We start from the raw sequence: 111,489 nt of genomic DNA, 5'->3' as shown, positions 1-111,489 counted from the left end.
CTCCTGGTTGGATTGTATAGCAGGACAAATGCCTTATACTCTAGCAGCAGTGTACTCTGCTGTTTGTCTTGTTATGGATTAATTTGATAACCAGCAATTACGTCCTGGATTGGGTGTACTGCAGAATCCCTTCTGACCCTTAGAACTTCAAGCTGCAAAGAACCATATCCCTTTTTTGTTTGTTTGTTCGTTTCCCTTTTTTCCTTTTGAACAATTAGTCAGTCAACCCTGGCACCTGAATTTGTGATCCTGTTATATAGGTTTCTCATTCTAGATTAATAATCTCCATACCAGCCAGCTTGCTTCACACTAGAGAGAAATGTGGGGAAACTGTATGGACACTTTATTCACTAAGAGTAGCGTTATCCTTTCTTGCAAGGAAATATTCCTTATTAGTGTTCTGTTCTTTTCCCTTTCCTTTTTCCCATTTCTTCCCTCTCCTGTACCCAAAAAAAGTGCAGTTAAGTGTAGTCTCTTTCCTGTTGCTTCATAGTTCAAGGATTTCCACTAATAAGAATTATTATGCATTCATGGCATCTTTAGAAGGTTTATAGTAAAGATAACATGACCAAGTAATTTACATCCTTTCCTTGTCACTAAGGAGAAAGCTGAGAATTTTTGAAGGTTTGAGGAGAAAAGGGTTGAAGCGGTCTGTCTCCAAGACTGGAGTACTATAATAAAAGGACTCATTAATCCATATTTTCCTAACAAACTCTTCAGCTTGCTACTGTGTTTAGTTATTCCACTTTGAGCATTTGGACATGGTGGGCCAAAATTTAACCTAATGACATGGAGATTAAACTTACATTGCTGCAGACTGCAGAAAAAAGGTTCTAATTTTTTTTTCAGCTATACAACGTGTAAGTACAGTTCTTCTTCAAGTGATTGTTCATTCCAAGCAGGTGTGTGTGCGCTGCGTGCACGCCAGTCGGAAAATTTTTTCCCCCTAGCAGCGTCTGTAGGGTCGGCCTAGGCGCCCCCTGGGGTGGTGCCTTCATGACGCCCAATATCTAGCCCCACCAATCCCCTACCCCCTCAGTTCCTTCTTACCGCCTGTGACGGCTGTCTGGAACTTTGCTCGCTCTTGCAGCAAGCGCCTTAGCAGTGTCTTTGTTCTTAGTGTAAATAGTTTTTCTCTATAGTTGTACTTATCACATAGTTAGTAGTGTTTGGTAGATAGTTAGTTAGTTTCCCCTCCGGGGGTATGCCCGGGTCTCCTGGGTTTAAACTCTGAGAGTCCTGTGGCAAGTTTATGCCCAAGAGTGATCCTCACTCGTCCTGCCTGCTGTGTCTTGGTGAGACTCACCAAAAGGACAAGTGCCACATTTGCAAGGGTTTCTGTCCAAGAACCCTTAAGGACAGAGAGCAGAAACTGAAACTCCTACTCATGGAGGCGGCTCTGAGACCACAATCCGACCCAGGACCCAACGACCTGGCACCGAGCAGGTCCTCTTCGGTGCACAGCGCTCCGGCACCAACGGCATGCGAAACTGGCCAGACTAAGGACTCTAAAGCCCACTGGCACCGCCACTATTCGGGACATAGGGCGTCGGCATCAGTTCTCCATCTCCGGTGCCGGTAAAGAAGAAGAGGCCTGCAAGGGATCGATCACCCCCCCTCCCCCCCCCGAAGCCTAAGGGGCCGATGTCGTCCGCGAGTGGCTCGGCACAGACCATGTCCACCTCGCTTCCACCCAGGGTCTCGTCGACTCCTGTCTCGGCTGGGATCCAGTCGAGTCCGAACCCTCCTCAGTCCCCGGACCATCTGGTGGACATACAACCACCATCAATGCCGGAGGCGTTCAAGGCGGCAACGGACCTGATGTGCCTCCCGGTGCCGTCCTCCCCCCAAAGGAGAGACAAGTCTCTGGCGACCGCATGGCCCCTGTTTCACTCCAGGGGCAAGCCAACCATGATGGCTCGTCGGTCTCCATCTCCGGCACCGCCCGCACAGACACAGGAAGCACACCGCTCCCCGGAGTCGAGTCGACGTTTGTTGGCGACCCAGGGGATTGCTCCTCCATGGTTTGTCTTATTCGGAGACCTCGGAGTTGGAGGTAAACTCAGCTCGATCAAGCAGATCGCACAGCAGAAGATCCCGGTCCCGGCGCAGTCACCAACCGTACCCAGCACCATGGGAACAACAGTGACAACCACCTGCTCAATGGCCCTTCTGGACACCCTGGGCGTACCATCAGTGTCAGGGTCAAGTCCATCGTCCGCGCTCCAGAACAGTGTCTGTGTCCTCGACGTCGTTTGTGCCACAATCAGTGCTGGCACTGCCGATGACGGCGCCACCCTCGACTGGAGTGGCCCCGCCTACTCACATGGTTTCGGAACCAATGCCTCAACCAGCCCCGGCACCGGCTCCCCAACTGACGGCACCGGTGGAAGCCTCAGCTCCGTCCCTACCAACCTCGACAGTCTCGGTCCCACCGATTTTACCTGCCCCGGCACTGGCTGCGATGCAGAGGTCTTCATTGGCGCCGTTCCACAGATCGAGTACCGCATGCCGAGGGACCCCGGGGGGGGGCTGAAGGCAGTGAACTGCGTCCACCTCTGGTTCTCTTTTTTTCCTCATCTTCACCTGACGAAGCGGTCGTGGAGACTTCGGCCCCAACCTTGTAGGACAACTAGGTTCTTCAACAGCTTTTGAGGCAGGCCACCCAAAGCCTGGGGATTCAGGCAGAGGAGGTAAAAGAAGACTTAGACCCGGTCATAGACATCCTGGCTCCCTCCGGCCCATCCAGGGTTGCGTTGCCATTTATCAAGTCAATAACTCAAAGGTCTAAGAACTTGTGGCAAACCCCTGCTTCTCTGGCACCTACAGCCAAGAAATCTGAGCACCGCTACTTTGTTCCCTCTAAAGGGAATGAACACCTTTATACCCACCCTCCTCTGGGTTCCTTGGTGGTCGACGCGGCCAATCAGAGAGAACCTCAGGGATTTCAAGGCTCCACCCCTAAAAAGAGGGATGCTGAGAAATTGGACCTGTTTGGCCGGAAGGTCTAATCCACATCAGGTCTACAGCTTCATATAGCCAACCAACAGGCCACAGTAAGCTGCTACGGACATAACACCTTCTCATCCATGGCAAAATTTACAGAGTTTCTGCCCCAGGAAGCTTGGGGGGAGTTCTCTGCACTCGTGGAGGAGAAGAAGTTGGTCTCCCGAGCGTTTTTACAAGTGGCCCTGGACACGGCGGATGCAGCCTCTCGCACTTTGGCCACAAGGGTGGTTATGAGGAGAGGCTCCTGGCTACAGGTCTCTGGTCTTCCCCACGAGGTCCAACAGACCATTCAAGATCTTCCCTTCAAAGGTGTTGCTCTCTTCTCCAAGAAGACAACTAAGAGACTTCACAGCTTGAAGGATTCAAGGGCTACCCTTCATTCGCTGGGGCTTCACACGCCTGCTACTCAGTGCAGCCAGTTTGAGCCTCAACCTGGTCCTCGTCCTTATCAACCCCAGAACTGCCAGGACACTCCGCGTATGCGGAACAGGAGCACTCTGAGGAGGCAACGTCCTCCCTCTGGGCAAAACTCGGGCCAGCCTAGGACCCCACAGGGCTCTAGACCACCCTTTTGAGGGTACGGTCGAGGACAGCTTGCCAATTCGACCTTTGGATTGTTCCAATCTTACTTTCTCGTCCCGTCTATCCCCTTTTTACCGTGCCTGGTCTCAAATTACTTTGGACTGCTGGGTGCTCCGCACGGTAGAAAGGAGATATTCCATCCAATTCTGTACCCTCCCGTCCCTCTTCAGGGACCCCTCTCACAATCAACTTCTGTGTCAAGAGGTGCAGTACCTCCTCTCGGTAGGGGCAGTGGAGGAGGTTCCTCAGGAGCTAACGTGCAAGGGTTTTTACTCCCGGTACTTCATAATACCGAAGTCCATGGGGGGGCCTCAGACCCCTACTGGACCTGCGACAACTCAACAAGTACATAAAGAAACTCAAGTTTAGCATGGTTTCGCTAACCTCCATTATCCCCTCACTGGATCCAGGAGACTGGTACGCCACCCTCGACTTAAAGGACGCGTATTTTCATATCGCAGTAGTCCCACAGATGCTACCTCAGATTCGTGGTGAACACAGGCCACTACCAGTTTGCCGTCCTCCAGTTCAGACTGTTGACTGCCCCGTGAGTATTCACAGAATATATGACAGTCATTGTGGCGTTCCTGTGCAAGTGCCAAATACAGGTTTTCCCATACCTCGACAACTGGCTGATCAAGGGTTGCTTGAGGGCCCAGGTGGCGGCTCAGGTCGAGTTTATAAGGAGGACCTTCCTCGACTTAGGTCTCCTCCTAAACGAGGAGAAATCCACTCTGTCCCCTGTGGAGAGGATAGAGTTCATAGGCGCAGTCCTGGACTCTACTCAAGCCAGAGCGTACCTCTCGGAGGCCAGGTTTCTCTCACGTCAGGACATCATACAAGGCTTCAGACAGTTCCCCATGACGTCGGCAAGAAACTGTCTAAAGCTGCTGGGACATATGGCCTCATGCACTTACGTGGTGCAGCATGCCAGGCTCAGGCTGCACCCACTCCAGTCTTGGCTGGCATCAGTGTACCGACCAGCCCGAGATGCGTTGGACAGGGTCGTAACCCTGCCCCGCCTGGTACTGGACTCCCTCCTATGGTGGCTCAACCCTCGAATGGTTTGCACAGGCGTACCTTTTGTCAGCCCTTGCTCACCTTGGTGTCAGACGCCTCGGATCTGGGTTGGGGGGCTCACCTAGGGGACCTCAAGACCCAAGGCCTCTGGTCTCCGGTGGACCTCGCTCTTCACATCAATGTCAAAGAGCTGAGGGCAGTGCGTCTGGCCTGCTACACTTTCAAAACGCACATTAAGGGGCAGATGTGTTTCAGTCCTCATGGACAACACCTCAGCAATGTTTTATATCAACGAACAGGAAGGTGCATGCTCCTCTTCCCTGTGTCGAGAAGCCCTTGCGCTGTGGGATTTCTGCATAGAGCACTCGATCCACCTGCAGGCCTCATATCTCCCAGGGGTGCGAAACACACTGGCGGACAGCCTCAGCTGGACCTTCAATGGCCACAAGTGGTCCCACCGACCAGACATGGTGAGCTCAATCTTCCAGTTTTGGGGCTCTCCCCAGACAGACCTGTTTCCCACTCCGGACAACAAGAAATGTCAGGTTTCAGAGTAGCAGCCGTGTTGGTCTGTATTCGCAAAAAGAAAAAGGAGTACTTGTGGCACCTTAGAGACTAACAAATTTATTTGAGCATAAGCTTTCGTGAGCTACAGCTCACTTCATCGGATGCATTCAGTTTTTCCACTGTTAGTCTCTAAGGTGCCACAAGTACTCCTTTTTCTTTTTTCAAGAAATGTCAGACATTCTGTTCTCTCGGGAACCATGGTGTGGGGTCCATCGGGGATGCCTTCCTTCTCTCGTGGGCGGCTGCCTGCTGTATGCTTTCCCACCCATCCCCCTAGTCCACAGGGTGCTTCTCAAGATCCGCAGGGACTGGGCTCGAGTCATACTAATAGCGCCAGCGTGGCCACGTCAACACTGGTTCACCTTGCTCCTGAAAATGTCCATAGCGGCTCCTCTCACCTTCCCGCTGGTTCCCGACCTGATCACACACGACCAGGGCCGACTCCGGCACCTGAATCTGGAGTTGCTCCACCTTACGGCCTGGATGCTCCATGGCTAAGTGCCACAGAGCTCTCTTGTTCGGACCAGGTCAGACAAGTCCTCCTGGGTAGTAGAAAGCCCTCCACCAAGGCTACTTACCTGGCTAAGTGGAAAAGGTTCTCCATCTGGGCGGAGCAACGTAATCAGCCGCCACTCCTCACCCCCATACCATTTATACTGGACTACCTCCTTCACCTAAAGCACCAGAACTTGACCTGGACAAGTCATCAATAAGGACCCTTCCACCTGGGGTTCAGATGGTCTCTCGGTCTTCGCAAACCGTATGGTCAGTCGTTTTCTCAAGGGTTTGGACAGGCTCTTCCCACACACGCGTCAACCTGTCCCTGCCTGGGACCTCAAATTAGTCCTCTCCCGGCTTACAGACTGGCCATTTGAACCTCTGGCCACCTGCTCCCTGCTATATCTCTCATTCAAGGTTGCGTTCCTCGTGGCAATTACCTCGGCCCGATGGATCTCGGAGCTCAGGGCCCTCACGTCTGAGCCTCCTTACACAGTTTTTCATAGGATAAGGTTCAGCTTAGGCCTCATCTGGCTTTTCTCCCAAAGGTCTCCCATTTTCACATGACCCAGGATATCTTCCTCCCAGTGTTTTATCCCAAGCCACACTCCTCCAATAGGGAGCGCAGGCTGCACTCACTGGACGTGCGTAGGGCCTTAGCCTTCTACATAGAGAGAACTAAGCCATTCCGGAAGTCCGTCCAACTCTTCGTAGCCTTAGCAGACAGAATGAAGGGCCTTCCGGTATCATCTCAACGCATACCGTCATGGATAACGTCCTGTATTAGGGAGTGCTATACCCTGGCAAAGGAGCCTGCTCTAACCGCTTACTCTACCAAGGCCCAGGCCTCCTCTGCAGTGTTCCTGGCACAAGTCCCTATTCAGGAAATCTGCAGGGCAGCCACGTGGTCCTCAATACATACATTTACGTCGCACTATGCAATTACACATCAGTCCGGGGATGATGCGGCTTTTGGGAGAGCCGTGCTCTTTTCTGTGGATAACTCCGACCCCACCTCCTGAGCTCTAGCTTGTGAATCACCTGCTTGCAATGGACATGAACAATCACTCAAAGAAAAAACGGTTACTCACTTTCTCGTAACTATTCTTCGAGATGTGTTGTTCATGTCCATTCTAATACCCACCCTCCTACCCCTCTGTTGGAATGGTTGGCAAGAAAGAACTGAGGGGGTGGGAGGTCGGCAGGACCCGATATTGGGTGCCATGAAGGTGCCACCCCAGGGGGGTGCCCAGGCCGACTCTGCGGATGCTGGTAGGGGGAAGAATCTTCCGGCTGGCGTGCACATGACGTGCGCACACCTGCTTGGAATGGACAAGAACAACACATCTCAAAGAACAACAGTTACGAGAAAGTGAGTAACTTTTTTTTGCAAATAGGATGAGCCTTTAGATGAGAGAACTCAGAAACTGGTTTGTCTTTTTTACTGGTATTTTTAAATGCTTTCTTGCATTTAGCTACAAGATGGTGAATTTGTAGATATTTGTCAATTATTTTCTACGAACTTCTGGACCTATTGTGATTAAAAAAATACCATAACAATGTTACCAAGATGCGTGTATTAAGTGGACAAATTAATCTCTAAATGATAACTTGATACTTTGTTCCTATAATCTGTTTTACTTCGAACTTGGGATAAATATAATGGGTTTGGTCTCATCTTTGCTTTCAAAGGGACCCTATTGTCCAAGTTCTGTGCACCAGTTGTCCCCTTTTGTGGTCCATCAAGGGCACCCATTCTAGGGTCCCAGCTCCTCAGCTGTCACCTCTCTTGGGTGGATATCCGCATCTCTCTGTCCTGCAGGGGAGGTTTCCAGGTTGCATAGCTCCCTATCTATATTATGATCTCCCTAGGAAAGGCACGCTGCCTAAGATGGTCTGCTTAACTTTTCTCCTCAGAGATTGTACACAGTGTAACTGCCACAGTTAAATTCCCAAACAGTGCTTTTTAAGGGGCAGGATGGTCCTGCAGGCTGTAATTTGTCCACCTCTGTTATAGCTACAACATGTTTCTTTCCTTAGTTTAGGAGCTGAGAGTAGTGGAGAGGACTGTACCTGTACTGGCCATTCTTGATCCATAGTTAGGACCCTACCAAATTCACGGTCAATTTCAGAGTCAGGATTTTAAAAATCATCAATTTCAGATACTTACATCTGAAATTTCAGGCTATTATAACCATGGGGGACCTGACCCAAAAGGGAGTCAAGGCTATTGTAGGGGGTCACGGTATTGCCACCCTTACTTCTGCGCTGCTGCTGAGGGAGGCACTGCTTTCAGAGCGGGGCAGCTGGAGAGCAGTGGGTAGCGCAGATGTCAAAGGTCAGATGGTATGGGGGGTGTCATCACTTTTGGGGAGGCAGGGCTGGCCATACAGGTGGGTAACAGCCTCAGGGTGAGGGGGGTGCTGTGGTTTCTTCTCCCCCTCCCCTCCCCCCCCCCCCCCACGCACAGCCAGCCAGCCAGCCTGCCCAAGGTCCCTTTAATCCCTGAGCACTCGGATGAGAGCTGGGGAGGAGCAGGGCTGGGAGCAAGCACGCCGGAACCTTTGTTGAAGTGGGGGAGCTACTGCTGCTGGATCTGGGGGCAGTGGCCATGTCCCCCTCCCCACTTTTTAACATAGGTGTAGTTTGGGGGGCATTATTGCCCCTCCCTCCCAAACTGCAAGCCTTGGGCAGGCACAGAGCTGATCACCATTTTCAGCTCCCCTACCATGAAGCACAGCCCCTCTCAGCGGCGCCACTCTGTGCCTGACCAAAGCTTGCAGTTTGGGGGGGCTGTGCCACCCTCTGCTCCCCCTCAAACTAAGCCCATGCGGGGCAGGAAGTGGGACGGGTGCAGAATGGCCCCTGCAGGAGAAGAGGATGTCGCATCCCTCCCCAGCCCTGCCAGAATGAGCAGCTGGAGCTTGGCGCATGGTAGAAGTCCTGAACGGGCAGCCTTGTCCATCCCCAGCAGATTTCACACGGAAGACCAAATTTTACAGTCTGTGGCACACTGTTCACAGCCATGAATTTGGTAGGGCCCTATGCATAGCTGAGCATGGAATTATTTTGATGTGTGTAGTATCTGGGATTCTTTCATTGCTTCCGTTTATAAAACTACTGCTTATGGGTGTGTGATTGGATACTTAATCAGCAGTTCATCCACTAAGTGAACCCTCATCATCATTAATGGTAATAACTACTGCTGATGGAGGTTTATAATTAACTTAACGGGAACACCCAGATGGTTTAGTGGTGTGTTCTCCTCTGGTCTGTGTCTCCAGTTTCTTTACTCTGCTCCCCAACAGGTTTCTCCTTCCATAGCTGTGACACAAGCATAAAGTACATAAATTGCTTCACTGCTGCCTTTCAAGTTGGTGTGAAAGAAGAACACACGTGCTGAGCCACTGTGCTAGGTGACTTCCAGATGCTGCCCCTCTGTTGTCAGTGTACTTGCAGTGGGCTTAATGTCTATGCTAGTGCAATATTTTCTCTTGACTCCAATACAGTAACATGCTGAGCTTTGTATTTCTATTCAAAATTTCTTGTGTTTTTGGGGCATTCTCAGTGGGGATGAAAGGCTGTCCCTCCCGCTTAGGATGATCCTACTCTATCCTGAACACAAGTTATTCTTTAGATCATTTTTGTGATTATCATGCCAAAAAGTAGATCTCAAACTGTTAGCAGTTTGCCTGAAATTACTGCACTGCATAAATAAAACCAAACCTACCTCAGAAATGTAGAAGCACCAGAGACACTAAGGACTTGTAGATGAAGGGCTCTCAGATACTACGGAGATTAGTGGCAGTATGAAACCTAGAGACAGAGGAACAAATACTGTTATAGACTCCTTTCTTTGCCAGTATTTCTTCCCTTGCTGGTACTGTATTTGAAAGAGACCTGGGGCCAGAACCTCAGTTAATGGAACTTGTCATAGCCCAAGTCATTGACTTAAATGGAGCTAAGACAAGTTACACGAGCTGAGGATCTGGCCCCTGAGGTTTATCGTTAGGTAAACTTAGTAAAACTGAGGAAGTTCAATGTAATTGTATTTGCTAAAATATACAGGCAGCAAAGCCATTAAAATGGAACCAAAATTGTTGTACCAATAAATTAAAAACCAGCAGGATCTTATTAAAGGGAAAAAGGCAAAATACCACATTTATTGTGAATACAGAAAGAATCATAGTAAGCAGTTAGTTATAGCTATAACATTCCATTCAATCTCATATTTATTCACACATTCACACACACACACACACACACACACACAGAGGTTCTGCAAGGTTGTCATCATAGTTACCAGCCTTAGAGTTGCTCATGCCAAGCCACTGGCCAGGTGGCCTGGACATGAGGAGGGAGCAGGGCCTTGTCAGATGCTCATCTGATGCTCCTGGAAGTTGGTTTGCAGAATCAGACCCCAAAGTTCTCACTTCTTAGAGTCTATTTTTATAGGAATTTCTTCCTATGCCAGTCTATGCAAATTGCTTCATCATGCTGTTGCTGAATCAATCAGCAGATGGCACATTCCTGACGGCTCCCTGCTGCTAGATGTTATCTTGTTCTTTGGTTCTCCCATTCTTGAGGCTGTTGGGTGGATTCCAGTCTGCCCTCCAGGGGTCCTCTGGTTATTTCCACTTGATGCCTTCTTCAGCCGATGGACACTGGATTCTTAGGCTGGCACCTCCCTGATCATTCAGTTATTATCCACACCAAGCATCCATCCACATACATACATCCTCTATCTCTATTTTAATCACAATTGTTAATACAACAAAAGGGCGGGGAGTCTCTGAGTGCTGTTTCTGTTGCTTTGAGTCTCTCTCTCTGTGAATTGCTTTGAGAACAGACTCTGTCTTAGAATGTACTAACGCAATTAGCAGCTTGCAAGTTTCACACACAGAGGGAGAGAAACAGTACCAAAAACCAAGAGACCTCTTAATTAGTAATACCCTGGAATTTAAACTATGGGGAATCAAACTCATTTGTGATTTTAATACAGAACTTCTTTAATATGATCCAACAAAATTACTGTAAAATTTCAATCTGACATTTAACTACAAAAGTAAAACATCAATCAGTGGAAGAAATAGTGAACTTCGGTAATATTGCCAAAAAAGTCAGGGACGGTGATTAAAAATCTAAGATTCTACCTCTTAGGCCAGCATTACTTCTACTTTTGCAAAGTGTGTCAAATCCAATTTGTATATCACCAGTGATAGGAGCTATGCTGGCCAAGAGGAAGTCACTTGTGCTGACAATAGTCTGACACAAAACTGCTCCAAGAGTGAGATGATAAACTTTGCATCCTACAACGCATAAAGAATATTTGTTCCTCGTGTGTCCAGTCTTTTATACCCATGAGTATAACAGAAGTTGATGGAAGTAATGACAGCAATAGGTTGATCAACTCGCTAATTGTCAGCAAATGCTATTCATTTTTTCCTTGGGATGAGAGTAAAGGAGATTCTATTTTTAATAAACTGCAGATGGAAGTAATCTGATACGGGAAGCAGTTCACCAGAGCTATAAATGTATAAATAAATCTTCTGAGAGCATAGGCTGTCTTGTGCTGGACATCAGTTTTTGCTCACCTGTATAATATGTATCTGTCTTGTATCTGCTGGAGAACCATGTTGAGTAAATGAGCAATTAGAGCTCCCTCATATGAAAATGCAGCTATTTGGCACTGAAAGATACTATTAGGATCACTCAACCCTCAACATGCCATGAGCGAGTTTGCTATCTAAACAGTATATTCTTGTATATATGCAGATACTATACTCAGTCTTCCTACTGTAGACATACTGGTCACATAAACCCCAGAAGTAAAAATGTGCTGAATTTGTGAAATGGTTGCAATATATGAACAGATACAATTAGAATACACAGTAGATGGAAGAATTTGAATGATTTGCATATATTGCTGGGTTCTAAATTAACTGTCCCCAGTTGGAGAAAAACATTTTATCATTGTAGACAGCACAGTTAGGAAATGGCAGTAGCAGTCAAAGAAGCAAACACAACACTAGGCTCAGGACTTCCAAGCTTCCTGTGAAGCCAGGAGAGTGGAAACTCTGGGGACTGTTAAGGCTTCCATCAATCTGGCAGGGAGCCTAGAAGCTCAGGGAACCACAGATGAGCTTGGATCTCGGGTTCAATTTCATTTTTGAAATGAAATATTTTGAAACATTTTTTTTTCAAATTTCCCTTCCTGGGGAAATTTCAAAAATTATATTGTTGTTCCAAAAAAGAACTAATTTTTTTGGAATTTCCTGCAGAATGGAAATTTTGACTTTCGACCAGCTCTATAGCAGATGTACAAACTTCTGCCTTCTAGCCTGTAAAAGGTCCACTCGTAGACAGCATGGGTTTCACAAACACAGTCACAGAAAAAAAATCAAACTTTTTGGCTTGGGCCCATCTCTAGTCTTCAGAGGCATGGTCTGGTGATCCTCGCACATGAGTGAAAGCCAGACATTCTGAATTCTAATCATGGCTCTGACTGACTTCTTTTGTGGCCTAGAGCAAATTGCTTCATCTTTCTGCCTCAGTGTCCCCATCTGTTAGTCATACTCATCTAGTGCGGATTAATGTCTGAAAAGTTGTTCAAAGATTAAATATAAGGAATAAATGGTGTCCTGTGTTTGTCTTCTGTAATGCTTCTGAATTTGTTTGAAATTTTACTCTAGTTCTGCAAGCATTGTGAACTTGAAGAATTTTCTTTTAAAAGCTGTTGCCTCTTGCTCAGATTTCTGTAGCTTGCCCAACTATACATTTTAGTGCTTTGCTAGCTTCTCTTGTCTCATCTATATAGTCATTGCCCAAAGGTTTAACCTCATTCTTAATGTTTATGCCTAAGTGAAGAAGGAAACTTCCGCACCCCTTTAGCTTTCAGAGATTGACTAATTTATGATTTGCTCAATTTGGCTTTTAGTTCTGTCTGTCTGAGAAATAATTACTGTTTTTTCTCACACAAAATACCAGTTATCACCCCAAAAGCATCATTTCTTAAAAAAAACAAAAACAAAAAAAACCAACAAAACCATACAACTAATCTGTCTGATGTTATACTTTCAATAACTCTTATGGTGATTTCTCTCTTAGCTTCTCTGCTACAACTCAGAAGGCACATTTTAAACCCTACTTTGTTAGTAAAGATTTGAGAGTCTGATTGTGAGGATTGTCCTCGGTTCTAATAGGAGCTGAGGATGATTAATGTTTTGCAAAAAGCACTACACGATTTTTTGTGGCATTAGTGTGGACAGAGTAAATTATGCATGTAAAATATAAAATATTTCTATGATGTAAACAGCAGATCCTACAACTGAACACCCTCTGAAGTTCAGTTTTCTGCTACAGCTCTATTTAGTGGTGAAATTCTAGCATGTATTCTTTTTTTTATATATATATAGATCCTGCTGATGACACAGCAATTGAATCCAGTGTTCTTGCTAATACTTTGCATTTACATTGCTTTACATTTGTTTTGTATGACCAGACAAATTAAATAGTTCCCCGTTAGCTGCCATATGTCACCCTAACTTAAGCCCAAGAAAGAACAGCACACATTTAGGAAGAAAAGTCCGACTTCACTAGTAGGAAAAACAATTATTTAAAATGGTACATGGGAAATAATGCCCATCAAGTTCAGTATTCTGCTTCTGGCGATAGCTAATACCCGATTTTTTAGTAGAAGACCAAAACCAAAAACATCTTAATTGTACAATGGAGGTCGGGTTGTGGTCAGGGGGTTGTTTTTTATGTTTAACTTTACCTAACTTGCAGGTACTCTACAAGGAGGAGCCCATAACGGGAGGAAAACCAGCCCATTGCCAACCCCACTGGGAGCTCCCTGCATCTTTAGTGCCACACATCAGACAGGCACCCTGACCCTGGAGGCTTCCACTCAGGCACTGGTCTTGACTTGCTGGAAATGCGGCCTGCATGTCCCCATCAATGACAGCCAAACAGGGGGAACCACCCAGTATGAAAGGTGTCTGCTAGTGGAGTATCTTAGAAACCAGTAAGAGCTGCAAGTGGAGGTAGCTCATCTGTGTAGCATGCGGATGTCATCAACAGGACACACACGGCAGCATCTGGGAGGTGGACGCTAGATTACAGATGACTGCGCCAGTTCCAGAGGAGGGAGGAGAACTGGCTGCTTTTCAGGGAGAAGATTGGTTGCTAACCACTTCGGGCAGTAGACAGTGGTACACCCCACCCAGGTGACCCGTTCATGCGATGAAGAACAAGCATGCTGTGTACTGGCTGCAGGAAGTGAGAAGGAGGAGCCACCTGCCCCTAAGGCTAGGAGGCTCCCAGTCACCGCACCCAAGAGGAGGCGGCAAAGGATGGTGGCGGTCGAGGACTCCCTTCTGAGGGGGATGAAGGCATCCATCTACTGACCTGACATGATGTTCCGGGTGGTATGCTGCCTTCCTGGAGCCTGCATCTGAGATGTTAAAGAAAAGTTGCCAAGGCTCATCAGTCCCTTTGATGACTACTCCATGATGTTCATCCACTTGAGCACTAACGATACTGCCTGAGCAGATCACCAGTGACTACAATGCTCTGGGAGTGAGGGTGAAAGGCTTGTGGGGGGCAGGTTGTGTTCTCATCCATCCTTCCAGTTGAGCGTAAGGGCCCAGCCAGGAACACATGTATCCTGGAAATTAATCCATGGCTGCACAGATGGTGTTTAGGGGAGGGCTTTGGCTTCCCTGACAATGGCATGCTGTTCCAGGAACAAGGTCTGCTTGGAAGAGATGGGCTCCATCTGACCAAGAAGGGGGAAGGCATCTTCATGCACCGACTCACCAACTTAGTGAAGAGGGTTTTAAACTAGGTTCAAAGGGGGCAGGTGACCAAAGCTCAGAGGTAAGCATTAAAAAAGATGATCTTAATAGAGGGCTAGAGCTTGGGGAGAGGAAGGGGCAGGAGGGAGGGGAGACCTGGAAATTGCAATAGGGTCATAGAAGCAACAAGAGGAAAATCTGTGTGGGAATCTACACAGCATCTTAAATGCCTCTACATAAAGACAAGGAGTATGGGGACTATAAACAGGAAAAACTGGAAGTATTTGTACATAAGCTACATTATTACTCAATTGGCATCATAGAGACTTGGTGTGATAAATCTCATGACTGAAATATTGGTATAGAGGGGTATAGCTTGTTCAAGAAGGACAGGCAGAAAAAAAGGGAGGAGGTGTTGCACTGTACATCAAGAATATATGTAGACTTGTTCTGAGGTCCAGAAGGAGGGGAGGCTGAAAGGCTCTGGGTAAAGATAAAAGGGGGGAAATTGGGGTGATGTCTTGTTAGATGTCTACTATAGACCACCAAATCAGGAAGAGCAGGTGGATGAAGCATTTCTAGAACAAATAATAGTACTATCCAAAACACAAGACCTGGCAATAATTGGGGACTTTAACTACCCAGACATCTGTTGGAAATGTAATATGGCAAAACACAAAAGGTATTGGAGTGTATTGAGGACAACTTTTTGTTTCAGAAAGTGGAGGAAGTAACCCAGGGGACAGCCTTTTTAGATCTGATTCTGACTAAGAGGCAGGAATTGGTAATGAAAGTGGCAGGCAATTTGGGTGAAAGTGATTATGACATGATACATTTCATGATTATAAGCAGAATAAGGAAAATGGATTTTAAAAAAGCAGACTAACAGTCTAGAGAACTGATAAGTAAGGTCCCAAGGAAAGAAAATTTAAGGTAAAATGTAGTTCAGGAGAGCTGGCAGTTTCCCAAAGAGACAATATGAAAGGCACAACTGCAAACTACCCAATACAAAGGAAAGATAGGAAAAATAAGAAGAGGCCAATATAGCTCCATGAGGAGTGCTTCAATGACCTGAAAATCTAAAAGGTATCCTCCAAAAAGTTGAAACATGGAGAAATTGTTGAGGAGTACAAAAGAATAGCACAAGCAGATAGGGACAAAATCAGAACAGTTAAGGCATAAAATGAGTTACACCTAGAAAGGGACATAAAGAACCTCTCTTTATTGCCTTTTAAGTACATAAAGAGCAAGAAAAAGATGAAGGAAAGTGTAGGACTTCTACTTAGTAGGGAAGGAGAGCTAATAACTGATGACGTCAAAAAGCCTAAGGTGTTTAATGCCTATTTGCTTCAGTTTTCACTAACAATGTTAATGGTAATCAGATACTCAACACAATTAATATTAACAACAAGGGGGAAGGAATGCAAACCAAAATAGGGAAAGAACAGGTTACAGAAATATTTAGATAATTTAGATGTATTCAGATTGGCGGGGCCTGATGAAATTCATCCTAGGGTATTTAAGGAACTAACTGAAGAAATCTCAGAACAGTTAGCAATTATCTTTGGGAACTCTTGGAGGATGGGGAAGTCCGAGGATTAGTGAAGGGCAAACACAGTACCTAGTTTTTAAAAGGGGAAACAAAGAGCACCTGGGCAATTATAGGTCTGTCAGCCTAACTTTGATGCCTAGAAAGATACTGGAACAAAGTATTAAACAATCAGTTTGTAAGCACAGAGGATAATAGGATTACAAGGAATAGTCGACATAGATTTGTCAAGAACAAACCAACCTAATTTCCTCCGTTGACAGGGTTACTGGCTTCATGGATAGGGGGCAAGCAGTAGATGTGATATATCTTGATTTTAGTAAGATGCTTGACGCAGTCCCACAGGACAGTCTCATAAGCAAACTAGGGAAATGTGGTCTAAATGATATTGCTGTAAGGTGGGCACACAACTGGTTGAAAGACACTCAGAGTAGTTATTAATGGTTCATTGTCAAATTGGAGGATGTGTCTAGTGGCGTCCTGCAGGGATCAGCTGTGGGTCCAGTACTAGCAAATATTTTCATGAATGTCTAGGGCAGTGTTTCCCAAACTGTGTTCCACGGAACACTGGTGTTCCGCACGATGTGAATAGGTGTTCCGTGAAAGAATCGTAATTAAAAAAAATAGGGTCTTGCACTTGATTTTTGTACTATTTTATACGTGCTTTCCAGTTAGAAATTGTTAATTTGAGTTATTTTAAATTTCTATTTTTGCTTTGTTTTATAAAATAAAATATATTTGCACATAAATAACACAATTTTTTATTTGAAAACCAAACTACTACAAAATAATATTATAAGTGTTCTGTAAATATATACCAGGTGTTCCGTGGCCAGAAAAGTTTGGGAAATGCTGGTCTAGGGAATATAGTGGAGAGCATACTTATAAAATTTGTAGATGACACCAAGCTGGGAGCAGTTGCTAGCACTCTGGAGGTCAGGATAAGAATTCAAAATGACCTAGAAAAATTGGAGAATTGGCCTGAAAGCAACAAGATGAAATTCAGTAAAGACAAGGACAAAGTGCTTCACTTAGGAAAGAAAAATCAAATGCACAACTACAAAATGGGGAATAATTGGCTAGATGGTAGTACAACTGAAAAGGATCTGGGGGTTACAAAAAGAAAAGGAGTACTTGTGGCACCTTAGAGACTAACAAATTTATTTGAGCATAAGCTTTCGTGAGCTACAGTTCACTTCATCAGATACAGTGGATTACGAATTGAATACAAGTCAACAGTTTGATGCAGTGGTGAGAGAGGCTAATATCATTCTGGGATGTATTAACATGAGTGTTGTATATAAGATATGGGAAGTAATTGTCCCACTCTATTTGGCACTGGTGAAGCCTCAGCTGGAATATTGTGGCTTTAGGAAAGAAATGGACAAACTAGAGCATCCAGAAGAGAGCAATAAAATGATAAAAGGTTTAGAAAATCTGACCTATGAGGAATGTTTAGTCTTGAGAAAAGGGGACTGAGGTGGCAATGGGTAATAGTCTTCAAATATGTTATGGCCTGTTATAAAGAGATGGGAATCCATTGTTCTCCATGTCTGCTGAAGGTAAGACAAGAAGTAATGGTGTTAATCTGCAGCAAAGGAGATTTAGGTTAGATATTAGGAAAATCTTTCTTACTATAAAGATATTTAAGCTCTGGAATAGGCTTCCAAGGTAGGTTGTGGAAGCCCTATCATTGGAGATATTTGAACAGGTTGGGCAAACACCTGTCAGGAATGGTCTAGGTTTACTCGGTGCTGCCTCAGTGCAGGGGGCTGCTTGTCCTTTCCAGCCCTATATTTTTATGATTCTTTGTTACAGGGAGAAAAACTCCTTCCTCACCTTTCCAGGTGAACAGTTTAAGTGTCCAAAAGCACCAAGTTTTATTCCTTTCATTATTGTTTACGATTGATGAAACTGTCAGTGTTGTTAATGTGCATACAGAACCTGTCTTATTGTTAATCCTGCTAAACTAAGGGCCAAATTTTCAACCTGGCTTCCATTTGCATGTATGTAAGCACCACTGCACATACATTTTAGACACTAATACCTTCATAGCTAGTTGATAGATAGTGTTCTGCGTTTTCAGTTTTAATTTGTAAAAAAAAAAAAAAAAAAAAAAAAATTCTGGGAATTTTTCAGTGTTTGGAAAATAAACATTAAAAACAGGATGAAAGCTGGTTAAAAAAATAGAAAAATTGGGAAAAAAGAAAAACAATAAAACTTTCATAATATACACATTTTACTACAGGATAACTGAAACTTTTTTTATGTACAAAGTTTTTTTATGTTTTTTTGTCTCTCTTAGAGCTAGTAGTTTTTCCAGAAATACTGGTTTGTGTATACTCGAATAATTTTTTCAAAGTATCCTCAGTCATGTTGAGCCTCTTGCTGTCTTGGAGGTAGTCCAACTTGGAAAATAAGTGCTCTTCATCAGTAGATCCAGGGGATACACTCGAAGGTCATTGTGCCACTTTGCTAAAGTTGGGAAGTGTGTCTTGATGACTGTTCCAAAAAGCAAGCATATCCAGTTTCACATTGTCAGCGTTAGTCATATTCATATAAGTAGTAAATTCCCCTTTCAGATTTGAAATTTCATCGTTAGTGGCAAATGCTTGAAACACTCTGGCATAATGATTGTAGTCTGCTGCAAAAATTCACCTTGAGGAATGGGTGCAACACCTGGATGATATTCCAAAAAGAATCTTTGGCACCAAACACTTCAGGGTTCAGATTACAGACCATGGTCATCTTCCATTTCTCACTGAGCATTGTGTTGAAGGTTTTGAATGCTTTTTTGGTTCTCTCAATTTCTGGGGTTTGAAGAATTTCCAAAAACATCTGGGTTTTCTTGCCAGATGTTTCTCCTGCAGCTTTTGTACTCAATTCAGTTGAGATTTTGGCTGTCAGGAAACATCTGTATTAGGAAATGTGTTGGCAGTAGTCAGAGAAAACTCCAGTGTTTTCTGTATGTCATACAATGATTCCAAGTTTCCAACAATGAACATTACTTTGGTCTGCAGAATCTGGTGGTCATTTTGGTTATTTGTCATTCTCTTCAGAGTTTCTGGTTTAGAACCAACAAGCTCCAGTTGATCTAAAAGACACATTAGCACATGTGAAGTACTAGCTCATCCACCGATGTGGCACAACAGGGGAAGATAATCAGCAGTCAGCTCTGCACTCATCATGCACTGTGTAAAACAAAGCCTTCAACTTGTTTGCATGCTTGAAAATGGCCCCAAATCCAATGATGCAAGATTTCACATCTTCCATTTCTTGTGCTGACAACACAATGTTAGTCAGATGAGCAGGACAGGTAATACATAGCAGCTCTGGTTTCTGACTGAGTTTAATCTCCTGTGCACACTTTGCTATGTAGGAAACAGAATCTGTGTTAGTTGTGGCCACATTTTCCCAAATTAGTCGGTAGATCTCAAACATGTCAGTCATTGCTGTGTTGACAAAACGGGTGTCAGCAGAGGGGATGAATGTTTTGTGCTGATGAGACAGTGTGGGTTTATTCACTTTGAAATTAAAAAAATGAAAACAAAAGGCCAAGAATTGGATGGTCCAAAGCATCAGGAGACTTGTCAGACTAGACACCACATTTCCTTCAATTCATTCCATCAGTTTAGATACTGCAGCATTGTCATTTTCTTCCAGACGCTTACGAGTGAGGTTGTCTGCATTAGGAAGGGTTTTTACTGCTGGATAGTATTGTCGCAGAAAGTCACCAATACACCCCTCTGCAGTGAACAGCGGTTGTCTGGCAAAACAAAGAGCACCCACAAATTCATTGGCACAATCGTGTTGTGTCCTCTCTTTCATTAAAGCCCCGGTGCAAGCTCCTGACTGTTCATCCCACAGCTCACTTTGCTCTTTAAGCTTCTTGTATTGCTTGCTTTCAACATGCTCTTTGATTCTGTCAGTGTGAGCCCTGACCTCAATGCTGCAGTACTTGCAGCACAATGCATCCTCTTCATTCCCGCCTTTATTTTTCTTGAAAATTTCTAAGCACTGATTTTCTTGTTGGCATTCAGGCATAGATTTCTCTTTACCTTTTTATCTTATCTTTATCTGTGGAGCATTGATTGTTTAAATTCAGTGCCGCACTAAATGGACTCAAAGAAATAGGCAGCCAGCATCTCCTTCTGAGCCAATCATAGCGCGATATTAATGTTGTTTCATTTTCCGATCTCCACCATGTGTGTGTTCTTTAGCTGCCGGACACAACAATCACATAAAGCATTAACGTTTAACAAAAATAAGTACCTGAAAAAAATATTGAGTGGATTGATAAACAAGTGTCAATCCTCGTTTATCAAACTCCTTTAATTAAAAAATCCTGGTAATTTATCAGTGAAAAAATCTGTAAAAACTGGAATGCTATAGATACTATAATACTTTAATGACCTCATAGTAGAATTAGTAAACACCAAAACTAATTTAGACCAGGTAGAATTTACATGCACAAACCCCAGTGCTTTTTTGCACAGATATTAAAATCTGGGTTCATAATTGTTAGTGCTTGAAAAGAGTGATAGGTTATTTGAACCTGCACCAATGGGCCATATCTAGTCTAGTTTTTTGGAGTCACACTTTATACTAACTTTACATTTATAAATGGTTTCTAAAGGGTTCATAAATGGGTAAGAGCTGTTATAAGCACGTTACAAAGATGAGTAATATGTGTTACAGATGGCTATAAGCACATCAATAAAAGGTGTTATTGATGGTTATAAGCCACAGTTATAAGTAACCTGTTGAACTGTATAACAATTTATTACAACTGATTAACCATTTAGTTTTTTTTAAAAATCAGCCATTTATTAATCCTGTATAAACAGAACCTTAATATAAATTGTGACTATGTTTGGTCATATCATAATTCGAGTGTTTGCCTTGACTTGAATTAGTTAACACAATTGTAAATGCAAATGTACACACTCCACTAACATTTCTTTCAAGACACACACACATTTGTTACTGGTCCTGGCTGAAACAAACATCTGTAGACTGTCTACATTTACATTTACAAGTGTGTTAGTTCGAGTTAACTGGCAATCATATTGAGTTACAATGCAGCCAAAAACTCTAGTCTAGTTAGGGCTAGGGATGCCACTACTGATGACCTCTGTGACATTCTGGGATGCAATCCAGACCTGTGAGTGGCTGTGTCCCCACCTGCCTTTCAACTTGGAGTGTCTCACAATGCTTTGCTACTGTAGGTGCCAACCTGGGCCCTTCACAAACAGCACGGCAGTCACACCACTTTTATAGTTCAGCTGCAGCCTGCCAGCACACTCTGATCACATTTTAATTTCCACCAGCCTTGGTTACCACTTACAGGGTGACCCCAACACACTCCCTGTCCCAAATTTTCTGCAAAAACATGTGTTCCACACTTATCTACCACTCTCCTGGACAGTTCCAAGATTTTAGGTCCATTGCCCCTCTAAGGGGATCAATATGCAACAGTTTGCTACTTTAAATGGAGTTACTCATATTGGGGCACACTGATAAGCCTTTCCCTGTCAAGGCAATAGTGTCCCTTTGCGAGTTCCTCCTGCTACCGGCCTGGTCTGATATCCAAATTCTAGAGTCCTCAGTGAGTATTTTAAATAATAAACTTTATTAAAGAAATGAAAGTAAAACCATAAGCCCGGGAGCTCCGTTGGTCAGGCAGAGTTACAGCAAGACAAACACCCACACACATCCTGAGCTAGATTGCCTGCCTGCTTGCCATAGAACTGGTAACAATGTACAATATATTCCTATTATCAATTGACCAAGCAATACAGAGAAACAGGTTATCAAATCAGAAACTGCTACTGGGTAAGGTAAGAAACTGGTGCTAGGCAGAGTAGGACAAGTAACCTTTCCGTGAGTCACACTCACAACAGGACCTGAAGACCTGGGCTCCTCCGGCCAGGAGTCCCTTCTACATATGTGCAGATTGGCAAAGGTAACCCAATGGACACCTTGACTGACAAACCCTAGGCTGCACTCGCTCTACTGGCCCTATGCTATTAGCACAGCCTACAGCCCACACAATTCAATTTAAACACAACTCTGGATTAGTTTTGATTAGAGAATAAAACAAGCATATTTAACCTCAGAGAGAGAGGTTTTAAGTTAGTACCAATATAAGGTGTTAAAGTCAGAAATCATTACAAGAGAAATAAAGATAAAATATTTGCTTTTACTAAAACTTAACAAACTAGATTTGGTTCAAGGTGAAATCCCTTGTCACGTGTTCTAAGTAGCATTACTGACCAAATTCTCATGCCAGGGTCTGCTCCCAAAGTCCATAGGCTCTTTCTTTTGTTTTCTGAATTGAATGAGAGAGAGGGGTGGATAGGGAGAGATAACTGGGGATGTGTTTGCCCCTCACTTTTTTAGTTCAGTCACCCTTTGAAATGCATTTTCCTGAGGACTACCCCGAGATAAAGTTCATTCCTGCTATGAGGACAGAAACAAAATGTCTTGTGGTGAAAGAGGTTCCATGCTGTTTGCTAAGATGCAGATCTGTTTGTTCCTGCCCCCCTTCCTTGCCAAAGAATGGCCACTTGACAAGTGATTAGCCAGGTGTCATCAAAGCTGATGGGCAAAGACCTCAGCTTGTCCTTTGTCTTTGACAAACAGGTTTACCCGCTTCCCAGACTTATCTGGTAAACATGCCTCAGTCATGATTTCTGCTCATGTTCCTAACTTTATGTCTAGTGTTGCTATACACATTTCACCATATTATTGACCAATGAGTTATTAGTTTTCAAATTATATTTCACAAAGCATATTTTGTACTAAGATTACTACAATCGAATGTAGGGTGTAAATACAGGGCTGCATTCAGTTACAACCTCCTATGACAATTTCAGTATTTTACTGGAAAGCATTTCTAATAATAATATAATAAAGGGTTTGTTTACTTAATTTTCACTCCTGCTTAATTACATTGGCTTAATAGTATGTGCAGATGAGAAGACAACTGCAGATGGCACCATTAAAAACTGGATATTTACCACCTGGACTTAAATTTACTGCAGTACTTGACATATTTTTTAGTTTAACTCTAGGGAATGCTATGTATTTTTAAATGTTATTCACTGTACATTGATGTGCTGGCAGAACTAGATAGCTGAGCTGGCCAACAGTGGGCAGCAATAAAAATGTAACTTCCCAGTTTGGAAATATGAATTAATAATAGTCTAGGCCTAACAGTCCATGATTGCACTGCCAAAAAAAAAAAAAAAAAATGTGAGTAAGCTATGGGCAAGCTTCTAGTAATTCCATGTCATAGTCACCAAACCATCTTTACATGGATAATTCATATGCTGCATTGCTCTCTGATTTTAAATCTACGTTGAAGGCTTTTTTTTTTTTTTCTTATGTGATGCTGGTTTTGTCAATGTTTGATTCTATAAAATGTCCCCTGGGACTTACTTGGTAGACAAAAAGATTCTCTATCACTATGGATTGTATTGTACTCTGCTTTGTTATGCCTACTACAAAACAGAGCCAATATTTTAAGCTCTTTTTTTCATGTTGGCAACCAACTGAAGGCAGACAAATCACCACTCTGGGGGTGAAGGAACAGCTCAGAGAAAGAGAGATGATGAGCCAGGCGAATACTCTGCTGTGGTGTGATAGGTTGAGAAATTATGGAAATTTCACAGATTTTGATTATTAACCAGCACCGTAGCAGCATTATTTTAAAATGTTATAAATCAGCCATTTTTATTCTTTTTTCATTAGCATGTGTTCATTAGCACGGCGATTAAAATCGTGACTCAGAAGTCTGACAACAGCTCAAATACAATCACAAAAGACTCCGGCGTCTTGGATTTTAAAATGCCAGCCTTCTTTTATTATTATTATTATATTCAGGCACTGATATGCTTTTTAACCTTTCAGGATATGAGTGGAAAGACTGTTAAGCTGAAGTGGACATGACTGTGTAGGTATGTTCCATTTCTGGCAGTTCTATTCCATGGTCAGGGAATGGTAACAGGCTTAAAGAATCCTTGAAAGGACAGTGCTGCTGGGATTGTGCAGATATTGAATTGCAGATAGATCCGTTATCAACATAGCAGAATGCGATATAGACATAAATGTCTAAAACACAGCATCGAGAGAAGAGCTTGCGGAAGTTGTTTGCATTTCACACATTTCTTGTATCTAAATTGAGAAAGGTTTCAGAAAAAATTATGAATGTGCCACAGGATGGATTCTAGCGACCGGCAACGATAAAAATAGTAGATGCATTTTGCACCTGTGCCCTGCCTCTTATGTGGACTGCTCATGGGCTAACTATACCAGCAACAAACACCGTAGGTCTCAAGTATAAATAAAGAAATAAATCCATTTGGGGGCAAACCTTTAAAACATCAGCTTTCTATTCTGCCTTGCCTTGCTTTGCTGGATGTTTTTCATTCCCAAGTCAACAGCAAAGCCTAGTGTAGCCTACTTCTTCAAAAGGGACCAATGACCTTGTATACTCATCCTGAAACTGTTTTAACTTCCACCAGACATTTATGTCTCTAGCTGACCATTGTATATGGTGTGTCTTACATTGAAAGTCTATTAGCATACTGAGTCAAATGCTAATGAAGAGATTGCAGGAAGAGGTGAACAGTGGCCAGGGGGAGGGGAGGAAAACCCTGTTTACAAATGAAGAACAAGGAACTGGTGTAATGTATCACAGAAAGATGCCATGGCATCATTCATCTGGGGGAGAGAAGCTGCCAGTGGGATTGGTCTCATGAAAGGAGGCTTAGGCTTGGCCTTGGCCATCCAGGTTGAAAATGCTGGGAGAAGGACTTTGGATGAGCAATGCCTTCTTAACAAGAGGTCATCTTGTTGAGTCTAGGCTCTAGAATGCATGTAATGATTTTATTTTATATGTAACCCTTTGTTTCCAATATTTCTGCTTCCTATCATTTGAATCTCTGTTTTTCATTAAATAAACTTATACTTGTTTTCTCCATAAACAAATCTAAGCTCTGCATGTTAAGCAGTGCTGGGGTCTAAAGGTTAAGTAGTAAACTGTGGTGTACTGTTGCTTTGGGAACAGCGACTCTGGTGATTCTGTGAGTGTCTAGTGGATAAAGGGCTGGACACTGCAGGATGCTCAGAGCCTATGTACACAGAGAGCGGAGTACTCGAGCTTGTGGGGTATCAGGGAGCTGACCAGAGCCTGCACACACAAGGCTTCTTCACAGTAAGGACAGGTGTAGTGAGGTGCCTCACAACCCTGGGTACACCTGGAAAGCATCACAATGAAGTTACAGGTATCTAAAATTGGAGAACCCAAAAATCATTTAAAGAGAAAGAAAGAGAGAATGAAAATCTTCCCCTGTATTTTTAAAAGAAACCCTTCTCCTTTCCCCATCACACCAACACAGCTGTTTGGATGATGCAGGAATCCGAGAAGGCCACTATGCCAAGGCAACCCAAGAGCTGTCTAGCAGAACAAATCAGATAATACAGGAGGGGGGAAAGGGATAGTTTAAAGATAGCTGTTAGTGTAACCCACGTGACTAATGGGGAGATCTCTTTTTAAGAGATCTATTGAGAAGTGAGGAAGGGGTAGGAATGAGTTGTGTCGGGGTCATTGTTGCTACACAGGTGCACAATTAGTACTCCACAGCCAGAAGTTTCTGCAATTGGGTGTGGTAGTTTTGGGCAAATAGGTTTCCTGTAACTGGACTCAGACTCTACTGAGGGTAAGTAGTCAGAGCAGCTACTTTACAAAAGGACACGTGGGTTGGGAGACGCTGAGGCACAGAAACAGAAATCAGGTGGTTTTCCCCTAACTCTGAAGCATTTTGCAGCAGGTTAGTGATATTGTTAGCCTTCCAACAGGGATGCCCTAGTGGAGTTAATTATAGAAAGGGGAAATTGGGAGGGAAAACTCTTTTATTTCATTATAACCTTATACTTTGAATATTATTTGATTTTAGCCAAACTGTTTTAGTTAAATTGTCTCAACCAGTATGGTTCATCAACTCTTTTCTTATTTAAATGGGTTGATGGGGGAAAAAGTCATTTATATTTTGCTGCTAGGGAAATACTACCTAGATGGAGCTACTATAAGGTGGGTGCATAACTGGTTGGAAAACTGTTTCCAGAGCATAATCAGTGGTTCACAGTCAAGCTGGAACGGCACATCGAGTAGGGTCCCGCAGGGATCGGTTCTGTTCAAAATATTCATGAACGATTTAGATAATGGCATAGAGAGTACTGTGACCAGGTTGGGGCAGATGGCTACTGGAGAGTGGTAGAAGACAGATATATTAGCCCCAGTTAAGCAGGTCCCTTCTCCCAGGGTAAGGTAAGAGGGGCAGTTCCAGAACAATCAGGAACTTGCTGGAACCAATTAAGGCAGACAGGCTAATAAGGACACCCAGAGCCAATTAAGAAGCTGCTAGACTCAATTAAGACAGGCAGGCTAATCAAGGCATCTGGTTTAAAAAGAACCTCACTTCAGTCACTGAGGGGCACGCAAGGAGCTAAGAGTGCGAGGGCGTGCTGCTGGAGGACTGAGGAGTACAAACGCTATCTGGCATCAGGAGGAAGATCCTGGGGTGAGGATACAGAAGGTGTTGGGAGGAGGCCATGGGGGAAGTAGCCCAGGGAGTTGTAGCTGTCACACAGGTGTTACACAAAACACTGTAGACAGCTGTGATCCACAGGGCCCTGGGCTGGAACCCAGGTTCCCCCCATCCTCCCAACTCCCTATTGGATACAGGAGGTGTTGACCTGGACTGTGGGTCTCACCAGAGGGGAAGGTCCCTGGCCTGTCCCCAGACCCACTAGGTGGACCAGCAGAGACTGTGGGGATTGTTCTCCTTCCTTTTCTCTATGCTGGCCAGAGATGAGGTTAGCTGAGTGAACAGTAGGCTTGAGCCACTAGCAAAAGGGGCCAAACTGAGGGCTGCCGTGAATCTCTGAGGCGAGCAAATCCGCCAATAAGCACAGGACCCACCAAGGCAGAACTTTGTTATAGTACACATAAAGTTTGCGGATGATATCAAGCTGGGAGGGATTGCAAGTGCTTTGGAAGATAGGGTTAAAATTCGAAATGGTCTGAAGTAAATAGGATGAAATTCAATAAGGACAAATGCAAAGTACTCCACTTGGAAGGAACAGTCCATTGCACGTATACAAAATGGGAAATGACTGCCTAGGAAGGAATACTGTGGAAAGGGATCTGGGGGTCATAGTGGAGCACAAGCTATGTGGGATCTGGGGGTCATAGTGGAACTTGAGTCAACAGTGTAATGCCTTTTTTTTTTTTTTTTGGAGTTGATTGTGAGGAGGCTAACCCTGTGCAATCCTTGCTGAAAATGCTCAGTGACTGAATGCTGGGGCTCTATGGGAGTAGTTTTTAGGCACTAGCAGAAGGGCAATGAAGTAAACTCTAGCCCACTCAAAGGTTACACAACTGTTCAAGTTAGTATGTTACTTAACAACACTTTTGATTTCCTATTGTGACATTCACCTTGTCTGTGATACTATTGTCAAGATAATTTCTACCACTAACTGTGTTGTAGAGACTGAAATAGTTAGGGAAAATGAGGAACATGCCCATGTAGTTTCAAATTCAATTACTGCATAAAATAGTGTATAAAGTATGTTCAGCTCTTAAGAAGAGTGACATACAGTTAGGGATGGAGGGAATCTAAAATAACTAGGCTTGGCAGTATTAGATTTTTTTTATTGGTAAATGTTGGTAAATATCAATTTCACTGTATACAAACAAACCCACACAAAAAATATTTTCACCAATAATAATTAGGCATGAAAAAATTAGATATTTATTGGTAAATGTTGACTTCACTGTTGGCACACAAACCAACTATAAATGTTTCCATAAATAATGACTGAAATTTACAGCTAGGTGAAGCAAGAAAAATGCTGCTTGAAAGCTTGTTTGATTTAAGCATATTTACTTTATATATTTTGACATGCAATCTTGACAATTTGTTTAATTGTTTAACAATTATAAAGCTTTAACTTTTTCAATCTCAGTGTCTATTATCATTAAATAATTATTGACTGGTCCCCTCCCATGATTTCCCACAATTTGAAAATTTAAACCAATCATTAAAAAATGTTTTAGCCCCTTCATTTTGAGCAACTGTGAAAGTGAAAATTGATAAAAATTGGAAAAATGTTTGAAATAAACATTGGTATTTCCAGTGATACTATAAAAATAAAAATTGAATTCTACCAAGCCTAAAAATAACCCCAGTTACTGGTGCAGAGTGAGAGTGGGGGCCAGACTTCAAACATAGAGTATTGTAAGAGAGTTACTGTGCTGGCTTTGTCTGTATGTGAGACATCCAGAAACAGCCCCTAAACTTTAGGTGTGGCTCCCTGGATGGGAAAGTTCCCCCTCTCAGGAAGTAACCCTGGAAAGAGCTTCAGGTTGAGGACATGCTTCCTGCCTGGCAGAGAAGGTGGAAGTGGCTTTGAATCCGCAGCAGCAGTGTGGAGCAGCCTCTGTACCCACTTTGAATATATGCTCTGTCACTTACTACGTTCATGCCAGTGTGGTCATTTCAAGGATTCTGCCTGCTGTGTTAGTCCACCAATATAGAGATGAAAGGTCATACAACAGTATTTTGTGGCAATGAAAGACTATAGTCCAGGCCTGTCAGCAATGACAGTTTATATTAATAAACAATGGCTAATACAAAAGATTTATAAGGCGGCTCTAAAATTAGTCAGCAAATAACATCATGCAACTAATACCAAATACACCTTTAAACAGTATTAGAACAGGAAAATCCTAGTTTGGGAACTAACATGAGCACATAGCTAATAAACCCAGCCTACTGTTTACTCGACCAGGTAACACTTGTTTCTGACTGCCTTGTCTAAACTAGGATTTTAATTGAATCACAGCCCAGCCCCCAGAAGGACGACTGGGAGGTCCTCAAACCAAGGAGAAGACGTGTGAGTCCAAGGAGGGCTCCATGAAGCTGGATGCTGGTGGCATGCCAAAACCTGTCTGAATCACAGCACAGCTCCATGAAGAAGTGCTGTGGAATCCCTTAACCAAAAGGAAGGAGTTGTGAATCCAGGGACCACTGCAGGACGAGACCTGTGGGAAAGACTCTCCAGAGAGGTCAGGGGCTGCAGTGGGACTGGCAGAGCTCCCTGGCACAGAGGGAATTGGGATCCTGAAGCTGCCTGATGTCCAGGTAAAGTCCCCCACTTCCACCCAAGACTCCTGCACCTCCCCTCTGAATCCCTCTACTCTTCGACACACCACCACAGGCCCCTGCACTCCAGCCAGAACCACTTCCCTCAGGGCTTGTCTTGAGTACCGTGCTAATTTGGTGCCGCTGCATTGAGGCAGTGGTGCCAATGTAGCACACCTGGTGAAAAAGTATTACATCAACAGGAGAGCTCTCTCCCATCAACATGATTGCTCCAACTCAACAAGAGGCAGAAGCTATGTCAGCGGGAGAGTGTAGACACCGCTTTAAGTCAATGTAAGTTACGTCGCTCGGGGGCTGGTTTTTTTCACACCCCTGAGCAACTTAACTTACATCGACTTAAACAGTAGTGTAGATAGGTTCCTAGTCTAACCTCACTAGAGCTGGGTGGGAGGGGACAGTTTTTCTACCTTGTGAAACTTTGTGATTTTTTTTTGAAATTTTTTCCATTCTGCACTAGGATGAAACTGAGACCTTTTGAAGTTTTTCACAAAAAAATCAGAAAGAGACCCACTCGCCCCACAGTAGCCAATAGCCTGGTAGTTAGGGCACTCACCTGGCATATGGAAGACCCAGCTTCAAGTACGTGCTTGGAATTGGGCACACCTGTGACACATTCCAGGTGAGCATCTTGACTACCAGGTAGTTTTGGGGTTTGGGTCTCTATGATTTAAACCAGAAGTTCCATCTTAGACCTGAGAAACGTCTCCTGACAACGTTTACTCAAAACCATATGTTGCCACAAAAAGTTGTGGTTTTTAACAATTGGCATTTGCTGATGAAACATTTTGTTGAAAAATTCCTGACCAGCTCTAAACCTCATATCCTCTAACTTTCCTACTCAGACTCCCCCAGTCAAACTCTCTTCTCTCCTAATTTCTCCCCAGGCAGATCTCCAGCAGCCAGAGTCAAAACTTATTTTACTGTGAAATTCATAAACACCGAATCCTATTACATTGTAAAATAAATGTGTGCAAAAAGGAGAAAAATGGGCATGTGGTACATCAAATATTGTGTTTTGTTATTTTTAAGAAAGTGGTATGCAAACCAATAAAGTTTGGAAATCTGCCCTATTTAATACAATCCCCAGTTTTGTGGTGCCTTCAGTATTGCAGCCTTTCTGCTTAGAGCTTTGTCTGCAGATTTGATACCAGATGGTGGGGCTGTTGATATGCTATTGTAGATTCCTTACAGCATAACTAGGGTATTAGTTTCAGGTTGCTTTTGTTGCAGGCAGAGAAACATTAGTTGCTGTTAGCTGTTGTTGTGATCTAGTTACTATGCGTGGTTCTGTTCATCACCTCTGGTCTCACTTCTACCTGTCCATTTTTTGTGGGAAGAGGGTTGGTTCAGATTTTGTGTTTCTATGTAATTTTCCATCATCGTATATTTTTTGATTTTTCTCATGTTGGTGAGGTCTATAGTTGGTCTTTAGTGTTTTTTCTTTGCCAGAAACTGAGATGTTTTTCAAAAGTCCTGTTGTCTCAGACTTTGCAGTGATGATTCTGTGGCCTGTTTGCTTATTTATGAATTTTCCATCCTCTCTTTTTTCTTTCCCATCACGTAATGTTCTTTCCTGAATCTTTATGTATTCCCCAATATAACAGAGAAACAGTGTGCAGTATCCCCTACTTCCTCTTCTCTATACACACCTTATCTTTAGTTGCACTGCTGATTTACTAGATCTAGTGATAAGACCTAGTACTTGAATCTTCAAACCTCTTTGCAAACAATGAATTTCCACAAAATCCCTGACAGTTAGGTAAATTTCCCAATGGGCAAAGTGACGCATAAATTTTAAAAGCTTGATCCAATACTCATTAAAGCAAATCTCTTGATTTTTCTATCAACTTCTGTATTTTAACAGTGGCACTCTTTTTCTAACTTGTTCTTCACGGCACCTCTGTGACTCTCTTTCATGGTTAAAAACAGTCCATGGAGAAAGATCCTAAAGAAAAAAGGTTTTGGCCATGATATTAAATTTGAGATACTGAAAGACCATGCACAATGTAGGACAAAATATTAACAATTGATACATTTACACTGAGGTTCTTTCTTTACATTTTTGAAAATTATTTTTAACGCCTCAAATGAGGATCAATAATTTCTGCCAGTTTCACTTCCTGAAAGCAAATAAATCCATTACAGCATAGCATGTTATGAAGTAAGACATTTCAATGAGACAGACCGCTAAAGAGAGAGTTTGAAGACCTAAAAACCGCTTGGTTTGAACAGCTTAGGAAACAGATCATGATAGGCACTAACCTTTATGGAAAAGTCTTCTGCAACTTAATAGGGATGAAAACAATACAGTTTGATAGAAATTACCCTAACAACCCATAGACTGTAATAGAGAATATAATTCTCTGTTTTTGAACCATGTTATAGAATTCTATAGTAGAGATGTAATTCTCTATTCAAATCAAAGGGATGGTTTAAAATCCTATAGAAAGGATATAATTCTCTACTCAATTCTATAAGACTTTTCCATACATGAAATTCTCCCTCCCTACACACAGCTAATAAATGGGGTTTGGTTGAGTGTTATTTGGAGAGGGAGGGACTAAATCATCTTCCCCAGGAGGTGGAATGAGAGCAGAGTGGTGAGTGGCTGCTGCTGCATTCCATATATGGAAATCGCCTCTGTGGCCACTGGGCGCTCCTTCAGTCGTATGTGGGTTTCGTCTGGTGGAGCTGCATAATCACAGGTCCACACAGATGAAGCCCTCAAAGAACACAGCTGTGCACAGTGTGCAGGGCTATTTATCCCTCCCCCCCCAACACACACACACACAAAAACACCCCACTCTGCATGGACTTTCCTTTTTGTGTGGTGGCAGAGGAGCCACGGATCAGACTGGTCCTACTGAATTTCAGATTATGAGTCCACACATACATGATCACCTGTCCCTTATTTAAAGGGATGTCCCCTGACCATTTTAAATATTAAATTAAAACTTATGATGATTGCACTGTATACTTGAGAGAAAAAATACATGATATGCTAAGGGAAATGGTGTTCTCCTAAAATATCCCTTCAAATAAATCCTTGTCCTATATTTTTCATGTGGATTTCCATTATTTCCATCCAACAACAGTGGCCACTGTATCCACAGAGAAGTTGGGAAGGGACAGGATTTGGGTATGTGTGTGGATTCTTGAAGGATCCTTAAATCAAGTGTGATGGGGCAGCTGCCCCTCACTGGCAGAAAAGGGGTTAAAAGCAGCCCTAGGGAGGCCGCGCAGGAGGCAGCCAATCAGAGAAGGTCTGAAGAGAGCAGCCAGTCAGGGCCAAGCACGCCCATATAAAAAGGAGTTGCAGGGCAGAGGAAGTCAGATCACTGCTGGGAGCCCAGGGAGAAGGACTGTGTCTCTGGAGGGCTGAGTGAACTGCCAGCACCCTGGAGAGAGCAGTGCTGCCTGCAGGAACCTGGGGAGCGGGAGACAGCTCCTGTCTGGCTCCTGGAGTTCGCAGGCTGAGGCCCTGAGGCAAGGGCAAAGAAGATGCTGGGGCCACGAGGAAGTGGCGAGACAATTCATTGCAGTAGCCATTAAAGGAAGTGGCTGAACAGCAGCCTGCAGCTCTCCAGGAAGGGAGGAGCACAGTATGTGGCACAGCCGGAGGGCTGTGTCACTGAAGAGGATGCCGCGGTCCTTGGAGAGACATGGGTCCTAGAGCAGGAGTGACAGTGGCGAGGCACCACCCGAAGAGGGCGCACTAACACACAGAGCTAATTCCCAAGACAGCCAACAAGAGGTGCCAGAGTGGTGAGTGAATCCCGTCACATCAGGATATAAGTCCCTTTTTTCCTGGTCTAGACATGTCTTAATAGATGAATGTTTAAAAATGTGTTAGCTCACACAGTTCAACTAACATGCATCTGACCACTAATGTTGATAGATTTTAAAGATGTTAAATCCTGTTAGTTGGTTGAGGTCAACCCTAGGCTCATTTTAGGGTTAACCATGAGTGACTAACATATTTTTAAAGGTGTTAAACCCTGTCTGCATTGATGTTTTAACTTTATCTATTTTCCTAGTCTAGACAGCGACAGCAAGTAGATAATTAAATTAACCTTAGTTACGCTACATTTAGAAGTTAAATCCACCCATACAGGCTGTATACTATTTTCAATATGCCTAACTTAACTGATCACTTTTGAAATAGTTTGACTCTGTCTTTTTCTGGACCATTCACTGTGAACAATCTGTTCAAAATAAAACAGAAGAGCAATAAAGAAACTACAATAAAACCAGTCTCACTTTGAAGATCTGAACCATTATTAACGTGAGGAAGTGCCTCAGTTCAGGAAGTTAGGTGAAATGCACACTGGAAAGAAGTCTGTGAAGAAGATTGTCCATTTGTGTAAATCAGCAGAGCTCCATTGAAGTAAGTGGATCTGCAGAATTTACACCAGCTCAGATTTGGCCCAATATCTGCTGCAGACTTTTGCACTGGAGATGAGGGATAGAGAGAGATGATGCGGAGGAGAAATGTTTGCACAGAAATTTCCAACACAATCTTTATATTTACATGTTGAAGACAAATATCTTAGAGAAGAATAAGAACTTTATCACTGGTGAAGTGTGCATATAATTTGATATTGTCTCTACTGGAGAACACTGCACTCTTAGTAAAAAAGGTGTGTATTTTTGAGACACAATACCTGCTCAGACATTTTTCATTTATCTTCATGGTGATTCATTAGAATGATATGGGATTTCCAAGGGAAGTGAGATTTGCAGTTGAAATAACATTTTCCTACTGGGTTGCCCACCTCTCCAACGGAAGTGAGAGGAAGAGCTTCTGTATTTATGTTTAGCCTATCTTTCTGTTGCATGTTGAACAAGTGTCTGGAAAATAGTTGCACACCAAGCTTAACACAGGAGAAGCACTACTTTTCATGCCATTGTACCCTTCAAATGACAAAGCCACTGCTGGATGTACAATGGAGATGCTGGAGGAGTTCAGCAGAGCAAAGCATGCCTAACTAACATAAGGCAGTGGTGATGGAAGTATCAAAAACGGCTTGGGACCTATGGCTGCAACCAGAACTCCAGCCCTCTCTATAAAACTAATCGATTACCAAAGCTATGTTCTAACGAGGACTGAAATGACTTTCTGCTCATTTCATGTTACCAGGAGAGCGCAGGCAGAAGGGCGATATACAATAATTAGAAAAGTAACGATTGATTAATCAATCGATCCTCATGACCTGCCTGCGCACATAACCAAGAATGGGAAAGGGCAATGGAGATGGTGAAGATGAATGATTGTCATTGTGGCCTGGATCACAGTTGACTCTTTGTGAAAGTTACCTAGTGCCACAGTGAACAAGGGAGAGCATCTCGGGGCAGCATGAACATGCTGGATGAGGCAACCAAAAGACAGCCATATGGGAAAGTGGGGCCATGTATTAATATTTGTCATGGTAGGATTCTTTGTAAAGGCCATAGGCCACATCCTCACCTGCTGCAAATTGGTGTGAACATTGTTTTGTTCCTTGTAGCCATATTACAACTATTATAAAACCGCCATAACAATGATGGTCATCAACTGTTCTTTACCTGCAGTGTTGAGAGGGTCTCTAAGAGCCATAACTCGGCAAGAGGTAGTGGTGATCCTGATTCAACAGCATCCCAGGGCTGTACATTTCTGATTATGAATATAGGAACCTAATCTAAGTAGTATTAGTAACAAAGAGAGGCCTTCTGGTCCAAAATGTCTGCCTAATAGTCTATACATATTTTTAGTCTATTCACTGCTTAAACGAGCATTGTTAATGTTGAGCATCACCACGCTAATATTTAGCTGCCTCAGAAATCACTGGGATTCACAAAGCCTGAATTAAGTGCCTAGGCTTCCTATACAATGAATGGGGAGAGATACACAAAAGCCAACATGCAAGGTGGCTCCCTGCCTAAACTAGGCAATGGGATTTGCCCAGGTGAGGGGTGTGTCCTAAGACCTGATTCTCTCAGGGAGTTCAGTGCCTAAGACCCGGCTGTAGGGAGGCACCTTCTCCGCTATCGATTCACAACTGCAATCCCTTTCTTGGCATTAGGCGCCTATGCCATTTTAGCAAGGAGATGGGTTAGGGGTAGGAGGAAGACGACAATGACCTCACTTACAACTTTTAGCCCAGTGATTAGGGTACTCACCTAGGATGTGAGACCCCCAGTTCAAGGCCCCCCTTCACCTAAGGGGGAAATGGGATTTGAACAGGAAGCTGTGACCTCTCAAGAACATTTCCTAGCTACTGAGCTATGGACTATTGTGAGTTTGGGCTCACTGTGTCTGCTATTGAAGCTGTTCCATTCTGAAAGAATCATTTGGGAGAGAGAGCAAGAGCACGAGCACAAGAATGGCACTGCAGCCTGGTGGTTGGAGCATTTACCCAGTATGTGGAAGACCCAGGATCTGCTCCCCTCGCTCCAATGAGCGGGACTTGAACCGGGGTCTCCCACGTGCCAGGTGAATACCGTAATCATTTGATTAAAACTTATGAGAGAGCACCTGCTTGCTTATAAAGGCCCAATCCAGTAGGCAAACTTTAAGCATGCTTTTCAGATTAGGCCTCATCCCCAGGTGAGTTAAGTGGAGAAATACCTATCTTTCCCTGGTTTGTGCATTACTTTTGGGGCTTAGGTGTCCATATGCCTAAGTGAGACTGCAGTGTGCAGAGGAAGAAACATAGGCACCTAGGGAATTATTACTGCAAAAATATAGATGCTGAGTGAGTTTAGGCACCTACGGGTTCAGCGGTAGCTGAGCAGGGCTCTTGTGAATCCCAGTGGGGCCTGATGCTGGGATTTAGGTGACTAATATGGCAGTTAAGTGCCTGAGTCCTTTTGTGACTCTAGCCCTATGTTTAGTTTTCCCTTCTCTGAAATAGGGATTATACTACTTACACAAGTACATTGTGAAGATTTAATTACGTAACAATATATAAGGAGTTATTAATATTGTCTGCAAACTACTAATGTTTATTAAGGGCCCAGTGACCAAATTGCTCTTTGAGGTCTTCAGGCTGTTTAAGTAGGGAATATATATGGTACAAAATGAGAGGGAGTTATAGATTATCCTGTAATAAGGACTAGCCACCTCCTGCTCTCATATTAGTGTAAAACCAGAGTAACTCCACTAAAAACTATGGACCAAATTCTCATATGATATAAATAGGCAAACTCTAATAACTTCCGTTGAACTGCACCCATTTAGATCAGCTGGAGATCTGGTTCAAAGGAGTTCCTGGATCTGACTCATTACTCTTTTGTCAAAGGTACAATATATTAGATAAATCGTTATACTTCTTTCCCTCAGAGAATGAAATGCCATCCTTCATGAGCTTCCATAAGCACAGAGATTTAAAAAACGAAACCTATGCTTAAGGCTTCAATAATTCCTTAAGATAGTGTACAGCACTTAAAATTCTAACAGCTAGTCTCAAGACTATATATTAGTGAGCAATAATTAAGCATTTAAACTACACATACAGACCATCCATTGTGAGAATAGTACACCAGAGGTTTTTGTGGAAAGATTTCCAGATATAGGTGGCTGGAATCGTCCCCCATCTCTGCAAAAACAGCAGAGTAAGACTTTAGAGATTTCAGTAACTATTAAGTTTCCTTCAGTGGTGGTCTTTAGAATGTCAGAACTCCCTGACCTGAGTTGAAAGCTGAGCTGGTTGAGGCTGGACACACAAAGGGATGGTTCTTCCATGCAGTAGACAAAAGACTGGTGTCCTCCCTCTGGCTTTTTCACTCAGAAACTGAAGCAGTTCATATTTCAAGAAGTATGTCCTACTGGATTAAAACCATTCCACTTTGGAGCCACATGAACAACAGACTGAGGTTTACATGCCCAAAGAGTTCTGAGCGGTTTTTTTTCCCCCCTCTTTAATTCCAGCCGTGCACATATAGAGGTCAGTGGGGCCACCACTACTTGAAGAAATGGCTTAGTTCCAAAGTGTGCATAGTTCAAGAAGCTACATTTTTGCAAGAGGCCCATAAGAAGCCTGCTTGCTGTCAGAAACTGCCACTGCATACATTTCAGCCTGTTTTTATATCTTTGTCTGTAATTCCCAGAAAGGAATGGTAATTAGCCATAACAATAACACCCAGCAAATGATGTCTCCCACAGAGGAAAACAATCTGGACAAAGTCCTGATAACATCCATGTCAGGTCATTCTCAAGGCCTCTAGCTCCACTCCAGTACAGCACAGAATTTCCCTAGCATGGATCTTTTATTTAGGCATCCATTTTGTGAAGCAATATTGATTTTTTTTTTTTTGAGGTTTCTCTCTAACACAGAGTTCCAGGCTTAAAAGAAAAATCCTCATGGAAGCAAACCAAAATACCATGGTTTTTTTTAAAAATGTTATTGTTGAAACATAAAATATAAGAATGCCCTGGAAGGGAAGTTGTCATTTTAAATCACATTTATGCGGGGCTTTCAGCATATTCAGCCATGCTTAAGAATGGCTAAAACTTGGATATGGCTGAACCAGTTTCTAACTCCGTTTAGCTGGGCAGTACGGAGAGAGACAACATATATAACTATGTTAAAAAACCATGTCTCTTTAGTTTGTGTATTCTGCTACAGAATAAAAGTGACAAGGTGGGGAGGTAATAGCTTTTACTAAACCAGCTTCTGCTGGTAAGGGAGACAAGCTTTTACACATTTCTTCTTCAGCTCTATGTAAGCTCGAAAGCTTGTCTCTTGCACCAGCAGAAGTTGGTCCGGTAAAAGGTATTACCTCCCCCACTTTGTCTCTCTAATATCCTGGGGCCAACAGAGCTACAACACCACGGCGTACTGAACAGAAGTGACTCTTGGAATTGCAAGCAGCCTTGCAAGCATCTACCATGCTTGTAACATACCTCCACATGCAGTAGTGCACAAGCACTGCCAAGTCTGTTGTGGTAACACGTGCTCAGAGCAAGGCTTACCTCCATTGTGTCATCAGATCATTCTGTGCCAGTGCACAGAAAGTGAGGTAATTGAAGCAGCCCTGTTGAAAGGGATCCTCCCAGCACACCCCACAAATGGTCCTGCAACCCTTCAACAATTATTCTGTGCAATTTACAACATTCCTTTACCTATTATTTTCTGTCTTTGAGTAACTCCAGCCTGTAATTTCATAGGATAGGTATCCACAATGCAGAGAGAGTGCTGTATGTGGACGTGCCAAAAAGATTTAAACTAGCCACCAGGTCTAGTATGGATGCACTTCCCACTACAGGTCACCGTGGTTCAAATAATGATGAAATTCTCTGCTGTAGAAAACGCACTGAAGTCAATGTGACTTATTTGTATTGTGCAGTGGGAGAGTCAAGTCCTTGGGTTAACATACATTATTAAGGTTTCAGAGTAGCAGCCGTGTTAGTCTGTAACCGCAAAAAGAACAGGAGTACTTGTGGCACCTTAGAGACTAACCAATTTATTTGAGCATAAGCTTTCGTGAATGCATCCGATGAAGTGAGCTCTAGCTCACAAAAGCTTATGCTCAAATAAATTGGTTGGTCTCTAAGGTGCCACAAGTCCTCCTATACATAATTAACCCTGTAACAACAGTTTGGTTCCATCCGTGCTGGTCTGCCAAACTTTGTTAGAACCCTGTTGGGACACAACCATGTTTGAAGCATGCTTAAGTATTATTGTTAAATGTAGCTGCCAGCACCATGTAGACAGGCCTAAGTTGCAAATGTCAAACTTCAATAGTTAGTGAACATTATGGAGCTTTCTTTTTAATGTGCATTAATTATCACTGGCAAAAATAGTTGCCACAGTGGACAGTCTGTTAATGGATGCGTGCTGACAAGTCTGGCCGACTGACAGTTGATAAACAGGAGCTTGGAGGTCAAGGTAAAATAGTGAGTCAACACCAGAGCTGGAAAAATTATAGAGTTCCAGCGATTGTGCAGAAAAAATGAAATTAGTCAAAACCTAACTGTATGTGATGACAGAGTGCTTTTCTCACTACCCTCTGGTGACATGACACCTTGTTCCAGGGGAAACCAGAATACTTAATCGTCATAGGCATACTAACCCTAAAATATATTGAACTTTTAATTATGCCTGTGGTAAAGGATGAGTAATAGGTATTTTGCGGACACAATGCTCCTGCTTGGTATTTATTGTTGAAGACAAACTGCATTTAGGAATTTTCAGAAGTGAGGTGAGGATTCTGAATGAAAACACCGTATTGCAACCTCTATCATATTGAATGACATGCATTAAAGCTTTAGCTTCTTGTCATTTCCGTCACTATCCATATAAGAAACTCTGTAGTATGGATGAGGTTTTAGGGATCTGCATTTACAAATTAATACTATCCAAACACAGTAAATTGTAAATGTCAACTTCAAAACATTATATTTTTATGAGAAAATCGTTTAGGTGAGCCAGCTCGTGTTTTGGGAATGGAAAGCGTGGGGGGAAAGCTGAAATAGAATATTACATTATCAGACTGTCAATCTGGAACTTTTCTCAAGCACTAAATTAACATGAAAATCACTTGCTGATTTGATATTTCTAACTGGTGTACCTCATAAATTGAACCTTCTGCTACAGGGTTAGTTTGGGTACTCTGTCCACTGTCTAGCAGTGATAGAAATGCTAAAGCTGGAGCTCTGAGAATATAGTACTTTTATTTCCCAGTTTGAGAATAGTTATAGAGCTGGATCATAGGACTGTACCATTAAGGGTGATACTTCTTATGAGCTTATAGAATCATAGGACTGGAAGGGACCTCGAGAGGTCATCTAGTCCAGTCTCCTGTATTCCAGGCAGGACTAAGTATTATCTAGGCCATCCCTGACAGGTGTTTGTCTAACCTGCTCTTAAAAATTTCCGGTGATGGAGATTTCATAACCTCCCTGGACAATTTATTCCAGTGCTTAACCACTCTGACACTTAGGAAGTCTTTCCTAATGTCCAACCTAAACCTCCCTAGCTGCATTTTAAGCCTATTGCTTTTTGTCCTATCCAAGTTGAGAAGAATTTTTCTCCCTCCTCCTCAGTCTTCTCTTTTTCACACTAAACAAACCCAATTTTTTCAAACTTCCCTCAGAGGTCATGTTTTCTAGACCTTTAATCATTTTTGTTGCTCTTCTCTGGACTTTCTCCAATTTGTCCACATCTTTCCTGAAATGTGGCACCCAGAACTGGACACAATACTCCAGTTGAGGCCATATCAGCGCAGAGTACAGCGGAAGAATTATTTCTTATGTCTTGCTTACAACACTCCTGCTAGTACGTCCCAGAATGATTTTTTTTTTTGTAACAGCGTTACACTGTTGACTCATAATTAGCTTGTGATCCACTATGACCTCCAGATCCCTTTCTGCAGTACTCCTTCCTACACAGTCATTTCCTAGTTTTGTATGTGTGCAACTGATTGTTCCTTCCTGAGAGGAGTACTTTGCATTTGTCTTTATTGACTTTCATCCTACTTACTTCAGACCATTTCTCCAGTTTGTCAGGATCATTTTGAATTTTAATCGTATCCTCCAAAGCACTTGCAACCCCTTCCAGTCTAGTATCGTTCACAGACTTTATAAGTGTACTCTCTATGCCATTATCTAAATCATTGATGAAGATATTGAACAGAACTGGACCCAGAACTGATGCCTGCGGGACCCCACTCGATATGTCCTTCCAGCTTGACTGTGAACCACTGATAACTGCTCTCTGGGAACAGTTTGCAACAGTTATGCACCTGCTAATGGGTCAGATATCTCCTCAGTCAGCTCCTTGATATGCCTATTAAAATAGGTATGTGAATTTTGTGCCTGTGAAAGAAAGCTGCTAGTCTGTCTATCTACAGAAGATATGTAAAAGAGAGAGGATAGCATGGCGCAATTGCCACGGAACTCTGATTTGAAGAGACTGGGCCCAATTCTTGGGACCACTTAGGTGCTTTTTGCTGCTCCAGCAGTGGAAAAAAATGGGGCCACCAGCTTCTAAAGGATTTCCCCATGTAGTTGTGAAAGGGGACCCCCTAGCAATATAGATCCCACATAGCAGCACTACACCTCTCCTCTGCCCCCAGAGAAGGGAGCATTCTTAGGAGAAAGGGATAATGGCTTGAGTGTCCATACCCCAGTGATTTGCAAGTTTGTCTGGGGAAAAGTACAAAAGATAAAAAGCCCCCCCAAAATGGGGGGCGGGGAGAGAAATCACAAGCTCCCCATCTCTCCCCAAGAAGCCAGTATAGAGAAATGATCACAGTTATGTTTAACCACTTACAATGACATAACAATTTGTTTTAAAATCAGAAATATTTATTATAACTGAAAGTTTATTTATCTCAGAAATTACTCACCATAAAACTAAACATTTTTGATGTATGGCAGTTCTCAGCTTAAGGAAGGCTAGAGGAGACCCTTAGCCTAAATACATGGTCAGTAATTAGAAACTGCATTACATAGCTAGTTTTGTAAAAATTTCCCCACAGGTGCCACAACTGGTTCATATTCACTGGTGCCAGCAAGAGTCTGTGTTGGTGTACACAGGACTCCAGGCAGCCGCCAGCATTTTAATTATGTGCCTGATCAAAAATCTATTGAAGACAATGGAAAAACTCCCATTGACTTCACAGGGCTCTGGATCAGGCCCTAAATTGGCTATTTCTGCTCAGGAGGCTTTTTGTACCATGCTGCTTAAAGCCCTGGTAGAACCAGAGCGCTGCCTACACTAGTGGGTCTGCTCTTGTAAGTGGAGTGGAGCTAGATGTAGCAATGCTGGGAAATTTCAGCCTAGTGTAAACAAGGTCCAAGAATGAAACCAGAGATGATCAAGGAGGGCTTCTTAGAAATACATTTTGGGGCACTATTCAGTATTGAATCTCTATCATCAAATGAGTAAGTATCTATTCAGAATCAGGGGGCAGATTCTCACCTAGTGTAAAATAGTGTAATTTTATTAATTCCAAGCTGCACTGTCACCTGGTCATTACCCTCACATGCGCCCAGCCCAGCCCAGCCCCTGGAGCAATGCTACCAGTGATTCCCCCTGGCTTTACCTTCCTCTGCAAGTCAGTAGTGTGGGGGAACAGGGGTGGTGGAAAAAGTACAGTGCCAGACTGGGTTCTTTTTCCCCCTTGGGGCTCCTCATGTGACTAGAGGGGACAATGGGCAAACCACTCTTGTGAGTTAACTCAGTTTCTGCCACTCCTCCAGCATGGAACGCTGGGCGTGAGGACAGACAGTATGCAGTCCTCCACTCCTTGAGTGTGGTCTTGAGCATTTGGGCAATACAATCTAGTGCATTGCAAAGTAAACTGCACACAACATCCAGTTGCTTTTGAAAGTCTGTTGTCCTATTAACCTTTTTCTGATATAGGTTCTCCCTGTATGTGCCATAAAACTGCACTTCAGGATTCCCCCTGCTTTAAATGTTAACTGTGATTGAACATCCAAGTCAAAAATCCCTGGAGAGAAGTAAGACAGCATAGCTTGATCAATATCAGTCAGAATATTCTGCATATCTGACAGGTTTCAGAGTAGCAGCCGTGTTAGTCTGTATTCGCAAAAAGAAAAGGAGTACTTGTGGCACCTTAGAGACTAACCAATTTATTTGAGCATAAGCTTTCGTGAGCTACAGCTCACTTCATCGGATGTATCTGGTTAGTGAATCCTGTGAGGAGGCAGAATGGTGCATTAAACTTCCTTGGACTGAGCCAGTGTTTGCTGACAAAGGGTACGTCATTCATTCCCTCTGTAAATAAACTGACATTTTACCATCAGGGGAAAAACATGAAGAGAGGCATTTGGGCAGAATGTTCCTCTCCATATATATGTTCGTTAAGTTTAGTCTATGACTTGCTTGAAAAAAAAGTCTCCTTTGAGAAATCTCCTGTGAAAAACAAACTTACGTGAGCAATGTTTTAATTCTGAAATATGTATAAATACTCAGCCTGCAGAACACCAATTACAAATAACTCAGTCAAAAAAGGGTAATCTGTTCAAAACCAAAATACAGATTAGCTATTTACGCATTTAAAACATGTAATCATATTTATGTGGCACATCCTTGCAAATGAGAAGAATATCAAGCTATGACATACGTACCCAACTGCATAAGATTAAATACTTTTTGGTTAGTCTCTAAGGTGCCACAAGTACTCCTTTTCTTTTTGCGAATACAGACTAACACGGCTGTTACTCTGAAACCTACTTTATCTGAGTTTTCTCTTACCAAAATTAGTAGTGAAATGGTTAACAGTTTTAGCACTTACTTTGTCACAACCAGACTTCATTGCTAGCATCCCGCAGAGATGAATGAAGACAGCTTACTTCTAGTGTTATTGTTTCCATGTGTTTGGCTCCAGACTTAACCCAGCATTCCATTATTTACATTCTAAAGGTTATCTTCACAACCAGAAGGGACAGAAACTTTATGTAAATACATCTATAGCTAAAGAGAGGGAGAAAGAAAGAGGGGCAGGTTAACCCCAAATATATAATCCCTGATTGCCTGAATTAATGTATGAACAACTGTATTAAAAGGAATTTTGTTTATACAAAACTCTGAATGTCCCAAATGCCCCTCACAACATCTGACTATTCAGATTTAACTTGTACTAGATATGTAGGAAACAATAATGTAATCAATAGTTGTGGAATGCTCTCAGTTTTATTAATTTCCAGCATCACAGAACAATGACTGAAGCATCCTGTAACAATAAGTAACAGACCGTACAACAAGGAAAAAAGGAAGAGAAGGAATAACATTTATCCATTGTTTGCAGGGGAGATGTGAACAATTATAATGAATGTAAAAGACAAAGCTGTTAACAGTTAAAGAGAGCACATACAGAGTATGAAAGCACATTGGTCAGTTTCATCTTCACCACATGGGTCTGGCCAGAGTCTGTGTCTAGTTTCCTTTTTTCAATAGTAATGGACTACTGAAGTTTCTGGTCAGAGGGCACATAACAAACTAGAAAAGCCTTGTTATTGTACATTACTCAGAGCTTCCTTGGAAACAGGCTGGATGTGGAAACACTTTCTACAATCATTTTTATTAAACTCACTGAAAATTATCCTTCTTTTCTAAATTGCAAGGCTCAAAACAGGGATAAAATATTTTGCTTTACCCTAAGGACTAGTAAGAGTGGCAAACAAAGCATCTCTAGCCACAGATTTACTTCTTTTTTTAAAGCTTTTTGCAGAATCCAATAGCGTCTTCCAACACATGCAGTATCATCCTTGATATCCAGACACAACATACCATGGACTTTTCTACAGTATCCTGCAACAACTCAGTATCTTTCTTCTCTGGATTGTGAGATTTATGGTTTTGAAATTGTTTTATGCAGTTACCATATTACAGTCTCTCTGTTACCAACATCCTTCAAATTGCCTAGGTTTTTGTCTCCATCTTGTCACTTCCCCCCATCTCAAGTACTGTTGATGGACATTGTTTATGGGGCCCAGAAATTCTACAAGGTTTACCTTGAAAAATATCCTTGAAATTCTCCTCTTGGGTGGGAGTGTCAATGGGAAGTAGGGGAGTAGAGGGATGCTGCCTACCAAATACCTGGGAATCTCCAGGGTATGGAACCTCCACTTCGTTGGATGAATTGCCACTCACTCCTGGTAACATGAGCCAATACTGTCAGTGGATAGGCTACCCACTCCCATGAAAACCCCTCTCAATGAAATGCAAGGCTGATTTAGACAGTGAAGCCAAATCTACAGACACAGCTGGGCCCTATTCTGGTTAAAACATTCCTGCAATGTTTTCTGGTTGTGCTCCAGTGCTATGAGCTATACTGGAGCATGTCGCAGGTTCCTCCTCCTATAAAGAAGAAAACCTCCATAAACTCTTATCCTAATTCTCTTCACAAATGCATACCGCAGTTCTGGAGAAAAAGTTGTTTTTAACTTAAAAACTTGAATTTTTCATTTAAAAAAATGTCAACGTGTTACACCTTTTTTCAAAAAACATGTCAAAAAAATGGTCAAAACTGACCCGTTCCTGCAAAAAGTCCCTCTTTTGACAAATGGGCATTTTCCAGAGAAAAAAAGTTTTGTCAAAAAATCCTGACCAACTCTGGTGGACTGTAGAGCTGGCCAGGCATGGTGGGGAGCAGAGCATCGTCAGTCATTCTCCCACAAACAGGGAATTATATGAGGGATAATACTTCCCAATGCATAAACCCTCCTGAAGCTTCCACCTGGCTACTCCCAACTGGAAAAAGTGACAAAAACTGGCCAGGGGAATGAGGAGATGTTTCAGGCATATGACCTGCATTATTAAAGCTTCAAACCATGGGAACTTTAAGTACAGACATTTGGCTTGGAGGAGGAGAATCATGCAGAGAGAGGCTCCATCCTTCCCACCCTTTGTTCCATCTCCAAAATCCTGCAGAAAGCCTAGGAGTGTCTTCTATGCAATCTAGAAAGCAGGGAAGGGTCACAAATGATTTGGAGTATATGTGTTTATCATATAGCATGATCTTAATAAGCTGGAGAAATAAGCTGAAATCAGTCAAATGTAAAACCATTATAGGCAAATCTAGAGGTATTCACAAAGGAAGGAATAGTCAAATGCACAAGGGTCAAAAGAAGGTGAGTACTGTATCATATGGAAGGAACTGGCGTTATAGTGGATAACTGATTAAATGATCCTCAGTGGAGTTGTACTGGAAAGAAAAGTTTCATCTGGTACCTTAACTGTAAGTCAGTAGTGTAACACGGTTGCATATGAGGCAAACGTTACATTACATTTTGGCTGTGTTAATAGGAACATCTATTATTCGCTTATGTGGCACTGGTCAGACCTGAAGTAGTGTGCTACATTCAGCTTTGTACACAAACTTTTAAAAATGATATTAACTATTTAGACACAAATTCAGAAGAAAGAGGGGAGGGGAAGAAAAATAAATAAATTGGGAACTTTTAAAAGTTTACCAGTGAAGAAACTTTAAGTGAACTGGATGGGTTCAGTCTAAAGAAAGGAAGACTGGAGGGAAATATAACTTATGTAAACATATAAGAGGCTGTTACGGAGATAGTGTCTCGATTGTTAAAGTTATATTGTGATTTCCACTTTAAAAAGGCCCTTCTTTTCACAATTTGCTGACTGAATTTAGTCCCCAGACTTACCCTCATAACTCTTGAAGGGTCAATTGAATTCCCCGTGTTTACTAACTTTTTGCAGAAGAAACATTTTTCAATGGTTCCATTTTGAAAATTTTCTCTTTTTTTTTTGGTATAACTTTGGGTTACTCTAGCTCAGCGGTTCTCAAACTTTTGTACTGGTGACCCCTTTCACATAGCAAGCCTCTGAGTGTGACCCCTCCTTATAAATATATAAAAAAGTGTTTTTAATTTAACACCATTATAAATGTTGGAGGCAAAGCGGGGTTTGGGGTGGAGGTTGACAGCTCATGACCCCCCATGTAATTACCTCATGACCCCCTGGGGGGTCCCGACCCCCAGTTTGAGAACCCCTGCTCTAGCTACACAATAAAAGCTCCACAAATTCCAACCTTCACATACACAGACATTCTGATAACATCACGCACAAAGGTCACTTTTGAAATTTCAAAATTAAATAAATACGGCCAATTCCCCATGTAGTGTAAACTGGTATTGACACAACACTGATTTACACTAGAATACATTCTTTTATTCCTTTATTTGGGGTAGTTTAATTGAATTTTTCTGAGGAAAAAAAACCTGTTCAGAGCCATCAATGACTTCCATTTTCCAATGCCATCTGCTAGCACAAAGGGCTCAAACAACAATCAAGTAAAACTGTACCACATGCACGAATCATGTACTTCAACACAATACTAATTCAACAGGCCAGACAAATAAAAGCATCCACTCCACATTGTTAAAATTATAAGGGTTAGGGTTTTTTTTGGTGGAGATGGAAAGAGGAAGTTTGTGAGCTATCGGTTGTAGAAGAGGATGAGGTAATGTGGAGAAGACAAAATCATGGTTGCAGGTTACAAGGAGTGCTTGAAAACTTAACTACAGATTTTCTTGCTTTTTATGATGGTTTTGGTGGAATATTTGTTTGAGCAACCTTAACTGGTTTTTCATGAATGTTCTTTTTTTTTTGAACTAGAGAGAGAACAGTCCAAGAGCAAATTGTTCTCATTAATCAATGACAACAAAACAAGAAATAATGAGCTTAAACTGTAGCAGAGAAAAGTAAGTTAAATGTTAAGGGGAAACTTTATAAGAACAGTTACACAATAAGAGAAAGAAAAGGAGTACTTATGGCACCTTAGAAACACACGAAAGCTTATGGTCTAATAAATTTGTTAGTCTCTAAGGTGCCACAAGTACTCCTTTTCTTTTTATGGATACAGACTAACACGGCTGCTACTCTGAAACCTGACAATAAGAGAAATTTCCACTGGAAATTGTGGAATCACCTTCATTAGAACAGTAAGGCTTAGACAAGACACCCGTCTATTGAAGATGGTTTAGAAATAATGAAATCATGATCAATGCAATACAGGATGCACTAACTGATCCATCAGGTATCCCTACCAATCCATGTTTTTCTATGTATTTCTACTTGACTGTCCTTGATTGAATGGCCTCCCACAAGGATCAGTATTATCTCAAACATTATTCAATTTATATTCAAATGACCTACCATATACCAGGTCTCGCAAGTTTATTTATGCAGATGATATGCCTCAGGACTCAGTCACACTCCTTTGACATACTTGAGAGTGTTCTGAATGCAAATATTGCAGCTATGGTCGATTATTGTCATCCTTGGTGCCTGATACCAAGTGGAAGTAAGACTGTATCGGGTGTTTTCCACTTACATCATGCACAAACAGGCAGAGAGCTGAACATAATTCTCAATGGTCAGCGAAAAAAGCATGATTCACACCCTGTCTATCTGGCATTACATTGATTAGAATTCTCACATATTGTGACCATCTTACAACATCAAAATGTGCAGCCACCTGCTTGGAAAACTGGCTGGAATGACATGGGATACCAACACCCAAAAGTTATGCACTTCAGCCTTGGCACGCTGTTATTCAGCGGTGGAATATTCTATATATCTCTATCATATCCTCCCTCAGTTGCCTCTTTTCTAAAATGAATAATCCCAGTCTTTTAATCTCTCCTCATATGAAAGCTGTTCCATACTCCTTATCATTTTTGTTTCCCTTCTCTGTACTTTTTCCCGTTCTATATATACATATTTTTTTAAATGGGCAATAAGAATGGCACATAATATTCAAGTTGTGGGTGCACCATGGATTTATATAATGGCATTATGATATTTTCTGTCTTATTACCAGTCCCTTTCCTAATGTTTCCTAACATTGTGTGTGTTAGCTTTTTTGGCTGCCACTGCACATTGAGCAAATGTTTCCAGAGAGCTATCCATGATGACTCTGAGATCTCTTTCTTGAGTAGCAACAGCTAATTGAAATCCCATCATTTTGTATGTGTAGTCGGAATTATATTTTCAAATGTGCATTACTTTGCATTTATAAACATTGAATTTCATCTGCCATTTTGTTGCCCAGTCACCCAGTTTAATGAGATCCTTTTGTAACTCTTTGCAGTCAGCTTTAACTTAACTATCTTGAGTAATTTTGTATCATCTGCAAACTTTGCCACCTCACTGTCCATTTTCCCAGAGCATTTATGAATATGTCAAACAACACTGGCTTCAGTACAGATCTTTGGGGGATGGTGCTATTTAACTCTCTCCAATGTGAAAACTGACCATTTATTCCTATGCTTTATTTCCTATCTTTCAATCAGTTTTCATGAGAGGACCTTCCTTCTTATCCCATAACTACTTACTTTGCTTGAGAGCCTTTGGTGTGGGATCTTGTCAAAGGATTTTGCAAAGTCCATGACCACTAAATCCACTGGATCACCCTTTTCCACATCTTTGTTGGCCCCCTGTGATTGGGTGTTCACCCCCACAGGAGGCAGAGCAGCGTAAATTAGATTAATTAACCTGATAGCCTGCACCTGGGAGAGAGCCAGGGATTGAAAGGTTGATTGATGAAGTAGCCCATCTGATAAGAAACAGGTAGGTCATGAAGTTGGCAGCAGACAAGGATTGCAGTGAGGAATCCTGTAACTACTCTCTGGCCATTAAAGAGGGAAGGAGGGAAACCTATGGGAAAGGGTGTTGGAAAAGGCTCAGGAAAACAGCAGCAAGGTTTAAAATGGTGCAAGGCCTTGGCTGATTAGAGGATCTCTGAAGTGGAACTTGGAATAGAGGGTAGGCCAGGATTCCCATAATAGCTACTGGATGAATGGCACAGTCAAGGCAGTGAAGAGAAGACTGCCCTTTTGTATGGAGAGACTTTGATCTGCTGGATGGGAAAGACTACAGTGACCGAGCCAGAAGGCCAAGCCATGAAGAGAGAGCACCCTGACTCACAGAGAGAGAGAGGTGGTAGGGTGCACAAGCAAGTGACAGAATAGGGCATTGGACCTGGAAGGAGCTAATCCTAAGAACAGCCAGGAGGAGGCACCCTAGCAGTGAGTTGACCCCCTTAAACCCTCTCAGAGAATTATAATAGATTGGTGAGGCATGGTTTCCCTCTAGCAATGCTGTATTGACTCATCCCCAACATAGTGTGTTCATCTTTGTCTGATAAGTCTATTCTTTCCTATAGTTTCAACCAATTTACCTGGTACTGAAGTTAGGCTTACTAACTTGTAATTGCCAGGATCACCTCTGAAGTCTTTTTTTTTTAAAATCAGGGTCTGACAGGCAACCGCATGGCTCCTGATTGGCTCCCCGCCCTATATAAATCCAAGTGGTGTTCCAGGAAGTATCCAGGTAAGAGTGTGGCTCCTCTGTAACTGCCATGACCATTCCTGCTTTATGCTCTTGAACTCCTGGTTTCAACCTTGCCTTGATCTGTACCTCGTCTTCTGAGCTGGACCCTGAAACCTAGCTTTGACTCTGATCTTTTGTATCAACCTGTCTTAGAACCAGACTATGAACTCCTCTGCCGCTCTCAATCTCTGGTTTGACCCTGCTCTGACCATTGGTAATGACTACCCTTTTCAGGATCCTGACAAGTTATGAGTGTAATAGTAATAAAGTAATACTTCTGAAGTTATGTATGAGGGAAATCTTGTTGTATCTCTCATGCCCTTAGGCCCTCCTTTAGACATACATACCAAACAAAAGTATATTCCCAATGAAATTATGAGCACAATAATCTTGTCTGAGACATTACCTTGCAATTCTGTTGGCTCCCAAGCTTGGAATTAGGTGGCTTGGCAGCGCAGAATCAGCAGAGAAGAAATTGCTGGCTAGATCCTCCTAATGAGCTTAATAGGATATCAGTGAATTTGGACCTTCGCTCACAAGCTGAGAAGGTCTTTTGCCAAAAAGTATAGGCAAAGAAAGGTTGTATGTGTAGTTATTGGGAGGAAAAATGAGGTGGGGCTGAAATGTGTGTTCATGTACGTGCCTGTGTGTATGTGAACCTTATTAGTAGGGCCTGATTGTGTCTTGGTCTTATATTGGTGTGGGGCAGGGGGTGGCACAAGAAAACTTCCCCCCTGTACAACCCTCGTAAGGGGCAAGCATAATTGCAACCTCTGAACTGCAAGGGCTTCTCTGTCACTACACCCCTAGGGACCTATGACCTGACGCCCCAAAGAAGACCATGAAGGACAAAGAGGAGGTAGAGCCATAGTCCCTACCCTCTCCATACTGGCCCTTAGAGTAGGAAGGCTGCACAAATGGGCATAGGGAGCACTCCGTAATGGCAGTAGTAGAAGATATGCTGGGGAGCTTGGAGAAGGACTTTGCCTGTCTGAGGGTACATCCATGTTAGGAAAAAAGGAACGTTCTTGCTTTGTGTTACTTAACAAGGTAGCTAATGAAGTAAAATCCGAGTGAAGACAAAGCAGTTTGTAATCACCCATGTAAACAGGTTGAGGTAAACATTAGAGGAAGCCTAAGGTTTACCTTCACCAGCCAGTAACATGTATTAATACTACAACCGTCTTGTCTTCACTTGGATTTTATCTCATATTAGCTAACCTGAGGTAAGAGCATTACTTTTTACCTAATGAAGACAAGGCCTGAGGCTGAATGCCTCTGGTTCTTCTCTGAGATGCTACAGCTTGCCACTACCTCTGGCCTTGTGCTTAATAGGAATGATCTGGCCTAGTATAATTTTCCATCACTTTTTGTTTTGGTAAACAGCTGTCATCCTTTCAACACATATTTTGCAGGTGCTTCTTTTCCATCAGAGTGGATAACAGAATTCAAAACTCTGGTGAATAGTATGTTGCCACTCTTATGTGTCCTGACATTTATGGGGAAAAACGGTATATTTTAAATTGGAATTAGTGTGGCTGCTGATGGTGTGGGGACCTTTCAGTTTAGAGGGAAAGGAACTGCCATGGAAGGGTCAATACTGGGAGCCTTTGCAAACCCCTTCTTCCTCTGTCAGGCCTAGGAAGAAGGGGAAATGATAGCCTCTTCAGTCCTTAGGCCTGGGGGAGCAGACAGGAATCTGGTCACACAGCCTGCCTTTTGGCCAGGACTTTCAGGGATGGAGTGAGTGTTATGCGTGGTCCATTTATGAAGGGAGGAAAAAACCCTCAACATGTGCAGCAGGTCTGATTGGCTGCTGTTTCCCAGGAGTCAGGTAAAGGGAGAAGGCAGCTAATCAAAGGGCATTTCTTCATAAACTGAAGAGTTTTCCTCACTGACTATACAAAGTCTGAAAACCCGCTTTTTACAGGGCCAGTCTCTAGTGTTGACAGCCTTATTATATGTCCTTGATCCATTTCCCATGGAAATCAATAGTCTTTCCACTGGCTTTAATGAGAGTGGGTTGGGCCCATATTCAGTAGGGAGACCTCTCCTGTGGGTGATGGACACACAGAGCAGGAAGGGTACAAAGGTGCTGTCATGGGGTGTATAAACCCCACACTAATTAACCATGCGTTAACAGGAGCCTGAGCCCAATTAGACCACTTGGTGACACCTGGAGGGGGTGTTAGGCATAATTGGTGATCAAACCCAGTTGGGTAGGAACTGGGTCTTCATGAGGGAAGGAGCACAGATAATGGAAAAAAGGCCATGGAGGAGACTCAGTAGAGAGATAACTAGCTGTTTCCTCTCTTGGGCTAAAGGGAGTAAAAGCCTGGAGCCAGAACCAGGAGGTCCTGAGCTAGCAGGAAGCCTGAGAGGTGGGGGCAGTGAAGCCTAGGGTCAGAGGCAGGTTGTCCTGAACCAGAGGTAGTAAGGCCTAAAAGGCAGTGATGGTAAAGCCTAAGCTGTGTTTAGAATGAAGTCTGAGGGGCTGCAGGGAGACAGGGGAGAACTCTGCAGTCACTATCTTGGTAGCAGAAACTGGAGAGACTTGTGGGAAAACTGCAGAAAGGGTCCTGCCGGGCAAAGAGGAAACTGACAGGGAGTGGGGTTGTGTGGGGAGGGGTGGTGGAATACCTGGAAGACCCAGGATTGGAGAAAATTCCTGTGGCTGACCCTGATGCAAGGCAGGAACCAGACCTCTAGGGAGAAGCCCTGGGAGGAGATGATTGTTACAAAGGGTCTGGGGAAAAGGTGTGAAGAATGCCTAACCAGCCACTGGGAAGGTGGCATGAAGCCCCCCTGATGTAGTTGGATAAGGATGATTTAAAACCTGGAGGGAAGGGTGGGAGGATCATGGGACCAGGAGTTGGAGCTGAAGACGAAATATAAGGATTGGAACTATTTGTTGGACTTCCTGTTACCCTGGAAGGGGTAGAACTAAAACAAGCCCTGACCAGAGGACTGAGTCGCAAAAAGGCCACCATAGAACTAGAGCTACGGTCAATAGGGAGTGCTAGAGAGGAAATACCTGCTATGCCACTCCCAATCACCGTGGGGCACACCACTCTTCTACAGGTGCCCTTTTCACTCCCCTCATCTTGGGCCAGCCAGCCATTAGGCCAGATTCTAACAGATTGTGACACTGGCTAACTGTCTCAAGGTGCCATTACAGTAGCAGGGTTTCATCAAGGTTGATCCAGCTGGTCTGTCATCTGCTATCGTGGAATAAAAGCCACATATGAGGCTCCCCCTAAATGGCGCCATTGGCTGGCTAGACTAGGTGTAATTGCACATGGGTAATGATATTAATCTATCATAGAGCACCCCAGCATCTGACCCACTGTGTTTTTTTTCCGGCTTAGATAACACCTTTTATCTGTAATTTTTTTTAAAGAAAACACCCTCCATTTATAATTTATGCTCTAGTTATTTTTTATGTGAGAAGAACACCGTTATAGCTCCCTTTAGATTTTGTTGCTTATAAATTATAAGTATGCTCTTCACAATAATGGAGTGAAGCCCCTATTACTTTGTGAGCTGTCATATAGTTATCTTGTATGGAGGGAGACCGTTTGACTGCTTTGGATTGTTAAGCTTTACATAATTACAAATCAAAGGTTTGCCCCTCCCCCTTCTAGAATGCCCAATGTGGGGAGACTGATAGAGTTAGAACCCAGTGAGCATTTGTGTCAGTAAAGCTGTTAATTTGTTGATTACTTCTCTTATGCACACAGTTTTCAAAGCATCACATAAAATTCCTTTTGCTGTATTGTGCCCTTCATATCTAAAATGTTAATAAAATTCAATACCTCTCTGGGGAAGGGTAATTACTTCGGTAGATTTTCTGTGTCACAAGACCTAATAACTCATAAGCACATTACTTACTCATTTTAGCGTAATGAAAGAATGACAGTATCTACACTTCAAAGGTCAGAGAGTTGTATTTTATATATTTACTCGAATCTGTTAGACACTACATTTTACTATTGTACAATAAAAATGTCAATAGTTATATCATCTTTAGCAACAGATCCCATTTTGTTGTTTTTGTTTTCCCTTGTCCTAAGACCCTGATTCACCCTTGCATTCCTGATTTACAAGGATGTAAAGTCCATGCAGGGGACATGCCAGACCTCTGGCTTACATTTTCAAAAGTAACTAGTGATTTTGAGTGCCTCTATTTCTGGGGTGCTCAACTTGAGATATGTTAAAGGGGCTTGATTTTCAGAGAATGGTGCTCAGCACTTCTTGAAATCAAGCCCCATAAAATGTCTTAGTTTAGTCTTGTCTTTTCATGCTGTACTCAATTCTGGGGTGGGGGGGGAGGGGGAATCTGCTGTTACATGTGTATAAACCCATTTGCTGAGTGGACGTAACTGACAGCAGAAAATAGTTCAGTGTTTTTAAGTGGGGGGGTGGAAAGTGTGGGTTGGGAAAAAACCCATGTATTTAAAAAAGGAACTAAAATCAGTTTCTGCTGATGCTTCCTAATCTGTAGAGACAGAATGATGTGAATTTTCCATATTACAGTTTCACTTCCGCATAGATAGTGTTGTGTGATCAGCACAACAAAAGTTAAAAGCCTTAGTAAAGATTTCTGGATGCTTTATAGACAAGACATTCCCTCTAAGCCTTCATTTAGACAACACTAAAAACAAAAAGGACCTAAAGAATTAAACAGCAATAGAGAGGTCTTATGGCTGTTGTAGTTATCACTGAAAAATATTCCTAATTTATTTTTTTCATAAATGACTCATCATAGAATTATAGACGATTAGGGTTGGAAGAGACCTCAGGAGGCCTCATACATTTTAGGGGTTTTTTTTTTAAAGGTTTTGGTTTATTTGAAAGAAATATGAAGCAATTTTTTTGGTCAATTTTGCTGATAAAATAGTATTCTAGACATCCATTGAATCCTTTTGCAATTTGAATGGTGTTTGGTTTATATCATTAGCTTCTTGAGCTATACAGTGTCCAGTCCAATTGTTTTGTTTATAGCAGAACGATAGTGCCACTATCGTCAAGACATCTGTTTAAAGGTTAACCTTTCTAAATCCTCTAAAACTGACGTGGAATTGGATTTCTTTTAAATTTGGAGTGTCACAGGAGGGTGGATGTAAGGTTTAGTGAGCCAAATTTTAAGTCATATGAACTAAGGAGTCCAGAGGTAATAAGCCTGGAAAAACAGCCATTTTAAAAAGTTTCTGGTGGAGAATTTTTTTTTCTTCTTGGAGCTAAAAAACAAGCTATTGATGTGATGTGGCTCAAAATGGTCTCAACTGGTCAGCACCCCCTAAATCTTTGAGGGACCCTAATTGAGAACTGCATTTAAGGAAATGTACATTTCCTACAGAGCACATGTGCCAATACAGGAAAAAGGCTAGAGGGTTTCCATTCCTGTCATTTTATATGCTTTAAATTTGACTCTAAAATTCTAATGGTTAATCAGATTGCTTTGAAATTTGGTGTGCCTCATGGGGGCACTCTCCCATCAACTTACCTTACTCTTCTCACCAGGGGTAGAGTACAGGGGTCGACCGGAGAGCGATCTGCTGTCGATTTGGTAGGTCTTCACTAGACCCACTAAATTGACTGCCAGTGGATCGATCTCAGAGCGTTGATCCCAGCGGTAGTGTAGACCTGCCCTCAGTGTAAGCAATGCAATGTCTACACTGACACTGTCTCAACCTAACTACATTAACTTAAGTGCCATGCCTCTCATGGAGGTGGAGTTATTAAGTTGGTTTAATGGGAGACTTACATTGGTGGGAGCTACATTTTAGTGTAGACGCTTACAGAGTTAGGTCAACATAAGCTGCCTTACTCTGTAGTGTAGACAAGGCCTGAATCAGAGGCTTGCAGCCCCTCCCCACATATATATACACAAACTGTTTTCTTCCACTATCTTGTACAGTTAAATTGTGAGGTACTAATGATTGGATGGATCACAGGTTTCTGGATGGCCTTGAACTTTAACATAACTAAAGATAAATTAATCACTGACCTCTGCCCACTATGACCACATAAGACAAAAAGAGTTTTGGACTCAGGACATGGAGGTTGGTATAATTTATGAGTAATGAATGACAATTTTATTTTGGGGGGAATGTAATCGAAGTCCTTGGGAGGGAAATTAGACATGTGAATGCCTTCTTGGAGGAGAGAGGTGTGTGAGGAATAGGAGGAGAGGGGTTTAGGGCTGGAGTGAGGGGAGGAGGTTATGGGGAGGGAGATACATAGGCTGGGGGCTCAGGTGAGGGAGCCCTGGCAGCCCCAGCTCTGACAATGCATCCTAACCCCACTGGACTCCACAGCTCTGCTTCTTGAGAAGGGATTTCCTTGATTTTACAAAAGCATTTGATAGTATCCACAGAGAAGCCCTCTAGAAGATTCCAGCAAAGATTGTGAATTGGATAAAAAGCTTTGTGTGAAGAGTTTGTGTGCTGCATCAGGATAGAAAGTGGAGACATGGAGTGGCATTCTATTCCAGCTTCTCTTCTTTGATAGTTGCTTTCAACTACCTGAAAAGGTGTTCCAAAGAGGATGGATCTAGACTGTTCTCAGTGGTAACTGATGACAGAACAAGGAGAAATGGGCTCAAGTTGCAGTGGGGGAGGTTTAGGTTGGATATAAGGAAAAACTTTTTCACTAGGAGGGTGGTGAAACACTGGAATGCGTTACCTAGGGAGGTGGTGGAATCTCCTTCCTTAAAAGTTTTTAAGGTCAGGCTTGACAAAGCCCTGTCTGGGATGATTTAGTTGGGGATTGGTCCTGCTTTGAGCAGGGGGTTGGACTAGATGACCTCCTGAGGTCCCTTCCAACCCTGATATTCTGTGATTCTTCATTGTCATAGACTTTGTGATAAGGAAAGGGACGACTGCTACCAAGGACACTGGTATTGTTTGTTTGGGGAAAGAGAGAGGCTGCGAGACTTAGGCCTGGTGTACACTTAAAAATTAAATTGACTTAGCTACTTCACTCAGTGCTGTTTTTTTTTTTTAATCATGCCCTGAATGCTGTAGTGCATTGCATGAGGTGTGTGTGATGGGTTCCCCCCCACACAAGGTGCCACCTGGAACTGGGGTACTACTGAGCCCTCTGACCCACCAGCCTGGGCTCCCTCTCACACTGTGCTGCTGTGACAAGCTGCAGACACACTCCTGGTCTTACACTTCTATCAGCATACACACAGGTAGAGACACACCCAGTTGCAGTAGGCTCTCTGACTAACCACTGCACAAACTAACAGTAGAAAGGCAAAAGCCAAGGTAACTCTCAGCTCCCCAGGCATACACCCCTTCTGGAGCATAAACCCAAAATTCTACCATCTGTGTTGCACAGGGAACTGTATAATGTAAGCTCATAAAGTTCATGCCCTCCCCTCAGTGGGGAGAGGAATATGGAACAGCCCATCTGAGCTAAGATTCCCACACACTTCACTCTAAACTCACTGGTTTAGATAAAGCAAAAATAAGTTTATTAACTGCAAAAGATAGATTTTAAGTGATAGCAAACAGATCAAAGTAGATTACCTAGTAAAACAAAAACACAAACTAAGTCTAAGATACTAGAAAGATAGGATATGAATTAGCAAATTCTCACCCTGGCTGATGATACAAGCAGGCTGCAGATTCTTAAGGGACATGCTGCACTTGCTTTACAGCTTGGAATCCCCAGGTCTTTCATACACAGGCTAGAAATCCCTTTAATCTGGGTCCAGCACTTCCCCCAGTTCAGTCTTTGTTCCTCAGGTGTTTCCAGGAGTCTTCTTATGTGGGGAGTGAAGAACAACCCATGATGTCACTCCCTGCCTTATATAGCTTTAGCATAGGGCGGGAACTCTTTGTTTCAAAGTTGGTTCCCAGACTGGTTTCTGGAAAAATACTGACATCCCAAGATGGAATCCAGAATCATGTGGCCTGGTCACATGTCTTTGTAGAGTCATAGTAGCCATTACTTACAAGTTGTCTGGAGTGTTCTAAGGAAGGTTCAGCAGGTGGGAAATAAGCTTCTCCTAAGGCCTATTGTTTTCCCTAATGGCTCATTACCCTGGATAGGCCCTTTCCAACCAACTATCTACACTGAAAGCATCTTGTCTAATGGGCATTATCCAGGTGTAACTATATTTGAAGTACAGACACATAGTTCATATTTATAACTTTGATACAAAAAAAAGATACATTCATACAAATAAGATAATCATAGTCAGCGAATCATAACTTTTCCAATGACATCCTACATGACCCAACTTGCACAAAAAACATCATAATTATGCTATAATCATACCCTCATCATCTCACTATGAAGAATATGGGGTGCAGTGTCACAGGGTGTGAGTAGCTAGAACCACCACTGCTCATAAGGAAATAAGTAGTCCTGGGATAGGAGGGAAGGTCCTCTTGTGGATCAGTAACTGTTTAAAAGACAGGAAAGAAAGGGTAGGAATAAATACACAGTTTTCAGAATGGAGAGAGGTAAATAGTGTTGTCCCCCAGGGATCTGTACTGGGATCAGTGCTGATCAACATTTCCATTAATGATGTGGAAAAGAGGTTCATGGTGAGGTGTCAAAGTTTGCAGATGATAGAAAATTATAAGAGACACAAGATGGGTGAAGTAATATTGTTTATTGGACCAAATTCTGCTGGAGGAAAGTAATAGCTGTTGAACTACACAGAACTCTTCTTCTGGTCTAGGGAAGGAAGCAGGGAAGTAACCCTGAAGAACTTTGTGTAGCTCGAAACCTTGTACATTCCACCAGCTGAAGTTGGTCCAATAAACATTACCTCACCTACCTTGTCTCTCTCATATCCTGGGACCAATATGGCTACACTAACTGCAAAAAAAAGTTATTTAAGATATTTAAATTGAAATCTGACTGTGAAGAGTTACAGGGAGATCTTACAAAACTGGGTGACTGGGCAACAAAATGGCAGATGAAATTCAACATTGATCAGTGCAAAGTAATGTACAATGGAAAAATTAATCCCAACTACCCATTCATAATCATAGAATTGTAGGACAGGAAGGGATCTTGAGAGGTCATCTAATCCAGTCCCCTGCACTTAAGGCAGGACTAAGTATTATCTAGACCAGAGTTTCCCAAACTTGGGACACCACTTGTTCAGGGAAAGCCACTGGTGGGCCTGGCTGGTTTGTTTACCTGCCGCGTCCACAGGTTCGGCCGATCGTGGTTCGCTGTGCCTGGCCAATGGGGGCTGCGGGAAGTGGCGGCCAGTATGTCCCTCGGCCCGCACCAGTTCCAGTAGCCACCATTGGCCGGGCACAGCGAACCGTGGCCAGTGGGAGCCGTGATCAGCCGAACCTGCAGATGCAGCAGGTAAACAAACTGGCCAGGCCCACCAGGGGCTTTCCCTGCACAAGCGGCATCCCAAGTTTGGGAAACACTGATCTAGACCATCCCTGAACAGGTGTTTGTCTAACTGCTCTTAAAAATCTCCAATGATGGAGATTCCACAGCCACCCTGGACAATTCCACCCTGACAGGAAGTTTTTCCTAATGTCCAAACTAAACTGTCCTTGCTGTAATTTAAGTCCATTGTTCTTGTCCTATACTCAGAGGTTAAGGAGAATAATTTTTCTCCCTCCTCCTTGTAACAACCTTTATGGAATACTTGAAAACTCTTATCATGTCCCCTCTCAGTCTTCTCTTCTCCAGACTAAACAAACCCAATAATTTTTTCAATCTTCCCTCATAGGTCATGTTTTCTAAACCTTTAATCATTTTTGTTGCTATTCTCTGGACTTTCTCCAATTTGAAATGTGGTGTCCAGAATGGGACACAATACTCCAGTTGAGGCCATATCAGCACAGAGTAGAGCAAAAGAATTTCTTCTTATATCTTGCTTACAACGCTCCTGATAATACATCCCAGAATTATGTTTGCTTTTTTTGCTACCGTATTACACTGTTGACTGATATTTAGCTTGTGATCCATTATGACCCCCAGATCCCTTTCTGTGGTACTCCTTCCTTGGCAGTCATTTCCCAAATTGTATGTGTGTAACTGATTGTTCCTTCCTAAGAGGAATACTTTGCATTTGTCCTTATTGAATTTCATCCTACTTACTTCAGACCATTTCTCCAGTTTGTCCAGATCATTTTGAATTTTAATCCTATCTTCCAAAGCACTTGCAACCCCTCCCAGTTTGGTATCATCCACAAACTTTGTAAGTATATTCTCCATGCCATTATCTAAACCACTGATGAAGATTTTGAACAGATCCCTGTGGGACCCGACTCGTTATGTCCTTCCAGTATGACTGTGAACCACTGATAACTACTGGGGATGGTTTTCCAACCAGTTATGCACCCACCTTATAGTAGCCCCATCTAGGTTGTATTTCCCTAGTTTGTTTATGAAAAGGTCATGTGAGATAGTATCAAAAGCCTTACTAAAGTCCAGATAAACCACATCTACCAATTCCCCTCTATCCACAAGTCTTGTTACCCTGTCAAAGAAGGCTATTAGGTTGCTTTGACATGATTTGTTCTTGACAAATGATGGATTATGAATTAACTGTTACTGTTACCACTCAGGAAAGAAATCTTGGAGTCATCATGGATATTTCTCTGAAAACTTCAGCTCAATGCTCAGCAGGAGTCCAAAAAAAGCTACCAAAGGTTAGGAACCACTAGGAATGGGACAGAAAATATTAATATGCCACTATATAAATTCATAGTGTGGCCACTCTTTGGATACTATGTGCAGTTCTGGTCATCCTGTCTCTAAAAGGATATAGGGGAACTGGAAAAGGTTCAGAGAAGGGCAACAAAGATAATCCAGGGTCTGGAACAGCTTCCGCACAAGGAGAAACTAAAAAGATTAGGGCTGTTCATCTTAGAAAAGAGATGGCTGGGGTGGAGGAAGGGATGTGACATAGGGCTGTAAAATCATGACTGGTGTGGGAAAAGTAGAGAAGGGTTTACCTTTTCCCACAATAGGAAAATGAGGGGTCACCTGACAAAATTAAAGGCAGCATGTTTAATAAAAACAAGAGGAAGTATTTTTTCTCACACAAAGCACAATTATCCTTTGGAATTCACTGCCATGGGATGCTGTGATGGCCAAAAGTATGAATGGGATCCAAAAAAAAAAAAAAAAGATAAATTCACAGAAGAGAGAATTCTTCTCTACCGGTTACTAGCAAAAATGGTCAGGGATGCATCTCCATATTTGGGGCAACCCTTCTTCTGAATGTGAGAAGCCAGGAGGGGAATACAGGGTGGATCACTCTAACTAACTGCACTGTTCTGTATAATCCCCAAGAAGCTCTGGTACTGGCCACTGTCAGAGACAGTACTGGGTTAGATGGACCATTGGTCTGACCCAGTATGTCCATTCTTATGTTCTCTCTCATTACTTTAAGTGCAAGCTGGTGTTGGTGGATAAATTACAAATTCTGATCCACTGAAGAAAGACAGAATTATTGTTATGTGTTCACCCGAACCAGCTAGCTATTCATTTGACCCCCCTGAAAATATAAGCAAATCTATTTCTGTGGCTCAAAGGTGTTTCCTGCTGAATAGCTCAGTGGGGGCAAAATAACCATATGCAAATATCCATGAGTAATTTTTGCTGACTAAAGTAAATAATTCAAGCATGAAACTAATTATATGAAAATATAAGTGGATGGTTTCCCCTCCCCCCATACTTCAGGAGTGGATATTAAGAGGTTTGGAATTGAACAGAGCTGATCCAGTAATGGGAAAACATGTTTGTTAGCCTCTTTGCTGTATCTAACTTCATCTAAGTTGTGACTGGATTTGGCAGTATTTGTGCTCCTTTGGTTGTTTTCTGTTCATTCAGATGGCCAGGGTCTGTTCATATGAATGTTTGTGGGCACACTACTTATTCAGCTATGGGGTTTTGTGTGGAAACAATCATGTTTACACAGAGTCATAGCTGTTCAATCCAAAAGCGTAGGCCTGCCCACTGATAAGGATGACAAAACAGAGACCAGTGGATTTTTAATCCATGCACTGAACAGATATAAGTAGTGTGCTATTTTTTTTTTTTTCGTAGAATGGGTGAATTCACAGCAGCTCCCCCAAACCCAAGGCAAGAGTTCTGACACTCCTGCAATTAATCAAATGTGATGTACAAAGATAATTGTTTGCATCCTTCCCAAATAGGATAGATTATGCATAGGTGACTACTGAATTATTAATTAGGGGAGAACACCAAACTGAGTAGTATACACCCTCCTAGATCTATTGTTATATATGCTGCGGAACACCTAATACAACAGTAAGACAGGTTTCAACGTAGCAGCCGTGTTAGGTTGTATCTGCAAAAAGAACAGGAGGACTTGTGGCACGTTAGAGACTAACAAATTTATTTGAGCATAAGCTTTTGTGAGCTACAGCTCACTTCTTCGGATGCATTCAGTGGAAAATACAGTGGGGAGATTTATATACACAGAAAACATGAAACAATGGGTGTTACCATACACACTATAAGGAGAGTGATCAGGTCAGGTGAGCTATTACCAGCAGGAGAGCCGGGGGGTGGCGGGGGCGGAACCTTTTGTAGTGATGGAAATGACCCACCTTGATTATCACTACAAAAGGTCCCCCCCCCCCCCGCTGGTAATAGCTCACCTGACCTGATCACTCTCCTTACAGTGTGTATGGTAACACCCATTGTTTCATGTTCTCTGTGTATATAAATCTCCCCACTGTATTTTCCACTGAATGCATCCAATGAAGTGAGCTGTAGCTCTCAAAAGCTTATGCTTAAATAAATTTGTTAATCTCTAAAGTGCCACAAGTACTCCTTTTCTTTTAACAGTAAGACAGTGTTTCTCAAAAAGAGAGACCTTCCTCTGTCTAATGTGTATGTTAATACTTTTTCCATGTAGAGCTGCACAGGTACATCTGATTAAGGACTTGAGGTGGGTGGAACTGTTCTTCAGTGGTTGATGACCCTCCTGGAAGGGAGGTCTCAAAAGGGGATTATGAGTACTTGCTTGTTTTCGTCCATGAATTTCCTAGTTCTTATTTGTCCCCTCCGACGTTCAGCATGTTAGTGAATATGGGCTGTAACAATACTCAGCTATATACCACCTTTACTACTGATAGATTGTAGACTGTTCTAGATGGTTGACTTTCTGGCAGACATTTTTGTTTGGATGAAAGACATTTGGTTTGATCTCAACCTGTAAATGACTGAGGTGATAGTCATAGCATAAAGAAAAGGCGTACTTGTGGCACCTTAGAGACTAACAAATTTATTTGAGCATAAGCTTTCGTGAGCTACAGCTCACTTCATCGGCTTATGCTCAAATAAATTTGTTAGTCTCTAAGGTGCCACAAGTACTCCTGTTCTTTTTGCAAATACAGACTAACCCGGCTGCTACTCTGAAACCATTCATAGCATAGCGTCAATTCCATCTCTAAAATGAGGATGATAACACTTGCATTCTCCAATACTTTTCTCATCTTGTCTTTTTAGATTAAGGCTCTGTAGAGCAGGGATTGGCTCTTGCTATGTGCATATTCAATTCCCAGCACAATCGGGCACCAGTCTTGGTCAGGGATTCTACCTGTGACCATATTAAAATAATAAATTATATTAACATTTCATAATAATGCTAAAATCAAATTTCTTATCACCAAATTCCGTCTTTTGATGTATGTTTGGTGTTCCTTGTTGTTCCAAGTTAGCTACATGAATGAGCACACCCAAGAACTAAATCTGGCACTATTAGTGGTATGTGTATATGGAACAGGTGGTAAGGTAAATTATGTACAATTACTATTATATCCCCTTTCCTGCACCTCAGTTTAACTTTTGCTGCAGAATTTCTATCCTAACGGGACTTCTTGGAAAGCATAACAGAGTCAGAACTCTGAATGTAGGTGTCAGAGAGTACCACACAATCGCTTAGGATACAAGCATTGACATTTGATGCACACAAATACATTGTAAATAGTATTTGAAATATTTCTAATGTAACTTTTAAAACCACAACCATTAGATAGTAAATCTACTAAGGTTTCTTCCTATACAGAATTCCACAACTTTATTGCAATTGTTATACACATTCATGGTTGGCTTTTTAACATCTGCATTACAACATAGTGTTTTAGCATACAGACTAACACAGCTGCTACTCTGAAAACTAACACTTTTGTATTTTATCAAACACATTTAAAGACATTCTTTCCCCTCTCATCTTCTTTCAGAGATGATTTCTTGGCCTGTAATGTGACCTAAAATATAGTATGTCACCTGAATTTCTTCAGGGCTTGAAAGGAAATGACAGCATCTCAGTCAGAAATCTAAGTGCTAGTCTTGTCAGCAAAAGTCTGATGGCTCCTTATAATGCTGGCAACATTCAGTTGTTTAGTTAATATGTGACTTGCTCTCATCAGCCTGTAGTCAGATAAGAAATCTGTAGCCAAAATGTTACAGGTGCCGAGATCCTGCTGACAGCAAACACCTCTCTTGGTCTTGCATTGATTACTCAAGTATATAGAGCTTTCTTCACCCCCTCTATTTATAGCCTCCTTACCTTTCAACTGTGATTGGCTCAGCTCTCAGGTTATGATTATGTGAGACATGCAAAACTGCTTACCCATAATACTCGCTTTCTATAAAGTTTCAGGAAAATTTCAATTGGATGTTTCTGGGACCTTCTGCTTCAGTTGCCCTGATCTGCTCTCTGGGTGTGTGTAGACACACAGATGGTTCAAACCACTTTGAATCACCAGACCAATCTATGCTTCCTCCCCACTGCTGCTCTCCCTTTCTTTAGATATAAAAACAATAAGATGCTGAAGTATAAAGCAGATATGGCTTATCTGGATATAATATGTGTGTAGGTGACAGCCATTTAAATTGCACAGGAATGTGATAAATGTACCTTTGACTGCTTCACCTGCCTTTTCCCCTCTAATCCATTTCCCTGGGATTTACTCTTAGATTCCAAACCTAGGAGCAGCTTTAAGCTGCTGCTGGTTATTTTTAAAATCAACCTGCCAGAGGAAAATTTCCTCCTTCCACCAAATGTAGAATTTCCCCTCAGAGAAACAGGCCCAAAATGTTGCCCACATTTTTTGTATATATTTTTTTTTTTGCAAAGTCTGTATAATTCTTCATATATGTGATTTATTTACAAAGCAAATTCATTCTGTCTGTCTTTCTTTTTCTGATGGGGAAAAATATCTGTCACTTGGGGACTATTAAAAATCCTTGACCTGATATTGTGTCTACTTTAGGATTTTCAGCTTTGTTAAACAATATGTGTCAAACAGAGCTCTTCATGCTCCCTCTAAAAAAGTGTCCCACTGTTGTGGATAGACAACTCCAACACACTTTGTAGCAAAGCATGCTAAATGCCTCCATGCCTGATAGGCACAGCCAATCTTGACAATTTTAGGAAAATGCTCTGCCGTTGCTCTCCAATGATATTAACAAAATCAAAAGGATTAATAAACATCAGCTACCAGCATTTTTACCACTAGAGCAGGCTTAGACAACATGGTGGTAGAAATGCCATCAGACAGCCTACGCTACCACGCCTACCATTGCTAGCATCAGAGGAGCTTTATCTTAGTGGTGCAAGAGTGGTGATGGGAGAATTTCTTAAAATTGTTACTGTGGATAAGACCATTCTGTCAGAGTCCAGCATGGTTTGCTAGAACCAGTGTCTAACCCAGCTAATTGTCTAAACAGGTGGGACCATCATTTTCAATATCACGTGATATGGAGCAGCGATGATAGCTATGTTTGATGCCTGTTATCAGATATGGCTGAAAATCCTAGTATGGCAACAGCCTAACAAACTAAAGGCCATGTGTGCATAATAAATAGCTGAGAAAGCATTTTCATATTTCTAGGAAGCTTTTACAACAGCTATATATACACACATACAGCGTGATGACTGAGTATTTTGGTGCTCAGCTACAATCTCAGGGTCATGGGTTTGCATTTCACTTGAATTCACACACAAAGGCCACCTAGATGCAAATGGGTACCTGATCCTTCAGGTTAGGGAGTCAAAGATGGTGCTAGCCACATCGCTCCATTGTGTATCATTGGCTATGGAAACTGAGGTGCCTTAATCATTTCAGCCTGATAAGCCAAATGCAGCTCAAGGATGACTTGATATCTATAACATGACAAATGCCTTGATAGTATCCTTTTAGAACCCCAAATCATGTTAGATCTTCAGTTTAGTTGTACAGGTTGAGTCGTTGTGTCTGAAGAAGTCCCCAGCAAATTCTGTTGCTTTTTTTATAAATGTGTCAGTTGGAATAGATATTTAAAGCAAGCATGTGTCAGGAAAAGTATAACTTGGACTCACCAGACTAGTTATTACTGTTCACAGCTAACGGTGAAAATTTTTCAGGGAGCCAATTAGAGCCTTAAAACACCTTTTTAATCAGAAAAAAAGAGAGGAAAAATCTCAACTTCCAACATGTTTCAGAGTAGCAGCCATGTTAGTCTGTATTCACAAAAAGAAAAGGAGTACTTGTGTCACCTTAGAGACTAACCAATTTATTTGAGCATAAGCTTTCGTGAGCTACAGCTCAACACGTATCTTTTAATACTACAACTTTCAATCAACTGATTGTATCATCATTGGGTAGCTAAAACATTTTTCTAAAAAGGAAAGGTTATGGCTCTACATACAAAATAATCTCTCTGAACCAAAATAAACAAAAAACACTGGTCATATTAATTCCTGATTGACAGTGTGTGAAAGACTCATTTAAAAGTGAAATTTATTTCAGTTGCATTACATCAAAGTGGCCTCATAGTGTCACTAAAGAGCTTTCAATAACATTCCCCCCCCCCCTTCATTTTAAGGGTTTCCGCTCAATGGCCAATTCTAATTTAATCTTCTCTGTTTCCATACATTGAGTAACTCTGATGATACAGTCTTTTGGGTCATGGTTCAACCTTTATGAAGATAAGCAGCATTAGGTATGAAAAGAAAGGTGCAAGCCAGTCTCACAGTGCTTAAAAAATGGAAATGGATAGAAGAACCCCCTCTAAATCACAATCAAGCTATAACACAAACAGGAACTGGTGACTTTAACAATAGTAGGAAGTGAAATAGGCTGACCTTTCTGCATTCAGATTGAACACCATCCAGGGCAGGGATTGTCTGTTCTCTGTGCTTCTGCAGAGTCCAGCAAAATAAGGCCCTACAGTTGATTTGGGCATTTGGGGCACTACAATAATATAGGTATTTTCGAATAATCACTTTTAAGAGAGTGGAGGTGATTGTGCTGGTTTCAGAGCCAACCCTTTCAGATGAGCCAGTGTTCAGTTGCCTTCTACTACCACACCCTCAATACTACCACATCCTCAGCATTAATCCACTTTAAGAACTGGGGATCTGACCACCATTCACTGATTTATTATCTTCATTTTTAAACTATCTCATCATTACGATGTGAATGTCCCAATGAGTCGATGCAGGATGTAAAAATCTCACTTGCAACTGGTCCGCCCATTACCCCTTTGCATCTCTGCTCCATGCCATGGGAAATGTCTAGTATTCAAGTCTTTCTCCGGTGATACCCTTATTGTTATGATTTGCACTAAGCTGTGAACTTTGAACCAGTTGCTTCTTTTTAAACAGAGTAACACCAGCTACCTGTGCTCCTCATCCCAGCCATGCCACAAATATAAACAACAATATTATTTCTCCTGAAATCCCAGGACCTCTTTGGCATATCCCATATTTAGAGCCATAAATGATGTTTCCTGCACTTGGTTGCTCTCGACTATACATGGTAAGTGAATTATAAAGAAGTATTTTATGGGACAAACTTCTAAAGAATTATTTTCAATAGGATCTACATGCCTACATGCCTAAGTATACACCAGGGATCAGCAACCTTTGGCATGTGGTGCGGGTCCATGGATGTGCTGGCCGCTGCTTCCCGCAGCCCCCATTGGCCTGGAGCAGCGAACTGCGGCCAGTGGAAGCTGTGATCAGCCGAACCTGCGGACGCAGCACGTAAACAAACTGGCCCGGCCCGCCAGGGGGCTTACCCTGGTGGGCCACATGCCAAAGGTTGCCGATCTCTGGTATACACCTACACAGCAAGAAACCCATGACAGCAGTCTCCGAACCTGGTTCAACTGACTTGAACTAGCACTGCAGAACTCAAAATAGCAGTGTAGACCCTCCCCCTTCACTGAGTCTCAGAGCCTGGGCCTGAGCCCAAACGTCCACACTGCTATTTTTAGCCTTGCTGTGTGAGCCCAAGTCAATTGGCCCAGGCTCTGAGACGTGCACCGTGGGTTTGTTGGTTTTTGTTGTTGGTTTTTTCTGCTGTATAGACGTACCCTTAGACCTTTTGAAAAATGAGACTTAGGGTGTGTCTACACTATAGGTGCAACAACATAGCAATGGCACTGTAGCAAGCTTATAGTATAGAGACAGAATCCACTGATAGCAGTGGATTTTCATTGTAGGAGCGCCACCTCCCCAAGTGATGGTAGCTAGGTCGACAGAAGCATTCTTCTGTTGACCTTGCTGTGTCTATACTGGGTGTTGAGTGCAATAGCTATGTCAGCCGAGGTGTGTGGATTTTTCACACCCCTCAGCACCGTAGCTATATCACCCTACATTTTAAGTGTTGACTGAGCCTTCGGCTCTTTAATTAGTTTAGGCATTGCAATGTTGAGCAGAGCAATGCCTAAATCTGGGTGTAAGTGACTATCATAGCTTTGGTATAACATAAGTGTTATGAAGTCAGAAGTCCTTCTTCAAGCTTCTTTAGATTATATCATATTTACTTTGGGGAATCTGAACATCAGACTGGGTAGACTTGAACTCCTTCCTCTTGGACTGGACGGGGTGTTGACGACCCTGCTCTATGTCTTTGGAAAGGTGACTTTCCCTAGCTTTACAATAAAGTTGGTGGGTTCACCTATAATCCTGAATTCTCTCTGCACCGGTAGCATATAGGCAAGAAAGTATATAATTTTGGAGGGATTTTCTAGACATAGTATTTTACAAGGATAGATTCAATTAAATATCAGTGATTTATTAAAATTTAACTTATTCTATGTAAAGTGTATCTAACTGCGCCGATAGGCAATTTATATAGGGTTGTTGTTTTTTTAAGATACTGTAGACAGAGGATTTTAGTCTACAGGGTTGTCAAGCACTAAATTCACTTAACACAGGGGAAAATATGGGAGGTATCTGGCAGCATCTTGTGATCCCAGACACCAGTTCTAACCTTCACCCCTGGTCCCGTTATAGGAATGAGTGTAAATTTTCAGACATCTCATTTTCCCTTCCAAGTGGCCTTGTAACAGCAGCATTGAAATTGCCCGTTTAATGTCACTGGTTTGGTTGTGTGTGTCACGGGTTTGTCAATTTACTCACATAGAATCATTTTCTCACATATTATATGAATGCCAAAATGCGCTGGTATATATCTATTAACACAAATTTAATTTTTATTTTAGCTCTAGAACTATTTAGGGTGGGATTTTTAAAAACACTCAGCATTGGGCTAATTCTACTCCCATTGAAGTTATTGAGAGAAGAATTAGGCCACAATAAGTGCTTTGGAAAATCCTACCTGTACATTATTATGCATTTATTTGACATTCCAATAATCCCTTATCTCTAACCAGCATTCAGTAATCTGGGGTGTTAAACAGGCAGAATCTCAAACTGATGAGATGTTAGAATAAAATTCTAGTAATCTGCAGCAGTATCCATAGAAATAGTTTTAAAGGGTTTAGGAAGTGTTCTTTTCTCTATTTTTGCAAGTTTTCCACCTGGACTTTGATTAGGAACTGAACTTGTGTATAGAGTGTTGAAAAGACATAAGAATGGGACCCACTTCCTCTATTCACTGGAGGGGAAAAACACTCTTGTTCATTTATCTTTTCTAATTTCAATCCCATTGTTATACCACTATGTAAGATTATGGAGAGATATCGAGGTGGACTTTATTTGGTGTCCAATTTACTCAAAGGGGCAGTATTTACCAAAGCTGCTGTAGCAGGCTCCTGAATTGCATAAAGTGGTAAAGCAACTGTCTGGTCCAAATTTTTTTCTTAATCTTAGCCAATTTTGGATTTTGCTTCCCCAATGGCTTTCTAATAGGCTTCAAATTAGCATTGTAGGGGAGGCTCTGTGTCTTGTATTAAAATTATAGTTTTCCTAAAGAAAAGATGGTGGCTTCATGCCTAACAAACTATGGTTTCTCTTTTCTACTCCGGTTCTAGCTGCTTATCCAGAGAGAAATCTAGTTGTCTTCAAATACTTTGATACACAAAGGTAAAAGGGCAACATACACAAAGTGCTCTCTCTTCCAAAGAGAAGCCTACTATTAACTGTCAGTCACTAAATGGACTTTTTTCAGAGTAACAGCCGTGTTAGTCTGTATTCGCAAAAAGAAAAGGAGTACTTGTGGCACCTTAGAGACTAACCAATTTATTTGAGCATAAGCTTTCGTGAGCTACAGCTCACTTCATCGGATGTATACTGTGGAAAATACAGAAGATGTTTTTATACACACAGACCATGAAAAAATGGGTGTTTATCACCACAAAAGGTTTTCTGTCCCCCCACCCCACTCTCCTGCTGGTAATAGCTTATCTAACCTATCCTTGCAACAAAGCCCATTGCCAACTGTGCCCACATATCTATTCAGGGGACACCATCACAGGGCCTAATAACATCAGCCACACTATCAGAGGCTCGTTCACCTGCACGTCCACCAATGTGATATATGCCATCATGTGCCAGCAATGCCCCTCTGCCATGTACATTGGGCAAACGGGACAGTCTCTACGTAAAAGAATAAATGGACACAAATCAGATGAAAGAATTATAACATTCATAAACCAGTCAGAGAACACTTCAATCTCTCTGGTCACTCGATTTCTGATCTCAAAGTGACTATCCTTCAACAAAAAAACTTCGAAAACAGACTCCAACAAGAGACTGCTAAATTGGAATTAATTTGCAAATTGGATACAATTAACTTTAGGCTTGAATAGAGACTGGGAATGGTTGATTCATTATAAAAAGTAACCTATTTCCCCTTGTTTATTCCTCCCCCCCCCCCCCCCCGCCCACTGTTCCTCAGACGTTCTTGTTAAACCCTGGATTTGTGCTGGAAATGGCCCACCTTGATTATCATACACATTGTAAGGAGAGTGATCACTTTAGATAAGCTATTACCAGCAGGAGAGTGGGGTGGGGGGAGAGAAAACCTTTTGTAGTGATAAACACCCATTTTTTCGTGGTCTGTGTGTATAAAAACATCTTCTGTATTTTCCACAGTATGCATCCGATGAAGTGAGCTGTAGCTCACGAAAGCTTATGCTCAAATAAATTGGTTAGTCTCTAGGGTGCCACAAGTACTCCTTTTCTTTTTAAATGGACTTTGTTTCCTTGGCACTATAAATCACCTTTTCAGAGTATCTTTTCAGTTATCAAATGTAAATGCTTAGGCTGGTCTATGCACAATTTGCACTGAGCTAACTAAATTGGTTTATACTAGCAACAGTCACTGTTTGCAGTTATTGCAACCTCTGATCTAGCATGACTTTCCTGACCAATGTATTAACATATTTCTTCCCCCCCCCCCCCCCCCGCGAAGATCTATGTTATAAAAACTAAGCTATGAACTTTTTTGTCTATGGCATCATTTGGCTAGTACTGTAGTTACCAAAACCAAATCTGGGTTCACACTGGTCTCTACATCCACTCTAGCAACAGCTATTAAACGTGTATTGTTGTCAATGTGTCTGCTGTAGTGTGAAAAAGGCTTGAAGAAGCTGTACTGATGGGCTCCAAAATGTCACTTTTCTCGTTCTCCTCAGGTGGAGGCTAGGACATACACTCATTCATGTGGCTGTGTAAGAGACGGAGGAAGAAAATAAAAATCGGTGTGGGATGCCTTCACCCCCCTCAACCACTGTGCAAGAAAAGAGGTCCAAAGAAGAAAAAGAATTTTCTGTTTCCATGTTAGCTCCACTCATACGCAGAGATAGGTGATAATTTAAGTGAGGTCTGGGATACTTACCTAGACACTAATGATATAATAGCTAACCCTGGTAACTTTAATACCTCACCTCTGCAGGTTGCAACCCCTCTCTTGCTAAAACTGTTAAGCTTCCCTCTAGGAAAATTACACGGAATCTGCATTTCCGAGGCAAAATTGTCATGATCCCCTATATCCATTTTGCCTGAGTAATGATTTGACCTCTTTAAGTTCTATTTAAGTTCAGGGAGCTGATCTTCTATGGATCATGTTTGTGTCTTTTCTATTAAACTACCATGTAGTAAAGTCCTGTTCTGGCCAGTCATGTTATCCCTTAACATGAAGACGGAGTAAAAAATGTATAAATAATACTTATAGGGCCTTCTGTGAGAGGATTTCAAAGCATTCTGAAAAGATTTAAACAACCTTGTTCGTTATCATTATCCACATATTATCACAGGCACTTTGAGGTGAAGTCTCTTGCGCATTTTCACACCGCAAGGATATGCAGACCCAGGGGATGGAAAAACCCAAATCTCCTGACTCCCTAGTTCTGTGCTTTAACAGGCTTCAGGTACTCTTCTGTCCAAACTTTACGTGCCTTTTTATCCTGCAGCAGTACCACACAGATATCTGTGGCTAACTGCTTTGCCACTTGACCATGAAGAAACAGTTGTCTGGATAAACTCTTCATGAAACACAACACAGTGCTAGATCTGCCTTTTTCAGGTCTTCAAATATGAACAGCCACTGGATATTCATAGTGCAGTGCCACCTGAACTTCTCCAAAGGCTAGCTAACGCAGATATGACACTAACGGCAGCAAAGACCTATGGGTGGTCCAATGGTGGCTTACAGGCCAGTTCCATGCAGCTCCCAAACACATCCACCCTCCCCCGTAGTAGATCTGCTCTACAAAATAGAATCCTCCACAGCACATGTGAGGTCACACTGCATGGAGGATGCCATTTTTTTGAACATGTATTTCTGTATGTGGTCCAGAGGTGCCCCACCAATAACATCTGGCCCATGGGACCAAAAAGGTTGTACCACGTGTAGTAGCTTGTAGCACCACCTCCTAAATTACTTTTTCAAGGTACACTGAGCTGCATATTCCAACAAGCATGTTGCCATTTGGAGGACTAATAGCTGCAAGAGTTCACACTCATTACTAATTAGCTGAACTCCTTTGAACGGTAGAAGGTGACCAACATGTCAATCCTTCTGGCTACAGTTCATTGTAAAAACAACATACTAGTTTCACCTGCTGCCTACTTCATGAAACTAAAATATACTCCATTCTACCTTAGTGAATTAATAGTGGTAAAAAAACAAAACAAAACCTAACCTACAGCTAGGCTGCTTCCAACCACTGCATTACTAGTATAGGAAATGCTTATACTTAACCTCTTAAAAATTGACTTTCAACCAACATTTGAGTTGTGGGTCTTGAAAGAGGACATTTTGCCCACCCTCCATGTGCAGTGTGTGTTGCTGTGCACTTAATTCAGTTACTGTTGGTGGGAGATATTATAGGGGCAGCAGTCAAACCTACAGTTGTATTCTCAAGTTAAGAGCAGGGCTGTACAAAATACCTCACTTCAAAAACAAAACCTTTGTTGAACTTGGAATGCTACTAAATTTTACTTCCAGAATGCCCATTTAGAATAAGCCTGTTATTAAAGTTTTTGCCTTTAAACCGTTCAGAAACACATCTTCCCCCTCACAAAATGAAGGCATACATTTAAGAGAATGTTTAGAACGTACAGGAGGAGGGTTTTTTAGTGAGGGCCTAAGTGCAACAGCAGAAATATTTATATGGGCATTACTGATTTCCAGAAAACAACTGTATACGCTTACATAGGAAGATAGACCTACTCTAATGGAGGACATAGCTTAAATTACATTTCTTCTCTTCCCCCCCCCCCCCACCATTTTATTTTATGTGAAGTCAAATGAATTAAGTCATTACACTTTCCCATTCATGAATTGAGGGTGAATAAATTAGGATTTGATTCCCAACATGGATCACCTCACTAGAAATGTTGCTATTACGGAGACTTTAAAAAGCAGCTTAGACGTGACTTATTAGAATTTGAAGGGGGTTTTGGTAATGAGTTTTAACCATGAATAAGAAAGCCCCCTCATTTTAATCCAATAATAAATGTAAGGGGCTGAATCTTGAAGTCTTTATTCAGGCAAAACTGATTTTAGTAAGAATTTTGCCTAAGGAAAAAGCATTGTGATGTAGCCCAATAGAACTGTTTAACCATTTCAGAACATGGAAAGTTTTACCCATTTCCAACAGCTCTTGCAAGTCTCAAAAGGTATCTAATTTCAAGATTTCAAATGGATTTGAACTGCAATGAAACAGTTACTGTAGCTATTACTGAAGAGTAATATCAGCATTTCTTACTGAAACACTGCAATTGTTACACACCGTAATAAACTGCTTTCTTGGTAAACAGTTTAAAATTATCTAGTATTGACTATTGTTCTGTGAAGGGAACTCAGTGATTTGGTGCTTCCTGATAACTTGACAAGGAAAAAAAAAAAAAAAAAAAAAAAAAGACACCTCAGACCTTTCTTTTTAAAAAAAAGAAAAAAAAATCTTGGATTTAAATATAAAGGAATTTATTTAAAAATGACATTGACTATAGGGCCATGACATTTGATGTCTTGAACAGTTTTTTTTTTTTTAGACAACTGTATTATAAAAACCCTGAGTAAAGTGGTTATAAAATGAACACCTTCAACTGATGTACTCCAAGAATGACACTGGTGTGGAGGATCTCGTTTTACATCCATTTATTTCATCCTGTGGCCATTATAGCATAGTATTCAATACATATCTAAAACTATAGAGAAATACCAGGGTGAAGAGAGTACATACAAGCCAAAATTAAAATGGTAGACAGCTGAATAAAAATAAGTATGCATTCAGCAGGAATCCATTGCAGTTAATTCTGTTCTTTTGGGAACAAGGTGCTAATGTGCCATTTTCTCATAAAATGAATCATAATTACTTCCAAAGAAAGCTTCTGCTGAAAATTTTGATAGAAGCAAGTGTAATACTAAACTTTCTCCTATAAAGTTAGGAGAAAGTTTCTTGAATCAATTTCCACCCTCTGAACACCATTACTACTTTACATAAGCCTACTGTTTTATTAAGGCATAACATGCCCTGAGCAATATGTTGGAAATTAGCCAAACAGCCTAACAATTAAAGGCAAGCACCAAGCAACTATTTTTATAGGCAAATTTAGCAATCCCCTTTGTAACTCATTTGTAGTTGGGAGTAGCATATTTGAGAAAGATATTGCTTTTAAATGCTGAGCAGACTGCAGGAAAACAAATGTTTTTACGCTACATATTTCAAACTGGTGGTCTAAAACTAGAAGTAGAAGTGGCATAACAAAACAAATGGACCATTTATTTCAGTGCCTAACTTTAGGCAACCAGTTTAGAAAAATTTGGCCTAAGACCATATTCTTACACCCTACCCAATATAATCCAAGTCATACATTAACTTTAAGAGGTAGGAATCGAGTGTGCTGTATACCACTGGTCTTAAACCACGATGGAACCTGGGCAACAGCAATCTTACTATGCCATCATGTTGTCAGATTGGCTTCCAGTCTTTTGTTCAAAAAAGCAGAGGCTGTGAGCCATCTGGAGATATTGCTTATAAATTTCTTCATAATAAAGACTTGGAATATTACTGAATCCAAAATTCTAAACCATTTCTAAAGATAGCATTAATGGCACACAAGATCCTTCTCTATGCAAATTTAAGCCATACTTGCTAGTCCATTTATAGCTATCAGAGGATCCATAAAAGAAACACAACCAAGTTATACATTTTATTCACATTTATTTTTCGCTTTTAGTGTGCTCACAGAAAATTAGAACACCTTAAGCAGGAGTTTAATAGCAATTTTTGTAAGCAAAGTTACATTCCATCTCTAAGTCAAATTGGTCAAAGCTTCTCCAGTATTTACAAAAACATGATAGACAAGATGCTACACAAAAACCATTGCATCTGAAGAGTTTTCCTTTATTTTCAAAGACAACTGGAAAAGAAAGCATTGTCTGCTGTAATCAAAAACATACCACAGTATAAACAGTAACCATTCCACTTATCACAGCTTGATTGAGTTTAAAATTTGTGTTTAAAAGGTCCAAGATGACTGCAGTTTTACAAAAATGGGCAGGGTGGAAAGAGTTGCAAACTTCATGTGCTTCTGGATATCAAGATTTGTTTTTATACAATAGTCACAGTTAAAAACACCCTGCTGGTAATACATAATTACACTTTATTAAGGTCATAAACCAGCAATAAACAATAAAGCCTATACAACTTGTATTTCTACTTAATCACTGACTGGTACAGCTAACATGAGATAAGTGAAAAGTTCCTATGGTTTAAATGAATTCCTAAGACTATGATCTTTTTTTTTTCTGGGTATTGATTTTTTCCTTTCCTTCTTAGTCAAGACTTGTAGTGTTGTAAACCTTATAGAACATCTGCCTCACAAAATACATTGTAATAACTTTCTTTTAAAAAAGACTAACCCCTTACATCGTTTCTTGTGGCACATTCTCTTGGCAATTATGTGCATCACTAATTCCTCATTGTGGCCCCTATCACTTCATTTGATATCCCTTATTGACCCCACCCATCTCCTTCATATATGGGTATGTCCATAGATTGACAAAGAAAGTTTACATTTTGAATAAAAGATGCAAAGTATGCAAAAACATTAATACTGATGCAAAAAAAAAAAAAAAAAGGAACAAGGCAGAGGGAGGTGTTTAGTCTCCCCTCTACCTGTTGGAATGGTGGTAACAGAATTATTTGAGATGGGATCTGTGGGGAGAGAAAAAAAAGAGAAAGACATCTTTTAAATCAATCCCTGGTTGTAGACAAGTTCTCCAAAACCAGTACCTGGCACCACTCCAACAAACAAACAGGGGGAGAAAAGTTCTTGGATTATCTCAAAATTGCCATGTTTACTCTGCCAATTCAGCTGGTGGGGCTTCTGGACTAGACTCAGATGGGGTTTCCTGTGTAGGAAGTGCTGCCTCTTCTACTTTGGGTGCCTCTTGTTCAGTTGAGGTGGCCTCAGTTGTAGCACTAGGGGCAGGGGCAGAGGCACCTGGTGCCTCTTCTGGTTTATCCTCAGGCTTTTGCTCTTCAACAGGGTTGGCCTCTTCTCCTGCAGGCTTCTCCGGTGCGGTCTCTTCTGATTTTGCTTCCTGAGAGTCACCAGTCTCCTCCTTTGTTTCCTCTGTGCCACTAGCGGCAGCAGCGCAGGACTCCTCTTGGGCAGGTTTGCCCTCCTCATTGCTTGTAGCTTCTGGGGAAGTAGCTGCTTCATCTTTCCCTCCCTCTGCAGAGGAAGCTGCACCTTCGTTCTCTGCTCCTTCCCCAGCCTCCTTTTTGTTCTTTTTAAAGGAGAAGCCACTTAGCTTAAAGGACTTTTTGAAGGAAAAGCGCTTCTTTTTTTTTTTCGGGGTCTCATTGCTGGAAGACGGGGTAGCTCCCTCCTCTGCCTTCGAGGAGGGCTCTCCCTCAGCAAGCGAGGCTGGCTCAGTACTCTCGGCTTCTGTTCCCTCCTTCTCAGAGGCAGGCTCAGAAGAGGCTTGCTCTTCCTTCGCTGTCTCTTCAGCAGGTGCACTGCCATTTGCCTGGACCTCCTCCTTGCCTGCCTCAGCAGCTGCTGGAGAGGCATCACCATTCACCTTTACATGCCCATTTTCCTGGAAGAAAACAACTCAGTGTTATTGGAGAAAGATCTGCTTCTCAGCCATATCCCAAGCTCAACAGGGTCATCTGATGGAGAACTTAGTTCATTTCCCTGAACCAGAGTCTGCACTTAGACAGAACTGGATGGAGCAGACAGTACAGACGGTTTTAAGAATACTTGCCATCTTGGCATTTTATGCCAATACTAAGGCATGGTTTGGACTATCATACAAGTCCGAGGATTTGATCAGATCAAGCGATTAACTGCAGAAACTGCGGGGCCGTAAGCCAGCAAGTGGCGGACTCGCCATTGCTCCTCTTGAGAGAGGGGAAGGCAGCACTGAGCATTTTCAACATTCACCTCCCCGCCTGCTCCCCAGCCCGGGCTTCGGGAGCGCAGCCCATTGGTGCTGCCCTGGACACGCATCGCCAAGCCACGCCCCCGCCTGCTTTCACAGGGTGCCCGCTGGGGGACGCCCGAATGGTTGAAAAAGCCAACGCATCCGCAAGGCACTGCAGGGCAGCGCGCTGCCCCGCCCGCCCTGCCATCACTGCAGCTCCGGCGGGCCGGGCTCGCGCGGCTCTCCGCCAGCAGAGGGCGCTGTGACTCCACCTCGCCGACCCCGGCTGGAGGAGGCCGGAGAGGAGGGGGCAGGGGAGAGGAGGGGAGCAGCTGGCGGGCTGCGGGGCTCACGCACGCCGCGTCCAGCAGCAGCGCAGCCGAGGAGAAAGGCTAACAAAGCTTGCCTCGCTCCTCGCGTCCGTTTCACGCCTGCCCCTCCCCTCCCCCGCACCCTTCAGCCAGCAATAAAATCAAAATAAAGACGTGGCTTCCCTCCCCCTGCTGGCTGGTTAAAAGAGGCGCCCCCCGCCTCTCGCTGCATTTGCATTTTTAACGAGTCTAAAGCCTCTCCGGAGGGCGAAGGAGCCCGGCTGGCTCCGGCAGCAGCTGTTCAGAGCCGTGGCGGGGGTGCCCGGTGTTTTAGATGCAGGCGCCACTCAACTCCAGCGCCGCCACCCCTGTTGCGCGGGGGGTGGCAGAGCTGAGGGTCAAGTTAGTGCAACGCCAAGAGTCACCTTCCCCCCCCCCCCGCCCCAAGTCCGGACTGCGCTGAAACAGGCAGAGTGACGCGAAAAGCCTCCCAGAGCAAGTCAGCCCCCCGGGTTTCAATCGTAGGTTGAGCCTAGATCCGTAGAGGAGTGGGGGCGAGGCATGCAACAACATGGAGAAGAGCGTGCTTCGCTGCCCCTTCCCCTCTCCAGCCAGCCACCTCCCAGAGGTACAGGCACAGCGCTCTCCCCAACAGTGTACCCCCGGGCATGCCACTTCCCTCCCCTAACCTCACCACTGCCAGTTTGCACTGCAGAGAGCAAATTCCATACTGCTATCTACCAATCCACCTCCCACAAGGGGCATTTTTGACTATTCACAGACAAACGTCTTCAGGAGAAAAAGCTAATGCACGGAGCAGACTGAACGGACAGAAAAGCCAACCAAGTATCACATTCCTCAGTTTACAAGCAGCGTGGACCCCCTTCAAATAACGCACCAGTGATTTTTATCTGCTCCACTCCATTAAGAAAAATCGGGTCTATAGAACCCTTCCCTCCCCCCACAAAAGAGTGAAAAAGCCATTTCTTTCCATTAAGTTTTCAAGATAAAGGCTTTGGCCATATTCTCCATCTAATATGCCCAAGGCACATCGAAGGGAGAGGAAAAATAAACAGGATGCAAGGGGAAAAAAAGTCCAAGTTTTGCCTTTTTTTTTTTTTTTTTTAAAGGATAGGGTTTTTTGGAGGGGGGGGGATTACCTGTCCATTCGCCTTGGAAGGAGATGCAGCCACTGCTTCCCCAGGTTTCTCAGCAGCGGCTTCGCCTTTTGCAGCGGTCTTGGAGAACTGGGCACCCATGCTGTCTTATTCAACAAAGAAACTCAAGAGATCCAAAAGGAGGGGAAACAAAGAGCGTTGGATTGGTATAAATACTGGGCGAGCAGCAACACACACACACACGCACACCAGAGGGGGGGAAAAAGAGAAGAGAGAACAGAACCGATTTATATGCACTCCTTTTAAAAATTTAAGTCGAAGAGATCAAAAAGCAGCAGCACAGGAGGAAGGGGGGAAAAAGGAGGAAAAAAAAGTCGAGCAAAAAAAAAAAAGAGCCCAAGTTTAGTAAAAAGAAGTAATAAAAAAAATCCCAGATTTGTAGCCGTACTGTAGACAAGGGGAAAATGGAGAAATCTCCCTGGTTGCTAATAAGATGCGGAGTCCAACGCCCAAGTGCACAGATGAATGGGCTTTCCGAGCGCTGACGGCAACCCCCGGCCCGTCGCCGACCAATCACGGCGCCGCCAGACAAAGGAGGGGGCGGGGCTTCCAATTGGAGTGAACAATGGAGCCGCGATTGCAATAATTTGAAATCAGCCTTTGACTGATAATTAATACCCCAAAAATAAATAAAGTAATGAAAAAATGCATGCACTCTTTTTTTCTTCACTTAAAAATGATGATGCATGGGTTTATTGCCCTTTCTTTTCGGAGGTGAATTAACCCTGCAAGGGGATTTCCTTTGACTTGCAGTGGCTCCGTTTGTGTGTCTCTCTTTCCCCCATTTGCTTCTGTGTTAAATTAGAGACAATGGTTCGACTTGTGTGTTTGTGATTTCATCCTCTTACCCCTACTCCACTCGACCCCCTCCACCCTCTGCTGTAGAAGATCAACAGATAGTGTGCGAGGTTTGAGTTTTTGATTTAATTGCTTGCAATTGTTCTATCGCCCCAATTTGGAAGGTATTTAAATCACGTAGATCGAGTTCGAGTTTTGCCAAAGGAGATCACGAGTTGAAATTAGTAGGTCTGTAGGCCAGATGTTGAAAATGCTAAAAGCAGCCGCGGCCGCCGCCGAAAAAGCAGAATCAAACCCCTCCCCCTAGCAATATCGGTTTGAAATAAAATATTCTGAAATTAGCCTACGGGTCTGATTACATTCTGCTGTCTGATTATCCTTGATTTGTATTTTTAAAACCTGTTTTCTGAGGCGGCGACCACTTAGATTTTTGATGCATTAAATTAATGGATGAAGCGACGTTATCAGAGATCTATTTGTGCTTTTCCCAAATGTGAACCCTAAATATATATTTACATTCAGACTCTCAAATAAGATGTAATTTGAGACTAATTCGCTCGAAATAATACTGCCGCTAAGTACCTGAGTAACAGCAATGACTTGCGTGAAATACCAGCGATCTGAATCTCTTTTGGGGGGTGGGAGTGGCCTTTGGCATGTCTGGCAGCCTAGGTCTACATGGTGTTTTGTTTTTTTCCAGTTGAAATGGATAAATCATACTGCTGGGAAAGGCGACCTAAACCTCTGTTTAAAGAGCAGTGATGAGGAAAACTGACGGAATTACTTTTTCAAAAAAAGATCAAATCTCAAAATGCCCGATTTGTTTATAAACAAGAATGTTACAGCCATTAAAATAATCAAGGGTTCAGGATTTCAAGACACCCGTCCAAACCGCCCACCTCTCTGACCCCAAAGATCGCATTGTGCTGCAGAATCGGATGATCTTTGTATGTTCGCTGCATTTCAATAACCCTAATATGAACAATTCTTTATCTGTAGCAAGAGGAGAATCAGTCAAGGGAATATTTCGTTTCTTGGGGGCAAAACACACGAAGGGGCATTTGTTTTTTAGATCAAGCTCTTATTCTCCCTTGTGCTGCATTTCAAATACAACTTCCCTCCTGCATTTCAAGGAAAACGGATCGCATCCTGGAAAACGCTTAGTACCAGCCTCGATTTCTTTGGTTTAATCATTATCTTTCTTTTCGAAACCAAGCTGAAAAGCGTCTGTAACGATTTGGTTTTATACACACTGCTTCGGTTTGATGCCTTATTCAATCACCAAGTTATATTTCCCCAGAGCTGATGTAAATAGTTTGTTGCAGAAGTGCATCGTGCCAGCAAACATATCTTATCGCCCTTAAGGGAAAAGACGCTGGCCAGGCTATCGGCACTGATGGTTGAAGGAAGCCAACCCCTTTGTGTAAATGGGAAAGTCCCAAACAGAAACGTAATCTAGACAAATCCAGTAACATCCAGGCGTTTGTGAAATGCACTTTGGAGGAGGCTGTTGATTTTCTTCACCAGAAAACTGGAAAAAATACCCTCCATCTGCACTTTTTGTGGTTGCTGTGTTAAATTGCTGTGGATCCTAGCTATGTGGCGAGACGCGTCTCCTCCAATATATGCACAGAGAGCAAAAGGATTGGAGATGTTTCTGCAGAACCCCATGGAGGGAGGGCTTCTTTGTTACCCGGCTGCATTGCTTTTGCACGGTGCCCATTTACTGGGTATCGGCTGGTTTCCGTAGCGACGGCCGGCGAAGATTCGGAGCGTTTGGGGGGGGGGCGGAGGAGGAGTGAGAAAGCGGGTGGGGGGAGGGAGGGAGCGAGAGACAGAGCAGAGCAGATGGACCGTACCCTGGAGGGGGCGGCGGACGGGGGACGGAGATGTAGTTGGCGCTGTGGCTGTAGCTGCTGCGGGGGGGGGGGGGGGGGGAGATGGGAGTGGTGGCTGCAGGGGCGGGATTCCACAGCTGAGATCGGGAAGGAGTTTCCATGCCTTTGCACCGAACCCGAATTGCGATCCTAGTAGTGTGGCTGACTTGGAGCCGGGGCAGCGAAAAGCGAGCGGGGGAGGGGGCTGATTCCGTGCCAGGGCTTCCAGAGGAAGCATGTGAAAGGGCAGCTGGACTAGTCTGAGGGGAGGGGGGAACGCAGGGGACAGACACGAGGTATTTCCAACACGGAAAACAAATGAATGAGAGGAAAAGACGTGAATACCAGGGGAGGGGAGGGAGGAAGGAATGGGGTGGGGGGAGGTATGGCAGGGAAGTGGGAAGAGGGATGTTGGAGTTTTTTTTCTCGTACATCTAAGCCAGGAAAGGAAGGCGAGAGAGTTTATTGCAGTGTTGTTGTCGCTGTGTTAGTCTGAAGACATTAGCGAGACAAGGTGGGGGCGGTAATAAGTATGAGCCTGTACGACACCCTGCATCAACCACGAGAAAGGGACCGAGAGACTTTTTCCATTGGACCATTTGAACTGGAGCCATAAACTCACTGAACATTAAATCTCACCAAATGAGGGTAAATCCAGCCTCATCATCGTATCCACTCATTATACTCCACACCTGAACATAGCCATTATATAAACAACATACCCCCATATCTCAATGTCTGTACTTTGACCTGTTAACCTTCTATCCCCAATCAGGGATATTGCAGATTGTGTATTCCTTACGCCACCCGTTCCTAAACTTTGCACCCCTTGATAACCTGTACCTTATTCCCTGATAACCAGAAACTTCTATGCTTAAACTCTGTACCATTTTCTTTTATTTTAACATCATCTTAATAAAATTATTAAATCTTTTATTGGATCAACTTCTGACGGTGAGAGAGACAAGCTTTCCAGAGCATAGGAAGAACAAGGAGCAAAAGACCTGATAATCAAGCTGACTAGTATAGTATTCTCGCTGCTTGTTTCTTTTTGTTCCCCCATCTATTTGTTGCAGCCACCTGTTGTCTCTGGTATCAGACTGTAAGCTCTGTGAGGCAGGGGGCTGTTTCTTTGTTGTGTGTTTGTACAGCATCTAGCACAAAGGGGCCTGGACCTGCTGAGGTCCCCAAGCATTAACACAGCAAATGAATAACAGTGACAAAGAGAAAGCTGCTCAGGAGTGTTCATTGTCATCAGTAGAGCAGTGAAACCTCTTGGGAGTGTATATCTGGTGACTGATACACAGGAGAGACAGTTTGTCATGAAAAAGAACCTTGGAGGTCTCCCACTAAATCTTATATCTCTGCAGCGAAAGCAATATGATGCCAGGGCAGTTTGCCAGGTTCCTTGTGGTGCTCGTCCTGTTTGCAAAGAAATTGTAGCCTTTTATAGATCCCTTTTTGTTGGATTTTAATTAGATCATTTTTATTTGTTTGGATTAGTATATCACCTGATGACATATTGCCTGAAGAGTAAGCCAGAATTGCAAAATCAGTGTAAAAATCCACGTGTTCCCTTGTCCAGGCATGGTGGTAAACCTTTATTCCATATGCCAGCTCATCTGAATTTCAGAGTAATGTCACAAAAGTATTTTACAGAATGATTGTAGGAGTCATGATGGAGTATGTATTGTGATCCCAATATGTTTTCCAGGCATCAGTCATTTCAGTATTTTAAAGCTGTATGGTAAAACAAGACAGCATTACTTATATAAATTCTTCCAGACAGATGGTACATGCTGATCAACCAGTTGTACAACAATCCAAAAGTATACATAAGTACACCAAAGTACAACAATCCAAAAGTACACATAACTCAAAAGTACACATACACTACCTCTCACAAGTTCCCAACAAACCCTTCCAGCTAATCTTCTGGCTGTCCACCATCACACATTGCCTCTTCTGCCCCAACACACACATATGTTTTAGGGTAGATTCTTCTAAACTGATGGCAGTTAGCAATTTACATGACTAAATAAAAAATAAATAAAATACACCAGACTATTGATCAAAAATTGTATTCTTCCAGCATGAGCCGCACTAATCACCTTCAAAGGTGCAATAAATTCAATTCATATACAGTCCCTTTCATCCTAAAGCATCCCAAAGTGCTTTACTAATCAATATACAAACTATACACAGGGAGCATTTAGGCTCTCTAATGGCACAGATATACAGTTTAGGAGATAAAGTGAATAAGGATGCTGTAATATCAGATTGAAATTCAGGGAAATCGTAGACTATCAGGATTGGAAGGGACCTCAGGAGGTCATCTAGTCTAACCCCCTGCTCAAAGCAGGATCAATCCCCAATTTTTGTCCCAGATCCCTAAATGGCCCCCTCAAGGATTGAACTCACAACCCTGGGTTTAGCAGGCTAATGCTCAAACCACTGAACTATCCCTCCACCTACTAGAGTCTCTAAGGTACCACAAGTACTCCTTTTCTTTTTACAGGTTTTATGTTTCATCTAAAAGACAGCACTCCCAATAATACACATATACCCATAGGCACCGACTCTGTGGGTGCTCTGGGGCTGGAGCACCCACGAGAAAAAATCGGTGGGTGCTGCACCCACCGATGGCCAAGCTCCCCTCCCCGCTCCACCCCTCTGCCCCACCTCACTTCCTCCCTCTGCCTCTGCCTCCTCCCCAGAGCACGCCGCGTCCCTGCTTCTCCTCCCAGCGCTTGCCGCCGCGAAACAGCTGTTTTGCAGCATAACAAGCTGTGGGAGGGAGGGGGGAGGAGCGGGAACACGGCGTACTCAGGGGAGGAGGCAGGGCTGGGGCGGGTATTTGGGGAAGGAGTCCAATAGGGGCGGGGGGGGGCACACAAGCGCCCACTGGCACCAGGAGAAGCTGGCGCCTATGCACATACCATAATCTATTCCCATAGACCTCCTGCACATTGCAGGCCAGAGAACCTCATCTCACCTCAACTATGACCACCTCATCACTTCCTGCAACATCCAAGGCCAAATCTAAATTAGAAAAGCTTTTCTGATAAACCAGCGAAGCGCTCCTATTGTGTATGAATCTTACCTCAGCGTAACTGTGCTTGAACTGGCATCCATTTTTCCAGCCCCATCTCAAGGGAAGTAAGCTATACTGCTGGCACAGCTATACTGGTCTCAAATCATGCCTAACTGACATGGATATTCCAGCAAAAGTTTGTAGAGTGGGCCTGGCCTCAGTTTCTGTTGCTTGGCGGTCTCTCATATGAATACTGAGCTAGCTTTTCTTTCTTTAGCTTGGGAGATCAGTTAGGACAACACTAAGTAGTGTGGGTGTAAATAGTTACACACTAATAACACACTGCATATGGTGCCTTTCATCCAAGGATCTGAAAATTAATATTACATTAGCATCTACAGGCCACAATTGAGATTGGGGTCCAGTTGAGCTAAGCGTGGTACAAACACACAGGGCTTGTATACTGGTATAGTAAAAGTGACAATAACCCCCACCCCAAAAAAACAACCCAAACGCCCCCACCCCTAATGTGGATGTAGTTATACCTGTAATACAGTAAAAAGAACAGGAGGACTTGTGGCACCTTAGAGACTAACAAATTTATTTGAGCATAAGCTTTCATGAGCTACAGCTCACTTCATCGGATGCATGCAGCAGAAAATACAGGGGGGAGATTTTATATACACAGACAACATGAAACAATGGGTGTTACCATACACACTGTAATGAGAGTGATCAGGTAAGGTGAGCTATTACCAGCAGGAGAGCGGGGGAAAAAAAACCTTTTGTAGTGATAATCAAGGTGGGCCATTTCCAGCAGTTGACAAGAATGTGTGAGGAACAGTTGGGGGCGGGGGGAGGGCATAAACATGGGGAAATAGTTTTACTTTGTGTAATGACACATCCACTCCCAGTCTTTATTCAAGCCTAAGTTAATGGTGTCCAGTTTGCAAATTAATTCCAATTCAGCAGTCTCTCATTGGAGTCTGCTTTTGAAGTTTTTTTGTTGAAGAATTGCCACTTTTAGGTCTGTAATTGAGTGACCAGAGAGATTGAAGTGTTCTCCGACTGGTTTTTGAATGTTATAATTCTTGATGTCTGATTTGTGTCCATTTATTCTTTTACGTAGAGACTGTCCAGTTTGGCCAATGTACATGGCAGAGGGGCATTGCTGGCACATGATGGCTTATATCACATTGGTAGATGTGCAGGTGAACGAGCCTCTGACAGTGTGGCTGATGTGATTAGGCCCTATGATGGTGTCCCCTGAATAGATATGTGAACACAGCTGGCAATGGGCTTTGTTGCAAGGATAGGTTCCTGGGTTAGTGTTTTGTTGCGTGGTGCGTGGTTGCTGGTGAGTATTTGCTTCAGGTTGCGGAGCTGTCTGTAAGCAAGGACTGGCCTGTCTCCCAAGATCTGAGAGAGTGTTGGGTCGTCCTTCAGGATAGGTTGTAGATCCTTGATGATGCGTTGGAGAGGTTTTAGCTGGGGGCTGAAGGTGACGGCTAGTGGCGTTCTGTTATTTTCTTTGTTGGGCCTGTGCTGTAGTAGGTAACTTCTGGATACTCTTCTGGCTCTTTCAATCTGTTTCTTCATTTCAGCTGGTGGGTATTGTAGTTGTAAGAATGCTTGATAGAGATCTTGTAGGTGTTTGTCTCTGTCTGAGGGGTTGGAGCAAATGCGGTTGTATCGTAGAGCTTGGCTGTAGATGATGGATCGTGTGGTGTGATCTGGATGAAAGCTGGAGGCATGTAGGTAAGTATAGCGGTCAGCAGGTTTCTGGTATAGGGTGGTGTTTATATGACCATTGCTTATTAGCACCGTAGTGTCCAGGAAGTGGATCTCTTGTGTGGACTGGTCCAGGCTGAGGTTGATGGTGGGATGGAAATTGTTGAAATCATGGTGGAATTCCTCAAGGGCTTCTTTCCCATGGATCCAGATGATGAAGATATCATCAATGTAGCCAAGTAGAGTAGGGGCATTAGGGGATGAGAGCTGAGTGTCACAGCTAAATAAAAGTTGGAACAGATAATGAGTTAGTCCATGTTGCTACAGATTATTATAATAAACAATATATCCAGTGTCTTTATTAAATCCATGAGTTCTGGTGTCTAGCAAAGTTATGAATTTAAGCTCCAAGGCTCGTCTTTTGAAGGTATGGAGTCCTTTAAGAATGAGGACTGAGAAGTGAGATATGGAGTGATAGTTCTGTGAAAAATGTTCACCAACAGGTGATATCATTTTTTGTGTGTGCGTTCATTTGAGATCATAGTGATTGCCTTGTTTCACCCATACGTTGGGACATTTAGTTCACTGGATGAGGTAGATCATGTGGTGATAGACATGTGTAGGACCCATAGATCTTGAAAGATGTGTTGTGGGAGTGATGATCATTGTAACAGTGGAGATATGTCTACAGGTTTTGCATTTGTTGTTACAGTAGAGTCTGGTGCCACTTGCAGTTGGTGTGTCCTGATCTGTGGGGACTTTGCTTCTGATGATGAGTTTGATGATGTTGGGGGGTTGTTTGAAGGCCAGAAGAGGGGGTTCATGAAAGATTTCTTTCAGGATGTGGTCTTCATGGAGTATGGGTTGTGATTGTTTAATGATACTCCATAAGAGTTCCAGTTAGGAGTGGTAAGTGACAACAAGGGCTGTGTGGTTGGAGGGTTGTTGTTTTTCCTTTATTGAAGCAAGTTCTTTTGGAGTATTTGGGAGGCCTGTACCATGATGCAATGTATTTCTCTGGTGGAGTGTCCTTGTTTGGTGAAGGTGTTTTTAAGTGTGTCAAAGGGTGTATCCTGGACTTTCTCCTCGGAGCATATTCTGTGGTAGTTTAGTGCCTGGCTGTAGGTAAGTGATTTCATGGGGTGGTTAGTGGATCTAATATTTTTATCTCCATTTGACATATGGAGAAGCTGAGAGAAAGGATAAATAATCAACATGCAAAAAGCCAGAATTAGCTCTCAAAATTCCAGCAGACCACATAAATGGCAGTGACTTTTGGGGTTAGACCAGGATAAAAGATATATTTTTAAAAAATGTATTAGTGATTTAATTAAGATGTTAAACTTCTTAACTTTTTTTTTTTTTTTATGTTTCAACTTGTCACATGTAGACAGGGCAAGTTGTATTTTAACACATTATGTGGTTGAGATGAATGTGTTAAAATATAACTTACCCTGTCAACACTAGGGTTTTAAAACACGTTAATTAAAAGAGTTCACTAACACTTTTTTCAAAAAGAAAAGGAGGACTTGTGGCACCTTAGAGACTAACAAATTTATTTGAGCATAAGCTTTCGTGAGCTACAACTCACTTCATTGGATGCATTCAGTGGAAAATACAGGGGGGAGATTTATATACACAGAGAACATGAAACAATGGGTTTTATCATACACACTGTAAGGAGAGTGATCAGGTAAGATGAGCTATTAGTCCTCCTTCTCTTGTTGCGGATACAGACTAACATGACTGCTACTCTGAAACCTGACATTTTTCAAAGACACCTTTTGTCCCAGCCTAGACAAGCTCTTAGAAAACACAAATTCAAGAAAACTATGGAAGCTGAACATGGGGGGAAAGCATTACAGAAACTGTGAAGCAATGTGGGCTGCTTGGTGTGCTCTGTTGTATGTCATTTCCCAGAATGCCCTTCCAATAGTTATCTAAACTCAGAGAACACACTGAAAAGTCTGCTTGTGCTTTGAGATGCATAGAGAACTTTCCTGAATGCAAAGAAAGCAACAAACAAACAAAAAGATAATCAAAGTTTACCTTGAGAGAGAATGTTCTTTGTGCATCACCCTCCCCTGAAGCCATTTCTTCTATTGTCCTCCTTGTTACATAGTATCAATGTAGCATATGCATAAGAAAGAAAACATCTTGCCTTCCCAGGGAACATTCAGTCTGACAGGATAAAGCAATTTCAATAATGTTTTAAACCATATATACTTTCTGATACTGAGAAACAGGACTATAATCTGGATAATACAAGTCTCACATTCTAATACTAAATTAAGTTTTATGAAATGCTTTCAAAATTTTGCTCCTGATTTCAAGAGATGCACATTTCATGATGTCCTAACCCTCAGCATTGTGATTTCTTGTTTGTTTCTTCAAGCTTTCTTTCAAGCTCATACAGTGCAATCTCTATTGTAGCTATTGCAGCCTGGGCCAAGCCTTTTACTAATATTTGACAAACTTTTATTAAGTAGATAAATCCAACAACATTTGCTAAGTCAGACTAAACTGTTTGTATGTCCTGTATGTTAGAAAGACGGGAACTAAACAAGATTCAGATTTTTTTATAGGCATTGTAGAGTGTCTTGTCTTTCTGGACCAACCAACACAAACTCCTCCAGTAACTCAAGATAGTATATTGCAAAACAAAAAAACAGCTAACAAACCAAAATAAAATCCCCTTCCCAAAAAAACTCAACCCCCAAAACAAACAACTGCTCAAACTGAAAGCATAAACAGTTACAAATATATATTAGTAAAATACCTTTTCATAGGCCAGTTACTGTATATGGCTCAAGCAGTGAAGTTTTAACTGTGTTATTTATATTTTAGCAGCAAAAATCAGGATTGGGGAGCCATTGCACTAAGCAGCGTACGAAAAAAAGCAAAGACAAGGTTCCTGCCCTAAGAGAGTTTTACTTTATCTACTTTACTTATAAGGGAAACACATATTTGGCCTTGTCTTTATTCAGAGTTGCAGTGATTTAACTAGAGGTGTAATTTTAAACTGATTTAGGACAGGTCTACGCTGAAAATGCCACAGAGGTGTAGATGCAGCACTTCAGTGAAGACACTACTATGCCAGTGTACCAGAGCTTCTTCAATTGGCATAGTTAATCCACCTCTGCAAGAGAAAAGAACCCCTCCCCCCGCCATCGACACAGTGCTGTCTGTACCGGGAGTTGGGTTGGTGTAACTATGTCACTCAGGGATGGTGATTTTCCACACCCCTGAGCGATATAGTTATACTGTTATACCTTCATAGTGTAGATCTGGCCTTTGTTAAACCAGTGTGAAACCTTATATCGGTTTCAGAGTAGCAGCCGTGTTAGTCTGTATTCGCAAAAAGAAAAGGAGTACTTGTGGCACCTTAGAGACTAACCAATTTATTTGAGCATAAGCTTTCGTGAGCTGTAGCTCACGAAAGCTTATGCTCAAATAAATTGGTTAGTCTCTAAGGTGCCACAAGTACTCCTTTTCTTTTTGCAAACCCTATATAGACATTCTTACATTGTTTTCAATTTGGTTTACATCAGTTTAACTTACCCCTGGGGTAGAGAAATACATCTGTAACTATATCTCAATATAATATAATCTATACCTTTAAAATATATTTCAAAGTTTATAGTTTTTTTTACTTAGCTGAAGTCAGTAAAACACTGAGTTCATCTAAATTGAAATAGGAGACTCTTAATCTGAAAAAAAGAGTGTCCGCATACAGACTTGCACTGAAATATCAAAAAAATGAATTAAAATGGAAGTGGTTCATTTAGTTCCAATTTTTTTGTTGTTTTGTTTTGGTTTTGTTAGTTTTTTGTTAGTTTGTTTGTTTTGCAGACCAGTCCTTGGCTCATCATAATTCATGCTAAGTAATTCAGATTTACCTCTCTTTTGCATTACTGGAGCAATGTGAAACAGCCGGAGAATACCAATGAACCTGGCTCTTATAATTGTTACTCTCCTCTATTTGTTTGATTCTTTTCAAATCTTAATGTTTTTTATTTACTGTATTATATTTTCAGGCTGCTGTACAGCACCTGCATGTCCTGGTGGCAAGATTTATTATTTGTCATTATCTATGTAGCATCTGATCCTACAAACTCTTAGGTGAGTAATCTTTATATATGTTAAAAATCCAGCTGCCATGTGAGTATGGCTTTTGCAGACCCAGGCTCACAATTTTCTCCTTCATATTCACAAATAACTTAAATTATTATTAGTGGGAGTTGTGGCTGCAACTGTTGTGGGGGAGCAAATAGAATTCTTTGTGTCAGAAATGTGTGACAGAGATGTAGATGCACTAGGGCTCTGGGATTGGTAAATTAAGAGTTGATTGAGGATTTATTTTTGTGTGTGATGAAGTGAAGACGTTTAAAAAGTATTAGGGCTTGTCTACACTGCGAAGTTGTCGACAAAATGTTTGTCTTTCACGGGTACTTAAAAAAGCCCCCTCCAACCCCCACAAAATACAAAAGTTTTGCCGACGCAAGTGGCAGTGTGAATGCGGCTTTGTCAGCAGAAGCGCTCTCCTGGAAGTATTTTGTCCGCAAAATACTGAAAAAGAGCATTTACACATGCTGACTTTGTCGACACAGCCTTGTCACTAAAAGCTGTGTGGTGTAGACGAGCCCTTAGAGAGGATGAAGGAGCTTGTGGTTAAGGCACTGGACTGGCACTCAAGAGATCTGTGGTCACTTCCTAGCTTTGATGCAGATTACTTGTGTACCCTTGGGCAAGTCCCTTAATCTCTCTGTGCCTCAATTCCTCATCTGTCAAATGGAGATAATACTGTCTTTGCCAGCCATTTTGAATTCTGCGGGGCAAGGACTGTCTCTTACCATTTGCTTGTGGAGTGTCTAGCATCAGGGGGCTGTGATCTTTGGTGGTGCCTCTAGGTGTAACTGTAAATAATAAAACATTTTTTTTCATTTCTCCTTTCCCCCTTGTGACTGGAGAGGTGTTAACAATCTTGACTGGTCCCTTGAAATACGTTAACTACTTATGCTAAACAATCTGTTCCACCATTTATTTAGCTGCAGCGCTCTGAGGGCTTGTCTATACTTGAACCACTACAGCAGCACAGCAGCCAGAGTGCCTCACTGTAGACACTAGCTATGCCGATGGGAGGGGTTCTCGCATTAGCGTAGGTGATCCACCTCCTGAGAGATGATAGCTAGGTCAATGGAAAAATTCTTCCATTGAGCCAGCACTGTCTACAACCCTGGGTTAAGTTTGCTTTACTATGTTGCCTGGGGATGTGGATTTTTCACACCCCTGAGCAATGTATAGGGTGTGGGAGGGGGTGAGGGCTCCGGCTCAGGGTGCAGACTCGGGGGTGGGGCCGGGGATGAGGGATTTGGGGTGCAGGAGGGGGCTCCAGGCTGGGGGGTGGGGCCGAGGGGTTCAGAGTGTGGGAGGGGCTCAGGCTGGGGGTTGGGATGTGGAGGGGGTGAGGGCTCGGCTGGGGGTGCGGGCTCTGGGGTGGGGCTGCAGATGAGGGGTTTGGAGTGTGGGAGAGGGCTCAGGGCTGGGGCAGGGGGTTGGGGTGCGGGAAGGGGTGAGGGCTCTGGCTGGGGATGTGGGCTCTGAGGTGGAGCTGGGGATGAGGGGTTTGGGGTGTAGGAGGGGGCTCTAGGATGGGGCTGAGGGGTTTGGAGTGCAGGAGGGGGCTCAAGGTTGGGGCTGGGGACTGAGGTGCAGAAGGGGAGGTTGGAGTGCAGGCTCCGGGCGGCGCTTACCTCAGGCAACTCCAGGGAAGCAGCCAGCATGTCCCTCTGGCTCCTAGGCGCAGGGGCAGCCAGGGGGCTCTGCACACTGCCCCCATCTGCAAGTGCTGCCCCCGCAGATCCCATTGGCCCCCTGGCTGCCTCTGTGCCTAGGAGTCAGAGGGACATGCCAGCCACTGTAGCCAAATGGACTTTTAGTGCTGTACTTCAGATGTACTTACTGGAGCTGCCAGGGTCCCTTTTTAACCAGGCATTCTGGTTGAAAACTGAACGCCTGTCAATCCTAGCAATGTAGCCTGGTTGACCTAACTTTTTAGTGTAAACCAGGCCTGAGTACATTTTCCAGACCTGAAGAAGAACTCTGTGTAAGCTTGAAAGCTTGTTTCTCTCTATAGTAGTTGGTCCTTAAAAAGGTATTACCTCACCCACCTTATCTCTCTAATAATAAATTAGTTAGCCAAGCAATTAAATAAATGGGATTTATTACTGTTAAAACATATATCCTAGATTTTTCTTGTGCATGAACAGCCACTTCTCATAATTAAAAAAGTCTTTATCCTTTAAAAAAATTATCGTGAATTACATAATTCCAAAATATTGAGGTCTGGGGCCTGATCCAGAGCCCACTGAAATTAACCGAAACCTTTTCATTGACTTCAGTATGTTTCAGATCGGGCCCTAGAATCTGGTCTCCACGGGTATGTCTACACTGCAATTAAAAACCTGCAGCTAGCTGACTCGGGCTCATGGGCTATTCAATTGCTCTGTAGATGTTCAGGCTCAGGCTGTAGCCTGAGCTCTGGGACCCTCTAGAGCCTGAGCCTGGATCTCTACACCTCAATTAAACAGCTTCTTATCCTAATCCCTGTGAGCCCCAGTCAGCTAGCACGGGCCAGCTGCACTTTTTTAATTGCAATGTAGACATACCTCAAGTCCACAATTATAGATAGAGAGTAATTCTGCTGGGTTAACAGAGTAACAGGATTGTGTCTGAACCACTGAGATTTACACCAGAACTAAATCAGTGTCTGGGCCTATATTAAGGAAGGAAGGAAGAAAGAAAAGAGTTTCTGATCATGCGTACTCTACAGTAGACTAGATCCAGGATGATGATTGTTGTGGGGAAAAAAGGATGATGTATTAAAGGTGTATTTGGGAAGGAGAATCTTCACTGTCCTTGTCTGTGTACAGTAGTAATGGCATTTAACTATGAGAAAACCAATACTGGAGATAATCTGCTTGAAAGGGGTCCCTAGGAAGCTATGAAAATCATAAGTTTAATGTGGACACCTGCCTTAAAATTTTTTATCCCCTCTGTATAAAAATCTGTATAGAATAGAATATGTCATGGTAATTTTTGTTTATTCCTTTTAAATTATATTTTCTCACACTTTAGATGCAACCCCCAACTTTCTTTCTACTGTACTGTAAATGGCTTGCTTAAGTCTTACGGCTCAAGCAGCAAATGTGGCCTTTTATTGACAAAGACAGATGGCAATTTCCCCTACAGTCAGTTTTCTTTTCACCAGATGACATACAAAACATTCAGTATGCTATCTAAGGATATACTAAGGCACCTTACTAGTCTCACTAGTACCCCAATGGTTTGGTAAAGCTTAAACCTTCCTGGCCTATGAATCAACTGGATAGCTGTTGGCTATTACACATTTGGTTTAGATCTGTTTTCATCATCTATATTATCTATATCCTTTTTTTCTTAAACCATATAAATGTCCTTTTTTCATATTTACTGTTTGTCTAGTCTACAAGGTGCTTATTTCCACATTCACATGCTTATTTAAGACAGTCTCTTTCCATCTTTTGGGCATTCAGCAATAGGCTGAGGTTAAACAAATGGTAAAATCCTGGTCCCTCTTTCAGTGAGCCAATAATGCGCAGGCTCCTTTGCCCACTTGTTAAGATTTCAAACAAGCACCTTTGTGCTTTCTCCCATGCTGCTTCTTACACTTAGGAGGAACTTCCACTAAGCACCCACAAAGCCACCTCATTATTCAGCTTCAAATTCCTCCTTAAAACCCTCCTTTGCTGTAATACCATGAAACATTAACAACAGTTAGTTTATCGGTGCTTTGATACCACTGTCGTCTCTTGTAAGCTCTTAGGGGAAGAGACTGTCTTTTTGTTCCATTTGTACAGCACCTAGCACAATGGGGTCCTGACCCATAACTAGGGCTGCTAAACACTATGGTAATAGTAATACTATTGAAGGTAATGGCAATGTGTGTGCTTTTTGCTCCTTTGACAGTACTCCCCTTCTTGAATCTTCATTGCCTTTGCTTGGAGTGTATCCAAATCATTTGGCTGGCATGCATAAAACCTTGAGAGAAACTTGAAACAGTTGGTTGTCATGACACAGGCAAAAATCCCTATTTCTTTCTTAGTCCAATATACATCATGTGCATTTTCTTCTTTTTCATGATTTTTAGATTACTTTGCAGATGGCTACACTCCTACAGTAACATTTTTTTGGTTTCAGAAACATTTCCCATTTAAAGCTTTAATTTACTTACCATGACAAATTCCCTGAAACAGACCAACATTTGATCGGACTTATTTAAATATTTTTGAAATCTAAAATTACAAACACGTTGAAAAAAAACAGAACAACGTTCAAACAAAAAAAAATGAATTTCAAGTAACATATAAATAATATCTTACATTTCTATACTCCGGTTCCTGGCATTCTCAAGCACTGTGCATCTTGTATATGCAAAAGCACTGAGATGCAGCTGCCTGTAGAGTGGAAAGCTGCAACCATCCAGCCTACAGCATATGCACACTAATTATGGCAGGAGAAGTTATGGCCAAAGCCATTGAGGAAAATCACAACTCTTGGCAAAGGTGCTGTAGAATTTTCAATATCCAGGCCGAGCAGGTAGAGCCATGGTTTTTAAGATCCCTCCCAGGGCTCTACACATTTGGCAACATGCTGGAACTAAATTCTGCTGCAAACCCCGCAGTTTCTGTGATACTCTGACGCACAGTCAGCTGGAAATTCAGCTTCAGGGCAATTATAAAATGCACATTTGTACGGAATTAAATATGAAAATGAAGAATTTAATGAAGAAAAGTTCTCCTTGCATAGTTTATGCTGATAGTAAATGCAGTTTATTTTACTCTGCTCTAAATTTTCACTTTTCAAAGGGATGCAGATTTTTGTACTGTATTGTTTTGTATTGTAAATGCACAAGTTAATTATTGGAATTGGCTGCGAGCCTGAGGGTTTTGGAAACCAGCATTAGAGTTCTTTTGGGACTGTGGGACAATCATGTTTCTGCTAAGAGATGTAAATTGCCTTCATTAGTCTTCAGAGTCTACAAATGAATGAGAAGAAGAGGAATGTCTGCACCTCTTTTTGAGCTGTTGTTTCAGGTTGTCTGCAGACTCAGGAAGACAACACTGCATTGGTTATCCTTCGTTTAGGCCATGTCTACATGTACAGCACTGCTGTGGTGCAGCTGTACCAATGCAGCTGCGCTGCTGCAGCATGTCTGATGAAGAGCTCTCCCTTTGGCATAATAAAACCACCTCCATGAAATGCATATGTCTGTGTAACTTATGTCATAGGCACCGAGTCTGTGGGTGCTGCGGGGCTGGAGCACCCAGGGGGAAAAATTAGTGGGTGCTCTGCACCCACCGGCAGCCAAGCTCCTCCTGCCCCCACCCCCTCCTTGCCTCCTCCTTCCCCCGAGTGCACTGCATCCCCACTTCTCCTCCTTCCAGCACTTCCCGCCCACCGCCTAACAGCTGTTTGGCACCACTTAGGACTTTCCGGGAGGGAAGGAGAGGAGTGGGGATGCCGGGAGCTCGGGGGAGGAGGCAGTAAAGAGGCGGAGTAGGGGAGTGGAATTGGGGGAAGGGGGTGGAATTGGGACGGGGCGAGGGTGGTGCGGGGCAGGAAGGGGAGGGGCCAGGGGTGTGCGGGGGTCGAGCCTCCATAAGGCAGAGGGGAAGTCGGCACCTATCTGAAGCGGGTGGTTTGTTCACCCCCCAAGCGACATAAGTTATGCTGACGTAGGCTGTAGTGTAGACATAGCCTAAGTTTGGAAGGATGTCTTCACAAACACAAGGGCAAGACACACAAAACAAAAAGATACCCTCAAATTCCGGAGCACAATTTGCAGCAGGAGATGGATTCTCTGGTCATTTGCACAGGTCCATAATACACAGTGAACTGATTTCATTGGGAGAGTTCCCCACAGAATGATGCCTGCTGCAGTCCACCCTATATAACTACTTTTCAAAGTTTGCCTAGACAGTGTTGGGCGAAGATCTGTGGTTCCTGCAAGTCTGTGTATCCCAAAATTCACACTGAGAATAATGAAACACTCCTCAGCTCATGACATAGAGAAGATGTACTCTAGATATGGGCAAGATTCTCCGCTGGTTGGCATTAATTTCTGTTGGCCAGATGTAGTATGCTGGTGCCCTGGTGGTGGATAATCCAAGGCAGCACAGGTGGGTGGAGAGAGCACGGGAGGCAACAGATAGAGCACCCATGTTTGATAATATCACATACCAATGAGAGGAACTTCTTTGGTTTTATTATAATTTTCTTAGTTTAAGTTGTTTAGAAATCTCACCATATAAAGATTTCGTCATTTAATTTTATATATTAAGTAATATTTACCTTTAGGAGAGCTATAAAAATGCCATATGCTTGTCATGCAGCGACAATTCCATTTGAACAGTTGCTGTGTTCTTCAAGCAAACTAGCAGCAATATATCATTTAGAAGCATTCCCTGGGGCTGTATTAATTCATGTAATTTTTAATTAATGCAGTTTAGGTTAACTCGGAGATACAGAACCCCATTCAACCACTTCCAGTTTTTCCCTTAAAAGAATTTTCTTTGCACCTCCAAAAGTAGGGATTTTGTATGGTTGTGTCTATACCCATGTATATCTGTTATGCGTTGACCCACTAACCTATTTATCTTACACAAATAATTTTCCAAGTAACACAAACTTTCTGCAGCTAAAAGTGATAAGGGCAAATAAACAAGGTCTGCTTCTAAATCTGTATGACTCAACATGTATATTTACATATCTTTACTGCAGATGAGGTTGCTTAAATGCATTCTTAGTAACAATTACTAAATATTTGTTAGATTATTCCTTTCATTTACATACATGAAGAAATAGTTTGGTATTTACTAGATCATAAACAATTGTGTAAGATTAAAGCCAAAACTTGCATTCCTTGCATTACCAAAGCTGCCACTGGTATGTGGGTGTATTAGAAATGGAAAATCAACCCCTAACAGATCTAGGTCCTGCCCCTGCTGACAATGAAGTCAATGGCAAAACTCATCAGTGAGGGCTGGACCACAGCCCTGTGCTTTTATCAGGTCTATTAATGTCGTTAGGTAGGTTTGTATTGTTATCTTTTTCAAATGGCCTTCACAGTGCTAGTATCTCAAGTGATGGAATGCTTTGAGTTCTGATTAATTGTAAGAGTAGTAGTTAGCAAAGTACACCTGGCCTATGTAGTCAGGGAGTTGCTTTTCTGAGAACTGTGTTGTAACTGTGCCATAAGACCCTGATAGAGAACCTAAGGTCCCATCTAAACTTCCACTCTTGTTATGTTGGTGAGCCAGTTAAACACTGCTTATTTTCTTACTGGGTTACAAATATTACTATTTGTATTTATTAGTAGTATTATGGTGACACGGTCCCCAGCCAAGATCAGGGTTCCATTGTATGAACATATAGTGAGAGACAGTCCCCATCGTGAAGAGCTTACAGTATAAATAGATGAGATGGACAAAGGAAGCATTGTTACCCTCACTTTAAAAATGGGGAGCTGAGGGACAAAGAGACAAAGTAACTTACCCAGTGTCACCCAAGATGTCTCTGGGAGAGACAGGAACTGAACCTAGATCTTCTGAATCCTCCCAGTCAAGTGCTTTAAGCTTAAAAGCATCCTTTCTCTCTGCAGCAGTGGTACCAATACTGGGAAAATTCAGGGGAGAAAAAGATTAATGTAGCCAGGACACACTGCACTCAGAACAGTTCATGAAAAGCTCTTTAATCAGAGCTCAGCTTCTACATAGCAATTCTGCAACATGACATGCTGTGGTGATATGTACAGCTTAAGCATAGATGTTATATTTGATTGAAAAAAATGGATGGAAAAAGGCCTGACTCAGTTTTTACTCTGTCTAGATAGTTTTATGGCCTTTACCACCACACTACCGCCATATCACTAATGTATTTATCCTCATAAATCCCCTGTGAAGTAGGAAGCATTTTCCCCATCTTACAGAGGAGGAACTGAGGCACAAACTGGAATAAATGATTTGCCTAAGATCACACTGGAATTGACCCTTTGTCTCCTGAGTTAAAGTTCAGTGCCCTATCAACTACTAAACCATCCATCCTCAATGGGAGTTTTATTTGGAAAAGGATGGAGTAGAAACGAATGGCGCCCTCTGCATGTAGTTCACCCTCTACTTGTGGGCATTCAGCTACCACTGTAGCACCATCTCCCCTCCTGAGATCCTTCAAAGAGGCCTTTTCAGGGTCAGGGCTATATTATAGTAGTACTGAGGTGAGGAAGGCCAGTTGCAGCAGCATGAAGACCAAGGATGAAACTGGATGGAATATGCATTGTTCTCCCCGCCCAAACCTCAAGCTCTTCAGACAGTCCACAAAAAATAATACAACCTGAGGTGCATTAATTTTTCCGTGGGTTCCCTCCATATTATGGAACCATTCCTCTTCTTCTTTGATTGTTCTAGGAAAGCTGGTAGTGCTGGAAGCCTGGGGAATGTGGCTCTTATACATTCATGATGCATAGAAGCCAATGATGAGGCATAGGCTTATGTGTGATTGTCCTTGATGTTCTGTGGAAACCCCATGATCTGCAGGAATCTCAGGAGATCTGCAAGATGTGAGGGTGGAACCCCTTGTTTTTCCTGGCCACTCCCAGTCAATTTGGCGGAACATACAAGCCTCTTTCATGGGTTTTTCGTAGGGAGGGGCACTTTCCTCCTGAGTAAAGGATTTCAGGATGTCTCCCTTATATTGAAATATAGCAATTGTATTAAGCTTTATTTAACTTTTTACACTGTGCCAGAGCACAGTGGTGCAGTCTTCAGTAACACGTTTTCAGTGTATATTGGTTCCGATGCTTGTAAATGCATAGTTTCCTAAACAGTCTTAGTCAGCAGGACATTTCAAAGTGTAGGTCCTAGGACAAATCTATGATGCTCAGGGGAAGGAAGCATGTGGCACAGACATCAAGGATATATAGTATGAAAATTAAAGTCAACAGCTAGTTAATTACAAATCTAAAGTGATACTCTGAGCAATAGGAGGGTGGTCCTAATCTCCGTTGGTATTGTCTACCTGGGCACTTTTTACAATATTTAAGTCTTTTTACCATATTTTTAACAGCTGTCAGCCAACAAGATCCTGACCATGACTTTACAGTCCATATAGACAAGGATACAATGTGTTCACCATCATGTTAGCATCAGTAAATACCGGGAGCTCTGCCTGGTCTACAACAGGAGCTGGTCATGGTCTTCTTTAGTGACACCACAGGAAGGGCTTTGTCATTGCAAAGTTGGGCCTAAATATTTAACATAATGAACACTTTTACAACTAATTATGCAAAGATTTGTTGTCCCTTGTCACAATATTCTGATGCCTATGTCAAAATTACATTGCAGAACTTGAAACTTCCGTCTAAATGGCAGGTTTATCTTTCAGATCTGGAAATTTCAAAAAAGAAGATGTCATCTCATTATTTGTTTTCTATAGATTGTGGGAGGGTGTTTGTGCACGAAATCATTTCCTTCTTGTTAAGTGTTTTTCCTGCCTCTGCTGCTGTTTAGTCCCTGGTTCTTCTACATGTTTTTACTCTATTCTATAAGGATCCTCTGTTTTATGAACCACCATCCATTGTGGGGCCCCGTGTGTTTTTATTGCAGTGGGCGACAGATTGAAAATGTGTCATTCTGTGTTTCTTTCCATGGAGTGCAAGATGTTGTTCTATGTTATCCCTTTCACTGCAGTGGAGAAATGGTTTTGAATATAAATTATACTCAGATAGTTGGTCCTACTGGCAGATAAGAATGGGATTGGAATTAGGTGATGTTTATATTTCTTTGCAATCATAAAGAGAGTCATACACAGAAATGAGAGCATAACACCGTCTAATCACAACCCGCTCTCCTCTGGGAGTACAATAACTACCTGAGAACAGGTTTCAGAGTAACAGCCGTGTTAGTCTGTATTGGCAAAAAGAAAAGGAGTACTTGTGGCACCTTAGAGACTAACCAATTTATTTGAGCATAAGCTTTCATGAGCTACAGCTCACTTCATCGGATGCATACTGTGGAAACTGCAGAAGACATTATATACACAGAGACCATGAAACAATACCTCCTCCCACCCCACTCTCCTGCTGGTAATAGCTTATCTAAAGTGATCACTCTCCTTACAATGTATATGAGAACCTGAGAACAGCATCCATTCACAACCATTTCTGCACTGCCAGTGCAGCCAGTGTAGTACAATCAAGTGTAATCAATATTGTTATCACAGAAAAGAATGCATAACAACACATTAGCAGCCTCACATTCTGGAATTAAGAAAACCCAGGAGTGTAAATATTGCTCGCTACCGTGGATTAATAAGAAATAAATAAATAAATCACAGCCTCCAAAAATTTATACACATCTTTTAGCAAAGGCTACCCTGTGGGTTTGGGACAGAATTAGAGATAAGCCCTTTTCCCTTGCCATTGCACTTAATCCAGATTTTAGCCCATATCACTAACCAGAGAGTTTTAAAGACTGAGGGAGCCATGGAATACTAATGGTTATCCAACTATTTAGTAAATAAACTTTTCCAACTTATTTGGAGATCAAAACTAATTTTATCTGGCCCACTCTTCCTTAGTACCAGTTCTTTCAAGTTATGCATGATGTTTTTCAACTTTCTAGAAAAGCTGTTTTATACAGAAATTTAACTTTAATAGAAGCAATGGCATCTGGTCAATTAGGGAACAAACAAACAAAACTCAGTTATATAAATCTTTGCAGGCAACTTTCCCAACCAAAAATATCCATATATGACTTTGGAAAAAAGGATCTGAATAGACAAATTATTCCAGAGGATTGAAGTTTGATCTGGAAAAGAGGTCCAGCAACCTAAGTCTGTAGCACATGAACAGAAAATTTCTTTAAAATATTGTTTGAATGGTACTTCACAAAAAGAAAAGGAGTACTTGTGGCACCTTAGAGACTAACCAATTTATTTGAGCATAAGCTTTCGATGCTTTTCACCTCATCCGATGAAGTGAGCTGTAGCTCACGAAAGCTTATGCTCAAATAAATTGGTTAGTCTCTAAGGTGCCACAAGTACTCCTTTTCTTTTTGCGAATACAGACTAACATGGCTGCTACTCTGAAACCTTTGAATGGTACCTCACACCAGTCAGGTTAAAAAACAAATAGATTGAATGGGGATAAATGCTAGAGAAGTTGTGATGAAAGAGGAGATTTTGTGCATATATGGTGGATGTGTCCAGACATTAGAGAGTACTGGGATGCAATTTGGAACCAAGTGTCACAAATTGTTGGATATTAATTACTCTTCTCAGCTGAAATGCTCACACAAAAGTGAAGAATTAATTTCTTATCTCCTAGTAGCTGCTAGCCTCTAATTGGAAATAGAAAAATAGTCCAACTAAAAGGAATGGCTAAAAATAATATGTTTTTTTTTTGTTATGGAAAGGTTAAAACATTAATTATGTACCCAGCAAAATAATCAGGGGACAGATAAATACTTGAATAAATGATAACTAAATATCTCATTCTCACAAAAAGTACATTCACCTGCAAGAGAATCAGCACACCTGTCCAATTTTTTTAATATTAGCATTTGATAGACGTGCTTGTCTTGTTAAGTATGTATAAGTTGAGATTACACCCCATTTAATAAAATAACTAGAAATGTCCTGTCATGGGCAGTGTAAAGATGTTCACTCTATAACCTGGTAACACCCTGTTAAACAAAGAGATCTGATAATTATGTGTATAATGTTCCTCTAAAGAAAACCTCACTGTTGTAATAAATCACAGATTCCAAGGGCAGAAGGGACCATTATGATCATCTACTCTGACCTCCTGTGTAACACAGGCCAGAGAAATTTCCCTAAATAATTGCTAGAGTATCTTTTAGAAAAATATTCAATCTCCCATTTAAAAATGGGAAGTGATGGAGAATCCACCACAACCCTTGATAAGTTGTTCCAATGATTAATTACTCTCACTGTTAAAAATGTATGCTGTATTTCTAGTCTGGATTTGTCTAGGTTCAGCTTCAAGCCATTGAATCATGCTATATCTTTTTCTGCTAGCCCCTTATTAAATATTTGTTCCCCATGTAGGTACTTATAGACTGCGTTCTTCTTTTTGTTAAGCTAAATAAACTGAGCTCCTTAAATCTATCACTATAAGGCATATTATCTTATCATTCAATCATTCTTGTGTCTCTTTTCTGAACCCTTTCCAATTTTATCACTATCTTTCTTGAATTGTGGACACTGGAACTGGACACAGTACTCCAGCAGCGGTTAAACCAGAGCCAAATACAGAGGTAAAATAACCTTTCTGCTCCAAGGATTCCATTAGTTCTTTTGGCTTCAGTATAATACTAGGCGCTCATGTTCAGCAGATCCTCCTCTACGACCCCCAAATCTTTTTCAGAGGCTTTGCTTCGCAGGATAGAGTCCCCCATCTTGTAAGTCTGGCCTACATTCCTTGATCCTAGATGTATATATTTACATTTAGCCATATTAAAATGTATATTGTTTGCTTGTGCCCATGGACAGCAGATATCAAAGGTCAGGGCAGGCTAAGCCTCCCCTAACCCAGGCTGTGGCCCCACCCATGTTCCGCCCTGAGTCCCCACTCTCCTTCTTCCTCTCCCCTTCAGCTGGTGGGGGCTCAGCTCCAGCCAGCGGCCAAGGCCTGGGGTGGCCTGGGGTGGTGCTGGGGGTCCTGGAGGGAGCTCAGGGTTCTGGTGGGCCGAGGGAGGGTGTCTTGGAGCTCTGGTGGGATGGGCCGGGGCCTCGTGTGGAAGGGGTGGGGCCGGCGGGCTAGCTTCCCTGAAGGCGGGGCTCACCCGCCACCCGTGCTAGTGTCTAGCTGTGTCAGTGACCTGTCCTCTTCCTTATTTACCACTTCCCAGATTTTTGTGGCATCCGCAAACTTTATCAGCAGCGATTTTGTGGTTTTTTTTCCAGATCATTAATAGAAATGATTTGTTTACATGGACTGGAATGTTCTTAGAGTTCATAACTGAGCATTCTAAAAAAAAAAAGTCTAAAAGTCAGTCTAATTTTTCTTCCCATTTAATTTCTGATTTATGTTTTGTTTTTAAACAGCTGCTAATGCCTCATTGAAAACTAGTGTAGGGCCAAGAACTGATCCCTGAAGGACCCACTGGAAGCACACCCATTTGAGGGTGATTCCCTATTTACAATTATATTTTGAGACCTCTCAGTTATCTTATTGTTACTAGATTACGGTTTTGACTCTGATGTTTACATTGCAAGGATTTGTAAACCTGTTAAAATTTCCTAAATAAATAGCTAAAAATTAACAAACAAAATCAAGTCACATAGAGGAAAAATAAATTTAATAGGGTGATCCTGACTGGGAGTGCCCTCAGTTTCTGTTTTCAGGTAGTCCAAGGATTCTATGCCAAGCAACCTTGCTTGAATAATACCCCTCCTGGAAACCAGTTTATTACAAAAAAGTAGTGCAAGCAGTCTGTAACAAAAGTCCCTACATACTGTCCATGCCATCCCCAGTGCGCGTAGTCCTGAAAACCCTGCTTTTCCCAGCAGGAACCCACACAGCCTCTCTGCTGGGGAATCATTCTCACCATGTTCTCGTGTCTTCTGCCACATCTAGGTTCCTTGTTCATCCCCCTGCCAGGACAGCCATGCCAGTCTTTCCAGATGGAGTGCAACACCCCTCTCCTAATTGGGAACCCCCACAGCCTCTGCTGCAAAATCATATGAACCAAGGGAGCATCCCTCACTCCTCCTGCCCCTCTCACTATTCTGTTGAGTCCAGCCCTCCATCCTTGGAGATGTCAGCGCGTAAGCCCCTCCACTGCTCTCTCACCGTCAGCCTTTGTCAGGGGCTGCCTGCAGCAGAGCCAGTCTCCTGACAATCTAATGAGCACAGCTGGCCTTGATGGAAGCTGTCTGACTGCACCACCTGGTTGGTTGCAGAAGTCAGCAAGCTGATACTTAAGCTCAGCAGCAGGCCAATGGTTGCTCAATATGCTCCTTGCCTGTCCCAGCTTCTGTTGTTTCTAGTCCTGCTCCAGTCCAGGCCTGTACCTGCCCCAGCCCCAGTTTCATCCTGGCTCTGATTCTTGGCTATACTTTCTGATTGTGACTCTGGCTTATCCTTCCACTTAGGCTTTGGGCTCTGACCCATACCTTTGCTCCAGGACTGATGCCATCTGGATTCAGCTGTAACTGGTAGGCTGGACTCTTGCTCCAACCATTAGACAAGACTTCCAATGACTTGGTCACTGACAGCCCTCTTCAGCTCTCATGCTTAGATCCAGCAGGCACCTCCTTCTGTTGCTTCTCCTTGGCCTTCATCCCTCTACAGCACTGACTTGGGGATGCCAGGCAGCAAATCCCTGATGCTACTTTCCAGCCTTCAGCCTTCTCAGCCCTGACATCCTCCCAGCACTGGCTTTGATTCCTGAAAGTCAGAAAGCTAACCCTTCTTTCTGTTATCCTTGCCTACAGGCTCATTCACTGGGACTCCCTTCCCCTCATCAGGTCTCTTCCTGTGTTGAATTCTGATCCTTCCTTATCCTTTATATCCCCAGGTGCTGCTGCTCCACTTTCTTAGCCACATGGGGAGCACCTACTTCATTACAGGAGCCAGACACCCTCTGATACCATCAATAGTTGGGGTGGGATCTGTGAAAGTGCTTAGGCACTTAAGTCCCTGTTTGGGCTCCATTGAGATCCACAAAACTCCTGGTAAACCCAGAGCTGCCTAAACTCAGTTGGTGTCTAAGTTTTCAGAGTGAAAGTTCTCTGTGTTCCTGCCTCTGACCATGCACACTGCTGCCCTCCTCTAGATGTCTGGCACCTATCTCCTCTCAGAGTGATTCACAAACCAGGGAAAGATGGGCATTAGGCCACCTAAGTTGTGTGTGGAGACCACTCTGGTAGCCATGCTCAGAGGCGGCCTAGTGAATTGGGTTCCAATCAAAATCCAGCCCGAGGAGAAGGAGCTGGCATAATCTTTAGCCTAGTTGATTTAGAACTCATTTAGGATGTTGGAGACCCAAATTCAATTCCCCCCTTTCCCCTGCCTGAGAACGGGGAGAGGATTTGACCAAGGGCCTCCTACCTCTCAGAAGAGTGCTCTACCTACTAAGCAATGAGATAATGTGATGTGGTGCTGCCTCAGTCTCCTGTCTGAGCAGTTGCATTCTGGATAAATAATGAAAGAGTGATTGGAGCAGGGGGACTGGACCCAGGGTCTCCCATCTCCGAGGTGGGTGCTGTAACCACTGGACTACAAAGTCACGCTCTCGCTTTCTCTGGCCAAATGACTAATCCACTGATAAATACTAAAACAGTCATTGGGCCAGAGAGAGATAACGGGAATGACTCTATATCCAGTGGTTAGGGTACTCTCCTATGAAGTGGGAGACCCAGGGTCTGGTCCCCCTGCTCCAGTGTCTTTTTCATTCTTCATCCACAGTGGAACAGCTTCAAAAGGAGAGACTCGGAGAGCCCTGAATCAGAATACCCCATAGCTCAATGGTTAGAGCAACTTCTGGAGAGGTGGGAGATCCTTGTGCACATCTTTTCCCCCCCTCAGGCAAAGAGAGGAATTGAACCAGGGTCTCCCACATCCCAGGTGAGCGCTCTAACTATTGGGGTAAGAGTTATCAGGTGAGCACAGCCTCGTCCTCCAGAGCATTTGTGTGGATCGAGGCAGGCACTTAACTCATTCTCACAAGAAGTGCATTAGGTGCCTAACTCGAGGTGGCTGGTTCCTGTTCATTGATTGCTAGCTGAGATAGGCATCCTCCTGCAGTCTGAGGCACCTATCTCTGAGAGAGGGGCAAGGTTTAGCACACACCTTTGTCTCCCATTGGCTAGCTTAGGCAGGGAGCCACTTAGCATGCTGGCTTTTGTAGATCACATTCTTAGGTGCCTATCTCCCCCCATTCATTGTATAGGGAGTTTAGGCCCCTAACTCTGCTTGGTGGATCATAGTGTTGTTCCTGTGATTTTCTGTCTTGTCTAATGAAATTTAGCTCACCCAAAGTCATTGTAGCATCTTCCAGCCAGGTAGGCTGTGACCCTCCTTTCATAAGACATAACACGCAGGCAATTCATCTCCTTGGTGACATTTACTGGCTCTCTCCTTGGAACTGCAGAAATTTCAAAATAGTCCTTTGATTTTTTTTAACCCACCCCTCCTGCTGCATGTTTTTTTTTTTTTTTTTTTTGTAGATTTTGCAATCTTTTGTCAATGTTGCAATCTTGATTAGTTGGTGTCTCCGTAAGAAAACAGATTTCCAGTCTGAGACACACAATGCACAATACACACCTGACTAGACACAGAGACAAAAACATCTCCCATCGCCTGCCTGAACATAATCTGTCCAAGGCCTGTTACATCCTGGTGACCTGCTTTTAACTTCAAGGCTTTACGAACATAATTTCCAGTAGAGATACTTACGTCCTTCAATATCATCTGTACATACATCTCGCAGTGATTAGGACAAACAGGGTGTTACTAGCTGTTGGTAGAGATCCCCCATGCCACCCTTTGGCACAGTATTATGTAGACATCAGACCTAGGGATCCCTGTAAACTCCTATGCACCTCTTATGCTCTCTGCCAGTTGGCACCAATCTCATAGGATTTTTGGTTTGCAATCCAGGATAAATATGTGAAATCTAAGCAACAGGACTTTTATCTTTTTCAGAAAACTAAAAGGTTCCTTTTTAAATGTTATCCTGTTCCCTGCAAGCAAACTCCAAATATAATGTTCTAATCAGCAAACCAACAATGTGATGCTATTACAGCAGGCATGTACTTTCATCATGTTTTATGATTAAAAAGTATACACGGTATTCAGATCCCTTCACCCGCCCCCTCAGAGTAGCCTTTTGCACCCTTGATACAATAATAGAGGATGACAAATCTTGAAGTAAAAATGCAGTATGGGCATAATAATATATATGGTTCCATTCTCCAAGAAATATTTTCACAACAAGGCATATCCATTAGATCTAGCTGGGAAATTATTCTTTTCCCTCTGACAATTTTTTGACAAAAACAAATAGGTATTCATTTTCATCAAACTTTTTCAGTTTTCATAAGGATAAGACACAAACCTTGAAGAAAAAATGTCCATGAACATTGTATTTTGTGGAACAGTAATTTTCCACTGAAAAAAACATTTTGATGGAACATTTTCAACCAGTGCTATTACCTATTCATTAGTCCCACAGCTGTTTTACACAACTTTGAGCCAAATGCTTTGCTGCTTCTTATGGTGTGGATGCTAATGGATCTGTGTGAGGTGAGCACAGACCAACAAGAGGAAAAACCATCCCACTCTAAACTGCCAACAACCCCACGGGATGAACAGCATATGTATAGCGGGATGTGGAATTTCAGGGTGGGTGCATGACTGGAGACAGCAGAGGCGAACCTCTGGCCAGCAGGACAATCTCTGTCTCAGGGTATGTCCACACAACAGCAGCTAGAGCAGCACAGCTACAGATCTGTAGTGTAAATACTTCCTACATCGATGGACGGTGTTCTTCTGCTGATGTAGGCAATACACCTCTTCAAGAGGTGGTAGCTAGGTCAACGGAAGAATTCTAGTCTACACGTAGCTGCGTCTACAGTGGGGTCTAACTACACGGTACAGGGTGCAAAATATTTCATAGCACTGAGTGATGTACCTATGTCAGTCTAATTTTCAGGCACAGACCTGGCTTTGGTTTACTCATCTGTATTGGAGTGTATTTATCTTGTTCACAGGAGTGTTTTGAGGAATAACCAGTTAATGTGTAAAGAGTACTTTGAAGTTGAAAGTGATAATTTATTATTACGCTTACATGATTCCCTAAAATAGCTTCTAACCTTGTCCTATGATTAAAACTAACTAAGCTATAATTTCCTAATATGTTGCCTTTTCAAATTTTCCTAGCATCATGAATCTGTCTGGAAATGAGAAAGCTGTTAGAATCTTTTCGAATTTCTACTAAATTTTAGAACATTCCTAGCTAAGGTCTGTGCCCTTAAGTCACTTGTTTACATTCTCTGGTCCATCTCTGTGATTGAGGTTAGGCCTGACCTCAAGCCCCAGATCTGCATGCATCTGAACTTTGGGAAAAGTTAGATAGATCCAACATGCCCCCCCCTTCCCCGCCCCCCCCCCCCAAAAAAAAAAAAAGAATTTAAATGCCGAAGGCTTCTAGATCTCTGTCAAACTGTGGTTCTCACCTAACTCTGGTAGGAACTTTTAGAAAATTTCTCCAGCACATATCCAGTTTAGAAGATTGAGATTTTCAGTAATGACTAGGAGATTTAGACACACAATTCACATTGAAATTAATGGGAAATGTGTGGCTATATCCCTCACTCAGCTTTGAAAATCTCAACCATTGTCTGTTCAGAAGAGATCTCTAGCTGTATCTTCCTTTTGTGGCCAGTTAAATGTACTAATAACAGAGCTGATGGAAGGGAAATAAGACTGCCACTTGCTACTTCTTCCAATATTCCTTGAATGGTTCCAGTTTTGATGTGGCTGTCCAAAGTATCTGTTAAGAGCATAGGTCCTAGCCTGGTCACTAGACTATCCAGCAAGCTCAGCTGGGCCCAATGAGCCTTCTCCAAATGGCTGTACTTCCTGACTGGGCAAGAGAGCCTGCGGCCTGCTACTTGAGCCTTGCAGTGGTAGCAGTACAGGTGCTGCTCAATGTGTACCACGCCCGCAGCTACGCTTGCCCTGGCCCTGCTTCCAGGCATTGTTCCAGTCTTGACCCCTTTCTGCTCCTGTCTAGTCTGCCTTCCTGCCCTGCTCCTGCCTTGAAGTTCTGACCTTTGTCTTGGCTCTCTCAACACTGACTTTAGCTTACCTTTGGTTTGGTGACCTGATCCTGACTCCAGTTCTGACCCTGGGCTTGGCTTATTGACCCTGATTCTGGCTTTATTCTCTGTCTAGTACCTGACTCCTGGACATATGCTCACCACCAGGGCTGGATTTCCAATTATGCACAGTAGGCACATGCCTAGGGGTGCCAGCATTCTTAGGGTGCCTAAAAGTTAAAAGTTACGAAGTTAATACAATAGAACCTCAGAGTTACAGACATCTTGGGAATGGAGGTTGTCCATAACTCTGAAATGTTTCGTAACTCTGAAGAAGAGATTACAGACTTCAGCCACGTGGGGGGTTGGGGCTGCAGCTGCAGGAGAGGGTCAGGGTTCTAGGTGTGTGTGTGTGGGAGCTGGGGCTTCTGACTCTTAGGGTGCCAGGGCTCCAGGAGGGGGGCTCAGGGCTTCTGCCCTGCGGGAGCATCAGTGTTTTACACTGATAACTTGTGTTTGAGTAAAGCATATCATCCAGAAAGGCATCCAGTCTTGATCTGAAGACTTCAAAAGGTGGAGAGTCCCCCACGTCCCTTGGTAGTTTGTTCCAATGGTTAAGCACCCTCACTGTTAAAAAAGTGTACCTTACTTCCAGTTTGAATTTGTCGGGGTACAGCTTCCTTCCATTTGTTCTTTCTCTGCTAGATTAGAGCACGCTTTAGTACTCATTATATTCTCCCCATGAAGGTACTCATACACTGCCATAAAGTTACCTCTCAATTTTCATTTTGATAAGTTAAACAGATTGGGCTCTTTACAGCTCTCTCACTGTAAGGCATTTTCTCCAGCTCTCATCACTTTTTATGGCTATTTTCTCCACCCTCCAATTTTTCAACATCCTTTCTTAAATGTGGACACCAGATCTGTATGCCGTATTCCAGTATCAGTCTCACCAATGCTGTATACAGAGGTAAAAAAACCCCACCATTTGCATGAAGAAGATAATCTTCTGGTTCATGCAGAGCAAACCAGACTGATCTGTATTAATGGTGTCTGACAGTACATTTTCCTATTTACTTGCCAAAATTTTGATGAGGATTTTATTGCCAACAATAAGAAGTGATATAAAACATATAACACAGGGACCTTCTTATGTAAGTGAATTATACATGACTAACCTAGTTGTTTGTCTCCTGAGAACTCAGAAATTCAGCCCTTCTCAAAGTACAACCATTATGGCTGAGTTCTAATGAGAAGTTGTCAGGTCCTGGAGACTTGTTCAAGGACAGCTGTTGGATAATATTCTTCATCTCTGTAATTTCAAAAGCCCAACAGCTGAACTATCTCTCGTGGTATCTTGAGTTGTGTTTAACCCTCTAGAGGGACTGTAAAACGATCACTTGAGACTTACCCCCTGCAGCAGGTACTGCATGTCTGATTCTGCTGGAAAGCAGTGAACAATAACATTTGAATATTGATTGTTTCCTTTGTCTGAGGTAAGTCCCATTTCA

The 111,489-nt window shown here is 42.5% G+C and overlaps 2 protein-coding genes and 1 long non-coding RNA gene across 3 annotated transcripts; 1 reads left to right on the top strand and 2 right to left on the bottom strand.

Annotated features, from left to right (window-relative positions):
* Window positions 1-13,463: 13,463 nt before the first annotated feature.
* Window positions 13,464-72,072, top strand: LOC141984842 (uncharacterized). Its single transcript, XR_012638817.1, has 5 exons — window positions 13,464-14,556; window positions 23,938-23,984; window positions 28,936-29,234; window positions 49,987-50,065; window positions 71,915-72,072. It is a non-coding gene; the product is annotated as an uncharacterized LOC141984842 (long non-coding RNA).
* A 4,758-nt stretch (window positions 72,073-76,830) lies between these two features.
* Window positions 76,831-80,092, bottom strand: MARCKS (myristoylated alanine rich protein kinase C substrate). Its single transcript, XM_074948266.1, has 2 exons — window positions 79,637-80,092; window positions 76,831-77,838 (listed from the first exon to the last, which is right to left on the bottom strand). Exons 1-2 carry the CDS (start codon window positions 79,733-79,735, stop codon window positions 77,089-77,091), a joined length of 849 nt encoding a protein of 282 aa, XP_074804367.1. The 5' UTR covers window positions 79,736-80,092; the 3' UTR covers window positions 76,831-77,088.
* A 6,080-nt stretch (window positions 80,093-86,172) lies between these two features.
* On the bottom strand, window positions 86,173-95,970 carry LOC141984841 (uncharacterized). Its single transcript, XM_074948267.1, has 3 exons — window positions 95,515-95,970; window positions 89,144-89,275; window positions 86,173-87,374 (listed from the first exon to the last, which is right to left on the bottom strand). The coding sequence occupies exons 2-3, from the start codon at window positions 89,167-89,169 to the stop codon at window positions 86,615-86,617; spliced, it is 786 nt and encodes a 261-aa protein (XP_074804368.1). The 5' UTR covers window positions 89,170-89,275; window positions 95,515-95,970; the 3' UTR covers window positions 86,173-86,614.
* Between the last annotated feature and the right edge of the window lie 15,519 nt (window positions 95,971-111,489).

This window comes from Natator depressus, chromosome 3 (genome assembly GCF_965152275.1).
Source record: "Natator depressus isolate rNatDep1 chromosome 3, rNatDep2.hap1, whole genome shotgun sequence".
NCBI lineage: Eukaryota > Metazoa > Chordata > Testudines > Cheloniidae > Natator > Natator depressus.
Note: the sequence above shows the minus strand (reverse complement) of the source record. Positions and strands in the feature narration are given on the sequence as shown.

Excerpts from the sequence above, each read along its gene's own strand:
- MARCKS (XM_074948266.1), bottom strand. The coding sequence starts at position 79,735 with ATGGGTGCCCAGTTCTCCAAGACCGCTGCAAAAGGCGAAGCCGCTGCT. Across the intron at positions 77,839-79,636 it reads CTTCCAAGGCGAATGGACAG|GAAAATGGGCATGTAAAGGT; the intron begins GTAATCCCCCCC and ends GTTTTCTTCCAG.
- LOC141984841 (XM_074948267.1), bottom strand. The coding sequence starts at position 89,169 with ATGCACAAAGAACATTCTCTCTCAAG. Across the intron at positions 87,375-89,143 it reads AAAGAACATTCTCTCTCAAG|CTGTGACACTCAGCTCTCAT; the intron begins GTAAACTTTGAT and ends ACTTTTATTTAG.